This window comes from Protomyctophum bolini (assembly GCF_963924005.1).
Source record: "Protomyctophum bolini genome assembly, chromosome: 24".
Classification (NCBI taxonomy): Eukaryota; Metazoa; Chordata; class Actinopteri; order Myctophiformes; family Myctophidae; genus Protomyctophum; species Protomyctophum bolini.
The window spans coordinates 7,497,238-7,612,237 of record NC_137885.1 but is presented as its reverse complement, the minus strand read 5'-3'; the positions used below and the strand labels follow the sequence as shown (position 1 = coordinate 7,612,237).

General features: G+C 42.9%; 1 protein-coding gene across 9 annotated transcripts; it reads right to left on the bottom strand.

Moving 5' to 3' along the window:
* Positions 1-19,928: 19,928 nt before the first annotated feature.
* Positions 19,929-76,843, bottom strand: lrrfip1b (leucine rich repeat (in FLII) interacting protein 1b). Of its 9 annotated transcripts, XM_080758218.1 has the most exons (18): positions 76,028-76,843; positions 49,658-49,744; positions 42,031-42,075; positions 40,622-40,672; positions 38,708-38,791; positions 32,736-32,813; positions 31,115-31,150; positions 30,702-30,827; positions 29,077-29,247; positions 28,043-28,135; positions 27,554-27,646; positions 26,873-26,965; positions 24,718-24,856; positions 24,045-24,094; positions 22,944-23,052; positions 22,200-22,279; positions 21,544-21,648; positions 19,929-20,525 (listed from the first exon to the last, which is right to left on the bottom strand). In XM_080758218.1, the coding sequence occupies exons 1-18, from the start codon at positions 76,115-76,117 to the stop codon at positions 20,415-20,417; spliced, it is 1,641 nt and encodes a 546-aa protein (XP_080614344.1). In that variant the 5' UTR covers positions 76,118-76,843; the 3' UTR covers positions 19,929-20,414. The 9 variants fall into 9 exon arrangements, with proteins under 9 accessions (XP_080614344.1, XP_080614346.1, XP_080614347.1 ...); XM_080758220.1 differs by lacking the exon at positions 32,736-32,813 and having other exon boundaries at positions 76,028-76,841; XM_080758221.1 differs by lacking the exon at positions 38,708-38,791 and having other exon boundaries at positions 76,028-76,841.
* Positions 76,844-115,000: the final 38,157 nt, after the last annotated feature.

Below are 115,000 nucleotides of genomic sequence, written 5' to 3'. Positions count from 1 at the left end.
ACATTTGCGCGTTACATCCTTTATCAGGTGTTATCAATAACCCTAATGAAGGTTGCATTACATAGCCCATATAATATTATATATCAGACAGACAGACACACTGTCACAATACAGTAGGCTAAATAAATGCTATAGGCTACCTGTGTGCATGCGTCGTCCTCCTCTTCCACAACACACACAACTGACCACATCTGACATCTTCATGACTTAATCAACGCTACTACTTCATTCTTCTGTACCACTCGTTTATTATTATTATTTGAGCACAGGAGCCATGCTGTAGTGTAAATACCATAGACTACAAACATCCCGACAACAGGAGAGATTCATGTGGCCCGCGCATAAGGTAAAGGTAAACCCCGGAAACAGAAACAGGGACGGCAGACGCTGATTAGTGACGATGATAAATAAAAGCAAAAAAGTCACTCACACAAGTGTAGTTTAAGAATATTTATTTCTAAAATGAGTAAAATAGGCCTATTATCTTGTATTCCTCAAGTTGAGGAATAATAAATAAATAAAAACGTTTTGCAGAATTATAACTGCCACTTTCGTCAAACGTGTGCGAGGGGCCATCCCTCCTTTTATTGCTCCCTGGTCCATCCATGATGAGTGTAGTTTTAACTTCCCTACCTGCTGAATGCTGCTCTGCTGCTAGTGGTGAACTCTCCTCTCTTCTTCCTTCACGGGTTGGGTTACGTATATCGACCTACTTTTCTTTTGATTAGAGTTTTCATCGATATGTTAATGTTATGTTGTCTAATTTATTTTGCATAACATCGCGAACCGATCCGGGCTCTCTGTCTTTGCTGACTGCTAGAGGAAAGTTAGCAAATGTGACCAAATCTTGGGCAGTGAGTGGGCACTTTCTGCCACCTAGTGGCGATATGGGCAACAAGCAGCTGGCTTTCATGGAACTTCAACTGTAGGCTAGCTACATTATACTTTCCCCATTTTCAACTGTTATTACATTTTGACACTTGCTTTGGTAATGTAAACGTACGCTTTCTCATTCCAATAAAGCCAATTTGAATTTCATTGCAAATTGGAATTACTGGTAGACACAAACCATACATTCATTTTGACTCCTTCATTTTATGATTTTAAGACTCCTTATTTTATTATTTAAAACTCCTTCATTTCATGATTTAAGACTCCTTATTGTATTATTTAAGATTCCCTTCATTTCATGATTTAAAACTCATGCTCACACAAAATAATATAATATAGATTTTACAAGACATAACACGTTAGGCTACTCGTTCAGTATGAATAATAAATGTACAATGTACCAAATGCTTGCCGAATCATAATGGGTCGTATCCCAGGGCAAATTAAAAAATATTTTATGCAGAATGTATTTAGTTATGATTCTTAGTCCCCAAAATCATGTCAACTCTGCATTGAAACTGGCCAGATGTATATGGAAAACCGGGGTGACTGGACGCCACGATGGAGAGCTCATCTGAGGACGACCTAGACGAGAGTAGATTGATCTAGCAGCTGACATTGTCAGCTTATATTCATTATATTGTGACAATATAATATATAGTATGGCGATGGCAAACTTTAAAAACAGGACGCCACTTACGAGTGCAAAAACACCTTTATTAAGAAACCAGTCGTGTCAGTAGTCTCGCGTTACAATATTTAACAAAATGAAACATTACAAGAACTGAACCACCCTTTTCCTCAAACTATATAAATTGGAAGAGAAATGTTTCTCAAAAAGGAAATATTTAAACTTGCTATACATTTGATTTGAGTATCAGACAAAATATAATACCCATTCTGTTCCGTAAGCCAGCGTTTTACTTTTTGTAAAAAGAAAAATCTGTTCCTGGCCTCCATTCTCGAAACTAGGTCAAGCAATCCAAATCAGACATTTTCCACAATATGAAAGTTTTATTTATTTCACCACCAGTGCGGCAGAACAGACTTGTGACAATATTACTGTGGGATACCCATTTAAAACAGATAAAAGACGAAACATCATGTTGAGCTTGTTTGCCAAGATGCTGTATTACTTGAGCCTAAAAAATATATATATTTACAGTACATAGTTAGAGAATTTGTCAGGTGAGGTAGCAAATGATGGCAAATGTGGTTTTACATAACCGGATTAACCATTATCGAACCCTTGACCTTGGCGTGAGACATCTTTGCTAGATTAACTATTTTCAGGAGCAGCCCCTTGTGTTTTCTTTCAAGACATTCAGTTCTTGTAAAAGCCCTTCTTCTCACGCAAACCCTGTGTTTTTTGTGCAAAAAAATATCTTTTCAAAACCTCACAAAAATAAAAGTGATTCGCCCGACACTTGGGCAGGTAGCAAACATTCATCACAGAACCGTGGGCACAGCGCTTCCTCCCAGAGCTTCCTCCCAGAGTGGCCAGTGAGATTTCTTCCTCATCTCTGGAGGGGTGTGTCCTTCCTAGTCCTCAGGGAAATGACCACAGATTACCTGGAAAAACAGAATCCACCATTGAGAATAGTTGTCCAAAGAGAACTCAGAGATCAGAATCCACTGGTGAGAATAGTAATTATTACTGGTAATAATGATGACTTTTGGTGGCATTTTCTTAAAGCCTAGAGAGGATGTGCTCTGGTCAATGTGGTCCTTAACATTAACACCTTTTGTAATGGTCAGGAAACGGAAGTGGAGGTGGTCCAAACAGCTGACAGAATAACCATTATTTTGGTCAGCTGTTGCTTCGCAACAATTACATTATAGAAAAAGAACTCCCCACAGGCCCCTGGCAGATGACACCCATTTCATGGCAAATGCCGAGTGTCAGCGCCACAGACCAAGGTGTGTTGCTAAACACACTTCAGCAGCGTGTCACCGCCACAAAAGACAGAGGCCGGCGTGTTGCTAAAAACACCTCAGCAGCAAATTCTTTGGCAAAGCACACCTGGCATTTGTTCGTCTCTTGCACCATGTGGTGAGTTTGTTTTGTAGTAGTAGTTAGATGCGCATTCAAGAGAGAAATTCCATAAATAAGCCAGACAACTATTCCACAATCTCCGGATGATAGAGTCTGGACCTATAGCCCCCATGAGCTGAGTAACGAAAGCTGCCATTTCCGTTCACGCAAATATATTTCTTATTTCCTTTTCTGCTAAGCAACAAGCTATATATGCTTAGATGTTTTCTATTTATATTAGGATAAATGTGCGCAACTGTAAAGACGAAACGGAAGTGGCGAGGAGGCTCCAGTTCCGCTTTATCGCATACTCATGAGACCTCTTTGAATAATATTTATTAGGCAACATAAATGCAAACAGCACAATGTACAGTCAGGCATTTTTGTCCAAAAAAAGGATTTCACCGAAGAAAGACCTTGCCCGTTGGCCCAGACTGTATGATGGATCGTTTGGAAATCGCGGAGGCAACAGTCTGGTAACGCGAGACTAACAAGCTTGCAACGCAGCGTGATAAGCGAGGCGTTGTGTGTGTAGTAGATCTGCTTTTTTCACTACTTTGGTTCCCAGGGAGACATAACATCTTCTCTTTTGGGTAACGGGCTGAAAAGTTTGGCAACCACTGCTGCTAGAGAAACCTTTTCATGACATACAACCTGCAAGTGTACAACAGTACAAATGGCCCAAGTTCAAAAGGCCGGTGGCTTTGACAATTTTCCACTAAACACAAACGCACTTCCTCCGCTTCCTCACCTCCTTCACCTCCTCTCTCTCCTCTCTCCTCCTCATCAGTCGTCCTTCTTGTTCGCCAGCTCGTCAAAGAGCTTTTGGGTCTGCTCCGCCAGTAGCTTCTTCTCGTCCCGTTCTTTCTTCAGGGCCGCCTCTATCTTCCTGCCCTGGTAGATCTTCACGCCGGCGAACCCCAGACACAGAATCAGTGTCTTCAGGGCCAGGATGTAGAGGAGCAGCGGGACGTTGTCCAGAGCCTGAAGACACACACACACACACACACACACACACACACACTGCATTATATACATATATAGTACAATACACTTTAGGGTCATCCTAGGCTACAGCCGTTTCCTCAGCGATAGGAAGGACCTGTGGACCGACCGCCCATAACTACATACTGTAGTTAATGGAACAACATTACTCAGATTGATATAATAATTTACTCGGGTATACTACTCGAGATAATTGTCGACTAGAGGTGCGATCGGTCTGTCACCAATCGGTGATCGGCAATTGACCCGATCCGTTTGATTTTGCAGGATGTGCACTCACTGGATTGAGATCAATTCATTCCAACACAGTGGGCTTTACTTAACCTCGTTTTTATTTTAATCAGTTGTGTTATCGTTGCATCTTAATCTGTGAAGTCTGCCTGAAAATAGGTCTGCCTGAACAAATGATTGATAATAATGTAGTGTGTTACTGTAGATTATGTGCGTCAATGATTGTGTACTGACACACCTCTTGACTACTTGCTTAGGTCAGTCTTATGCAGCATTTGGAGCGGAGCATTAAGTCCGCTGCAGAGAACACCCCAGAAGCTCACATACCACTGGCACTAACAGGGAATGTTATGTCCCCATGATCTGTCCAGTAGAGTCTCCTTTTCTAGAAGAATCCATGACAGCTGCTGAGATGGTAGGGTGAAGTGTGTGTGTGTATGTGTGTGTGTGTGTGTGTGTGTGTGTGTGTGTAGGGGGGCGGGGGGGTCATTCAGTCACAGAGGCTTGTGTTCACGTCACTCACATTGTACTTTTATCTACCCACTAAAGACCCCAAAGTTAAATGCAACAACAATTATATCTCTGATGAGTTGCATTTTGTATTGTGTACGTTCCTCTCTTCCTCTCAAATTTCCATTAAGAAACCCAGACGTAACCTTTGAAGCATTCACTTTCACAGTCAACACCACAGGAATTGGTTTGATACAAATAGTCAAGACAGTTGAATAGACGGCATTGGTAGTCTTAAATATATAGATTAGGTAGTTATCGAGGTGGGGGACAGTCACAAAATTAGGAAGTTTAACTATTTCAGCAGAGAAAATGTAAACCCAATAAGAGAAGGTATAAGAACTATTCAGATTAAAGGTTTCTCTCTCTTATAGGCCGGGGTCCCTGGCAAATATTTTCAAATGAGGGTCGGCAGCCTTAAATATTTACTTAATTTCTGGGTCCTTGACACAGTCTTGACAGACATGAAAATGTTCTTTCGGAACACCACTGATGATGCTGTGCATTTAGCTCTGTTCCATAGCTCTAAATGCGGTTGGCCAAGCTATGGACCAGAGCTACTGTGTGCGTTATAAAACAGTCTGACAACAACAAAGGTGAGACAGAGATCTGTTCAACTTCAAATGTTACATTTAGCAGCAAACACGTAACATTGGTTTGATTACAAGTCAATTCTGTCTGCGTAGAATAGAATTCAGTGTGCCAACTTCACAAACCTCGAGAGCAGAGCCAGAGAAGTGTAGTATATGCTACAAGACCTAGAAGTAAAAGTAACTAATACTTAAATCAAATAAACATGCATGCTTTCAACAGTCAATCCATATAGAATCCAGCCATTATTTACCTTATAGTTCATCATGGTTGCGAATTTTGCGATGTAAGGACGTTCTTTCTATGGTTCTGTAGCAGAGCAGCAGCTGGTTCTGTAGCAGAGCAGCAGCTGATAGATACACTACACTTTACACTACACTGACCAAGGCCAGGAAAGTTTTTAAAGAAGGCGGGACCTAACAGAATGGACCAATAGCACGGCGCGTTCACAGGGGCTACAAACTACTTTCTCCATTTATTTATTTACTATAGTAGTATTAATTTGTCACTGAATTAGTTACATTAAAAACCTTCATTCACTGTCTAGTTTGATTGCTGTTGGGATGTTGCTTGTTTTACTAGGTCAAAATACACTAAGCTGTTCTCTACCAGAGGCAACCGCTGGTATAAATCTCTAAGGCTGACAAAAGCCCTGAGTTCACCATCAACTCACAGCCCATACGTGTGTATGACCTACATGAGTCATACAACTACCTAGGGCATAGATTTAATATCGCAGGGGAATGGAAAGAACAGGTTGAATACATAACATCTGAGTTTACAGCTAGGCTGAACCTGATTGACGCTTCACCACTACCACTGCTGATGAAGTTGGAGGCTATTAGGCAGGTTGCCCTGACTAGAGTACAACACCTCTTCTCCAACGTTCATCTAGCATGTAAAACACTCAGTGATCTAAATGATAACGTAGTTCACTTTGTGAGGAAGTGGTTCGGGCTTAACACCCACAACACCTGAGACATTATTTTCCTGTCCAAACAGGACGGTGGGTTTGGCGTGCCGAACGTGGAGTGGATATATAACGCCACAAGGCTGGCTCACTTATAAATAAACATGCTAAACAGTGATGTGACACGACTGTCAGGGAACTTTCTAGATCTTCTCTGTTTCTAGATATGAAACGGCGTAAAGTGCCACTGGCAGCAGAGGGCGAGTCAAGTTTCTTGGGGTTTAGAAGAAAGCCCAACCTTAACATGGACTCACACTCACATGCTACTGGGTTTGGGGTGTCGTCAGATTGGCCTGACTTCATGTGTTTCAACTGCCAGTGCCATGTTCATGCACAATAATGAAAATGATGCCTTTTCAGATGTCACAGCTAATACACCAGATATTGTTGTTGTTGATGAGGACAGTAGAGAAGTGACCATTTTGGAAGTGGCATGTACATTTGACCACAGTCTGGAAGAGGCATTCCTTACCAAGGTGCTTAAGTACCAGCGTCTTAAGGATGCTATTATACAGCTTGGCTACAAATGTAAACTACTTGTGTTCATATTTGGAAGCCTCGGTAATGTCCATAAATCAGTCGTGAGGGGCCTGCATATTGTAGGCATGCCCAAGCCGAGAACTAAGGCATTGGCAAGATTATGTTCAGTGTTAGACCTAGAATGCCTGTGATCATTTAATTATACTTCGTACATTTTCATGTATCTCAGGCATAGATCGCTTGCACCAGATCCTGGTAGATATGAAAATTTGCAGCATAAATGTGATAAATGCTCCGTTTGTACTCACCCATTAAATAATTCCAAAGACGTGGAGTGAAATATGGTCCTCTAGTTTTATATCCATGTGAAAGTTCTGGCACAAAGTCAATTATCTCCACTTTTTCAAAGAGATGCACACGGACATCTTTCTCTCCGGGCGAGGGGGGCCGGGAACAATCGATGAACTGATTTTACAAATACGTCCTGTTTACCGCAGACGTCATCACCAATTGCAGGTGGTGTGATTAATTACCCAGCACCTATCGCAAAGCACCTGCCAATTGTGTGACCGCAAACTTTTGCGTTTCCCTGGTCAATTGGTGATGACGTCTGCGGTAAACAGGACGTATTTGTAAAATCAGTTCATCGATTATTCCGGGCCCCCTCGCCCGGAGAGAAAGGCGTCCGTGTGCATCTCTTGAAAAAGTGGAGATAATTCACTAAATACGCGTTTTGTGCCAGAACTTTCACATGGATATAAAACTAGAGGACCATATTTCACACCACGTCTTTGAAATTATTTAATGGGTGAGTACAAACGGAGCATTCATCACATTTAGGCCGCGTATGTTAAAGTTCTACCACAAATAAAGGAGGGTGTACTATGGCTCTGTATGTGAAATACTGTACATACTGTATGTAACAACAAGAGCCGTGCTAGGGCTAGTTCAGTGTCTGCAATAATTGGCAGTCGCCATATATGGAGAAGGCGATGCTTTCTGTACCCGTGATCTGTATCCTGAAGCACTTGTTGTAGAGTTTCTTTCAAGCTTGCGCATCCACTATTGTTTGTGTTCAAGAAATTCCTTGTAAAATGTGAATGCAAATAAAATGTGTGTGTGTGTGTGTGTGTGGATGGGGGGGGTCATTCAGTCACAGAGGCTTGTGTTCATGTCACTCACATTGTACTTGTATCTACCCACTAAAGACCCCAAAGTTAAATGCAACAACAATGATATCTCTGATAAGTTGCATTTTGTACGTTAAGAAACCCAGACGTAACCTTTGAAGCATTCACTTTCACAGTCAACACCACAGGAATTGGTCTGATACAAATAGTCATGACAGTTGAATGAATGGCATTGGTAGTCTTAAATATATAGAGTAGTTTTCGAGGTGGGGGACAGTGACAAAAGCAGCGAAATGTAAACCCAATAAGAGAAGCTATTCAGATTATAGGTTTCTCACTCTCTCAAGCAAAAACGTAACATTGGTTTGATTATAAGTAAATTCTGTCTGCGTAGAGAGGCCTTCAACTTCAACTGTGTGCCAACTTCACGAACCTCGATAGAAGAGCCAGAGAAGTGTAGTATATGCTACAACCGAAGCATGCACTGCATTGAGACAAGACCTAGAAGTGAAAGTAACTAATACTTAAATAAAATAGACACGCATGCTTACAACAGTCAATCCATATAGAATCCAGCCATTATTTACCTTATAGTTGATCATGTTTGCGAATTTTGCGATGTAAGGACGTTCTTTCTATGGTTCTGTAGCAGAAAGAGCAGCAGCTGGTTCTGTAGCAGAGCAGCAGCTGATAGATACACTAGACTACACTGACCAAGGCTAGGAAAGAATCATGTGAACATGCTTTGAAACAAGGCGGGACTTAACAGAATGGACCAATAGCGGTGCGCGTTCACTGAGACTACGAACTACTTTCTCTATTTATTTATTTACTATAGAGTAGTCTTTATTAATTTTTCACTGAAGCATTTACATTAAAAACCTTCATTCACTGTCTGGTGGCTGGTTTGATTGCTGTTGGGATGTTGCTTGTTGCTTGGGTCAGTAAATTATTTTAAACTAATTTGGGGGAGGGGCTGATATGCTAATACGTGCATGCAATGCATGATGGGTGCAGGATTCTAATAAATAAAAAACGTATACTAGTCAAAAAATGTAGCATACTTCTTCCAAACGTCAACCAACTGTTATGTTACAACGATGTCGACTATTGAAATTAAAATCGTAGTAGCAGTTATGTTGTAGTAACCAACTAACCATCGGTTATACTGCTACGTCTGTGAATCACTTTCTCCAGACTGGCATGTACAACTCATACTTACCTGGCAGGGGAGACACCATGATCATGAAGGTGGTTCACCTAGGTTGAGGCTTGGCCATTGCACTCCGGTCGAGCTGATATACTTACGAATTCCCCAAATGTGGGAATCTCGACTGCATAATTTGTGGTAGTGGGGGACTGCGTTCGCGCTCTCCCCTGATAAACTGTCAAAAGGAAAACCCAAAACTGTATTCCCATATCTCGCCGTAAAACCCTCGTACAACATGTGGTCTGTCGGTGGCCAATCTAAATACAATATCATTCTGGTGGTCCTCGATATGAAAATATTTGATCAATCATAACTCTATGGTTATGAGCCTGTATTTTATTCTCGCAGTTTTTTAATAAGTAGGCCTAGAATAAAAATGTGTGTGTGTGTGTGTGTGTGTGGGTGTGTGTGTGTGTGTGTGTGTGTGTGTGTGTGTGTGTGTTACCAATATAACATAACATGACCAAAACACGATTTTAAAGTTGATGAAAAGCAACCACCTCAAACTAGTCTCTCGAGACAGACTGTTGACCCCTTAAAGCTGACAGACACTGAAAACAGATGAGAGTCGACCAACTCTACTTTAACTGTCACCAAGTCGGTTTTCCATTCACAACGTGTAGAAATGGAGCGGAGCATTACAGTATGTCCTTTGCAGAGAACAATCCAGAAGCTCACAGACCACTAACAGACGAATGTTATGTCCCCATGTCCTGTCCAGTCGAGTCTACTTTTCTAGAAGAATCCATGACAGCTGCTGAGATGGTAAAGTGAAGTGTGTGTGTGTTTACGGCAAGATATGGGAATACAGTTTTGGGTTTTCCTTTTGACAGTTTATCAGGGGAGAGCGCGAACGCAGTCCCCAACTACCACAAATTATGCAGTCGAGATTCCCACATTTGGGGAATTCGTAAGTATATCAGCTCGACCGGAGTGCAATGGCCAAGCCTCAACCTAGGTGAACCACCTTCATGATCATGGTGTGTCCCCTGCCAGGTAAGTATGAGTTGTACATGCCAGTCTGGAGAAAGTCATTCACAGACGTAGCAGTAAGATTGATGGTTAGTTGGTTACTACAACATAACTGCTACTACGATTTTAATTTCAATAGTCGACATCGTTGTAATATAACAGTTGGTTGACGTTTGGAAGAAGTATGCTAAATGTTTTGACTAGTATACGTTTTTTTTATTAGAATCCTGTACCCATCATGCATTGCATGCACGTATTAGCATATCAGCCCCTCCCCCAAATTAGTTTTAAATAATTTACTGAGGCCTAGTCTGTTTAGACATTTTAGAAACCGTCTAAAAAGACTAGGCCCCATTCCCAGGAGTGGTCTTTGGTGCCCTCCAGTGGGGAAACTACTGGAGGGCAGGCATCTGCAGCAGCAGCCTGGTTTGGTATGTCAATACAGAGTGCAACAATGCACTTTAAAAATAAATATAGAATATAATAGATACAATTAAAAGGAGCATATAAATCTGAACAAATTCTCCCACCTTTGATAAAACAAATAAACAGTTGTGGTATTTTAGATTTTAGCTATACTAGACTTGTGCACGTCTGTAGAGTAATGATTGAGGTTGGAGATCTTTCCCCATTCGGCTACGCAGTACCCGTTACATACATCTGTCCGTGTCACTTCTATACCCATATATGGAGATTTCCTTATCTGTCTCTCTGTGTCCCTTTATTCCTAATATGGAGTTCTGTGTCAGGCATGCCCAAATATGGAGTGTCATGATGTCAGAACAGGCCAGCTCCCTACATGGAGCCTGGGCGGGGGCCCTGTCCAGTTTCTGGAAAACTGCAAGAATAAAATACAGGCTCATTGCGAACGCAGTGATTGCGAAGGCAGTGAGCACTTACTATGAGACCTAGCAGATCATGTCTGTGTGTGTGTGTGTGTGTGTGTGTGTGTGTGTGTGTGTCTGTCTGTGTGTGTGTCTGTCTGTCCCGCTTTTGTGCCCATATATGGAGCTGAGTGATTACGTCACCATGACTCAGCCATAACCATATAAGGAGTCCCCAAAGCAGCTATACGTCCAAAACCCAAATATGTACGAGCTGCGTTCGCTTCCCGCATTTGCGCGTCTTACTGGTAACCATAGAGTTATGATTGATCAAATATTTTCATATCGAGGACCACCAGATTGATATTGTATTTAGATTGGCCACCGACAGACCACATGTTGTACGAGGGTTTTACAGCGAGATACGGGAATACAGTTCTGGGTTTTCCTTTTGACAGTTTATCAGGGGAGAGCGCGAACGCAGTCCCCCACTACCACAAATTATGCAATCGAGATTCCCACATTTGGGGAATTCGTAAGTATATCAGCTCGACCGGAGTGCAATGGCCAAGCCTCAACCTAGGTGAACCACCTTCATGATCATGGTGTCTCCCTTGCCAGGTAAGTATGAGTTGTACATGCCAGTCTGGAGAAGGTTATTAACAGACGTAGCAGTATAACTGATGGTTAGTTGGTTACTACAACATAACTGCTACTACGATTTTAATTTCAATAGTCGACATCGTTGTAACATAACAGTTGGTTGACGTTTGGAAGAAGTATGCTAAATGTTTTGACTAGTATACGTTTTTTTTTATTAGAATCCTGTACCCATCATGCATTGCATGCATGTATTAGCATATCAGCCCCTCCCCCAAATTAGTTTTAAATCATTTACTGAGGCCTAGTCTCTATGGGCCTAGTCTGTTTAGCTTTAGACGGTTTAGAGTCTAAACCGGCTAACTGAGGGTCCCGAAAGGGGCTAGTGTGCACCTGGATCCTATCCTGTACATGGCACACTAATAAAGGTTCTATAGCCCTAGAATGGCTCAGATATTACATACTAACACATGCCCTCGATCCTGTGTTGAAATGTATGCAATATGACAGCATTCTAGGGCTATAAAGGTCCTAGACAGACAGTACATTAACTAAATGTCCTATTACACTTCTCAGATAGCATCCATACTCACTCAGAAGCTTGTTGAAATGTCTCTCACAAGTTCACCAGCCACAGTCCATCTTGTTGTTATTAATGTCAGCTGGTTTTGGTAGAAATACTCAGTGAAAACCCAGCTTCAAACGCACTGATATTAATCGCTTCATTTGGTGACAAAATTTACCAGGTCCAGATAATTTAATTTATAAACAGAGCAGTTTCCAGTTCCACAGATCTCTCACTCTCTCAGACTGTTTTCCTTCCTGTTATCTTTTTTTAGTCCCACCCCCTGTCAAACCTGCAAAATGTTGACTAGAGTTGATTGACAGCTGTCCTGTGTGGCCATTGCCCAATGACATTGCTTTGTTTGGGAACCATCTGCATTCTGCACAATGCGTAATACATGTTGTTTTCCGTTGTGTCCAACAGGTGTCAGTGTTGCGTTGTGTTGTGTTTGTGAACTTTGGTCATCTCTGCTCCAGGTTGTTTTACACTCATTTTACTAAGCAGAGCTTAATGTAAACACAAAACAGTGTGACTCTATATAGCTCGCCCCGCTTCCTAAGGTGTGTTTAATTAACTGATTAATGAATTACCTTCTAGGGCAGGGTTTTTCAAAGTGGGTTCACACAGGGCCAGTCCGGGTGCCACAGAATACTTTGATATTTGGAATTCATCAACATCACTGCAGGTTAACCACTTCAATGTAGGCCTACTGTACTCTTCTCTAAGATAACCTGATGAAGGTCTACAGACCGAAATTCAGAAAAGGTAACTAGGGGCTATGTGCACACAGACAATGATTTAGAAACGAAAGTGGTAGCATATGGCGCATGGGTGCTGGTGATTTCACTCAGGCTATACCACTCATAAGGTGAAGAACTTTGTTGTCCCCAGCATCTTAAGAAATGTGTTGTCCCCAACCACACTCAAACCAAACAACCTGCTACCCAGATGCTCAAACAAGGGATTCAATTAATTTCGCATGAACTATGCCACTAAAATGTGGAACGCCCTACCAACAACCATTAGGACATGTGAATCCCTTGACTCCTTCAAAACCGCTCTCAAAGAGCAATTAAGAAACTGGCCCATTAAAAAACAAACCAAAAAGTCAGTCCCCCACCCACCCACCCCTTACTGTACATGTTTTTCCCTTTTTTAACTTTATTTATATGATTTCCTGTTTTTTCATAGAAGTGTTATATTTGTACATCTTTAAATGATGAATTGAAAATGTAGGACCCTGATGTAAACAAATCTTGGTGCATAATCATGGTTCGTCCACAAAGTAACAGTTTGTATTGACTTGTGCTTAGAGTTTTTGTTTGAAATGTACCCTTTCTACATGTGAAATTAATGTTTCAATCAATCACTTACTCAAAATCCACTTTGCATCCCCTACCTAATTCAAAGCCTTTCAATTTTATCATTTTTATGATGCTTCGTTTAACTGAACTTATGATATGATACACCCATGATGAACAGGGTTTATAACACAATTGAGATTTGGGTTGGAAAGGTTAGTTCTTTAAAGACTTTTAAGGACATTTTTAATACCTTACAAAGAAAATAAATTAAATTAAAACTTTGGACAAATTGTCAAATAATATAAGAAAGGCAAGAATTGTAAAAATAACTTATCTACAAGCTCACAACGGCTCACAACACAAGGCGTAGATCAGCAGCTATTTCTACAATACTTATCCGGGACATAATAATACATAATACAAGTATAATATAAGTATACCGGTATTAAGCATAGAACAATAAATCAATGATTTAACTATTTTTAAAGCTATTTGAACTATTATAAAGCTACCAGCAGACTAATGGCCATGGGTGCAGTTCCGAAAGCTGCCACTAGGGACAGTAAAGTCGTTGGCCTGCAGGCCACAGGCACCTTCCCCGCAGGCTGCAGCCGTTACCTTCTCACAGGACGTCCATACGACGTCCATACGACGTCCATACGACCTCTCTGTAAAACCCTTAGAGTATATATACTCTAAGGTAAAACCCCAAAGCGTCCCGCCCGTCCTAGTCGCCGTCCCAGCCAGACGTCCATACGACGTCCATACAACGTGGTCGATACGACCTGACAGTCAAACTCATACGACCATGATACGTTGCAAAAAGACGTCCATACGACGTCCATACGACGTCACACAGACCTCTCTGTAAACCACCAAACCTAAAGCGTCCCGCCGTCCCAGCCAGACGTCCATACGACGTCCATACAACGTGGTCGATACGACCTGACAGTCAAACTCAGGATACGACCAGGATACGTTGCAAAAAGACGTCCATATGACGTCCATACGACGTTGACAGGACCTGCTGCATTAGCCAAACGGAAAACGTAGACAAAAGTAGAAAAATGTAGAAATACTGAGTGAAAACCCAGCTTCGAACACACAAACATGCTGATACAATCATACACCCATACATACACCCACCCATACATCCCTAGCTCTTCATTTGGTGACATCAGATTATTTAATTTATAAACATCTCTGTTTTTCTCAGATCTCTCACTCTCAGACTGCTATTCCTGCTATTTTGTTTTTTTAGTCAAACCTGTAATATGTTGACTAGAGTTGATTGACGTGTCCTGTATGGCCATTGACATTGCTTTGTTTGGAACCATCTGCACTAGGGGTAATAAATGTTGTGTCCCGTTGTGTCCAGCAGGTGTCAGTGTTGTGCTGTGTTCAGTACCTGTTTGTGAATTTGGGTCAGCTCTGCTCCAAGGGCCTGTTTCACGAAACTTGGATTAACTAATCCAGGATTTAAACCAAAACCAGGTTTGTTAATGGCAGTTGGCACCCTTCCTTAATGCTTTGCATCACCGCTCCCTTCTGTATATCTCAGTATAGTTACTTAGAATCTATCCCACAGACTTACCGATAGTGCTTCTAAAATAAATATTTATGCTATAATAAAAGAGGGAATATTCTCAATAGTGGATAGACTGAACTAACTACCCCAAAAATATATACATTTAACCACTACTCTTAATTTAAACTTTATACTGAAATCGTCATAATAATAATATAACAGAATTCTTAATATCGTAAGCCCCCCCACCAATCAAGCGTCCTCTGGCAGTGGAAACTGGTACGAGCCGAGGAGCCTAACCAGTGTTATAATACGGTATACTCAAGACACATTTCCACTGGTTATTCATTTAATTGTTTTCTTCAAAAAAGACAACCACATGCCTGTTATAACACAGTGCATAAACACATGGTTAAAAGCAGCCCAGACATAGAAAACATTAACATTAATCTTCAGGAGACTTGAACCCTAAATCTTCCATTTATAAACCCATGGTTTATGCCCTGAGCCACACTGGCATAAGTGATACAAGTTGAGAATTTATTACTTAACCGACCATTGGGAATTCAGATGGACAGTGAACATCTTAATGATCTTTAAACCCTAAACGTTTAGTTTATAACCCCCTGCGGGCCCTGACATATCTCTAGAGCCACAGCGCTTTTATGGGATGCACAGCATTTCTACGTTGTGGTATTGATATTTTAACTTCACCTCTATTCTTAGAAAAATATGCCTGAGCTGCAACCGACAACAAAAGATATTGATCTATAAGCTAAAAACATTATCCTTCATTTGTTTTAGTGTTTTTCTTTTTTACTTCCATCAGTTTGATTTGATTGCTGTTGTAGTTTTTTTATTGAGTTGCTTTTGAGTTTTGAACCTAGAACCTTCAGTTAACTTTCTTTTTATTGAGTTGGTTTTGAACCTAGAACCTTCAGTTTATAAACCCCTGACATTTATTCTTGTGCCACAGAACATGCACTCAAGTGAGAACGAGCTACGTATAAGCTCGTAATATCAAGTATATTGGTGTCAGACAGGTCAAATTGCCTCCTAGAAGAGGCGATATCAACACACTTCTAGGAGATAAGCATTTGGGATCACGTACCACTATAGAGACCGTTTCCTTGAAATGTAGTGGTTGTCATAAGTCCAATATCCTGAGCCTGGTGGTCAGTATAGGATCATGTCATTATCATGATAGGCTCTAAGTCTTAAAGGGACACTTCACCGTTTTTGCAAAAAAATATATGTTAATGACGTTTATAAGCTTTAGAACACTTTCCTGGGGGTCTTTATGTGTGTAATATGTGGTTTTAGATATTTTAGATTGTAGCAGTGAGCCTGTTGTCTCTGATGTCATGGACACTGGTCTCACTACCTTCCTGGACTACAATTCCTATAATTCTTTGGTGCACTGCTCCTCCTTGTGGATAGGGGGGAGAGTCCAGGAAGGAAGTGAGCCCAGTGTCCATGACATCAGAGACAACAGGCTCACTGCTACAATCTAAAATATCTAAAACCACATATTACACACATAAAGACCCCCAGGAAAGTGTTCTAAAGCTTCTAAACGTCATTAACATATATTTTTTTGCAAAAGGGTGAAGTGTCCCTTTAAGAGAACGGTTGAGGACGCAGATGAGTAGAGAAGGCAGATACATGTTTGTAGCATGAGTTTAATATAGTAGCTTCAAAGTGATCTCCAGAACCGTACAGTATACACTGTTAAACCTCAGAGTTGATTTGTCAATCTGTCACCCAAGAAAGAGTGTACGAATGAAGGGTGCAATTTGGTTTCATTTGCACACTCTCGGAAATATTAAAAGACTGAGGATTTTACATTGCAAGACCCATTACACACTGAATCAACAAAAACCCACCGTCCTACTCTGGAATGAAGTCACCAGCTGAAACTGGAACACACACACACACACACACACACACACACACACACACAAATGTATGTGAAACAGACAATCCAAAATTTGTCACAAACAAAGTCTTACCACAGACAACGGACATATTATGACGGTGACCCCTCAGTGAGGGGTCATATGTGTGTGTGTGTGTGTGTGTGAGGGGCCCTCACACACGCGCGCGCACACACACAAGTATTGCACAGTGCTTACAATGAGCTTGTGTGTCCACTCCACACATACGATCATGTAACCGAAAAGAAAGAAAATATTAGAGCCTCGTCAACTCGCCAGAGTTCTCTGGCGACATTTGGAGTCGCTCTGTGCTTGACCAGAGGACAGAGGTAAAAAAAAATGTCAGGGTCGCACGCTCAAATCTCCCACAAGGGCCAAGAGGATGATGGCTGATAATGTTACAAGATTTCCTCTTTTGTCCGTGCTACTGTATGTGGCATTTCTTGCAGGGCTGCAACTGAGCAACTGATACATTAAAAAACAAATGTTATTGCAACACATCATTCAAAACAACTGATGATTTTGCTTTGCTTTCTTTTCTGTCATAAGAGATTCATTCATTAATGTTACATTATTCATTTTTAGACACACACACACACACACACACACACACACACACACTTAAATTCATTGGTCGATATAAAAAACTAAACAAAGATAATTCTATGCTCAAAACACAGTTATTTCAAAAGCAGAGGTCTCTCCGTGACTCACAGCATGGACCACTTAAATATAGGCCAATGGCTCTGTACTAGTATATTTTCTGTTTTCGGTTATTTTGAGGAAAGCGTTCACTGAAAATAGCCCATCGACAAGCAGTGGTCTAAAGTAACTTGCATTTACTCAAGTACTGTACTTTAAGTTTTTTTAATGGAGTATTTCCAGCAATTTTCAGTACTTTTACTACTCCACTACATCTCAGAGGCAAATATTGTACTTTTACTATACTAGTACACGTAATTGAAAACTCAAGTTAATAGTGCCTTTGTACATTTGGATTAGAATTACAAAACATACATTCTCCACTTCAGCCGATGCTTTTGTAGTAGCCTACTTTTACAAAGTATTTCTTCATTGCAGTATTGATACTTTACTCAAGTATAAAATCAGAGTACCTGTCCATGGGCTATTCTCAGTGAAAGCTTTCCGCACAGTAGACAGATACTGGGGTTTAAGGGGTTAATAGAAATGCATGATGCACTTGCCAGTAATCATGAAGTGACAGTAGGCAAGTCATTTGTGATCAATTTCAAACTGTGAAATTAAACTCTCATGTTTATTTAATCAATCACAATTATAAACCAGCCCCCCCCCCCTCAATAAGAATAGGACATAATGATCAGACAATCAATCGACAGGCTCGTGAAATAATTTCCCAAGTGCCCTAAGGGTAAGCAGCACTGTTCCCAATCAAAACAAACACAAAGATAAAAGAAATAAGCTTGAATTTCAGATTTTCAGTTACTGTTGACATGTTGCTCTTTTCCAAAACCTTCCTTCCTTCCTTTACATCCAATCCTTCCTATGTCGAGTAATAATAACGCAGTAATTTCGTTTGTGAAACATTCCTAAGTTGCACGGACCCGTATTCATAAATATACATTTTGTCAGGAGATCCCGTTTAAAGAATCAGGGTGTGTCTCTGCATTGACAGAAAAACAAAGCAAAGGAAATAATAATTATAGGAAAACGGAAAACAAGCACTGCTGCAGAGTTGGACCGTCCAGTCTGTCTGGAATGTGTATAACAATGACCACTGATAACAATGACTGATGTTCGAAAACAGGTACATGCAGTACCACATGTTTCACATGGGGGAAAAACAGACTACAGAGCGAGTGAGAAGGGTGCAAACGGGCCTTTTGGCCAAACCAAATATTGTTTTGACCGCCATGGTGTCCCCACAGGAGTGTGGCTTACCACAGTGGTTCCTTTTTCTAAACCCTCACTTTGGTATGCAGTAGGCCAAGGACCCCTCATGACTGAGAGGGTACAGACGGCTAACAGACCTGTAACGGTTCATTTGGTTCCTGGGAACCCCCTGGAACACACTCAAGGACCCCCGGGGTCCGTAGCCACCAGTTTACCATATTGGGACAATTCAGGTAGGGCCAGGCAAACTGTCAGTCATGGAAAAGCGTATAGAAATTCATTCTGAATCAAATGCCGTCCGACAGTTCTGCCACTTGCATTGTGTGCGCCGCCAAACCCTACCATCTGGCAAAAAAAAAAAAAGAGAATCTTTTCAGATACTATGAATCACTTACAGTAAGCCATATTTTTTACACTGTGCAAAAGGTGTTCAAACATGACAAAAACAGCGGTTCTGCGATCTCACGAAACCTTGTAGATGTGCCATTCTTCTCTCTTTTTTTTGTCACATATTATATGCCTATACGATTGTCAAAATGTTATGACAGTTCTTGACAAAATGATATGCCTATGATTGTCAAGAATTGAACAGACTGAAAGCGGTAAGAGGGGTTGGTTTAACGGCCCGTTTGCGTGCCTTCACTCAGGTGTCTTGTTCCTGGATTTTCCACATCTGCGGAATTTGAATAAATACATGTTTTAACTGTACCTTCATCAGTGGGTGGGTGGGTCACACCCATTTGGCCCTCAATGCAGTTTAAAACAGTCGCTACACATCTCCTGTGTGTGTATGTGTGTGTGTGTGTGTGTGTGTGTGTGTGTGTGCGCGCACGCGTCCTTCTGTTTCTGCACAGTCCAGAGACAGTCCACCTCCACCAATCACTTTGGTTGATTGTCAGTCACTGGGTCGTTCACAACAGAGCCATCTAATAGAAGAGTTGCGATATTGAGGGGGCAAAAAAAAACAGCCTGGTCACGTGGGTCAGGTACTCGCGCGAGGCGAGCCCATAGACTCCAATGCATTCCGTAAACTTCCGGTTGTCCCCCATGCTCAATAGAAGTGTATATGTAGAAGAGCCGCCATTGGACTGGCCCCATGAAGTGAACAGAGTTTGCATAACTCTGTCCTACTCTATGGCTCTGGTTCATAACATGGCTTGGCTAACTGTGGCTATGACTTGTGGCGTTATCGTGTTATATTGTTACTGGTTCTCAACATGGGGTCCCGGGACCACCAGTGGCCCAAATGTCCACCATTTTTTTTGTGTGTGTGTGTGTGTGTATATTTGCACACAGACACTGAGTTTTTACAGTGCGGGATTGGGGTTCCAGTATGGTTTTTACTTTGGTGATTTTTACATCAACCTTTTTCATTTCGAGGAACCAAAGTTTGATATGCATTTGACCAAAGGACCGCTCATTTGCTAACTTTGTTTTCTCCATCTCTTGGACCCCAATCTATAAATCATTGTAAAAGTGTTCATTTAACTCTGAGAGTGTATACACCACAGTTACAGACCTGGAGACTTCGGGTGGTCCCCGCCGGAGCCCAATGTTGAGAAACCCTTATAATAATAATTATATCGCAGAGATTATACATCGTAAGCCTTTGTATGTTTTCAGCTGTAGTGTGTTGAATCTTTTGGAACGTCTCTCTCTCTCTCTCTCTCTCTCTCTCTCGTACAAAGAGTTCAAAGTTCAGGGGATGGCTCAAGAGCCATTGCGGGGATCGTTAAGGGTCCTTCCCAGGAAGGAAGCATCACTGCTGGGCGAGCAGAGCATTGCGATTGGCTTTCATCTTCTCCAGTCTCTTGGAGAGGTGGTTGTTACTGGCCTCCAGCTCATCTATACGGTCCAAAGCCGACCTCAGCTGGAGAGAGAGAGAGAGAGAGAGAGAGAGAGAGAGAGAGAGAATGGCAAAGTCTTTGTATGGCCAACAAGTCCTAATATGCGATAGGGCATTAAGCAACTGGTCGACTAGTAAATCCACTAGTCGACCTTGTTGGTACTAGTTGACTAGTTGATAAGAAAAAATAAATAAAAAATTCTTCCCGATTTCGTAGGCCTCAAGATCAGGTAGATTATAGTTATAGTTATACCAATGTACACAGTTTTTAAATGTACAAATATTTATTTCCAAAATCACCTACGGTAAATACCTATTATTTTACATAATAGGTAGTTAAACAACTACTCGACTAGTACACTAGGCAACTAGTCAACTGGTACAAATGACTAGAAGTGAATGCCCTTATATGCGATGTGTGCGACAGTAGAAAAGGAGACCCCCCCCCACACGAGTGATTCTCAACCTTATCAAGCTGTGATTCCGCCATAACAATCATAATTGAATGACAAGCACTATTGGGACTTGCTGGAGCCGAGGCATTCAATTTCGTTTGACTCGTTTACACAGGTAAATATTTGTGAAAATAGCAGACATGTGCATACCCTCTATACTATAGAGGGTATGCACATGACATCATCATCATCATCGTATCTGCCGCTGGAAGTTATGCGGGAACGCCTACTGAGTGGCAAAAAAAACTACTTTCAGTTTCTGGCCTTGACAGCCCATACATCAAAACAGAAAAGTCCTATCTGATTGCATTGAACAACGTTAAACTCACTTTGACACTCATATTATGCATGCCCTCAATTATTTGTCAATTTGGCCTATGTTTGAATAATATACATTCAAACATAGGCCAAATTGTCAAATAATATACCGGTATCGAAGAACGACTGACATTTTCAGAATCTGATCTCAGGTCAGAATGAGGTTAATCAGACCAGTGTGTGTCCAGTGGAAACCTCGTGTGAATCTGATCTCAGGTCAGAATGGGTTAAGTAGCAGAGTGTTCACTATAGGACCGGCCCGGTCTTACCTCTCGTTGTAACTTCCTCTTCTCCACTTTGAGCTCGTCTTCGACTTTCTCCGCGTTCTCAGAGGCAGATTTATAGCGCGTCACCTGACCCTCCAACCGTATGATCTGCACACAGGGACATGAACCGTGAGGGACAGCTTCCCACTGCGCGGGTCACGGCGCGTCACGCGTCCACACACACACGGTACGCGTTTCATTTGCTCAAATTAAAGGGGGTGTCAGTGATTTCAGTCAAAAACCCTTAGGTTTCGTTTTTGCCTTGGGACACAAGCTTTCATCCAATCAGGATAGAGAACAAAAACGAAACCTAAGGTTTTTTGACCCCCAGGGGTTAACTGGGGACAGGGAGGAACTCCTTATATGGTCAGCACACTCTATAGTATAGAGAGGATTATCACAACAAAACAAAAAAAATAGTGATATTTGAATTAAGTGAAATCACTGACTCTACCTTTAAATCAAGAAGATATATCATTCATTTTGTGACAAAGTTAATCTGAATGATGATTTAACCCGACAGGCGATTATTTGATTTGAATTAAGTGAAAGTATATATTGATATGATTATTATCTGAAAGACATTATTTCATATTATTATTATCTGATCTGAATGATGTGAACATAATGTCAATGAACCACAGAGACACAGTACTTACATTTTGTTCTAAAGCAGTGACTTCCTGTTCCGATTTCACCAGTTTAAATTTAAGGTCAGAGATCTGTCTGTTGGCATCTCCTGTAAAATTAAAATAAATCATATCCATTATGATTAGAGACATTTGTAAACTTCAGTTTATAGCAACACAAGCAGTATGGGAGTTTGTGGCACCTTAGTTTTTAACAACTTTAATCATTATTTAGCTATTGGAAAATAGCAGATCTATATACAGTACAAGCTCATAGCGTGGTGCGCTCATAAAGTGGAATAAAATAAAACGGCGCACAAAGAAATGCTGAGCCGATCTTGGTGCCGAGCCAAACTGTTAAACTAACAGATATTATGAAGATAAAGCAAGGGCTCGCAACTCATAAAGTGCTGCACTATGAGCTTGTAGATCTGCTATTTTAGAATAATAAAAAAACGTGTGCAAATCTTTGAATATATATATTCTTTCACAGCAAACGTTTTCAACTCATTATGTTTGCTTCTGGAGAGTCCTTGGAACAAAATATTTTCAGATGGGGGTCGGCGGACAATTACATAATTTTTGGGGATCCTTGACATGAAATACTTGAGCACCACTGACATAGAAACAAACATTTTAGAAGACATTTGTAGAATCTGGTATCAGGGCTATAGAATGGGGCTACAGTATAGCAATGAAACATTGTACCACTGCCACTACATGCACAGTGAGGATATTTGCGTGTTTCGGTCTGGCGTCGTGTGAGAGACTCACGCTGCAGGTCCAGTACATGTGGATCCATGCCGTTCTCCAGTCTCTCTTCCTCTTGATTGGAACCGTCGGTCCCGTTACGCTGTTCCAGCTGAGACTTCATCCGACGTACCTACACACACACACACACACACACACACACACACACACACACACACACACACACACACACACACACACACACACACACACACACACACACACACACACACACACACACACACACACACACACACACACACACACACACACACACACACACACACACACACACACAGGTATAATGCGATATCAGGAAAACATGTAACATGTAATGCTAGAACACTGTCGAATATTTGATGACAATATAACTCGCGACTCCTTTAACTTTAACTCCTTTAACACATTTAGTACCGGAACTGCATCAAAATAAAGGCGCTGCTTGCGCCAGAGTAATCGCCAGAGTAGTGATCGCTTCTATTTTGAAAGCCATGAACCGGAAATACTTTCTTAAAAAAGTTGACTGACAAAGTGCCATCACAATCTCCGATCATCTTAATATATTTATATACGCTCCAAAAAGAGTTCATATTTTGCGGGAGAGACGGATGAAGAGCAGAAACGCAGCGCCAGCATATCGATCCATTCATCACCACGGAGAGCGCCCTGGATGAGGAGATACGAGTCATTCTTTCCGCCGCGCTAACATGGGAGTCAATGACAAGCTAATAGTTTCACAGAGCGTTAGCATACGGCAAGCGAAAAGCGAAATGCCAAAAAAAAAAGAAGTAATTATTCTGAATATTATTATCTCGCCCCGCGTCGTTTGGACGTCGCTAGGACGTCCACAGACGTCTAAGGCACCTCTCGGTTCCAATCCTTATGACGTTTCAGGACGTATTATGTACAAAATGTGTTAACATGGAACTATGTTTCTGTGCTGCTGCTGGCGTCGTGATCCTGGACACAAAAAATAGTTCCATGTGACAAGACTGAGGGGGTCAAAGTTGAACGAAAGTTGCGCTATTATGGTAGAAACACCACTATATTAATGGAGCGCATTTCCTACAGCTTTAAGTCCAAAAACATCGGATCTAACCCATTAAACAATGTCGTCTAACTCACCTGGTCCGTTAGACTCTCTCTCTCGTCGACCAGCTTCCTTAGTCGCAGCTCTGCAAGAAAACGGAGCGATCAGACCATTGCTGCACTATCAATTTTCGTAAGTACAAAAGGACTAGTGAACTTTTATCGCTGTATAATTGAAAGTGTCTTAACTGGCTGCATCACAGTGTGGTACGGTAACACGACAGGTTGCAGAGGACCGTTAAAACAGCAGCTAAAATCATCGGCAGCACAGAATTTACCCAGTCTCCATAACATCTAAACTACTCCCTTCCAAAAAACGCTACCAGAGCATGAAATCTCGTACCACCCATCTCAGTAACAGTTTCTACCCCCAGGCAGTCAGGCTGCTGAACAGCTGACCTTGAACTGTATTGCACTGTTTTGTCACTTCACTTGCACTTTCTTCTGTTTTTTGTCTTGCACTATAGATGTTTGTTTATGTCCTGTGTATGTAAGACAGAGTGCTCTGAGCAAAATAAATGTAATTGTATTTATACTCTGTAACTATACACATGACAAATGAACCTGAACCTGAACCTGAACCTGAGAATATGCACTGCATTTCAAAATGTTGGGGACATCTCCTTTTTGGAAATAAAACTCTTTTGATAAAGACATGCACTATACTGTATGTATACACACACACACACAACAGATATGGCTCTCTTACCCAGCATGCTCTCTGCTCCAACGTGAGGTGACTCATGAGCCAATCGGGAGGCGGAATCTGCAGTGATGTCATCGTCAGCGTCCCCCTGTCCCGTCAACCCATTGGTCGTCACCTCAGGTGACAGCACGATTCCGTGTTTCTGGGGCGGAGAGAGAGCACAGACAACTCGGTAAATTAATGAACCACTTTGCCCTCACTAATTGCTCATTATATGACGGCAAACCACTTCTGTCTACTCACTAAAGTCACTGTGTGTCTCAAAGGAGGGCTGTGGACAGACAGTACAGAGACTCATACCAAAGTATATGCCCAGTTCCTCCTGGCTAATAAGCCAGACCGAATCTGTGTGATATATTAGTCTGGCTTATTAGGCAGGCTAGTGGCACTCTGCGACCCTGCGACCTGTCCAGAGGGGTGTACTGTACTTACTGTACTTACACCATGGCTGGGAGAAGTGGTTGACCTGACTTTGCATGCTACAGTAGATTAACTCATTATGCTGAGGATACCCTGGAACCTTTCAAAAAAGTGTTTTTTCAAAAAGGTGTACAGAAAGTGTTAAAATGATGTTTTTATGTGGCCACACCCACCAGTTTATTAAGTATACCTGGTTTTCACCGTAGCACCCCGCACCTGAACTTAATTAAGGCTCGCCCACAGCTGTTGTATGATAATGGGGGACAGGTGGTGTATTTTGATTGGGCCTTTTGACTCAAAGGCTTTCAGCTTTCCGGGAAAACCAAAAATACACAGGGAAGGCATATTTGAATTACAGTATAACCACACCTGGGGGTCTATTTTTAGACAGTAATGTTAACTCCATAGACGCATACAAAACATCAAAAGTATACACAGTACAAAGTTCCCCAATTTAATCACAATACCTTTTCCTTTTCCTCTTTCACAGTCAATGACATTATTTTGAGAACTGAGACTCTCTATCATGGGTGGTTGTCTCCAATATGGGTTTAGAAAGAAGTTAAGTGACATACTGTCATTCATCGTGCATTGTACCTACTGTACAATTACTTTGTACAGTACACAGCACCGGCAGCAGTGTTCATTTCGCCGAAAAATGTTCGTCGACTACCTTTTGTAGTGCCAAAAAATAAAGAAAAATCACACACGTGTGAACTGAGTGGTGCAATTCCCCCCCCCCCCCCCCCCCCCTCTCTCTCTCTCTCATTACACAGCACTACCCCTCCCTCTGTTTCTGCCGCCCCCTACTGGTATAAATCAGTAACATACTCAGGCTCATGTGCACACACAGGTACACACACACACAGGTAGGTACATGGACATTGCTGATTGTAGGAGTGGTTGCACCAATCAAAAAGGACATAAAATTAAGCTGTGATGACTAAAACTAAGTCTAAATATATTGACAATTTTGTCAACAAATAAAAACTAGACTAAACTGTTAGGGAGGGACTAGTGCAGTAGACATCCAGTAGAACTAAGACAAGTCATTGTATGTCATTGATCCGAAAATAGACGATTTACAACACACTGTGACACGTTGTGAGCTTGTAGAGACCTCTAGATCTGCTATTTTCACCACACAGCCAAAAATACACGTTCGACTAAATCAACTGTAGATTTGGTTGACTAAAATCTTATTGCGAATGCAGTGAGCACTTACTATGAGACCTAGCAGATCATCGTGTGTGTGTAACAGTGTGTGTGTGTGTCTGTCTGTGTGTCTGTCTGTCCCGCTATCCAAATATGGAGTGTGTTGCATCAGCAATCACTCAGCTCCATATATGGGCACAAAAGGGGCCAGGTCCACTCAGCTCCATATATGGGCACAAAAGGGGCCAGTGATTTGTTTGTTTGTTGTGGACCTGGCCCCTTTTGTGCCCATATATGGAGCCGAGTGACACTAATTCGTAATTTATTCTAATTGTTATTGCAATTTACGATCTGCGTTCGCTTCCCGCGTTCGCGCGTCTTACTCGTGGTATTCAGTCAACAAAAACTGGACTCAAACTAAAACATTTCAGATGACAAAAAAAAAAAAGGAATTATATTAAAAAAAGATTATGACAAAAAAAAGAACTACATCAACATTTGCCGTCAAAATCAACACTGACACACAGCCAACGTGAGTCGGTGCCGACTGCAAGCTTTGACAACCCCCCCCCCCCCGGTGTACCTTGAGCGCCTCCCTGAGTCGGACCACCTCGTCCCTGAAGCGGTCGCGCTCTGTCCGTACAATGTCCGAGAAGTCCCTCTGCCTCTCTAAGGCCTGAGGTCGCCCCGAGCAAGAGGTCAAGACGGAGGTTAGTTAGTAGAGAGAGGGACAGGAAAGAAACGGGTGAGTTCACCACGGTTAAAGCTATAGAAGCAAAAGAGATGTTACAGTGGAAATATGTAGGAAAATGAATGAGAGGTCAGTGTTTTATTTAAGAAATAACACTTGTTTTAGTGCCACAGTTGGTTAGATAGAGACATTTAGTGGCCACTGTATAACTCGTCCAACTGTACAGCAATGTTTCTCAAACCTTTTCATGTTCATGTTAAGGACGGTCCCCCAAATACGCCAGACCCCCATTCTGTTGGTTTTGTGCCAGGTCCCCCCCACACTCACTTTCTTTTTCAAGATTCTTTTTAGCTGAAGATTGCAGATTATCTAATAGCCGATGCATAGTCTGCATATGGTTAAAGTTGTTACAAATAATATAGTTTGATTTAACCCATTAACAATTTGCTGGAGACACCCTTGAGCCCACTTTGAGAACCACTGCTGTGCAGCATATCGTAACTGAGTGTCAAACACGGACTCTTCGGTAGCTCTGTGCGATGGACTGTGGTTGAACGGTTGTTGCATTTGTACCCCGATTCTTTTCTCCTTCCACTCCAGGTTCTCCAGCAGGTCTGAGATATCCCTGGCAGTGCTGACCCCCTTCAGCCGCAACTCACCCACCTCCTGAACCCACCACCACCACAAGGGAGGAAGGGAGGGAGGGAGGGAGGAGGCAGAGAAGGAAGCAGGGAAGGAAGGAAGGATTCGGAAGCAGAAAAGGAAGGCAGGATGGTGGGAAGGAAGAAAAGGAAGCAGGGAAGTAAGAAATGAATGAAAAATCAGCAAGTAAGAGAAGTAAAAGCAGGAAAAGCCGTGATAGTTGTATATTAAGCAACGACTACACTGCAAAATACTGGTGTACAGTATAAGAGTTTACAGTGTAACCATGTGAGTGTGTTAGTCTAGAAACAGATGCAAAATGTAGGAAACCAAAACAAAGGGGTATTTACTCGCAGACCCATACAGACCCCACCGCTTGATAAACAGCGACATAGGTCATACGTAGGTCTCAACGCTCACCGTGAGCAGCTCTTCGCTCTGTTTCAGCGTCTCTCTCATCTCCTTGAACTGGAACTGCAGGACGCTGTGGGCGTGTCTCTCCCGCTCAAACTCCTACATGCACAGAACAGAGTACGTGTATGTGTCACATGTGGATCAAATAGCAAGTTATACCAAAATAATTATACATTTCATCTTGGCGTTCGGCTCCGCTACATTCTTCTCCTGCACAATTACACACCGACATTAAACATCAAGAACAGGGAGATAGATATACAATAACAACCCCCCCCCCCCCATGGGGAACAGAAATAGCAGAGCCCACCCGGTGGTGCTGGGAGAAAACATCACATAACAACCAGGAACCACATAATTATGCAGAAGGAAGGCAGGAAGAAGCATGCAGTCTAGGTGAGCTTAAAGGACCACTTTTCAACCTATCTTCATATAATAGGTCCTCACTAATAATCATGATAAAATGGCACGATTTCTTTCTACTCAGTCTGTGTCTCAAAGAAGGGCTGTGGGCAGTTTATAGATACCGTCTTCCAGTGACATCATCATTAGGCAGATTGTTTTTTTAAACAAGATTTTTTTTACAAAATTTAGATTTTCATTATCGTGAGAATTCCCCATCGATGATGTCACTGGAAGACGGATTCCGAACTGCCCACAGCCCTCCTATGAGACACAGACGGAGTAGGAAAAGATTGCGCCAAGATTATTAGCGAGGACCTATTATATGAAGATAGGTTGAAAAGTGGTGAAGTGGTCCTTTAAATACCCCACCAAATAGGTCAGCTGACACATCACTGAATGACATGTGGGTCTTGCAAACACTGAATACACCCACATAGTAACGCAGCATATTAACCCCTCGAGTATAATGCATGCGCACTTGAGCAGAGCACGAAGCCGCTCGAGTAAATCCGACTGAACCAACAACACCGCAAGTATCCGTATCAACAACCCTGACAAATGGAGTTAGCTGGTTTCCGGCAAGACAGCTACGACGATATAATAATAACTCCTGAAGGTGTGAGCGGCGCGCTGACCTTGGCCTTGTCGTCGTACTCCCGGCGCGCCTCATACAGCTGCTCCTCCAGCGTGCCCAGCGCCTCCTTCAGCGTGTCCACCTGGTACATGAGGTTGGACTTCTCGTTGTGCAGCTGAGCGTTGGACACCATGGCCTTGCGGTACTTCTCCTCCGACTCCAGCAGAGAGTCCTGGTGGACGGCACAGAGGGGACCATGACACGGGCCAGTTTTAGCCCATTCTGACCTGAGATCAGATTCTAAAAGTGTCTTCTACATCCTGACCGTTTTCTGAAAAAGCTATGTTTCTATGTCAGTCGTTCTTCGATTAAAATAAAATAGCAGACCTACAAGCTCGTAGCGCGCCACTCGGTGGCGCGCTACGAGCTTGTGGATCTGGTATTTTTCAATAGCTGAAAGCATGACATGATGCTAACACCAAAAGGGGTTCCCGCCCCAAAATGGGTTAGACACGGGCGAGGGTCATAATGAGAGAGAGTGTACTAGAACACAGTTCCCCCAAAACAGCGGTTCAGGACGCATTTTTATGGGTAAGCTTCAATTTTTGTTTCCTACATTTTGTTTTTAATTATTATTTCAAAGAATAAAATAAAATAAAAATAAAAACATTTCGAAAAAAGCAAGCATTTTTATCAATTAGAAACAAAATTAAATTAGATTTTTTTTTGCATGAACAAATCTAAGAAATCCCTTGAATTAGAAAACAAATCTTTAAGTACCGGTAGTAGTGAAAATAGACGATCTACAAGCTCACAACGCAGCACAAAGCGACGTGTTGTGAGCTGGTAGATCGGCTATTTTCACTAGTTACGGTGCCCGGGAAAACGTCTAATCATTTTTTTGGGGTCACAGGCTAAAAGGATTGGGAACCACTGTACTAGAACTTGCATAGGGGCAGGATATAGAAGACAACGTTTGGAATGGAATAAGGCCTTTATGCAAAATGGATACCACCATTAACAAAACAAATCTAATGCTGCAAAGGATTCAGGATAAACAGTATACCACTGGCCTTCCCCAAAGTACCACCAGAAGCAGATACTGTAAAGCTTATCTTTTTGCAAAGAAAAAATAAAATTGTATGTACGAAACAGACCTCCGTTAATCACATAAATGTCTTAAAAAAAAAAAGAAAAACAGTAAAAGGGAGGTGATATGAACTACAAAGTGACGCCATTCGGAACTTTTTTTTATTTTTTATCACCGATGTTGGAAGGTGATTGGCCTTTAAATGGGACAGGATATCGCCCCTGTGAGGTGGAAACCTCATCTGTCCAAAACTGATGCTTTTCAGGATTCAAATTCAAAACCACAGCAAAAGTAGCAGATCTACAAGGTCAAAAGTCAAAACGCGTCTCAAACCTGCAGATCTACGGTTTGGTGCCACTGACTTTGACACTTTCCCCGTTAGCATCCTTTACATCACACACACACACACACACACTGCGCAGTTAGCACACGTGATTTAGTCACGCTCTTGTGTAAGCTAGTGTGTTCAAGTAGGGCGTTCATTTATGAAAAAGACAACGTTATACAAGAACATAGAGGTTTCTGCCCGACAGCAGCGATAATATCGCATGTGTTCACAGGGACAGAGAAATATGGACGTTGTATTAATGCCGTGCCTTGATGTCCCTTATGGAGGCCTCCGTCTCCACTGAGAAGGACGTGTCACAGCTGCCCCGCCGAGACGACGGAGCCCCTAACGAGGCAAGGGTGGCAGCCGACAGGGTGGAGGCCGTCCTGGAGCCCTACACACACACACACACACACACACACACACACACACACACACGATGAGTGACGTCGGTCGGTAGGTCCGTCACCACACACACACACAAACACAGATTTATTACAACAACATTTTGCAAAAACATCGGTAAACAATGGTCGACCCACACACACACACACACACACACACAAACGCACGCATGCACAGAACTTGTAATAAAGTAGTTTGACAAATTGTTTTTGGCAGAAAGTCCGTATACACTTAGTGGAGACTATAACTTTACTTGACAATAAAAAAAACACTTACTTTGTCCACGAAATCCCTGTCGGGCCTCTCTTCTACCTGAAAATGAATGCGCGTGTTTGTATTAATTGACTGATTGACTCATAACGACACACATGCTGTACACACTTAAGGGAAGGTATGGTCACGGCCCAAAGGTAAAGAATGTTCACTGCATTCTTCTGACGACGTCAACAAGACGTAAACCAACAAAAGACATTACCAAAGACATTATGATACAAATACAAAACTACAAATTAATTACGCATGATGTTGCTTGCATGTGGTATATGGAATAAGACAGGAGAAAAATCTGGTGAAACATCATAAAGCATCCAAGGTTTATTCCTTCAATTATATATTATATTATCGTATTCAGGCCATGCTCATCTCTTCTACAGCACTATCTGGTTAGCACGTTCCACTGCAATTTACAGTTGAGCTGTTAGCATCACTCACACTCACACACACACACACAAACACACACACGTTCACTTCTAATGGGCTGGATGCACCAAAAGCTGCACGTGTACTGCAAGACATGGCCACCAGGTGGCATAAGAGACAGCTTTTTCTACAGCAGCCCACAATACAGGACCATGTTTTATAGTTTCCTTGTTCAATCAATGACAGAACTATATACTGAACGAATGAAAACTTACAACACAATAAACAGAAACATTCCACTAGTATTACGATTCTTTTTGCTTTTACAGAACTTTGAGAGTAAAGTGTAGAGGACAGGAAAATGAGCAAAGGGGCAGAGAGGGGAGAAAACCTAGCGACACGGCAGGTCTCTGCAGATGGGAGTCGAACCGAGGACCTTACTGTGCAAGCAGAGCGGTGTAAACTAACTTGTCTACAAGATGGCGTCTTTCAGAGCAGGGGTTCTCAACGTTTTTGGCTCGCGAGCGGCGAAACCCACCCCCCTCCCCAACCCCAATACAAATTGACCGCTACAATAACATTAATAATAGAGAAAATACATCATATACTGAAACCAGATATAATCACTAAGGAAAGTTTATGCATGCACTATGTGAACTGTAAACTCCCAATTTCCATTTCCCAGCGATTCATATTTTTTTTAATCATCTGGGGACGGCCCGAAATAATTTCGGAACACCCCCCCCCGAGGGGTCGCGACCCACATGTTGAGAACCCCCCTGTTTTAGAGCACACTCCGGGAGCGCGCAAAGGGTAACCAAATGGACCGGTCCCGGGTCCATTTGGTTACCTTTTGTGCACTCTCGGAGTTTTAGATTTAAAGGTAGAGTAAGTGATTTCACTTAATTCAAATATCACTTATTTTTTTGTTTTGTTGTGATAATCCTCTCTACTATAGAGTGTGCTGACCCATATAAGGAGTTCCTCCCTGTCCCCAGTTAACCCCTGGGGGTCAAAAAACCTTAGGTTTCGTTTTTGACTCTCTATCCTGATTGGACGAAGGCTTAGGTCCCACAGCCAAAAACGAAACCTAAGGTTTTTTGAGTGAAATCACTTACTCTACCTTTAACCGCCCATAGGATTTCAACTGCACGTGAAGCTATTCATTGTCCCGTCGGAAACAAAGAAATAAACCATGAACCATGATGGGGGGGGGGGCTGGAGGCATAAGAGGCAGTGACCGACGACGAGTGCTCACCACAGGGCTGGCACGGGCCGAACTGGCCCGGGAAGAAGCCCGTGAGCTGGAGCCCAGAAACCCACTGTAGTCTGAAGGCTGAAGGCAAGCGGAGAGAGAGAGAGAGAGAGAGGGAGAGGAAGAGAGTCAGTGTTGTTAGCACTTAGTCCAGAAAAGGGGGACAAAAAAGTGGGACAAAAGAAGTGGGAGGCAATGCACGGTTTCAGAGTTCAGACCCATCACACACCTGCTAAACACACACACACACACACACACACACACACACACACACACACACACACACACAAAATTACGGCTTTCCTAGAGATATCTAACTAAAAGTCCTAACTCCGTATCTAAAAGAACCTGTGAATGATAAATAAGTAAAAGAAAAATCCATATTTGGGCACTCTGCATTGGGTCATGGGCTGACATCATAGTGACGTCACTGTGATGCGAATGAAAAAAAAAGGAAATTATTAGGCCAGTTACTGAGGAACTATATCCACCAGATTACGAAGCAGCCTTTAACGGTTTAACACGTCATAACAAAACCAAAAGTATGTGCCAGTAGTCTACGCCGCCCTAACTGTGATCAGATATAGCTACTGTAATTCTTATACTTCTCACAGGAGATCCTTGCAGCTCCTTAGTTCCCAATTAACCAGTTTACACGTTCATTCTGCAGGAATGGAATCGGCCAGCATTCCCTTTTTTCCGAAGAGCAGTTCTCTGTGCTCTATCTGTCTTGATGTGTTCACCAATCCAGTCACCTGCATTCCATGCGGACACAACTACTGCAAAAACTTGTATCACACACTGCTGGGACAGTACCGGTGTGTGCAAGTGCCCACAATGTAACAGAACCATCCACAAGGGGGCAGGAATTCTCCGTCAACACTTTCATTTCCGACGTCGTTCGCCAGTATACGTGAGACACACAAGGACTGATGCCGAGCTGAGGAGGATCCGGCAACACGCAGTGGATGTAACTCTGGACCCCCGATACGGCACACTGCAAACACATCCTGTCTAGAGGACGGGAAACGAGCGGCTCTGGGGGACGGAAAGAAGCTACTACCAATACAACACGAAGAGATTCTCTGTATACGTGTCTCTATACGTCTTGGCAAAGCAAAGCTTCCGCTCCACAAGGTTTTACTACGAGGTTCAGGTTGAAGGGAAGACCGCCTGGAGTTCAGGCGTGGCCAGGGAGTCCATCGACAGGAAGGGAAGAATCACACTGAACCCCGAACAACGGTTACTGGAATATGGTGTTGAGGAATGCACACGAGTACTTTTGTGGATTATGAGAAGGGTCTGGTCTCCTTCTATGACGTTGGGGGCCAGCGTTCATCTCCACTCCTTCACGGGCTGCACCTTCACCGAGAAACTCTTTCCGTACTTCAGTCCCGGTGTCAATGATGGCGGTATAGGAACTCTGCTCCTCTGATCATCTCTCCCACCCAGTGCTGACTGACCCCAAGGGCTCGTTTTCGGTGCATCCATAGCCAATCAACATGTTGGCAACATTATTATTAATATATAGATGAATGAAAAAGCAGCATGCATTATATTAGCACGTGTCAAAATATAACAAAATATATAAGACATTATATATTAAAATTATATTATGTATTGCGTTAATTAATTTAGCTTAATCCTATATGTACAATTGTACATGCCATGGTTTAATAGATTAACCCATTCTGAACGGGAACCCATTTTGGTGTTAGCATCATGTTATGCTTTAGCTATTGAAAAATAGCAGATCTACAAGCTCATAGCGCGCCACCGAGTGGCGCGCTACGAGCTTGTAGGTCTGCTATTTTTGAAAAATCGAAGAACGACTGACATTTTTAGAATCTGATCTCAGGTCAGAATGGGTTAATCAGACCACTGTGTGTCCAGTAGAAACCTCGTATGAATCTGATCTCAGGTCAGAATGGGTTAATAGATTAATCGATTCACGAAAGATTCAAAAACAAATACAACATCTTGGAGGGAAGGCAGATCTGCTATTTTCACTACTTGTGTGAGACACTCTATACTCCTCAGTTACGGAAAAACCTACTGATATCGTCTCTGTTGGGGCGGAAACCTCATATGTCCAAAGCCGTTACTTTGAGCAAAAATAGAAGGTAGACAAGCTGATAGAACTGCTATTGTTGTCTGATGCTGTAGTAGTATGATCAAGTAAAAAAAAAGAAACCCACAAAAAGTTTAAATATGGAGATAAGGGGTATTATATACTTGATTTGATAGTGGTGGCGGGTATGGAGGAGGTGGAGGTAAGCACAGGAAGGCATTATGGTACAGGGGGTACACTGGGTTTATGAGGCCTGGAACTAAAGATCAGCACGACATACAAATAAAAATCACACACGTGTGAACTGAGTGGTGCAATCCCCCCCCCCCCCCTCTCTCTCTCTCTCTCTCTCTCTCTCTCATTAGAGACACAGCACTACCCCTCTCTGTTTCTGGCGCCCCCTACTGGTATAAATAAGTAACATACTCAGGCTCATAGACACAGGTACACAGGTACACAGGTACATGGACATTGCTGGTTGTAGGAGTGGTTGCACCACTCAAAAAAAAGAATGACAAAAACTATAATAACCTTGACACACACACACAGACAAGCACGTGTGCCGTGCGTGCACACACACATTGCTCTCTCTCTCTCTGCAGAATTACATGCATTTATGCATGAGCCCAAAGTATTGTATAGTGTAGAAGGCACTGTATATGCATGAACAGAGTATTAGCCTTTAGCATGTACATACATCACCGCAATTACGCCGTCCATAATTGCATGCATGAGCCATGAGCACATAATATTCTGTACATACGCATACTATTGCATGTATACCCCCACACCAGTTGTTCCTGAACATTTTCATGTCAAGGTCCACCAAATCGATGTATAGTATATTCCTTTGCAAACATGCACCTCGATATCCATGTTTAGCAGTTTAAACTATACTTGACTGACAATCTGTTTATACTGAATATCCAGCCAGCCAGCCAACAACCTATCCATCATGATCCATCCATCAACATCCATCCACCCATTCATGGACTCATCAAATCAATGCATAATATTGCCTATCCACATCCATCAATCCGTGCATTCATCCATCCACATAGGGCTGACACGATCATGGAATGTTACTCGACGATTAACCGCTATACAAATAATTGTGATTAACAATTTCCAGTATTGACATCGCAACATTAGAACATATATGAATCAAAATTGCATTTCCGTTTGGTCGTATTAAAAAAAAAAAAACGAAATCTACAAGCTCAGTTTTGAACTTTTAGATCTGACTTTTCTGCTATTTTGGAAAATGTATTAACCCATTCTGAACGGGAACCCATTTTGGTGTTGGCATCATGTTATGCTTTAGCTATTGAAAAATAGCAGATCTACAAGCTCGCGCCACCGAGTGGCGCGCTACGAGCTTGTATAGGTCTGCTATTTTTGAAAAATCGAAGAACGACTGACATTTTTAGAATCTGATCTCAGGTCAGAATGGGTTCATCAGACCTGTGTGTGTCCAGTGGAAACCTCGTATGAATCTGATCTCAGGTCAGAATGTATTAAGTACATTTCAACAGATGAATTCATACGGGCGAACGGAGACAATTCTGATGCCTATGCAAAAAAAATCTCAGTTAATTGTGATTGGGCGATTATGTCATAATTGTGTCAGACCTATATTCATCCATCCATTCCAATGAGCTACTTCTAACTAAATATCTACTCCAACTACTCATCAATCAGTTTATATTGATCGATCTATCTGCACTACTAGAAGACACAGCGGAGGTGAGGAGGAGTATAGAGATGGCCCCATAATGCATTTCATCTAATAATCAGATCAATCATTGTTGTACTATATCAGTATAACCAGTACATTTTCATTGATTTCTGTTAGTTTGTAATATTCATCGAAACAATGACGTTTTTCTCTTCTTTATATCAGCGGTTCTGAAAGAGTGGGGTCTGGGGGGACCGCCAGGGGTCCTTGAGAGTGGTCCCAGGGGGTCCCCAGCTAAATTAATGATTCATCGTTGGGAACCAAATGGACCCTTACGGGTCTGTTAACTCTGACAGGGTGTGTGTTATGGGGGTTCCGTGGCCTATTCTGCATGTCAAGCCTTTGTTTGACCACGTTTTAAATGTGAAAGTGTTCTTTTGTTCACGCTGTACATTTTGTAGGCATGTATCATGGTAAAGCACATATTACTCTCTTGATGGAAAACCCATATGTTTTCAACAAACATGGAAATATAGAAATACCACCCATATTTGAAACAAAGATTTGTGAAATATGTCATCTGATTTTTTTTTAAATAAACATTACAGCTGATTATAGTTTGACGTCATTTGAGCTTTTTTTTGTTGTTGTTCCTAATAATTGGTAATGATAATAAATGCCATTATGGGCCCAACCCTAAAGAAGAGACAGAGAGAGACCAACCCTGTGACTCTGAGAACGTAGAACATCGATAGAGAGCTTGGAAGGCTACGTACAGAAAGGAAGACATAAACAATTATAAGTAAAATGTGATATGTTTTACTGCGTTCGTGCATACACTATATCATCGTCGCTGTCAGCAGAAACCTTGTATCTCTACATTTCAATGTTTTTCTTAGATAGATAGATCTCTATTTGTCATTGCAACGTGTACAACGAAATTAAAAGTGCCAACCAATCAGTGCATTATATCACAAACAACCTATACAAGCTAAAACAAAACACACATGACTTCTTGTTATTGCACAACCCCAGCAGCATAATGCACAAACATGTAATTCCATCTATTATCGCACAACAACAAACCCTTATTGTACTTTCTTGTGAATTAATGCTCTATTTTAGTGTCCCACTAAAGTATCGAAAATAGCCGATCTGCAAGCTCACAACATAGTGGGATACAACGGCTTTTGAGCATGTAGATGGGCTATTTTCACAATAGATATAGAAGAAAATGCAAATGTCATGGAGATAAATAATGTTTCGGACATTGAAAAGACAAAAACAATGTTAACATCACACATTCTGATGGATGCCAGGATGAAGGATGCTGCTCGATCAAGGTTTGCAAGGAAAGGTGAGAGGAGAGGTGTGTGAAGGAACTACGAGTAAAGGTTGCCTGACTGACACCTTCATTTAAAGTGGTAAGATTAGTTTATTAAAGAAATGTCTTATGAATATAATATATGTAATGCAGTGTTCATTTTTACAGCAAATCTCGATTTTGTTATAGTCTTTTGAATAAAATTCCATTTAGTTTTAGTCTACAGTAGATTTAGTCGACAAAAATGCATTTTCCGTAGGCCATGATGGTGTAGTGTCTAATGCCTGGTTTATATATGCCGAAAATAGCCAATGGCGAGCTTGTAGATGGTGCTATTTTCGGAGCACTGCACCTGCGAGCAACCAAGCATAAAATAACTGGATCTCTTCTCCACTAGTCCCTCCCTAACATTTTGGTCTAGTTTGTATTTGTCGACCAAATTGTGAATATATTTAGTCATAGTTTTAGTCAGCAAAGCTTCGTTTTTGTTTTGTTTATAGTTTTCATCTGGGAATAGTTGTAGTCGACTAAATTAACACTGGTGTAATGCCCCCCAGTTAATTTTCCCAGCTCCATTACATAATTCCAAAAAATCGTTCAAAGTATTGTACACAACAAAGTAACAAACTCATAAACATGTGTAACACCAGTTGACCACATGGCGGCGCCAAAACGACCTAACAGACAATCTGCAGGGATTGACGCTTTATCTGAACCAGACAATCTTGTCTAAAAAAAAACCACACCTTTATTGCAGACAGAAAGCCTGAGGCGAACGCATTCACACGTTAGTCACACTGGCCACTGAACCTTTAATTGCCTCGCTCGGGGGAAGCTCTACAAGCGGAGGGAGGGTGGAGAGGAGAGGGGGCGAAGGAATGAGAGAAAGAGAAAGGACAGACCCGTCCGTTGTGAGTGGAGCTATGGTGTCTGAGAGATGATGGAAGGCTGCTGGTACTGCAGTGGAGGTCTGAAGAGTTGAGGCCCTGTGGAGCAACACCACACCCAGATAGAGGCATGAGAGGAGGGGGAGAGAGAGAGAGAGAGAGAGAAAAATTAAGGGCAAAGGGGGAAACAAAAGCAATAAAAGAGGAAGGGTGATAGAAACAGAGGACACAGGGACAGACATAAATACAGAAGACAGGCAGAGAGAGATATATTATGAGATGCAAAAGGAAGAAAATGACAGTATGTTATGTTAGCATGTGGGGGGGTAAAAAACAGATTTTGAGATGAAAACAGGTGCGTCTGCATTCCCATTATTCAGTGGCGGTAGAGACAGACCAAGAAAAACACCTGACGACTGGATTTTCCTGTTCTGTGTCCCCCGAAGCGTCAGCAAACGTTGCCAGCGCAACAATGTTGAAAGAACAGCCAACGATCCTTACGCGTCTCCTTTGATCTACTCTGGGATAATACAGCACAAACCACGATAATACTCTAGTATTATCGTGGTTTGTTTGTAGGAGACTGATTGTATAGGAGACTGAGATAAGTCAAACTAAAAACCATGACTGTATATATGGTACTTTAAAGGTTATGAGAATGCAATTAATAATAATTATATACTAATAATAATTAAAGTATAGACAAATATGGTGAGAAGAGGACCTCACTAATCCTAATCCAGAATCCAGCAGACAGTAGCCCGTTCACTGTAGACTGTTCAAACTGTGTTGGGTGGAATACCAGAAAAGCTAGGGTGGCATCACTTATCCAACAACCAATTTCACAATTGCTTTAAGCTCAAACAAGACCAGGCCAAGGTTACCAAGTAACAGCAGTATAGTTGTAGTGGTGGTGGTAGTATAGTAGGCTGTAGTCATATCACTTGAAATTGGCGCACTGTAGATAATAGTTAAGGTTACTTCACAGTTCACTCCTGAAATATTTTGACTATTTTTGTCTATTTGCAGGCAGGTCTCATGATGTGACGTCATGTCATGTCATCCAAATATTAAGTGGGCGTACCGTCCTTTTCGTTAACACTGGTCTATTTAGCGGTCATGCTACGCAGAAGAACGCATGGAATCTAATGTAATCTGACTCCATTTACAACACACTGTATAGCCCTGAATCAACTGAATAGATATAGACACTCATGTATTGTCCAAGTAAGTAAATAAGTAGGCCGGGCTGGCTTATTGTGGGTAGTAGGGTACAGTACCAGCGAGAACAAGTACATCCCCGTTTCAATGCGCTATAGACTCCTGAGATGGAGCGTCACACCTACTATCAGCTCCCAGTACTTACCGCACGACTTGCCGCATCAAAGTCGTGCTACTAACTGAGTTGACGGTGCCTGCAGGATCGAACCGAACCCAGAACCTTGTTGTCCAAAGTGCTCTATACCGACTGAGCTACCCAGAAACAAAATTTTATATCTAAATGCAAAGGTAGCCTGCTGTGACGAAACCCAAACAGTCTCGACAGTTTTGCAGAAATGAATGTCAATAGAAAAAGCTAACAATATTCCAATCGATTTAGCCTGCAGGAGTGTGTTCATTTCACTGGTGTGGCTCATCTTTTAGCTTTAGTCTTCCAGTGTGTGTGTGTGTGTGTGTGTAATGATACGAGAACACGACCCGGTGTATGAAACCTGATGACGTGTTTCTGCCTGGATATACAGTATGCATAGGCAGTTACGCACGCATGCACAGTGCGCATATACATGCATGCACACGTACGCATGGTCACACACAGCTTCATCAGTCAGTGTATCTCTCTCTCTCTGTTCTTAACCTCGAGGTCACATTTTAACAGGTCAAAGGGGCACATGACTGTGTGCGTGCGTGCGTGTGTAAAGTGATACTGACCCTGAGACTTCCTCGGCTTCCAACCGACATGCGCTCCTCATCGTCAGAGATCTGAGGGAACACACACACACACGCACACACACACACACACAGAGAGAGAGAGAGAGAGAGAAGACTTTAAATTCCTGGAGTGCCAAGATGACAGCCCATTGATAGCAAGCAGAGCAGGGGTCAAAACAACAGTGTGTGTTTAAAACTTCTCAACGGTTTTACAATGACACAGGACTTTTACCGAGCACTACACATTATTACATCATTACTAGGCAACTATTATGATCAATAATACCGCAATATTCATATACAGTACACATGCAAAAAATATATATGTTCTCTCTGGAGAGTTTACAAATGGAACCTATGTAATTTACTACTTTTACATTTAATTTCTCTGTCGTATAATGAACATTGATATGCCAGATTTTTGGTTCGCAACACAATGTTTTTGGTCTGAAATGAGCATGAATCTTGGTACTAAACTTTGGTGCTGCTGTAATCCAAAAGGAATAACACTCCTGCTGTTATCTACAGCAACATTGTATCACGGCTATGGGTACATAGTATGGTGGACACCACCAGCTGCGATATAATCCTGATATATCACTGTATTATTGCTTAATTATACCATTACCAGTTACCACCAGAATTGACATGAACTGAAGATGGGCATGTGAACTAAGTTAAAGTGTGTCATTAGTCCATGTGTGGGGGAAAAAATAAATATATATATATATATATATAAAAATCTTAGCTGCTCTAAAACGCCAAAATGGAACATTTCAAGCTCTCAACGACCATAATAAGACAGTGGTTCTCAAAGTGGGGTTCCTTCAGGGGGCTCCAATTAATGGACTACAGGTCTGCAACTCTCGAGAGTTTCATGCGGGTCCTTGAAATGATAAAGTTTGAGAACCACCGATATAAAACTATACACAGATCGTCAAAGAACAGAAGCTCAGCGCCTCCATCACGTAGCCCGAGTCAAACCACCACCGAGTGACATACTTTTGTTTTAGTTTAACAGTCTACTGATCAAGCAAACACAAGTCTCGAGAACAACTCCTATTTCAGATCGGTGCTCAAGGCTCTAAGATGAACGCCAGTTGAAAGGTAAAATAGGATGACATAAAATAAACATTATCTTTTTAATTAGACAGTCCATCTTCACGTCATCACAGGGTCGAGACTGTCAGTTAAGTGGCTCTGAGAGAGAGGATACATTTTAAACCCTGCTGATGTCCCTCGTAAAACGGCAGTGAATTTACGGCAAGGTGGACAAAATGAAGACAACCGAGGAAATAAAAGACAGATGGGTTAGCAGTAGTAGTAGAGAGAAAGTCAAAGATGACGAGGGACAGAAGAAAGAAAGAAATATAGAGGGGGGGAAAAAAGACAAGAGGACAAATACAGACCGAAGTGTGTCTCCTTGAGGGCCGAGAAAACTTCTCACTGTCCTCCTGCGAGGGCCCAAGGAGGAGGAGAAAAGGAGAGAAAAGATTGAAGAAAAGGATTAAATGGTTAAAAGTTGAAAAACGGGTGGGGTGGGGGTGAGGGTGCACACTGCACAGTAAAGCTTTTACCATAGAGCAGCGGTTCTCAACCAGTGGTCCTTGAGGGGGTTCCAGGGACCAGGTGGTCCCCGGCTAAATGATGGAGATTTTGTAACCAAATGGACCCTTATAGATCTTTAACTCTTGAGAGCAAAAAAAAAAAAACGAAACCATTTGGTTTCATTTTACGCTCTCAAGTTAAATTATTCTTAAACATCTGTATTACTTAATTTACAAGAAGTCTACACCAGAGAATGTAGAAGAATTGTTATTTTGATCGTGTCCATGTTATCTCTTATATAGGTACAACATCAATGCAGCGTGGAATTGTGGACAAAATCCTATCCGACGATAACAAACTATTCTTTCGTTTTTGGGTCTAAATCTCAGCAAATGGTGGTCCATATATGGTTCAAATGTCAAATACATAATGAACCTTGAGCCAGTAAAAAAAAAAGGTTGAAAACCACTGCCATAGAGAGACAAAAAGGTTTTCCATCGCACAAGTTCCATTGTTCGCACACTGGGCACTTCCTTGAAAGCTGTAGGCCTACATCAGTGTGGTTTAGACAGGCCAATGTAGGACAGAACCTGCTGCCTTCGGGTTAACATTGCAATTCAAATGTGTGCAGGTGTTTACAAGTACATCACTGGTGTTGCGTGTCAGTGTCACCCACAGAACTTAGACTAAAGACTGGACAGAACGGGTGTCAAAACACGGTCGGATTGTTTAAAGTCAGTCTCTTCTCCCGCGCGAGCCGACGTGCAACTTCTTGGGGAAAGGAATCTATTTTTTTTTAGCTGGAAAAGCAGATCTAGTTCTGTGAGCAAATGCTACATACTGTAACAGATCCTGAACCTACACAGCAGAACACTCAGTGATCATTTATACTTTGTTTTAAAAGGCAGAAAGTGTATACAAACAAATGTTAATACAATATAGCTAGCAATACATCTGCTAATGCTGGTTGGAGGTGATCTCTCCACTCTTCCATTGAGGCATTTAGATGCTGGTTGTCAGGTATGGCACATACTCACAAGTATAGCACTGCCTGAAGCTCAAAGTGCAATATCTGTCCTGGACAGAAATGTCATCTCCTGTGTATAGGAGACCTTGGTTCGAATCCAGGAAAGGACATGAATCTTACGGATTAACCTCACTGATGGTTTCACTTGTGCGATGAAAAATTATAAATAAAACAAGAAACACAGTTCAGGGACCACACACACCAGCATGCAGTGGTGGAAAGCAACTAAGTCATTCACTAAAGTACTGCACCTAAGCACAATTTCAAGGTCTGTTTACTTTTAAGAATAATATAAATACATATATTATTCTTCTACACAACAATACTTTGACAGCTTTAGTTAAGAGTTACTTTCCATATTTTTGATCATCTTTACAAAAGACACACAGTACATTAACCCCTTATGCCCCATTTTATACGGAAATTCGAACATAGCTCATCTACAGTATACAAGCTCACAACGAGTCGTGCTGTGACACATTTTGAGCTTGAATGACATTCTACTGTATTCTATTTTCGAAAACATCAAATAATTCCTAAAAACTTTTACTTTGGTACAGCAAGTACTGTATGTCTTGATGCCAAATTATACAATAAAACAGGGCAGGCCTTTCACTTTCATCTAGTGCTATCGCTACTTTTAAAATGACACAGCAGAAAACACAGACGCTTTCACGGTTTTAATGGGTTATGGTGACCAGTGACCACAAGCCATTAAAACCGGGAAAGCACCCCCCCGTGTCATTTCGCATTGGCTATGCAAAAATAGCAGATCTACAAGATCATCTTGCTATTTTAGAAAAATAAATATTAGTTTTGGCAATTCTTATATTTTTTTAAGGAATATAGACTATGTGACAACCAGGTATAGTCTGATGACCACCGGAGAGACGGGTGACAGCCGGAATGTAGACGGCACCCGGGTGAGCAGTATGGGTTAGCGCCCCTCGGTGAGGCCTTTGAGAGGGCCATGCAAGCAGAAAGCAGCACCATTGCCCACCACTCCTGAATGAAGTGTCTGGTGCTGGGACTCTGGTGCAACGCACAGGTCCACCGTCCTGGGCCTGATAAGAACAGGAGTGGACCTGGTGAGACGTCGCGTAGGAGGGGCCCGGACAGGAGTCAACCCACAGAGCCTAGTCCCTCCATGTGCCAGAAGTGTAGCCCTGGCAGAGTAGTTCTGGAGTAGTTCCAACGGATTGCCCTGGTTTTGCCCTAGTGGGACTGATTGAGGGTAGCTACTGGGACGTAAGTCGGGAGTTGATCAACCCCGGCTGGGTCGCCTGAGTGAGGGGTATGATGTTGGTAGACCCGAAACCCTGTTGACCTCAGGATACATCACTGAGGAATACGTCCCAGGTGCATCCATGCGATGTATTTTTTTAGTTAATCTTATATTTAAAGCATTTGAAACATTTGAAACTCAAATCTGGGGGTCCACAGCCAAATAACTAATTTTGGGGGTCCTTCACATGAAAACGTTTGAGCACTGATGTAGCAAGCAACGTACGTTTTCCAGAAAACTGATTTAGAAGACATTTGTAGAATCGGCCTCAGGTCTTATGGGCAAGTAAAAAAATCTGTGGTCTTCCACATTCATCACAGTGGGAAACCTATCCTTCATGGTGTATGTTCCATTCACATTCCACTCAACTTAGACACAACTTTCTCCCACTGGAACATGCACGCTTTGCTTTCCTAGATGGACTGGAAAATAACGGCTCTTTTTTTTTTCTACTACAGCAACTATAAGGGAACAGTGCCGAAAACCTATTTCACAGGTTCTGGGTTTGTTTCCATATACTGTATATACACACTACGGCTCGGTTTCACATAAGGTTCTCGGAAGCTAATTTGGGCCCCTGGCTGGAGGTGGTACTAACCCCCGAGTTCTGGAAAAAACCACTACTCCAGAACGTGTACTTTCAAAAATTGTCGAAAAATAGCATATCTACAAGCTCACACTGTGTCGTGTTGTGAGCTTGTAGAGTTCAGAGTTCCCTTTTCTTTACGATGTAACTCCAGCTTCAGAGATGGTTCGGGGTTCAAATGTAAACTTTAACAAAAAGCCATCACAGAACTTAGGGTTAAACCTTCGTAGTCAGAAAATACCTTTTAGACCAGTTTTTTCCAAAACAGTGGGTTGGGACTCTTTTGTTTTTTTTAAGTAATTTTTACTAAGAATTTGATACATATACAAAGTGAAATAGCCGAAATAGCAGTGAAAATGGCACATCTACAGTTGTATATGCTTGTAAATTGTCTATTTTCAACAGTTTGGGTAGCGAACATTTCTCTTTTGGGTCTTTTTAGACAAAAGGTTCTCCAATTGAACATACAGGCCTGGGTTTGGTTCCCTGGGACGGAGTGGAAAATAAACGTGTTCTGGCCCCAGGTTTCATACCCGTCAAACCTCACATACCATTATGGAGATTTAACCCATTCTGACCTGAGATCAGATTCATACGAGGTTTCCACTGGACACACACTGGTCTGATTAACCCATTCTGACCTGAGATCAGATTCTAAAAATGTCAGTCGTTCTTAGATTTTTCAAAAATAGCAGACCTACAAGCTCATAGTGCGCCACTCTGTGGCGCGCTATGAGCTTGTAGATCTGCTATTTTTCAATAGCTAAAGCATAACATAGTGATAACACCAAAATGGGTGCCCGCCCAGAATGGGTTAAACTACTGTCATACATGCACTTACAGGGATTAAGAGCAGACTGCTGAGGGTGGCATGTGTGTGTGTGTGTGTGTGTGTGTGTGTGTGTGTGTGTGTGTGTGTGTGTGTGTGTGTGTGTGTGTGTGTGTGTGTGTGTGTGTGTGTGTGTGTGTGTGTGTGTGTGTGTGTGTGTGTGTGTGTGTGTGTGTGTGTGTGTGTGCGTGCGTGTGGCTTGCATGTAATCCTTTCCGTGTGTCACAATGGGTGGAACCCCGCCAACACCCACACAGTCAAACACATGCACAGTCAAATACGCACGCACGTGATTTATGAAAATTCTCTCTAGCTAAATAATATATCTCCAGATCACGTCAGGAGAACACTCACATGCATGCCATGTAAGCATAACACATTACATTATTAATCACAATATGTCACGGTAATAACTCTATACAGTTACAGTTAAGTAGCAAAAAGAGCTTCATACTAGCGTGCACTAAATCCACACATTCACTACATATACACAATAAACTGTGTTTTGTATTTTATAAAAAAAAAAAACCCAAGATGTTCTAGATATAAATATGCATGCTACATAGATGCATATACAGTACACTAATACTGGGGATGCACTATAGTATATCGTTGCGGTCGGGCAGAAACCTCTTAGCTCCATGTTCTACGTTTCTGTAGAATGTGGACATACAGTATTGAGGTTATCCACCCGACAGAGACGAAATATCTGGGGTTATTCTACCAGACATGGATTAGCGGCAGATCTGCAGTCAGTCTGAGATGGGGGTCTAATCCATGTCTGTAACACCACCAGACCCCCACACGCAGGGGGGGGGGGGGGCACGACACATATTGTAAACAAGCCTCTAGTAGGGCACTATACAGTCAAATCCATGGCGCATCCATAACGCTGACTCAGAGAGTGTACAAATGGAACCAAATGGAACAATTTGCTGCCATTTCTACACAGTCTTGAGTTGTATTAATGCTGAGGATGTTACAGTGTAGGATACAATCATGCACAGGAGGGCAGGCATCCCTAATGTCATCCAATGAAAGCCTTGCAACTTTGAAAACAACTATTTATTTAGCTTGAATCCGGACCTTATTTGAGAGTGAAAGAATTGTATATTAAAAAAGTGATATTCTTGGTTAAAAGGTTAAAGCACTGTATCCTAATAGTGTTTGTTCAGTATAGGGTCTCTGTGTCTCTCCAGCTCTTTGGTCATTATTGACATTATTACCCAGAATTCCAGAAGATGATCTAAACTACTGAGATAGATGTCATCATGTCATCATCCAATCAGAAAATGTAACGCTGTGATGTTTTCCTGCATTCCACATTTGGAGTAAATTTAATCAAACAAAAAAGGACTGTAAATTCTCTAAATTGAACTTGGCCACCATAGAGTCATGTGAAAAACAGCCAGTTTCAAACTTATTTGAATGACATGCCCCAAAATATGGGACGGCGAGTTTAGAAATGAATGTATAAAGGAATAAGTACAAAGGAAAAGAACTGAGGAGCTATAGTTTTTGGATTAATTGCAAATAAGACAGCCATTTTTTTAAGCCACAAGGTTTTCATGATCGTCTCTCTAGCAACAGAGCGAGTCTGTCGTCCATGTTGTTTCCTCCTACCATCCACTGTTCAATATGCCCCCACTTGCTGTTGCCGTCCATACCATAATACCTCTGAAGGAGGAGGAGGAGGAGGAGGAGGGGGGGAGGGGGGACACCAGGAACAAAGGAAAAGATTAGTGAAGAAGAAGATGAGAAAGATATAGCATTTAAAATACTATACGTTCTAGCTACCAGAAGAACCTTAAAGGAACACCCCGCCAATTTTCAAAACATATCTTCATGTACGTTGCAGACAATCAGACTATCACTCCGTCTCATTGGTGGGGGCTGTGGACAGTTCATAATCCAGCCTACCGGTGATGACCTCATCCATTCCAAGCTAAATGGGAACTACAGACTTTCTCTTCATGGAAAGTTGGCATGCTGAAATAGAAGCCACTGTTCTAGGCTAGCATCAATTAAAACAATTGTTTTTTTTATTTTAATTACCACACTTTTTTTATTTGTTTGTTTACTGTCCACAGCCCGCCTCTGAGACGGCGTGAGTAGAAATGGTGCCAACTTAGTGTTCAAATAGGGTGAAATGGTCCTTTAACGACCAGGGTGAAGCAGCAGTAGTAGTAGCGTTTGATTTCTCCTTCCCGAACATGATCAAACAGGTTGTCAGTCACAAGGTAAACTACCGCTAAACTAATGTGCTAAATTAATCCGCTGTGCGATGATTACAATACAAAACAAATTACTCTCAAATAACATTGGCCCGATATGTTTGATATCAAAAAGGGGAGCCGTCGAGTGTTTTACATTTGAGACACGGAATAAAGTATGGAAAAAGTCACATAAACCTGCATAATTGAGGACATGAATTAGTAAATAAGTGAATGAGCGAGAGAGAACAGAGGAACAGAGGAGAGAAAGGAAGGACGGAAGGAAGGAAGGAAGCCTACCTTCTGACTCTGATAAATCTAAGCCATGAGGAAGAGCAGAGAAGATGAAATGACAGAAACGCAGGGTTAGCAGTGTTAGTTCATACAGTAGCATTCACATGTACCAATATTTATTTTTCCTTTGCGACACCAAGTCCGATACCAATAGCTTGCCAATAGGAGTGTGGTTCTCAAAGTGGAGTCCAGAGATTCTCAGGGTTCATTGAGGAAGTTCCAAATGGACCCCCATAACTAACTCAAGAGTTAGTTACGGGATAGTTAAAATGGGTTAAAAAGGTTTGAGAACCACTGATCTAGGAATAAATTATAATTTATAATCATTAAAGTGTAGCTAACCTAGTAAATAAAATAACAATGTAAATAGCACAGTAAGAGCATAAAACAGCATAATGCAACATCAGCTGAGGCGTTAAAAATTCAAGAAGAAGATCATCATATCATAAGTGGTGTGGTATTGGAACGGCATAGACTGGCATAATTTCCGATATATCAGGGTTTCAGGCTATATAGACAACCAATACTGGTAATGTATTCGGTATTGGAATAACTCTAATAGCCGTCATATCAATCACAACGAAAAGCAGAGAACTGTGAATATAAAAGAACGTAGGCGTCGTTAGGTGTAAAGTTACATCTACTGTTAATGAGAAGAATGTCACCCCCATGATGTCCTCTGTCGAGCAGTAAGTGTGTCAAAATGTGCGTGCCTGCATGCATGCATGTTTTGCATGGCCGTGTTGCGGATCCAGTTGTATCACAGAACGGTGTCAGGTTATACTCACATCAGCAAAAGCCATATCGAAAACCCTATAAGCCAGGGGAAAACGAGCGACTCAAGGCCTCAACTCTGAAGTGTCAGACGCCTGGTATTTCACCCCTAAAGCCACTCACTCAGCACTGTCAAGACGGCTCACAGCTCTCGCCGTCTCAACACAGACCCTCCTTGTATCTGATCAATACAGTGTACTTTGCCCCCCCCCCCCCCCCCCCCCATTACAATTGTTTTGTGTCAAAAACCTACTTCACAGATAACCAATAAATGTCATGATTAATCATGATGAGCAAGATTGAGTGCTTAATTGGTTCTAAATGGTTTCGATATATTTCTTTCCTGTGTCCGAAACGGTTCGAGAAGTGACAGAGTTACCGTGTTGCAGGGGGGACACACATAGCTGCGTAATGGAGCGGAGGCACCGCTCAAGAACACGCACGCATGCAAAAAGGGTTTGTGAACCTTCTCCTCCTCACCTCCTTCTGTTGTCTCTCCAGCTCCTTCATTCGAATCTCCCGCGCCTCCGCCCGGGCCGCCCGCTTAGCCGCCAGCCGCGCCTCCGCCTGGCGAGAGAGAGAGAGAGAGAGAGACATTGAGAGAGGGTAACAATGAGTTTCAGTGTGCTTCAACAAACAGACAGACAGACACAGACAGACAGACACTTCCAACTATCGATAAGCCTTGCCGAGCCATGTGGCAGCAGCCTGTTTCTGTAGCGACCTGAGCTTGATGTACAAATAAGTACGTCCCACCCCCCCCCCCCCCCAGCCATGACATGAAAGTACACCCTCTGGACATGACGCTAGTATGTCGCATGAACTTGCCCCCAACCCAACATGCTAAATGCAAGGCACGGTTACGACCCAGGCGGGAGATCGAACCACGACCTCTCAATCTCAGGGCAGACACTAAACCACAGGGCCACTGAGCTATGCTCCCAACTATATGGACAGGATAGGTACATCGACTGAAGTATTTTGGTCCATGGATCACACACACACACACACACACACACACACACACACACACACACACACACACACACGGTTTATCGATCAATGCAAACTTTCATCACTCTCATTCTCAGTGGCAAATGTAAAATAGAAACCACCAGATCATTTACTGTACGTCGTGCATACAGTTATGACCGTCGGGAGCGATTTGACCTATACTGTATAGCATAGCATGACAACGCCACATTGTCTGTGTTTTTGCACAGTAAAAACTCCTCAGTGCTGTGACTTCATCAATTTGCAACTCCGAGAGTGTATACAAATGTAACCAAATTATTACATTTGTACACTCTTTAAGAGTTGAATTTATACACGCGGGATTTTTTTTTTTGCTGTGTATATGCCGCAGGCTGACATGGACAGACGGAGATTGGTATATAGAATGACTTGGAAGATAATTTAAAAAAAAAAAGGACTTTGATGAAATAAATTAGATCAGGACATTGTTGGGGGGGAGGGGGGGAGGTGTGGGGGGAGGTGTGGGGGGTTGGGGATGCTCATCGTCTCTTAGGTCATCTGAGGTTACGGTTATCTGTGTCGCTTGTGATTTAATCACCATTGTCTGAAGACACTTGATTAAATAGGCTGTGAAAACAGATGCGGCATGCACGCAAATACACAATTCACACTATTTCATTTTAGGGGGTTAATTGAACGAATAGATTTAACACAAATTATTATACTAAAGTTTAATAAAAAAAAGAATTGATGGTCATTAAAAACAGTCACCAGAACCAAGGACAGGTGTTTTCAAATAACCACATTTTAAATGTTCAAATCATGATTCAAGTAGAGGGTATATGCACTAATATGCAGTATGATGACATCACCCGAAGTGAACGCCTACTGAGTGGCAAAAAACTACTTTCTGGCCTTGATAGCCCAAACATACAAACTGAAAAGTCCTATTAACCCATTCTGATCAGATTCTATAAATGTCTTCTCCATCCTGACAGCTTTCTGAAAAAGCTATGTTTCTATGTCAGTCGTTCTTCGATTTTTCAACAAAAAATAAGCAGACCTATACAAGCTCGTAGCGCGCCGCTCGGTGGCGCACTACGAGCTTGTGGGTCTGCTATTTTTCAACAGCTAAAGCATAACATAGTGCTATAACACCAAAAAGGGGTTCCCGCCCAGAATGGGTTAAAAGATCAATATCAAAATTTAAAAAAACTATATAAAAAATATCAAATCAAATGGCAACTGTGCAATAAAAGCCTGAGTAGATGTTAAAAATATACTTGTGCTCGAATGGTTGAAAGATAAATATTTTTTTTAACCTACTGTATATAATAATACATAATCAATTATCACTTAATGTTTTTTATTAATAATAATCACGTAACTAAGAGGCTGTCAAATATAATTGCAGTGGACAAAAAAAGTAGAACATTTGCCTGTGGGATCATTGTATAGGCTAGTGGAGCAAAAGCATGTTAACATACTCCAGCACTGCATGCAAAGTGCCATTTATGACGCCTCAACTAAATCCCTGACTCACATGGCAGCCACTGACACGGACTGCAGTGCAGTCAGTGGCCAGCAGGGGGAAGCGTTTCCACTGTTGCCATGTCCACTTATTAGTTGTTGGTTTTATTTTATTTTTTTTGGGGGGGGGCTTGTTTCTAAAGTGTAGTTGCTTATTTGGGCTTGCTTCACTTTATTTTTTTTTATTTTTAATTATTATTTAAACCAGTACTCATTTAAACCAGTCCAAAAATGTCATGTCATGGACACCCAAATTAATTATGAATATTGTCCCTAAACCCCAATCTGAAAATGGTTTGTGCGTAGGGAGATAGGGTGGAAATATTCCACATTGTATTACAAGATTTGCTCATGCACGAGCTGTGCGATCGGGGGGTTGTAGATCGGCTATTATGATTAATTAGTACAGTATATAGGTTTAAAGTGCTCATGGGGGCCTATAGTGTCTTCTTTTGGGCCTATTCTCTGGATGCTTATTTCTCTCAATAAAATCTGGCAACACTGGAAGTTTCCACTGTCTGTGACAGATAGTACTCCCAGATAGTATAAGCGTCACGAAGATGCAAGATGCAGCTTAACCCATTCTGAACGGGAACCCATTTTGGTGTTAGCATCATGTCGTGCTTTAACTATTTAAAAATAGTAGATTTAAAAAAAAAAATCTGATCTCAGGTCAGAATGGGTTAATCAGACCAGTGTGTGTGTCCAGTGGAAACCTCGTATGAATCTGATCTCAGGTCAGAATGGGTTGGTTTTTTTTGCCGACGCTGCAAGTTGAAGCGCCGCCCGAGCGGAATTTCCATTCACCAGCTGTTTAACCTATTTAGGCCCGACGTCGAAATTTAAAATAAAAATCTTCTAAATCCTGACAGTTTCCTGAAAAAAACCCTGTTTCTATGTCAGTGGCTCTCAAACATATTCATGTCAAGGACCCCAAATATATATCACATTGGCCGCCGACCCCCATCTGAAAAATATGTCGTTCCAGGGACCCTCCCAGTAGCAAAGATTTGAGTTAAAAACTCGCTCTGTATAGTATATTCAAAGATTTCAGGCACATTTTTCAAAATAGCAGACCTACAAGCTCGTAGCACGGCACTCGGTGCCACGCTATGACCTTGTAGATCTGCTATTTTTCAACAGCTAAAGTACAACATAATACTTAAAAACACCAAAAGGGATTCCCACGCAAAATGGGTTAAAAACCCGGAAGAGGCGCCTGCTGCATCTTGCTACGCTACTATCTGGGAGTACTGTGAGCCATGCTTTGACGCAGGAGAGGGGAATGAATGCGGGGCGAGCCGGCGTTCGGTGTGTCTCCTGTCCTGACTGGTGACACTCCCGTGCGGACAACGCCTAGACATAAACACCCTGCAGCCTCACAACAAGCCTGACAATCCAGTCCTGCTCAACTGTCACTTGTTGTGAGGAGGCCATTATGCACTCCGCCGCGGCTAGAGCAATCTGATCCGAGATCAGATCGCCTGCGTGCCAGAATGGAGACACACATGCAGATATATAGGGCCTTTTTGCTTTGAGGACAGCGCGCGCACCCACGCACACACACACACAGCCCCTAAGCGCTTATTTCCATTGTGGTCCTATATCATGTATCATATACCATCGATTCATCGAGTGAACTAAACCTAGTTGATTATACAAATAATCAATATTTTAATTAAATAATTAATTGATCTCTCTTTTGGCCGAGTCATTCTGTATAGGCGACGATTTTCAAAAACATTCAAAGAACTGGGGGTTCAAGTCTTGCTCGAGGGCACCTCGACCGAGCAATCAGCGGCTGGAATTTGAACCCGTGACCCCTAAATTGTCACATTCCTCCCTGTGGCTTTACTTTGAAACACTCAAGATGTTTCAAAAATAGCTTCTCTAAACGTGCAGTCGGTACTATATAGGTCACGGCGCATTACATGTGGGCCATTTTCTGAAAAGTGTTCAGACTAAAATGACATTCACCAAAATAGGGACACCAGGTGGGAAGTGTTTAACGTTATCACCTCACCCTCATCACTTTTCAGCACTCCGACAGTGAGACAGAGAGACAGAGAGAGACAGAGAGAGAGAGAGAGAGAGAGAGAGAGGGGGGGGGGGGGGGGAGGCAGTAGAGATAGGAAGGATGACATGCAACAACGAGCCTTGGTCGAATTTTGAACCCGAGCTGGCTGCGGGAAGAACTTTAGCCGTATTTTAGTTGGTATATAATATCAAAAAGTCCCCTTCACAAATCGACTGGAATGTCAAGTTGATAAACACAGAGCACTTCTTAGGTAATGACCACCACAAGCTAACCTAATATAGGCTACAGGAAGAAAAAAAAATGGCTGTCAGGCAGAGGCCTCCATATTTCATCCTTTCATAAATGAATACTGCACTATGTCAGCCGATCTACAAGCTCACAACGTTTCGAATTGCAACAGTGTGAACTAGGTAGGCTATGTTCATTATTTTTATATATTTGCGAACGCAGTGAGCACTTATACTATGAGACCTAGCAGATCATGTCTGTCTGTCTGTCTGTCTGTGTGTGTGTGTCCCCCCTTTGTGCCCATATATGGAGCTGAGTGATTTGTTTGTGATTGATGCAACACACTCCATATTTGGACGTATAGCTGCTTTGGGGACTCCTTATATGGTTATGGCTAAGTTAAAAACTTAACTTAAAAATAACTTAACTTAAAAAAATAATAACTTAAAAAAAAATCTTAAAAAAAAACCAAATATGTATGAGCTGCGTTCGCTTCCCGCGTTCCTGAAAAGTATAGCCGTTTTGGACATACACGGTTTCCACCCAAAAGCAACGACGACTTCCACTTATTTCCACTGCCGAGCAAAACGGCAATAATTTAACGAAACCCACTTACCGACTAATTACAACCACATGAGGCTAAAAATAACTCAGGAACAAGGAGCTAGGGAGAGTGAGACATCATTCTGAGAGCCGACTGTGGCTGCTATTAAAAAAAAAAAAGAAGAAAAGAAAAACACATGGCATAGCCATTAGCAATAAAGGTTGCATAATTCATTTTTAACAAGAGTGTGCAGTCCAATCCCCCTCCTCCCATGTCTACTTTATGGAGACAGCAGGAGAGCCGAGAGCAAAACGGGACAGGGACAGATGCTTCTCGTGGGAACTGACACCGGGACGGTATAGGGCCAAGCATTCCCCATCTCATCTCAAATAATCGCGATATCTTATTATACAATGAAGTTGAACGATCCCCGAGCAGGAAACAGGTATGCCCGCTGCTTCTGCAGGACAAACCCGGCACTACAGTTAGTGCACAGAGCCCTAATTTATTACGAAGCAATGCATAATAGTCACTTCCAAAGAGACATCTCCAGTAACGCTGTAACGGCAGCCTCGTTGTAGAGTTCAAAACCAGCGGCGTTGATTGCAGATTGGAGAGAGAGCTTACGGAGGTCAAAGCCAAGGCAGGCTTTAATCCAGATCAGCAGGGTTCAAGGATCAGATCCATGTACACAACACAACATGCAGACCTGTGCTCTGAAGTCTGAACGCGGCACAAAGGATTCACACACACACACACACACACACGCACACACACACGCTGGAACAGTGCAACAACACGAAGCCGAAGCTCTCGCTGCGTTCTCTATACAGTGGTTGTCAAACTTTTTCAATTCCTTTAAATCGAAAAGATGTGCGGCGGGGAGACCCCATAAAGAGAAGCTTTCTACAGGCTCTAGCAGCAGATTCTAAACCATTTCAATTTCAAGGAGCCCCAGTTTGATATGCATTATTATTAGGCCTTGTGGACACCCATTTAAAATGGCATTTCTATCTCTGGGAACCCCCAATTTATATTGTAAGATCAGTCGCTCTTAATTTAACTCTGAGAGTGTATACAAAATGGTACCAAATGGACCGACCGTCACTGCACCGATGATCCGTGGCTCTCTGGACAACCGGATCTCCATATATCCCTATATATGGGCTATAGAGCACCGAAGTCCTGACGTAACTCGCTCATCCCGACGATTCCCCTGGTTCGCGGAAGTAATTTCTCTATGGAGAATAACATGGGGTGATCTTAATATCGTCTACTATAAGCGTTGTGGTCCAAAAATAAACAAGCTGTCTCGGCGTTATTGTTAGGGAGGTGTCTCTGTATCGTTTGCAACAGTCAGTCACTCATATATGATACAGTCTGCTTCTAGCGAAAATCTAACTAATTCAGCAGCAGTAACATTAGCGTTTTCTCTCAGTCAGTTGATTCTCATATCCATATGAGTGAAGCGGCCGGGGTGACATGTTTATTTTTCAAACACAGTTGTTATATGAGGCGATCTAAAATCGCCTCAATGGGGATTTCAATGCAACTAAACAAATACATGAACCTGGGGACTGACGCCCTCTACTGAAAGTGACGTCAGACTTCGGTGCTCTATATGGGGTTTGTTTATGGTTATGTCTGAGTGAGAGAGAGCTGGCCAAATACATACATATACATTTGGGGGTCCTTGTCATGGAATACTTTGAGAACCACTGTACTGCAGTATTGTGACTGACCGGGTTATCATTGGTGCTGAACGGCGCCCCGACCTACTGTAGGCCTCTCTCTCCACCATCCCAGACACAGGCCAGAGGGCCCCATCCCACCACCCGCCCCACTCAATGAAAAATAAAAACAACCACATGGTGAGTTACAACTCCTCAGGTCCTAACACTTCCTGGAAGGAAGGCTCCGGACGTGGTCTAATGGGAGTGCAAGAACACACACACATACACACACAGTACACACCCTCCTGTTTACCACGCACACTGCGTTGGCCTGCGAGCCCCAGTTGATAGAAAGCCAGAGGCCCCCCAAAGAACAATTTACAATTTAGGCATTTAGCAGACGCTCTTAATCCAGAGCGACTTACATTAAGCAAGAACAAAAAGCATGGGGAATACATCACATAAAAGCATTTATCATGAAACATGCGTAAGCTAAGAAAGTAACAGTGGAATATCTATAATGAAACTATACATATAAGCTATACATCTATACTACTATGATATACATTATGTACTATGACGTGCTATGACTACATACAATGCACTTATGCTGTTTACATAACATGCTATAAGTCATATCAAATGCTATCTAAGTCTACAGAATTGCTATCTAAGGGGGTGGGGTAAGTGCTATGGGCCATGATGGAGTCTGAAAAGGTGGGTTTTCAAACTACGGCAACAAAAGTGAAGGGATAATTAAGGAATCTCCACATTTTTTCGTAAATGAATGCTCCTCCTACTTGATCAAACCACAGCGTCAAAAGTAGCAGATCTGCAAGCTCAACGGGTCCGAAGCTATACGCGTTTTGATCTGCTACTTTTTGCTATTTTTGAATTTGAAACCTGAACAGTATAACCGTTTGAGATAGCGAGGTTTCCAGCCGACAGACGATATGTTTAGTTAACCCATTCTGACCTGAGATCAGATTCATACGAGGTTTCCACTGGACACACACTGGTCTGATGAACCCATTCTGACCTGAGATCAGATTCTAAAAATGTCAGTCGTTCTTCGATTAAAAAAAAATAGCAGATCTACAAGCTCATAGCGCGCCACCGAGTGGCGCGCTACGAGCTTGTAGATCTGCTATTTTTCAATAGCTAAAGCATAACATGATGATAACACCAAAATGGGTTTCCGTTCAGAATGGGTTAAGTTTGGTTTGGGCAAAATGATAAAAAATACCAGAGCAGCAATAACACCGTCACTATTTTAAAATAAACTAAAACGGATGAGAAGTGAGTCATGATGCAACCACAAGTAAATAACCAATACAAACTAAACTATATGAAAAAGACCCCCAAACCAACTCAAAAGAAAAAGAAAACAAAACCACCAAAAGAATAAAATAAAACAATGAAAAAGATAAGCCGTTGTTAGGAGGATAAATAGGGAAGAAATGTGTTGTGAGTGGAAGCGGTCCATCAACCATAATCACAGTGTTCCTCTATAATACCGCAGTGTTTTTTGGTGATCCTATATCACTTTAGCACACACAATCCTGACTGTTGCTTTAACTCAGGGGTGCCCACACTTTTTTGACTTGAGAGCTACTTTCAAAATGACCAGCTCAACAAGATCTACCCATTATAATAGCATTGCTGAACATGTCTTTGGAATAGCAGCGCTGGCATTACATTTAAGACAAATTAATTTGTAATTCTACCAACAATCGGTTCGGTAGTGTCATATCCCTAATATGTATATGGCATGGTGTAATACAGTTGAGTTTTGGTTTTGCACCCCAGCCTACTGACAGGAAATATGCTGAGCTGTGTATCGGACGGTTATTCTCTTGAAACCACATGGTTTCATGGAAAACATCCACCCACATTTCTTATCTCTTTACACAACTAACAGTAATAAAACAGGGGAGTAAATTATGCCTCTCAGTCACACATCATGATGATATCAGATTATCTAATTGTGAAAGTACAACAGAGGTTAACGTTATGCGATAACCAGCATTGCTGTGTCTACCTGTTATTACTTCATAAAAGATAACAAACACTTTCAGTTTCATGATGTGGTGTCCTGACTCAGGAGCATCCATCCCATTTCGGTCACTGGAGGAAAGCATCAACGTCACATCCCTAAAGCAGTTAAAGTTGAACTGCTTTAGGGATGTGACATTGACGCTTTCCGGGGGGGACTCACTACTAGCCGAGTGGTTGGGGTGCACACACAACAAGGGCACACTTCCCTGATCACAAACCTCCATAAATATACTTTTATTCATCCCACTTCATCATACAAGTGTTCCACAAAAGTATAGTGAAATAGCCAATAAGAATGAACTTGTAGATAGTCTATATTTCTCTTTTTTTTTATTGTTATTATTATTAATTCAAATGAATGAAACGGCTTTGGACATACAATGATTCCATCGGACAGCAATGGTAGCCTATATTATATTCCTGGAGGGATATAAATTGCTGAAGTCTCCACCAACCAACCTCTCTTTCTCCAATGCCATTTCACCTTCAAAACTTGTTTGGGGTCATTTTTCCTCTACTCAGGCTTTTGTGAGCAGCACCCCAGAAGTTGCTCGGTTCAATATTTAGATTTGTTTTAATCAGACACACGCCCCTACCTACACAAACCCACTGTAACTTCAAACTCAATTAAAACTAGATTCATCCATTTTAACTATGTTAGATTCATCGAAAAGTAAACACCAGCACCTGGTACTGTGACTGATAGTGTCCTTCGAATGCGTGAGGGGAGTCAGGGGACCATGTTTTTCCATTACTTTTTTCATTAATAATCTTTTATAAATAAATATATAAAAAAAAAAATATATATATATAATTGTGAGAACACATTAGGAGAATATCAGTCACCAGAACCAAGGACGGGTATTTACTATTTTCAATGAATCTATCATGATTAAAATTGAGTTTTAAGTTACAATGGGTTTGTATACGAAGGGTTTGATCAAATATCTAAGTATCAAAAACACTGAATCAAGCTGAATCCACCCATTCTGGGCGGGAACCCCTTTTGGTGTTAGCATTATGTTATGCTTTTAGCTGTTGAAAAATAGCAGATCTACAAGCTCATAGCGCGCCACCGAGTGGCGCGCTACGAGCTTGTAGGGTCTGCTATTTTTGAAAAATCGTGAAAATGCGGCACAAATCTTTGAATATATATATTCTTTCAGAGCGAACGTTGTTTTTATTTCGACGGGGTTGAGTAGTCGTTAAAATGACCTCAAAACATGGTGAAACTTGAAAGTGAAATATCCCTTTCAAAATTACCCTAAAGGTAAGCTGATCTATACAAGCAGATCAAGAGGAAGATCTACAAGCTCGTACATTTCCGCTATCCCTCATACGATGAAGTAGATAGGGCTCTCTCCGAGTGTCAAATAAGGACTTCACTTTGCTGTAAAAAACAAACATGGGAAAGTTCTCCTCATTCTAATACTCTGCCAGACAGTGCCACCAAAACGTGGAATGCCCGGGACACCATCCATTAAAATCTACAAGACTTTAGTCGAGGCATGAGCTCCGGGGCACCTAATAATTTCCAAATTAAATTAAGCACTGCCGACAACTCTCCTCACATCTCACGCAGAGGCCAATGAAGGGTTGTCTTATGGTTTCTGTCAAATCAAGTGACAATGCATTGGAAACAAAGTGAAATCTATAGTATCTAACAAGTCTTTCTGGGTGACATGCAGTTCAATAGCCGGTTCTCCAGTAAATGAAGAGACTTGTCAACATATTTGCAGGGCAGGGCAGGTCACCATCAATCACATTAACAACAGGGTACGCTTGCTCCATCCTCCAGATGTTCCTCGACTCTACCAGAGGAAGGATCTCATCATGGGTGTCCCCACTGGATGAATTCTAGGGGCTGAACTTCAGTGGTTCTGAACTTCTGAAACCGTCTCATCATGTGACTGACCCCCGAATTAATACAAATACTTTGTGCTGGGGTACCCCCCCGTACAAGATTTGATCTGTTAAAATGTTTTGAAAATATCTCCACATTTTGTTCAAGATGGACAAAATATTAGATACAGCTCCATCTCAATGAATTAGAATATTTTGTAAAAGTTCAGTTTCTTCTGTAAAAAGTGAAACTTTCATAATATTCTCAATTCATTGTGCATAAAGTGAAGTATAAAGATGGGCTGTGTTGAAACCATTGTTAATCCGACTGTTATTTAACCCATTAAATCATAGCACCCAATCGATTTATAGCAACGGAGCACTTTTACCGACGGACCGGAAGTTATACCGGATGTCTAGCACAAGATCTTTTTTTAGAATTGGACGGGATGATTAAGACTGCGAGTTATTAACATTTTAAGATTTTCGTTGTCATCGGCTAATCGGAAACATTTTCAATGACGTCCCACTGACTGTTGTGCAACATCGAGGATTGCGCAACAGGCGCTCCTAGGCTGTAGAGCGACGTGATCGGTTTTCATGTCAATAAACTTCGTCTTTTGGATACAACTTGGTCTCGCACCTTCCTACCTACATGACTGCCTGCCTAAATATGCCCCCTAAGGTCTTCCACTGCTGGCCTGCTCGCTTTGCCAAAAAAAATGGCAACTAAAAAATACGGGGAAGCAGCTTTTTGCTTCTACAGGCCGTCGGCATGGAACAAGCTCCCACTGTACCTTCGTCAGGCAGCCTCTGTAGACATTTTTAAAGCTCAGCTCAAGACCCACTTCTACAACATTGCTTTTAATTGATCTTTTATTTTTTATTTTTGTTATTCATGTCCTCACTGTATTGCATTACTGCTTGTTCTTAATGTTGTTGCCTTGCTTTTCTTTTATTCTCCATTTTTCTGTAAAGCACTTTGAGCTGCATTTCATGTCATGAAAGGTGCTATACAAATAAAGTTTTATTGTTATTTATTATTACAACGTCGTCCTGGGTGCTGGCGCGGGTGTGCGGGTGCGCAGGTGTTACTAATAGAAAGGACGGTGAAATTCGTCCTATGGGATGTGAAGTTCTCATTGTCAGTGGATCAGCACCAGCAGATAACATGGCCCTAAATCATCACTGTGTTTTGTCATGTCCAGAGTATCAACACAACCTGCCTAGAGCCAAAACTACACAGTGATGATTCGGGCCATGTTATCCGCATGGTGTTGGTTTCAACACAGCAATGGTTTCAACACAGCAATGTTTTTAGAGTACATTGTATGTTGACAAGCTTCATGGAGATGTTATTTTCCTTTCCAGCTCGATTTGGCACCTGCCCACAGTGCCAAAACTACTAGTAACTGGTGCACTGACCATGGTATTACTGTGATTAACTGACCAGCCAACTGGCCTGACCTGAACCCCACAGAGAATCTAGGTTGTATTGTCAAGAGGAAGGTGTGAAACATAAGACTGAACAATTCAAATTAATTTACGGCTTCCATAACACCTCAACAGTACCACAGGCTGATCACCTCCATGCCACGCCCCATTGATGAAATAATTGGTTCAAAAGTAGCCCAGACCAAGTATTGACTGCATACATTAATATACTTTTCAGATGGTCGACATTTCTCGTTTAAAAAAATATTCTTTTTAGTGGTCTCGTAAAAAAAATTCTAATTCATTTTAATGAGCTGTACGCCATAATCATCAAGATTAAAACTTTTTTTTTTTTAAATACTTCACTCTATGCACAGTGAATTGAGAATATATGAAAGTTTCACTTTTTGAATTATTCTACAGAAGAAAATATTCTAATTCATTGAGATGGAGCTGTAGTCATTTTCTCTCCAGCTCTTTAAAAAAACCGAAAATGCATTTTCAGGTCATATCAGGACAGTGACAGGACCAATGTTATCCAACCAGTAGAGATCACTCAGAGGATACAGAATAAGTAACAGTAAGTGAAATTGGAAGTTGATGTCACAAAGAAATGAGCTGACAAAATTGGACGACAAAATTTAAGCTGATAAATGGGCACTCTCTCCTGATTGCATGAAATTGGCAACCAACCTGTGTTACTGAATAAACACTCTATGGCAGAATGGTTAACTTTTTAACAAACATATTTTTATTTGAACCAAATCATATCTAGCACATTTGAAATTGAGGTATACATAAATGTATGACAGCATTCCGCAGTGTCTTCATGTAACACATATCAAATGATATCAGATGTGCCAGCGCTATGATTGAATTGTCTCCTCCAGGCCGAAGGCATGGGGAGAGAGTATGTTTTGCACTCCGTCCGTCCGTGTGTCCGTCTGTGAACAGCTAATCTCCCCACCACTAACCCGGTCGATGCCAAATTTCGCGCACACACTCCCTGGATGCGAATGATGAACCACTGCCCCAAAATTTCCAGAACGGATATATTACTCCTCCAGATTCTGACCAAAAATCCCGCAAATTGTTACACACTATCTCTATAGTCATGTGTTCAAGATGAATCTGTCCGATATTTCATAGTCCATCCTAATTGGCTAACATTGGCTTTCAAAGTTTGCAGGATTGGCCCTTTTGAAACAAAAAGCCTCAAATCATGAACGCAGTGTGCAATTTACGTGAAATATTTCACAGACTTTCCTACTAGGCTGAGTAAATATATCCCACCCTTTTCACATTGGCCTGTTATAGCGCCACCAACAGGTGGATTTTTGCAAAACACATTTTTGGAACAAAATGCCTCAAATCATCCAATTGCCATCAATGGTGTAAGAACAAATGGCACCCTTTTCACATTGGCCTATTATAGCGCCACAAGGAGGCCACAACCTGACCTGGCCTGGTGGAGACCTGTGCCCACTGCCCAGAGGGGCACTTTTTCTAGATTTCTATATATCCTTCACGGCAATCTCTCCTCTCCCTGGGGTTAGAATCAAAGGCACAACCTCATCGATCTGCGCGCTACATATCCAATAAAGAACATTATATTATTTTTCCGTCTTAAAGACATGTTAGACAATGCAATAATAACAATAGTATTTATTTGGCGGGGGCGGGGGGGGACGCACAATAGACCGCTGTCTCAGTCTTTTTTAGAGCTGTGAGCAGTCTCTGCCACCACCAACCGGACGCACCCAACCCATTGGAGCCATCCTTGGTCGACTTGGCACAACACAGCCAAGCGTTGCTTTTGGAAATCCAAACAAAAACAGAGCCACAGTCCTCTCCACCCATAACCGCCATGCGCTCTTTACAACTCGAGTCCCTGGCTATCGCATTTCTGCCCTGCACAAAACCCTTTCCATCAGCACTATAGTGCAGTCCTTTATGTGCTACTGTAAACTGTATATGCTCTTGAAAATTGACAGCAATATTTAACCCATTCTGACCCGAGATCAGATTCAAAAAATGTCCTCTGCATCGTGACAGTTTTCTATGTCAGTGGTTCTTCGATAATAAAATAAATAGCAGACCTAGTCTATGAGCTTGTAGATCTGCTATTTTTCAATAGCTAAAGCATATAACATGATGCTTACACCAAAAGGAGTTCTCGCCCCAAAATGGGTTTTAAACCATTTAGATGCTATGCTTTGTTGATTCTGGTCCCCAAGGGGTCCATACTTGGTCCCCTCCCATTTGTGCTGCTGTGAACGTATTGTGACATGCCAAGAATATTAGGGACCTTATAGGGTTCAAGTGGTGGATGCAATGACCTAGTGACCCAAGTGTCACTGTTGCACAGCCTAACACACAGACACACTCAGGCCAGGGAGGATGGCTTGTACAGTACAGTACAGTACGGTACAGTACAGTACAGTACAACTCACTTCAGACTGATATGTCTGATATTTTACTGCCGCGGCCCGCGGCGTTTATTAACATCATGTTCTGATAACGCCATGCTGTAAATTAAAACACTGTAGAACTGACATACAAAACAAGACAAAAAAAAAAAAACATTAACTTGGACGCTCTTACAGTTACATTCACAATAATAATATATGACTTTCCCAATTGGATTAACAAACAAATGTATGCATGTAATGTCTTTTTTGGAAACCCTTTTTGTTTGTCTCTTGTTTTCTCTATTTCACTTTACTTTATTTCTTGCCCCATCCAGCTTGTGTGGAGCTGAGTGATTTGTTTGTGATTGATGCAACACACGCCATATTTGGACGTATAGCTGCTTTGGGGACTCCTTATATGGTTATGGCTGAGTAATGGAATACAAGTTGGACCACGCCATGACACTCATGTCACCATGACTCAGCCATTTGTGAGTGATTTGTTTGTGATTGATGCAACACACTCCATATTTGGAAGTAGCTCCATATATGGGCATAAAGGGGGGACACACGCACACACAGACACACAGACATGATCTGCTAGGTCTCATAGTAAGTGCTCACTGCGTTCGCAATCACTGCGTTTGCAATTATAGTTCACTTTACTTCTTCTGGTCTACTTTGCCTTCTTTCTTCCAACTCCTTCTGCACAGAGCTCTCTCTCTCAGGCCTGGGCTACACCTATATGAATCTTTGCAAAAGACAATTCCTGCCCATACGACAAAGATATCTGTGTCGACTCCACACACAAAAAAGCAGAAACGCATTCAACACAGGAGAAAATCACTGCAGTAGCAGGTTTCAATTGTAGGCTATTTGCTTTATACTTGTGAGGTGCCAAATACATAGGCCTATTATATTTTTTTAATGAAGGAAATAAGTACCGTATTTTAAAAGCCGCCTAAATTGTTGAGTGGAAGTGGAACATGCTTCTTGCATTGTGTCTGTCAGTCATGTCATGCTATGTGCGTAAATCTCCAAATCCTGACACTCGATCTTCTCTCTCCATATAATTTAAAACTCTGTTGTCCATCTTGGATCTGTCCTCCATTGCAACAGTGCCCCTGGTGGCCAGGGTTGCGCAGCCAGTTGCACTCATTTGGGGGAGACGAGGACAGATCCAAGATGGATGACAGATTCCGAGACAGAGTGGATTAAAACACATTTATCGAAACCTATACGGACCTCCGGGTTACCGAACCTTCCAGGAGAATAATCGGACAGGTGCGGGGCAACCAGGAAAGCACCTTAGATTTAGCATTTGTACATGTGCAGTGTTACTTTGACGCTGGTGGTTTCGCTCGACGCACCCAAGGCTATATAAGTCTGGTAGATTGAAAATGTCAGAATCGATAAATAAATCTACGAGAGTTCAAATTTTGGGCTAGCCTACATGTGAGCACACCTAAACACATTTCCAAAACAACCTTTAAGCTGCTATTATAGGCAATGGTTGAATATTTCTATGGCGTAGGCAGAAACTAGACACAGCTGCAGGACATGATACTAATTAATTAGAGCGACAGGAGAGAGAGAAGTGTGTGTGTGTGTGTGTGTGTGTGTGTGTGTGTGTGTGTGTGTGTGTGTGTGTGTGTGTGTGTGTGTGTGTACGTGTGTGCAAAGGTGCAGACGATCTGACTGCCACGTCTGGGTTTCCGAGGCTAGTGATTCTCAACCTGTGGGTCCACTCATGTGGGCCCCCAGGGAGGTCCCCACATGAGTTTTGGGGGGGTCCCCAGGCAGAACCAGACGACAATGAAGTGACCATTTAAGGATTTTGAAGAAATGTTTACTTGCCAACATTTTTTTTTAATTACCTGCATCAAAAGTATAGCCTAATCAAAAAAAACGATAGGCCTACTATAAAAACTGGTCAAACATTGGCCAAATTTTCAATACTATAAGTTTTATTCTTTTTAACTCATGCAGTGCCACAGGACGCCTCCCCTTTATAACAAATAACGTAGGGAGGATATGACAATTAACTTAAAATATACAAAGAAATTACATATTTAATCATATTTAATCATTTTCAGCTTGCAGATCTGCTACTTCCATATTTGAAAATTAATTTTAAATTTTAAAACAACATGGAAATGATACGACGATTGTGATTAAGAGGCAACATGGTTTAGCACGCTGCCCAGCATGTGCATGTGCCCCGGCAGAATTCAGACACACCAAAAGGGCTAATCCTTTCCACTAAGCATGACAAGGGCTGTAGTCCCCATTACGCATCACTTCCTCCATGGCTGGGTGACGCCCACACCCAGGGACTTAAGGAGAGGCTTTACAGGAACATTGTCACTGCAGTCAACTCTCCCAGGCACACAGCCTGCCAGACAACATAGCATAGACTGTATACCACCGTTAACCCAAACAGCGGCACATTTTTATATACATATACAAAGACTGAGATGGTCACCGTTATGCCGATGACACACAATTGCATCTCCCCTCCACAACCGCATCACTGCCATAACCCACTCCACCCTCACCTCCTGCCTGACTTGGCATCAAAACATGGATGCAAAATACCTTTCTAAAGCTCAACTGCAATAAAGACAAAATCCTCATAATTGGCCCCGACTCTCTCACCCACTTTTCTCGTGACTTCTCCCTCACTATTGATGGCTCCACAGCTGTCACCCCCTGAGTCCACCGAAGTTCGCAAACCTCTGTGTCATCCTTGACCCCACCCTCTCCTTCCAGACCCATGTCAACCAGATCACCAAATGCCTTTATCACATCTCGACTACTGCAATAGCCTCCTGTACTGCGTCACCACTCACCACCAAGGCTTGTTTCCAGTGTGGTCCTATGTAAGAAATACATCAATTATGTAAATATGTACATGCCTTAACTCTGAAATAAAAAAGGCTTTTTTTTCACCTCACTGGAACAGACTAGAGTGCCTTGGATCCTATTCTTTAATGTTACGATTAAACCTCGCCAACGAAAGGCGAAAGGGCCTTTCTGTGTGGAGTTTGCATGTTCTCCCCGTGTCCCCTAGGGTAGGTACCCTCACAAAAACATGCAGTAATCCTGGTCTCTAAACTGCCTCCCCCTGGCCAGCCGGGGCGCCTGATGGAGGGGAAAGGAACTGGTTGGAATAACGTGTTCCTTCCACGCGCTACGTCCAACCAGGGAAACTCCCCCCTGTCAGGTGTAAAGGAGCAACTTGGACACTTAAGCATGAAGGAAGCATGAGTTAAGTCCGTTGTTCTCCCCAGGTTGGCGGAGGGTGTGTAGAGCCCAGGATCACATTAGATGATTGACACAGGGGTGAAAAATGGGTTACAAAATCGTGGGATAAAAAATATATTTTAAAAATTAACCTCGCCAACGAGCACCTGTATTCAGTTCAACAAACAAAGGACCTCTATTCAATATTAATCTTAACTCTTGAATGAGTTTGTTTATGAAAAGGGTTTCCACACGGAGATACCAGAATCTGCAGCCGACTAGTCCCGTCTGTCGCAATTATTATTACATAATCAACCCATTAAAGCAAATATTTCAGATAGTCGCCATTATCTTTGGCATAGTCATTATAACCATTTCCACGTTGAAAAGTCTTCATGTTATTAACTAGATATTATTGTGGAAATACGTGTAGCAGACAGTATGTACGTTATTTGTCCTGCCCTATGTGCACCTTTTGTTTATGAAGCCCGCACAACAAGTCAAATAGAAATGCTTTTTTTTATTTATTCATGTTCCAGTGTAAAACAAATAATGAAAATAATCGAAAATCGTTAAATTGTGATTATTCGTGTGACAATGAATCGCCATGTAAAATGTCATTGACAGTGACAGCCTTACAGCAGAAGAGAATAACTAATGCTTCAGTATTCCAGTCCTAATCAGTGCATGCAGTGTTTTTGTTTGGCATAGTTTTGAGCGTGGATGTAGCCTTTGAAACCCATCACTATGGTGATGGAGTTTTTTTGGACTGCAGCACTAATAGCAGTGAAGCAAAACACAGACAGATCTACTTCGAGGCTGTTAAAGAAGAACTAAAGGTCTTTCTTTGCTTCATTCCACACGATCCTGCAAACTTCTCCAGAAGTAAAACTATTTCAGAAATGGAACGGGAGTAAGCAAAGCAAAGCAAAGTTACCATGTTGTTTACCCAGGGTAACTGGACTAAGCTCAAGAACTTGTTTACAGCCAGGCCCTGGCCTGCTCATAGAACATTTCATGGTAGGGGTTCAATGCCTTGCTCAAGGGCACTTCAACGGTGGTCATTTTAACGTCCCGGTCCGGGGATACGAACTAGCGACCTTCCGATATCAAGACCGCTCCGCAAACCGTTCGGCCACCGCTGCCCCCGAACTTTGCTTTGCTTTGGTGTGATTAACACAGCACCTGCACCTATCGCAATGCACCTGCTAAATGACGTTTGTGGTGATCAGAGGAAGTTTTGATAAATGAAAATGAAGTCCAGCTGCACATCACATCACTAAAGAACATGGTGCGCACACTTACAGTGGCCAGAATCACATATAATATAAGCTAGTAGGCTACACTATACACGGCTTGGGCTATCCGTGGATATACATTATACACGGCTTGGGCGAGATATCCGGACGGCTCGCCGTGTAGGCTATTATGGCAAGGCGCTGCTTATCAAACCATAAAAATATAAACACTGAACAGTGCAGCCATGCAGGCACACAAGCACGTGGCACACTGGTACAGTCAAAGACCAGACAGGAGCACACAACAGAGGCGGCATAATTGGCGCACACAGCGGCCCGCCGGCCCGGCCAGCCATATACAAAATATAACATTAACAGTCAGTAGGTAGGCTACAGTCAGGCACAGCTACAGTATGTCTATGGGCACAGCAGCCCGACCGTCAGAACACAACAACAGAAGACACTATAACTATAAGACAGTAGGTCTATAATATTAACATTTAGCACAGCCATCAGCAGGCTCATCATTCAGAACACAATAATAGTAGCCATTGCTATTACCTTCGACGTTCAGGACCTTCTTCTCGACAACAACTCGCCAAAGTCCTCAATAAAATCTTCATGGTCAACGCAACTTGCTTGTTCATAATCATTTCTGAGCCACGCAGTAAATAGCCTCGGAAACACAGACGTTTTTTTTTTCTCCAGTAAATAAACAACAACCACACTGACAGCTGACAGGAGAGATTCGCGCGCCCCGCGTGTAAAACTAAACCGGGAAAGGGGACAGCAACACCGCCGTCAACACGGGGGTATCTTTTTGGGGAATGGGGAGAAAGTTTACTTCTTTTCTCATTTTTGGCACAGTGCAGGATGTCAATGAATGGCTGAACTGTCTCCGATGCAGTTAGAAAGGGGAAAATAATCACTTCTTCAAGTAGGCTATAACCAATCCTATACAGTTTGGATTCTGTACACACGTCAGTGACGTCACACGCACACATATAGAGCAAAAATAACGATATGGGGGGGAAAAACGAACTTTTATTTCCCCAAATTCGAGGTACCAAAAGTTAACTTTGAACTTGATAGGTCTGCTTAAGACAGTGCTCCGAGTCTGCAATCATATTGTAAATCTAATCAATAGTTTACACTTTCGGTGAAAAACAGAAAGACAGGAAACTTCAAAGATGCTGGCTTATTATTGGCCAATGTAAACAAAGTATCAAAAACTGAAGTGTAGCAGCAGCACTACACACGTGACACATGCAAAGAAAGGCTACATGTGCATGTCTAGTTTACTGTATAATCAAACACATATGTCTGTAAACAATATAGCGAAATACAAACACCAATAAGTACAAGTGACACACACACAGCTGTTCAGTAGGTCAATCCTTCACTGAGGTCCATTTTTTCTTCTAAGCCTCCCACACCGACCCACACACACACACACACACACACACACACACAGTCAGAAAAACATGCAAGCATGCAACGCACGCTTGAAATGGAATAAGCATCACTCAAGCTAAGCATTTTCAGAGCTCGTTAATGGCCTAATATGGGCTGTGTTCTCTAAACTTCTCGTTTGTATATTTGTCTCTGATCCCTTATTGACAACCAAACTGTGAAGGAATTTTCCATTTTGTGTGTTGTCTTTCCCGTCATGTATATAGCCATGGATTCAGAAAGGTTATACTGGTCTCCTGTGACTCGGTAAGCAGTGAAATGATTTGAATTAATAATTCAGTTGGCTGCACAGTCACACCATTTGTATGAATGCTGTGTATCTATCCATTACAGGCTGAATGGTCTTTGCCGGGTGCGGTGTCTTCTGGTTGGTTACTGCTTTTAGTGAAGGAAAAAGTTAATTGATGAAGCCCTGTGTGGGCAAAATGTTGTTCACTTTTGGTTAAAATAAAAAAGACGGGATATCTACCAGTATCTATGTGTGTTGCATGTACGTTTGGTCGGGGTATGAAGTGCAATACCACTGGGTCGGTGACCTAAAGTGGTACTGTTGAGCAGCCTACAGGCCCATTCACACTGAACACTATAACTATATAACAATACAAGTATAACTAACAATAAAACTTTACCGTACAGTACAGTACACAGTACAGTACTAATCACAATAAAAGTATAGTTGCATGGCTCAGTTCACACAGGTGTGATTTCTTTCTTCACTTGTTATTTTCGGGTCCAGCACCGTGTTTAAAGAACTGTGGGGATGTTGTGTTATATACTATACCCTTTTCACATGGTTACTGCTTTTAACCACTTAAACCCCAGCATCCGTGCAGGGGAACTTTAGCAGAAAAGAGCTGTGTGTGACGGGGTGCATACTTAGTTTAGACTAGTCATTGGTTAGACATGGGTTAAGGTTAGGTTTAGGTGTGCTGCCCCCGTGGGAGGTTAGGTTTAGGGTGAGGGTTTGAGATAGGTTGTAGTTGTAGGACTAATGACTGGTCTAACCAATGACTAGTCTAAACCAAAAACTGTCTAAGCTAAGTACTGCACCCGTGTGTGACGATCGGCTATTTCCAGAAAAAGCTTCCCCCACAATAGCAGAAAACAAAAAAGACACACTAGCATATAGGCCCTGGGGGACTCCGCTCAACCATATAGGGTTTAAGTGGTTAAAAACAGGTTCTATCTCCACTCAAGACAGTGAATCCTGCTGTAACCTGATAATCTACAGCGCTACAAGGACGATGGACGCATCTGTCAACGGAGGGTCGAATTGTCTGTCCCTAAGAATGAGATGAATTTACTGGGCTGCTGCGTGGGCTCAGGGAGATTCATTTCACGAATGGGAACCATTCGAGGGTGAGGTCTGACAGCGCGTGTGCTGTACTGTAGCGGCAGGGTGGCTGCATGGGGATGACCGATGTGAAGACACTGGTCATTGTGGATGGGGGATTTATCGTTCATTATATCGATATATCGCTGATATTTACTTGCAAAATATGTGATAAAAACAGAATCATCCCGATATGTTTAGCCAATATTTTGTTTCATACTATTTACAAGACACACACACACACACATCGGAAATACCAAGCTCAACGCACTGTGCTGTGAGCTTGTAGATCAGCTATTTTCGGACTTGGTGTAGCGGGGGGAAAAAGGTGAAGTATAGAGTTTAAGTGGAGTGCAGAGAAACTCTGTTAGGGAGAAGTATAAAGAGTACAGACAGGTCATCATTGATGAAATAAGTGAAGAAATCGAACCACGGGACACTTTGATAGTGTGGTGGATGCACTATCCGGTCAGATCCGATAGTTTGTTGATTATAAACGGTTTTATTCCGACAGCAGTTTTAGGGTTAGTTCTGAAACAGAGTAACAGGCTCACTTATACTACACAAGGGCCTTGCTCAAGGGCAGTGGTTCCCACCATTGTGGTCACCAAATGGTTTTGAAGGGGTCCCTCCAAGAAAACAAATTAAATGCCTCAACTCCTACAATTTCATGTGCTTGTCAGGGTGGAAAGGGGGGTTCTAATATGATTAATGGGGGGGGGGGGACCCTTGCTCAAGGGCACATGGTTTGGCAATACAACCCCATTTAACCATCTGGTGGTGATGTCACTTGCATCTCTCCAGGAGCCTCCTAATTAGCGTGCCGGTGGGAATGCTTCGTGGACGTGCGTTTAATTGACAATTACACAGCAGCAGCTCAACGCTGCTCTGGCGTCTCCGAGAGTGACCAGAAACTGCTGACTTGCATTCTGTGCCAGTGAGTAAACAAACGAGTCGGGATTCGGGAAGCAGGGTTCATTTATTGTGTGCTGCTGACAGAGTGGAACACGTTGTCTCGACTATCCGTCGAGATGTGACAAAGTGGCCACAACAGGAGGCTCAGAATGGGAGTTTGCCTGAAATCATTTTATTTGCCTATCTTTCTGTACAAGAATGTAAACATCCTCCGTTTATGATTCATGTTTAATTCAACATGGTTTGAAACACAGACTGAGAAGTGGCTGGAAGACCATCTACTCTTTGTCCCCCATTGAGAAAAGTCCCAGGCCTCAAGAATGTTAAAAGAAGGCTCTGTTGTCAAGTAAATGAAAAATCTGCATGGACAAAAGTTATGCTTACAAGGGAAGTTGGGTGTGGAGACTTTTAACATGTCTGGGCCCACCTTAATCTCTGTGCAGTGTCTGCCTTTGACCGTGAGGGTCAATTGAAGAGTTAAATCATATACTAAGTTTCTTGTCATTTTCACATTGTTAAACCCTTGCATTTTTCCGCAACATGTTATGACAGCACAAAACCTAGCCTTGGAGACTGCAGGCGTTTTGTTTTACTGTTTCCAGTGTCCACATTGGTCTCTTCTATTACACAGTGATTAGGGCTGGGCAATTAACCTAAATTACATATATCGAAACCTATATAGATAACCAATCATGTAGGTTAATCGAATATCGAAGCATTTTATTTTTCTTCTGCATCAACAAATCAACATGATTTCTAGGATTTAATTGACTAAATTGAGAACCCTCATTAACCAATTCACCCTGTATTATACTTCACTGTTCAGTGTCCAATAGTGGCAAAAAGAATAGCCGATCTTCAAGCTCAAATCCTGTCACATTGTGATGTGTTGTGAGCTTGTAGATCGGCTATTTTCATTTGAAATAATTGCTCATTAAATCGCAATCGAGGCGAATGTTTGAACTGACCGTGATACCACTTTTGAAGTCACTTTTGAGGTGGAGGACCACGGCCAAATACATTTTTTTGGGGGGTCCTTGACATGAAAACTGTTTGAGAAATTGAGAAGCACTGCACTATAGAGGGACATTCAGGAGCCATGCAGTCAGTTCCTTCAGGCTGCAGAGGTGATTCCTTCCAGATGCAGAGGTCAGCAGACCTTGGTTTATAGGGGACCCGATGAGCACAACATGTGCCGAGGAGGAAGGAACCAATCCTGAGAAACTCATCTGGGCATTCATTGCTTTCAGCAATGTGGCTCGTAGTGAGTGCAACATGCAATGCACGTCTTAATATCATTGTTTTGTCTCAAAACATCCTAAAGCCCTATAACCACACCAAAGGGTCGCCATGCGACTCCTTGGGTCCAAACGGTTGCAAGGAGTTGCATGGTGACCCTTTGGTGTGGTCTGGGCCATTGAATTCCATACATAATCACTTGGGACAACTTGAGACGACGTGTGCGTCAACGTGCAACAGGACATATCACACGGGATATGGACAACGCTAAAACGGTCTTGACCCTTTGGTGTGGTTAGAAGGAATAGTATGTAACTTTGTCATGTGTTAACAATAAATACATTTTTACCCATCATTTCCAAATACATCAGCAACTGTGTGGTCAGGTCAGGTGATGTTTACCTGCAGAAACGCATTGCTCTCTTAAATCCCGGCTCCTGCTGTCTACATGTCGAAGTGTCCTTGGGCAAGACACTGAACCCCAAATTGCTCCCGATGTGCTGGTTGGTACCTTGCATGGCTTCCGCCGCAATCGGTGTATGAATGTGTGTGTACTGTGTGAATGGGTGAATGTAATGCACAATCTATGTAAAGCGCCTTGGATAAAGGCGCTATATAAATGCACCATTTACCATTTTATTTACCATTTTAAATGTAGTTTGGGGTTTCAACTTTTCACTGTTTGTTTTGGTAGCCCAGAAACCTCCCAGCGAGAGGGCAACACACTACACTACTACTCCAGTGACTGATAACTTCTGGTATAGAGGGAAATGACGGGTAAAAAAAATTGGGTTAACTACATAATACTATGCATTTAATATTAACTGGTTCATTCACTGACAGAGATCCAACGCAATTCAATGAGAAAGCCAGAGACTGGAATATTTGATTATTGATGAATTAAGCAAAAGCTGTAACAAAATGAATAGTTTCAAGTTCAACTTCTCCATACTGACTCACTTTCCCTGCTCAGAATCTTCCGGTAGAGGACCCAGCAACTGCACTTCTAAACTGTATCCAGATTCCAGAACAGAACAGAAACAGTCTGAAAGCATCAATTGGGGCCTATACTACGCACCCCCCACCCCCCTCTACACCAAATCTATTCAAAAACTGCCAAACTACAGTCTCACAACATGCTGCTTTGCTACTTGCTGTGAGCTTGTACATTTGCAATTGTTTGCAGAGTGATTGCCCCCAGAATAGTGATGCTAGGGGGGGTTCATTAAGTAACTGGCAGCTGAACAACGGAAATGCTACATGTCTGTATCAAAAAAATAAAATATTCATTCATATGCTTAGGGTATCAATGGACTTGTACTTGTGCAATTGTCTTTAACATTTCCTTTAATTAGTGGAATACAAAAGGAGGAGAGATAATGCGACTGCACCAATTAAAACAACTGGCTGTTAATGAATTCAGTGCCTGGAGAATGCCTAAACCCTAAAGAGACCATATGATCACAGACTAGTCGCACCCGCAACACATGCCGGCATGTGTGAGGTTCTCCCTCTGGAAATGATGTCAGCATGACTGCATTCCCAACCCTCTTCCTGTCTTGTAAATAATACAATAATAATGGTTTTGAAGTCTTATTTCCACTAAAGCTGGCACGGCACACGCCTCGGGAAAGCACCCGTCCACGACAGAAGGTGTCCTCTCTCTGATCTCCTTCACATTATTGTCTTCATCTTTTTATCAAACAGTCCACAGAAGATGCTCTGATCTCCACAGATAGTCCTTTTTTATTTTATGAAACAACTCCTTCCTTCCCCATTAACAATTCCCCCCATTCATTTGTTTCCGTGTCGGTTACATTATCCGTCCACATTCTTGACTATGTAGGCCAAACCAACAATGTCACCGCTCTCTGAGCACCAATAATGGAGCTTTTGTCTGACGGGGCTTTTTAGGATGAATGCATATGATGTGCGTGAATACATTAGCCTAATGACCGCTGTGTTTGCACTCTGTATAAACAGTAGGCGGGGAGTCGAGGAGGGGTATACACAATACTGTGGACATGTCACTGACGACTTTAATGTCACAACCTCTGCAGGAAATGTTGTGACATTTTCAAGGAAGCATAATAGACTTGTTGTAGACTTGTATGGTTTACAGTTAGTTCTCAATGTGGGGTCTGGGGACCCCGCAAAGGTCCTTGAGGTGTTACAGTGGGTCCCCAGCTAAGAGACCAAATTGAAATGGACCCTTGCGGGTTCTGTAACTCTTGAGAGCATACAGATGGAACCAAATGGACCCTCCTGGGGCCTATAACTCTGAGAGGGTACAGGTGGAACCAAGTGGACCATTCTGGACCCTATAGGGTTCTGAAACTCTGAGAGGGTACAGGTGGAACCAATGGAACCATAGGTGTATACACCTATACCCTCTCAGAGTTACATTAGAAAAACATTTTAGCAAATGGTGGTAATAATGCATATAAAAGGGAAATGAAAAAAGGTTGACAGTAGCCGCTGCCTACCCATAGCTCTAATACAAGGGCAGCTAGAGGCAGTAAGGCTATCTTTGGACAAGAGAGCTAACATGTAGCCTATACTGTACGCAGCCCGGTGGATTTTGCGCAGTGTGGGTTTATCCTCCAACACATATACAGCCGAGCTGGTTCCTTGGCTTCATAATTCACAATAATAATAATTCATAAAACGTACCTCCCGGGCGATCTGGTTGAGAGCATCATCTTCAGCGGTCAGCTTCTCTCGGTTCGGGATCCGTTTTCTCCCAGTGACCTGAGTTCCCATGTTAAATATTACGATAAAAATAAATAAAAAACGCTAAAATGTATTGTTTAAAGATGCCTGGGGTGTGTTGCTTGCATATGCCGATACGTGTCAAAACCACAGAGAATTGCGACGAAGCTCAGCGAGAAGTAGAAACTGTCCCCTCACTGGAAATACCATCATATTCACGTAATGGAAAAAAGCAATAAAACAAGGAAAAATGCTGTGCGTGTGAGACTGAGAGGAGACAGTGGAACAGCTCTCCACCGCTACAATGTGTCCAATCTACAACTCGGCAAATAATAAGGCGCCGCAATCCGCCGGTCCATAATTATTATTAATATCCCTCGTATTGTATATTTAACAACACCATTGCAGCCGTTATCGATGCCTGTTGCTGACAAAACATAGTTCGGTCGATGTGATGTGTCATCGGACGGTCCTCGATCCTGCCACGGCGCGAGGGTATCCCTGATTTCCCTTAGTTAGTATCCCTCCTTTTCGGCGTTTCTTTGGGGGTGTGGAAAAGCGATCCCGTCAGCTATTTTAATCCGCCATTGTCAGATTTGTCACCCATCATCATCACCACCCGCTAACAACAGCCTGTGTTCGGGACGCAGCAGCGACGAAGCGGAGGTTTGTTAGCATGTAGAAGCAGCAGCAGCAGCAGCAGTACTGGCGGCATCATCATCATCATCATCATCTGGGAGTTTCAGTTTGGTTTGATCAACGCCTCCCTAAACGGCATCGCCATAATCCACAATGTCACTCCTCACAACATACACACACACTGCACACGGCCACACGCACGCGTGCGTGGTACACACAGGAGGAGCATTGTTGCCAGGTTTTGCGAGAGAGTTAGAGAAACAAGCGAACCAGTTCCGGCGAGCCTTCCCCGCGTCAGAAACGGTCGAGAAATTACAGAGTTATGGGGGTCCCTGGGTGGTCCCCGCCTCCCCGCCGTCCCGGAACACCCAGAACATCCAGGAACGCACCCAGGTGGCCGGCCCAGTTCCGGCGAGCCTTCCCGCGTCGGCGTCCGAAACGCACAAGAGACAAACTTGCAGTTTTCCGTGCTCACAGAGACCGTCACCTTACAGACACGTACGACGGTTCACGGTACGTACGTGGACATAGGGAGTTTTAGGGACACACTCACACTGCATAAGTGTGGAGGCACCGCTCAAAAAAAGGGAAACAAGTGGAATAGTATTTCGACGGAGTTTGGGGATTCTTGACTTGAGTTGAAAATGTTTGAGAAACACTAGTTTAAACAACATTAGGAAGCAAGCCCAAATAAAGCAATTGCACATTTATTTAGAAGAAAAAAGAACGCAACCCGGCCACAACTACCAATAATATCTACAAGCAACTTTACAGAAAAAAACAAGCCCAAAAGTCGCTGATAATAATAAGCGGGCATGGCAACACTGAGAAGAGGGAGAGGGGTGGAAACTTTTATTACAATCCCGGATGACGCTCTCCGCTGATAGGCTCACGGTTTCGGTGTGTCACATCGACATATATGTTGCCCTAGCCCAAGATCTTGGGCTAATGTTGCCCTATTAAAAACTGCGACTCTAGGGGTCGCAAAATCACTGAACCACGCACACGCGCGCGTTATGTATTGTTTGATTCATTAATGTATTATTTAGTGGCAAAATAACTGAAATGAACTAAAACTACAGACGCAGTAGGCCTACTGTATAGGTCAGGAATTTTTTTTACAGTCTAGGGTAGAGCTTGTTTGTAGGAGCAGAACAGCCAGCTAGAGGGAGGGGCTGGGTCCATATTATTATGTATCTATGGATGGGGTCCGGGCCCAGGCCCAGCAATAGTTACACATGGACCCAGCCCATGGAGTCATGGACCCAGCCGCAACAACAAAAAACAACGACGCAGCATCATCCTCATTCTCATTCAGGTCTGTAGTAGCCCAAAGCCTCGGCAACTCACAGCTTGCTACCCTGAGCACAGGCCGTTCCGTTCTGCCAGGCTTAAAAGGCCTCTGGCTGTTTTGAAAAGGTGTGACCAGAAAGGTGACATACCTATTGCCTGCGTCTTGTTGTTGTGATCGTGATGGATTCCTGCGCAGGCACTAGGCAGCCACTATAATTAGAACAGTAGCAGGATATACGTACTATACCTACCTGTAACCTGAGGCTACCTCTTAGCCCCGCTCGGATCCTACGTACAGTTTGTTTACACTAAAGTCAAGTGTAGTGTAAACAAAATGTACGTAGGCTTCCGAGCGGACCTCTCTGCAGTTGTTAATTGTTTGTATGTACAGTAGGCTATATGGTATTGTAGGCTACCGGTATGTTGTTTTTATGTTGTGATGTTTTGTGTGGACCCCAGGAAGACTAGCGACCGCAGCAGTGAAGCTATGGGGATCCGAATAAAGAAAGAAAGAAAAAAGGTATTGGGAAGTCATGCGAAGAAAAATGAAGTTTCGGTGTGGGCTACTTTGAGGGATTTATTTCTGCCCAATGCATCTAGAAATAACGCAATTTTAACATTGACTTGAGCCACATGCTGCATGTCATAAATCGGGCCCTTTGCTGCTGAATTATGAATATGAATACACTTTATGAGATAGGCCTACATGACATGAGACCTTCAAATTGCCCTATGGCAAATGTACATTACCTGCCCTGCTCTCACAGCGGAATATGACTTGTAACTATTTATTCAATGTTATATTGCCATCTAGTGTCATCATAACGCAACAACAGGAACATGATCACAGACCCGTTTTCCAAGGGTGGCGTGATCATCCAGACTGGATCTCATCTGATTCTGACCCTGGCCTGGCCCTCAAATATTGGAATCCACCATTGCCTTTATTTCTTATTATAGGTTAGACATTTGCATATAAGTGATTAGAGCCCCAAAGTTAGAAAGCACAAGTGTCTTATTTCAAAAACAATGTTTTTTGAATGAGGAGTCATATTTTGCTGTCAACTGCTGCAACTGCTGTCAAATGCATTGTATTCATCTTTAGGGCCGCAAATCACACCTCAGAAAGCACAAGTGTCTATTTCAAGTGTTTTCTTCTACCTGGGAGTCATATTTTGACAGCAGCATGCCTGTCATAATTTCACCTCCATCCCTATCTAATTATTGGACAGTACTTTTTGATTGATTGAATAGTTTATTAGACAGAATGTATACACAGCAACAGAGTACAGTCAAACACTCCAAAAGGGATAGCACCAAGCATCCTTGCAGTCTTCTTTCCATTTAGGCCCTATATGCAATAAATTCATAGACAAATCTTTAGGGCTCCAAATCACACCTTAGAAAGCACGAGTGTCTATTTCAAACAGTGTTTTTTTGACGGGGGAGTCAAACTGCCCGTCATAATTTTGATAATAAAGATGTTGATATTTTTTTTGTATTCGTCTTCAGGGCCCCAAATCACAGAAAGCACAAGTTTGTCGAGGCTAGAGCAAGTGCTACGGGCTACGATGGCGTCTGAAGAGGTGAGTTTTCAAACTACAGTAGAAGATTGGGACTGGGAGTGAAGTTCTGAAGTGCAGTCCATAGTGTTGGACCCAGAAGGGAGAAGAGTTTGGGACGTGTGTGTGGAGCCTTGTGCCGGTGTTTTTATGTACCTGTGGGTTGATGTGAATCAAATGTATATGTCTTGTGACTAGGGCTGTCACGATTACACAATGGCCATTAATTGTCACGCAAATAATTGCGATTAACGATTACATTTTATGAATTTGGTGTTTTTGTTCTTGTGCGACGTGAGAGAGATCTCGGTGACAACTTGGGGATGCACCACTGCTCAAGAAATTTGTGTCCTTTGATTTAAACATCTCGGTCAGATTTGTGGAGATTGTTCTTATGGGCGGACCAATGAAAGGGCCTTCGACCAGCGAGCCAAAAGTCCTCTGCGACATTGTTAATTTTGTCGACTAAAACATGACAAATGTTTCGTCAACTACCTTTTTTCACTGACAAACTAAATAAGAACTAAGCTATGATGACTAATACTAAATGATATTGTCAATTTCATCAACAAATAAAGACTGGACTAAAATGTTAGGGAGGGACTAGTATAACTAAAAACAAGTACTATTGGTTGTGCTTGGGTGTTGGGTGTTAAGCTTGACTAGTATTTTCACATGTGTAAAATCAGTCATCAAAATACTTTTTTGTCAACAAAATTTAGTTGACTAAAATCTTATACTTTTTAGTTGACTAAAACTAGACTAAAAGCATAAAAATCCTGTAACACTGCTCTGAACCAAGATATCATTCAGGCTATGCGGGATTAGAGGCGTTCTGCCGTTCAGTCCCCCTGAGGTAGCTCAGCCATTCATGCTCAACTATGCACACCTCTAGGCTACCTTGTTGGTTACTGCTTAGTTTGTTTGACTCTCCTTCAGATCACTTTCTTAGTCATTGTACTGAGCAGTATCCCCTGCCTTTTTGGGGTCTGTCATATACCTACATTATGAGGTAAGGCTAGGCAATTAACTGAAAATATATCAAAACGTATACATCTGGCCAACTGAATGGTGCACAAAGCTTGTAGATCAGCTAGTTTAGGACTGCAAGGCTAGTTTATGATGACTGGTTTGTGTTGTGACTGACGTCAGAACTCTGTTAAATCCATGCTTTAAGACAAGCACTTTTTTTCTATTATAGAGTGAGCTAAGAAAGGCCGATAGACACAGGGATACGGTGAGTCAGATAGAGACAGGAACAGAGACACAGAAGAAGACACAGAGACCCGGCTACAGATATATTGTCCTCCACTCCGTCCCATGTGCTTTGACGAAGAGGTGGCACCCCAATCGTCCCAGACGCTCCTTGAAGGCGTGATGCCTCAATCTTCTCAGACTCCCCTTGAAGAAGTGACACCCCAATCATCCCAGTCTCTCTCCAAGGGAGTGACGCCCCAAACATCCCACCATACTGCCTTAAAGGTAGTAATGGCCCAGTCTTCCCAGACTCTCACTCTTTCGAGTGTCATCGAGAGAGTGACGCCCCAATCGTCGGAGACTGTCATCGAGAGAGTGACGCCCCAATCATCGAAGACTGTCATCGAGAGAGTGACGCCCCGATCTCCACAGACTCAAATCGTCCAGCACCGACAGACCTCCACGTGGTCCCCATCACAGTCTGTGTACCGCAGCAGCTTCGGCAGTAACGAACCGCTGCTCCTGGAAGGGGTCCGGTCTCAATCTTCCCAGACACACTCCTGTTCCAAGTGTACATATTCCTTCACGTCCCTCCTCTTCCTCCACAAACACATGAAGAGGAGCCACAACGACCTCTACTGCCAAATGCTGAAGAATGGACAGATCCTCCCAGCCGCCGGTCAGGAAAATCAACACTTGACTGAGACGTCTTTGACTCAGCCGGAAGACACAAGTTCATAGTTTTATATAAAGCCATTGCTGGGATGCTCTCTGACTATATCTGTTGAACAATAGCACGTATCAGACCCGCTCTAGTGATTTTTTAAGGCTCAAGGTTCCTCAGGCTCAGACAGAGTTGGGCAAGACAGCTTTTTCTGTCAATGGCCCAACCTCGTCTTCAAAACTCCTTAAAACTGAGCTCCCTGCCATCCTTCGGTCAGTTCAAAGGAATGCTCCAGAACATTTTTCACTGTGATTGCTCCTGCTTCAATTTATTTATTTTACTGGTTGTTCTGAATTTAAGTTCCTACTTTATAATGTTGTGTTGATGTATTGTTTTGACTGTTATTTGTGAATTGTAACCTCGGCTACATTGAAAATGAGGGCTTGCCCTCAACTGTATTTCTGAGTATAATGTATAAATAAAGGTGATGATGATGATTTATTTACCCAGCAGAGCTGCCACAATGCCCACCAGTCCGGTGCCAGCTCCAAGTTCAATGGCCGTCTTACCCTTGATCTGGATCTGCCCCAGCTCAAGGTACATACACATAACGACTGCCTGGGGTGAAGGCAAAACATGACACACGATGAAATCAATGCTTGAAATTAATCAAATTAACCCAAACAAGAGAAAGGAGCCTCTTTCAATGCAGCCTTCAATAGCGTTAGTAGTACTATAACTGCATAGTTAATAGTGCTTCATTCTTAAATGTACCGATGGAGGTGCAGGGGAACCTGAGATTGTTTTGTTTTGTTGTCTATATACCACTGTCTATGTAACACTGAGGAGTTTACAGTGCAGAATGCAGATTGGAGTTCCAGAGAAATGCTATTTAATACAGGTAAATGAGGTGTCAGTGCCCTCAAACATTTTCAAGTTCAAATAAGGTTATTTTTCCAGGGACCCCCAGAGTTGAATATTTGTGTTTGTGTTAAAAGAAGAAAATAGAAAGGGGGAAAAAATGATTGCGGATGTACATGCTATTTTTGAATAGCCAACATAGTTTTGCTGGGGATCCCCTGGAACCCTCCCCTCCCCGGACCCCACTTTAAGAAACAAATGCTATAATAATTCAGATCAAACTGAGGGTTCTCGAAATTAGAAAAGGTTGAGAGATGAGATGAGAACCTATGATTGAGAACCACAGAATAATCCTTCCATCCATTTGCTGTGTTGGGTGCTGTTGCGGTGACACCGACTCACCGCATCCCAGACCACTGCTGCCACCCCGTGCTTCTTCCAGTCCTGGGCGAGGCTGATGTTCTGGTTGACGAAATTAAACTGCGCGGATGAATTGTGCAGTTTGGACAGTGCAGGGACGGCGTGTTCAACGTATGGAACCAAAGCCATACTGTAAACAGTCAAGGATTGATTTGATACTATCTGCTGCCTGGCTGCAATCAATGTTGAAAATACAGCTACAGTAATAACACCGTCTACACACAGACAGACACGGGCTGCAACACGTGACACGGTCACGTGACATACCACCAAACAATGGCAAGACTCATCATTATCAGAGCAATAATTTGGACCATAGAACCACTTGTCCATTTCATAAATTAGATATTTTGCTTTGTTCCATATTGTATCATTGTCGGCATCAATCACACTCATGAATTCACAAAATGCATCTTTTGCCTCTTCTTTTATATATTGTTCATCATTGAATGAGGCAACAATCTATTTTCTAGACAGCTTAATCCGTTTAGCTTCTCTCTCCTTCTGCAAATGTAATAGAATTATATTTCTGCATGATAGTGAACTGCATACAGTGAATAGTATTTCTACAGTGAAGATAATTGACTAGTAATGTCTGTGAGATCGACCCCCACTTTAAGAAACAAATGCTATAATAATTCAGATCAAACTGAGGGTTCTCGAAATTAGAAAAGGTTGAGAGATGAGATGAGAACCTATGATTGAGAACCACAGAATAATCCTTCCATCCCTTTTGACTGATACCTGTCCATTTAAACTCTAGACGGGCCTGTTGACTGATACCTGTCCATTTAAACTCTAGACGGGCCTGTTGACTGATACCTGTCCATTTAAACTCTACACTGCTATACCCCCATAGGCACCTGGCTGGCTTTGCGTTGGTGCGTCTATCCAAATGGTAACTGTCTGCAGTAATAGGCCTACTGTACTATTGTCAGAGTTGCTTGCTACACTACTAACTGCATCGATCACAGGTGTGTGTGTGTGTGTGTGTGTGTGTGTGTGTGTGTGTGTGTGTGTGTGTGTGTGTGTGTGTGTGTGTGTGTGTGTGTGTGTGTGTGTGTGTGTGTGTGTGTGTGTGTGTGTGTGTGTGTGTGTGTGTGTGTGTGTGTCGATTATTTTAAATGTTAAATAATTTATAGTTTTCCGTTTTTTCTTTCATTCTTGGAGAGTATCTGGAGCAGGGGTGGGCAACTTTGACGATGGAGAGGGCCACTATATTTCCACACTCACTCCCTAGGACCATACTGTACCTGGGCCCTCATGAAACCCTGTACACTCAAGGCACTGCCCCCGCTGCCACCCTTAGATCTCCATAATGTAACAGTATTATATAATTACACAAAATATGATACAAATATTAAAGTGCTTCTACCTGACTTAATTCTCCATGGTTCATGTGTATAGGAATACATAGTGCATTAGAGGTCACAGCCCCTTTAAGTCTCCCCCTTTTGCCCCCTGTATAAATGTCCTGCCACACCTCCACCTCTTCCTTCTGTACGAGGTGGGTGTCTTTGTTGACTTCTCTGTATAACATAAGAAGAATTGTACTTGCAAATTGATTTATACAGTGTTTGTTTAACTCTGTTTAGAGAGGAGTCTATGCACTACTGAGAGCTAACGTGGAGACGTGTCTGTCGTCGTTCTTTGTCAGGTATGTAACGTTTTATTATTTGTTGTGTTACTGTCGCTCTGGCTTCTGTACTTCCGTCTTGGAACGAGAGAGGAGTCTATGCACTACTGAGAGCTAACGTGGAGACGTGTCTGTTGTTCTTTGTCAGAATAAAACGTGGTTTCCAAAGAGAGTTCTGGGTCCGTCTGTCCATTCAACACAACGCAGAGAGAGACAGATTACACCGGTTACACATATATGGAGCTGACCTGTTCTGACATTCCATATGTAGATCTGACCACATCAAACGCTGTACACTCAAGACACGCTCCATATATGGAGCCAGTACAGAATTCATTCATTCATTCAGAAAAACATGGAGCTCAGAGACACAGTGTCAGTGACTTTACCGATGGGCAACTGACAAACTGGCAAAGGGCTGGAGTGAAGAGCCAGGGTTTCTATCAGCTGGGCTTGATGAGGAGATCAGATGACCCCAAAGTGTGTGTAGTTCCACAGGAAGTAGATTATAGCACGTCGCAGCCCAGGAAGCCACCAGTCACACGCCCATGCCAGACCATATAGGGAAATGAAACACAGCCCATAACACTGCCATTGGATAGCACTGAACACAACCAACCCGGTCTCATTACTACATCAACCCAATTTGCATAAACATCACTGTTGTTGTCATTTTGTCACCAGATCCAGAACGGTTAGAAGAAGCAACAAGGAAGACGTCAACATGGGGAACCTCCCAGGCAGACGCAGACGGAAGGTAGGTTTATTTACAAAGCAGACTAACTGAAGACCAGGGGCCTATTTCACGAAACTTGGATTAGAGATTAAGCCGGGCTTTAACACATATCCTGGCTTAATATATCCTGGATCAGTGCTTAACCGGTTTCATGAAAGCTGGTTGATCTTGCCAGATTAATTTAACCAGTTAACCTGGATATGTTGAGGCTTGATTCGGTTTCATGAAAGTGATGCTACATTAGTTTAGTTACCATGGAAACTTATGCTTTGGACTTAGCCTGCTCCGGACCAGGCTAACAGCCAGGTTTAACCTAATCCTGATGTCTTTACTGTTCATTAAGCAGTCAAACTGATCACAAACCAATGATGTTTTCCAGATTTATTCAATTATTATGGGTTTATGTTGCCTTATTTGTATCGGTCTGCATTAAAGGACTAATTTAAGCACTATATAAAATCAAATAACCAAAATATATAGGCTGCACAACATCATGACAGCTTGTGAGCTTGTAGATCAGCTGCTTTTGGTGAATGTTCCCCATGAATAGGTTTGCTGTCGTGCAAGTGCACGGTTAAGAATAATTATTATATTATATTATTATTATTCTTTGTAAAAGTGAAAACCACTAAATATTACCATTACTCATTGTTTTACAACATATTGTAACGTTTCACCCACTACTAGTCCTACATACTTACACCTAGAAACGCCATTCAAACCTATTTAGGTTCATCCTACGGTGGACATGTGTGCCTGAAAAGGAATCTTTGAAATGTTTCATAGTTTTAGAAATATAGTGCTTTCAAATGTGAGACATTTATAGGCAGATAGTGGCACTTCAAAAAATCACTTTCACCTAGAAACTCCATTCACACTTTGTAAAATTCAGCTTACTGTGGAAACACATGCTGGAACTTTTTACTTTGAAATGTTTTGTAGTTTCTGAGTTATTTAACTTAAACGCCCAATGCATTCTCAATGGCAATAGCACAAACTTTGGCATGCTACATGAACCCATGACCCTCACCAGTCTGGCCCCTGTCTCGACAACAACCCCCTTCCCCAAAGGTAGCTCCCTCAGAGGAGGGAGTTATGGCCAAATATCACAATGCGACAATATCATTATGCTTACAATATTAAGAATTCTGTTTTAAGTTAATAGTAGTGGTAAAATGTAAACTATATTTTTGGGGTAGTTAATCATTCAGTCTATCCACTATTGAGAGTATGTTCTCTCTTTAATTACAGCAGCAGTATTTACTTTAGAAGCTTAAGTCCTTGTATCAGTAAGTCTTGAATAGATTAGTGAAGATAATGAGATATACAGAAGGGGGCTGTAATGCAACTATTAAGGATGCAAACTGCCTTAATACCCCATGAAGAAGAAGGATCAGTAAATCTTTGATCCACAGAATGCGTCTAGAGACAAAAATCCAGACTGTCTATTAAGCCAGGCTTGCTGATCCCGGCTCACCAAATCCGCCAATTCTGAGCCTCGCTTGGCTTTAGTGGAACGGAATAAACCAGGCTGTAAAGATCAGTATTTAAAAAGCCTGGCTTTGGCCTATATCCTGGATTAGTTAATCCAAGATTTGTGAAATAGGCCCCAGAGCTGAGTTGTTTAAATGTATTGCAAACATTCACTGTTAGTATAAGACTAGCTTCTTTCCAGACCCCCCTAGCGACTGAATTAGTGAAAAGCTTCTGGCGAGAAATCTAGCTACTTTTCCTGGTGAATTGGGGACAAATCGTGTTGACAGGCGCCAGAGATAAAACCCTCATTTTTTTAAATTTTCCTTCTCAGCCTCAAATCCGCTAAATTGGCAAAACTAAAAGTGGTCGGCGCGTCTGGCTCAGTGACTTCCTCGGCTCGGTTATGTGCACAGACTGCCACAGTGCTTCCTCCTTTCTTGCTCTGTCACCACAGTGCTTCCTTCCTCCTTTCTTGCTGGAAGCACTGGCAGCTCACTTTAGTCTGCTAGTAAAAAAAAAAGAACACACTCAAATGCATAAAGTATTAACCTTCTAATTCCTGTATGGATCGGGAAAAAATAGCATTCTAAACGTTAGTTGAATTGAGGTATGTTTTTAAGTGGTGCAACCACTTCTACAACCAGCTCGCAATGTGTTTGTGATGTACGTCAAATGAGCACGAGTGGTGTGCGCATGCGTGAAATTGGAACGACAGAAGTATGTGCGCACGCACCCGCGTGTGTGTAGTGCCGTGCATGTGCGCGTGCACCACTGGTGTGCGCACAGCGCACGCACCCGCACCCGTGTGTGGATGTTGTTGCTACATACATAGCGTCAATGCTAGCGAGCTAAAATATAGCCATCCTTGCTCTAGAAAGCACCAATGTTTCCATCTAGACCACCGGATTATCAGCAAAAACCTCAGAAAATTGCGCTAATGGACCAAACCATGGAGAGCTCCGTAGATTAGCAGTTATTCAGCTTTTAGAGAGGGGAGTTGCACCACTTGGTTCACACAGGTGTGATTTTTTGAGTGTGTGATTAGAATGGGCCGTTGAATTATGGTACAAACCAAAACTAAGAACATATCGTCTTATTAAAAATAATTATGGCCCTGATCCTTATGTTACACAAAATATATCCAAAAGTCAGAGATCTTTTTGTGCACAGCTGCATTCTGGGACCTTACCATTAGCTTTAGAAACGGGTAGATTCATTGGTACTCCTGAGGAGGACAGAGTCTGTCTAGTGTGTGATTTAAAAGAAATTGAAAATGAAATTCATTTTTTGTTTTACTGCCCATTATATGAAGAATTAAGACATATATTATTTTGTAAAATGACAACCATCTGTGCTGACTTTTTCTGGTTGGAACTTCCAAGGACTATGAAAAACTGGAATTTTGTTTTAGGAAAGGTATTTTTGCTTTGGCAGACTTTTTATGCAGGGCGTGGGAAAAAAGGCAGAATGTTTTGTTTGTGTAAAAAAGAAAAAAATTGAATATCAACAAAACAAATCTGTTTATTGTACACAATGCAATATTGAAGCAATGTTATGGTGTGTCCTGTAAGTCCATGTGGGCTGGGCGCCTTTGGTGCATGACACAAAAATAAAGAAATCTATCTATCTAGAATGCGTTTAAACGTTCAGACCACAGCACAGAGAGTGCCTCAGTGTCGAAAAATGTTTTTCTGGGCTGGCTACATATTTTCCAGCCACTGTTGGCTTCCTAACTTATGTGTGATTCATGATGACTATTTATTGTATGTATGATGTATTACCATGCCGTTGTTCTTTCTTACTGTAAATCGCTCTGGATTAAGAGCCTGATAAAGGCCTACATTGTAAATTGTAATGGCATTCAATGTTTGTGTTTACACAATGTTTGTGTTTACACAATGTTTGTGTTTACACAATGTTTGTGTTTACACAAACCCTCAAAGCTGGACACATAGGAGGGGACCCTCAAAGAAAAAGAAAGGCCTCCTCAGTTGTTTGTGTGTCTCATCTAATCTGTTCTCTTCTTTGTTCATCTCCAGCATAAAGCTCCAGGCAGAGCTAAAGGTGAGCTGATAATGTCTTATGAACTGATTATTGTCTCTATGAATAGATGTTTTATGAACTGATTATTGACTCTATGAATAGATGTTTTATAAACTGATTAATGTCTCTATGAATAGATGTCTTATGAACTGATTATTGTCTCTATGAATAGATGTTTTATGAACTGATTATTGACTCTATGAATAGATGTTTTATAAACTGATTATTATATGAATAGATGTCTTATAAACTGATTATTGTCTCTATGAATAGATGTCTTATAAACTGATTATTGACTCTATGAATAGATGTCTTATAAACGAATTATTGACTCTATGAATAGATGTATTTTAAACTGATTTAGGCGGATCTATATAAAGGGCCCCTGGGCCACCAACATGCAAAGCCCCCCCTCCCCTCCCTGAAGCAGAGATGTTTGTTTTTTTTGTTCTTTACACAGAGCACACCCATAATTATGACGTAGAACTGCGACATTCACCTGCATTTCAGCAGTATTGACAGCAAAAAAAAAAGAATACCAAAAAGACAAATACATTTGAAGAAAAAATAACAATAATTGGTATATAATGGTATATAGGTAAGGCCTAACACTAGTAATACATACTTAATCAGACCAGTGTGTGTCCAGTGGAAACCTCGTGTGAATCTGATCTCAGGTCAGAATGGGTTAAAGGACCATACAGTTCATGAGGGCCGGACAGGCCACAGGACGTACGACATTTTGGCCGATATCGACATCCGATATAATTCATTGCAGTTATGGCCGATATAACCGATATTACCGATGTCGATATGATCTCATTCTGTATTGAAAAATTATAATAATTTTGTCCATTCTGAAAAATACATGTAACAGGGTGTCTGCACTGCAGGCTTAGGGAAGTCAGATTTAACTTTAAAACCTCTTATATATTAATAGTGTGAGCTTGTAGATCTGTTCAAGCTCTTACTTTGAACTTTTGTCTCTTCTGACACAACAATAGTTGTGTCAGACCAGCATGAAGCTACAGCCGCTGACCCACCAATGTCAAGAGCAACGTCTACAGGAGCAGGAGCAGCTGAAGGTGAGCTGTGTGTGTGTGTGTGTGTGTGTGTGTGTGTGTGTGTGTGTGTGTGTTTTCGTAGCAAATTCGTAGCTTCAACGTTCGGATGAATACGATATCAATACGCATCACCTTTACACGCGTATTTCTCCTCTGTGAATGAGGACCAGTGAGTTCTGTCCATTGAGGTGGAGTTTACACAACATTTAGACTCAGTGGGCCAAATTCACAACGGCGTTTACGATGATAACATGACGTGAAGCTAGCGGAAAGGCATTTACGTGGATTTCCCACATTGATTTGGAATTCATGGAAATGGCCGTGAACTTGACGCTCATGTAGGTTGGTCGGAAACTCCGTCAAATCCTACGGGACGTCTTTAGGTGGCGGAGATATTTGCGGAAGCATACACATGCATATAGATTTATTCAGAAGGCTTTAGTCTTCATGCTGAATCAATACATTGTTCCCAAATCTCAGATAAAATATGTAGGCATGTGTCCCCAACATATTGGTCGATCAGCACAAAATAAATGATAGCCTATATAATAAAAGCTGAGTGCACTTGTATGCCTAAATGCATGCATTTCCCATACAGAAACTGCAAGCCCGACATCTTTTTATTTATTTATTAGGATATTACTATAGCATGTGCGATTGACAGCTTTCTACTCGCAGTGCAACGCGTTGTGAGCTTGTAGATCTTGTAGATCTTGTAGATATAGATTTGTTAAAAAACAAACTCACAATTATAATAAGAACATAGGCTTATGAACATAGAACATAATTATTATCACATTGGAAAATGAATAGGGCTATATAGCCCTATATAAAAAATAGAAGACCACATTAGCCTAATGAATGGCATCAGCGTGTTTGAAAGTCGGCCAGTCATATCATAGTTTTAAGCCAGCTCACCTCCACTCGCGCTTCACAAACTGACAAACATGACTTTATAATAATGTATATTGATATTGATCACATGCATGGATGCCACACACAGAATAGTTTAACTCACTGGATAAACTCACTGGATTATAATTTCTTCAGACAAGAGGATCCCACTCCCAGGCCTATACGAGGTAGGCCTATAATTATTCACTTATGAGTTATGAATGTATAGGCTACTGTTCTTTATCGCGCAAACAGTGTCGAGGGCCCATGCCCCCCTCCCTCTCTCTCTCTCTCTCTCTCTCTCTCTCTCTCTCTCTCTCTAGCTCTCTCTCAAAAGACGACTTTTGCATTGACATATAGGCTATCCGATATTTTAAATATCTGATATGTTTTACCTCTGCAAAGGTGTGAGTGAGCACCCGCCTTGGTCCCGAACTTAATTAAATAAATTATAATTATATTGCTTCAGCGGAGCACGCACCGTTGTAAGCTTGGAAATCTTTTTATTTCATTTGGTGTCCTTTGATGGATTGATGTCAGTTTGTACATATATAGTAGCCTACAGTGTTAATATACAATGGTGCAAAAACGACATAACATAAAAGCCCTAACTGTCCTGCTCCTACATGTGTAGAATTATTACATTAATAGAGTGCAGGCTATATTCATAGCAGTGACCGCGGCTTTGATTTCTTTCCAGCAATCATTTTTATTGTAATTTGTGAAGCCGCTGCCCGCTATATAGTCTGCGGCTGCAAAGCCTTTTTTCTTTTTTTGACAGACCAAACTGCTGTCTGCTGAGTCATGCTTGAAGCCTTTTATGGTGCGATATGGGGCGTGGATCTATGCAGATGAGGTTGTCGGGTGCTTTTCCGATCACTTTGCACCGGCTGCATTCAGTATGACATACACCTGCGATACGCCTGCGTACCTGTGGTACACACCGCTCTCTGAATAACACGTCATCTCAACGTAGCTTGATCGGACGGATAAATACGATATCTGTTTCCGCCACAGTGTAACGGTGGCGTATTTCTTTTTAATGAATCAGGCCCAGTGAGTTCTGTCCATTGAGGTGGAGTTTACACAACATTTAGACCCAGTGAGTTCTTTCCATTGAGGTGGAGTTTACACAACATTTAGACCCAGTGAGTTCTGTCCATTGAGGTGGAGTTTACACACATTTAGACCCAGTGAGTTCTGTCCATTGAGGTGGAGTTTACACACATTTAGACCCAGTGAGTTCTGTCCATTGAGGTGGAGTTTACACAACATTTAGACCCAGTGTGTTCTGTCCATTGATGTGGAGTTTACACAACATTTAGACCCAGTGAGTTCTGTCCCATTGAGGTGGAGTTTACACAACATTTAGACCCAGTGAGTTCTGTCCATTGAGGTGGAGTTTACACAACATTTAGACCCAGTGAGTTCTGTCCATTGAGGTGGAGTTTACACAACATTTAGACCCAGTGAGTTCTGTCCATTGATGTGGAGTTTACACAACATTTAGACCCAGTGAGTTCTGTCCATTGAGGTGGAGTTTACACAACATTTAGACCCAGTTGTCCTCAGTCACAAAGGAGAAAAACGCCACAGTGGAAATTATGCGTAAACAGATGCGTAATGAAACCGTGTTATTCAGGGAAGCTGGTGTAATCACTTCATTTGTGCGGATCGCAGAGTGTATCCTTTCTGCATTTTTCCCAAGCTATTGGCCTGGTGTCACCTGGTTAGATCAAACATCCACGTCCATTCTACACAATATAAGGCAACAGGAAATATCGAAATACGTCATCATAGCCTGCAGGATTCCCAAGCTTTAAATTATATACAACAGTGAACAAATGGATTTGTTCTGATCATGGACACATAGGCATATAGCTATTTAAAATGTCAACCATATACGGCGGGTAGCCTATATCCTCTTTGTCAGTGCAGGTTCATTTCATGATGTCGTCATATTAAAATGATTCACGGGACATTTGGCACCAAACAATGATCTCATGATGAGATCAATGTAGTAGCCTACAGCCTACAGCCTACACAGCTACAGTAGCCTACAGCCTACACAGCTACAGTTGCCTACAGCCTACACAGCTACAGTTGCCCATATTATAATGAAATAAGGTGAGCTGGCTTAAAACTATGATTGTCCGAATTGCACGCGCTGATGCCATAATGTGGACTGCTGTCTGTCTGTCAGACCGGCATGTCTGTGAACCATAGAATGCATTGATTAGAGCTAAAAGCCAGTCGGGCCGGGCCGTGTTCTGTCGGGGCCGGGCTCACTGCGCCGTTATATTAATAACTCAAAGGAGCTCCATAACGAAACAAATTAAATAGGCCTACTGCAGACATTACTACACTAAACAACGTTGGATTCGTACAGTGCAGAATGCAGATAAGTGTATATGTTCTTATTATAATTGTGAGTTTTTTTTAAACATGCAGCGTGAGTCCGCGAGAGCCGATCTACACGTTCACAACGCATTGCTGCCGAGAGTGAAGCGCAATCGTGCATGCTAGAAATATCCTAATAAATCAATAAAAAGGTGTCGGGCTCGGGGGCAGTTTCTGTATTGGACTCTAGGCAAACTTGCCTCTAGAATGCATGCATATAGGCATACACAAGTGATACTTGGCTTTTATATAGGCTATATAGGCTGTGGTGCTTCAGCACAGACTGGGATATTTTCAGTGCCCCGGAAGCGCTGACGCGTGGGTCTCTGGACTATTTTACAGACTCAGTGCTGGATTACATCAATTTTTGTGTGGATATTGTGACGATCTGGAAGCAGGTCCGTGTCTTTCCCAACCAAAAACCCTGGATGACACCACAACTCCAAGCATTAGTTAGAGCCAGGAATGCAGTACACAGATCTGGATCTGTGTGCATACAGCACGGCGAGGTCAGCCCTTAGTAATGGGATCAGATCCGCCAAGCTGGTATATAAGACCCGCATTGAAGCCCACTTCTACAGCTCCTCAAGCCCCCGACAGGTGTGGGAGGGTGTCAGTCAGGGCAATTTCGGACTATAAGGGTAGAACATCCCCCCCCGTCAATGGCAGCGCAACCCTAGCGGTGGAGTTAAACAACTTTTATGCACGCTTTGACAGAGACAATATAGACCCGGTGTCGCCCCCTCTCCCCTCTGACGGCTCCACCCTAGTTTTGAGCACTCATGTGGTCAGACTGGGACTGCGCAACATCAACCCCAGGAAAGCGGCGGGTCCAGACGGAATCCAGGGACGGGTGCTCAAGGACTGTGCTGATGAATTAGCACCAGTCTTTACCACCATCTTTAACTTGTCTCTGGGCTCATGCTGGGTCCCTGCACGTCTCAAGGCAGCGACAATAATCCCGGTTCCCAAGAAACCAAATGTCAAGGACCTGAATAACTACAGGCCTGTGGCACTGACACCTATTGTCGCTAAATGTTTTGAGAGGCTGGTCATGACACACATCAAAGCTGCCATACCGCCAACATTAGATCACTACCAGTTTGCCTACAGGAGGAACAGGTCAACAGAGGATGCCATAGCCCTTGTGTTACACACTCTGTTAGAACATCTAGAGCATAAAAATACATATGGGAGACTCCTTTTTATTGACTTTAGTTCAGCTTTCAACACTATCCTACCTAGCAAACTCCACAGCAAACTACACGAACTTGGACTGAACACAACACTTTGCAATTGGGTCTTGGACTTTCTAACTAACCGTACACAACATGTCAAAATTGGCAAGCACATCTCCCCCACCCTGCCCATTAGCACCGGGGGCCCCCAGGGTTGCGTGCTTAGCCCACTTCTCTATACACTCTTCACACACGACTGCTGCTCCTCCTCTCCATCTAACCTCATAGTTAAATTTGCAGATGACACAACAGTACTTGGCCTCATCACAGCAAACGATGAGACCTTCTACAGGAGGGAGGTCGAGGGTCTGGTGGCATGGTGCGGAAATAACAACTTGGCTTTAAACACATCAAAGACAAAGGAGGTTATCGTTGATTTCCGCAGGTCCGGTCATCTCAGCCACTCCCCACTCTTCATCGGAAATGAGGAGGTGGAGAGGGTTTCGAACTTCAAGTTCCTGGGCTTGACTGTGGCCGACGACCTGTCCTGGGGGACCAACATCACCTCTGCCGTGTGGAAGGCACAACAACGCCTCTTCTTTATAAGGAAACTAAAATGGGCAGGACTTCCACAGGCTCTGTTAATTAATTTCTACCACTGTGCAGTAGAGAGTGTGCTCACCTATGGGCTACTGGTGTGGTTTACCAGCTGCACCAGGGCAGACAAGGAGGCCATCCACAGGGTGGTCAAGGCTGCAGGGAGGATCATTGGGACGAGTCTCCCTGAGATCTCCACAGTCTTCACCTCCCGCTGCCTACGCCGCACAAATAACATACTACAGGACCAGTTCCACCCAGCACACCATCTCTTCCAACGTCTGCCCTCTGGTAGAAGATACCGATCCATCCGGTCCAGAACCAACCGACTGTCCAACAGCCTTTACCCACAGGCTGTCAGGCTGCTGAATGAACAACCTGCCCCCCGCCCCCCCATCGCCGAGCCCCCCCCCCCTCTGTAGTATTAAAGGGTACTGGAAATGGACTTGGACTTGCACTGAACTTTTGCACTATTACATTGCACCAGCACTATTGCACTTGGGTTACTGTACAGTATGGATATTATGTGATGCCAGTGGTGAAGGTGAAGGTGAAGCTCTAAACTGAATTTCGTTGTTTCATGTAAGCAATGACAAATAAAGATCTATCTATATCTATCTATCATTTTTTTATGTGCTGACCAATGTTGGGGACACATGCCTACATATTTTATCTGAGATTTGGGAACCTTTTATTGATTCAGCATGAAGACTAAAGCCTTCTACGCAAGCGTATGGCCTTTACACTATACCATGAGAGCTGGCGTAGCTATGTGCAGAGTTCCCGACCAACCAACGTCACCGTCAAGTTCACGGAGATGGCCATGAATTCCCACGCAATGTGGGAATCCACGTAAATGCCTGTCCGCTTACGCTTACGCTCCGCTCGCGTAACGTCACGTTATGAGCGTACACGCCGTTGTGAATGAGGACCAGTGAGTTCTGTCCAATGAGGTGGAGTTTACACTCCTTCCAATGAGAAAAGGTTACATTTCTCCTTTGTTCAACAGCTGTGCCTCATCCAGAGAAGACCATGGCTTCCTCTCACGGAGATCCTCTACAGGTTGGTTTACTGGCAAATAGCAGCTCAAAATAAGGTTCATTAATACAATGAATTTGCATATTGAAAATAATACCACCTGCTACTCATCCTATAGGGCTCTGTGGACATATTGGTGGCCAACAAGGTGGAACTGATCAAGTGGCTCAGATCAGATCTCCTCATTCTACAGCATGCTCAGTGTGAGGGAATTATTGATACAAGAATTTATAATCACCTGATGGATATAGAACAGCGAGAAAAGGCTTGTATTAAACTTATTGATACAGTGATTAGTAGAGGAGAGGGAACTTCATCTCAGTTCCTTACACTTCTCAAAGAGCCAGAGATTCTCGTCACGTATCCACAACTCAAGGAATGGAATCCTTCTGCTGCACTGCCAGGTAAGAAAGTAAAGAAAAGGCGCTTAATTGTATTTGTTGTGCCAGGTGGATGTAACGTCTACTTTGTTTGACTGCATAATTCATTGAAAGCATGAAAAGTTTATCTTAAAGGTATATTCAGTGATTTCACTCAAAAAACCTTAGGTTTCGTTTTTGCCTTGGGACCCAAGCTTTCATCCAATCAGGATAGAGAACCAAAAACGAAACCTAAGGTTTTTTGACCCCCAGGGGTTAACTGGGGACAGGGAGGAAAACAAAAAAAGAAGTGATATTTGAATTAAGTGAAATCACTGAATATACCTTTAATGTCTAATTTAACACACACACACACACAGAGACGGACCCAATATGATGATGTCTCCACTCTAACCAATCACTGTCTCACATCTCAGCTTTAAGGTGTTTTTATTTTTTTAGATATAGAGGGCAAGTATAGTGTTTTAAGGCATATTTGTCTGGCCAGGGATCCTTTTAATCAAAGAAAGATAAATCCCCTTTGGGATTAAATAAGTGAAAACGTTTACAATATGTCCAAAGTAATTCTTAAAAAAAAACATTTTGGAAAAAATAGTTCAATTTAATGTTTGCTGTTATGGCTGATAACCGATATTACCGATGTGTCAATATGATCTCATTCTGTATTGAAAAATGATAATACTTTTGTCCATTCTGAAAAATACATGTAACAACTTTAAAACCTTTTATATTTAATATTGTGAGCTTGTAGATCTGTTCAAGCTCTTACTTTGGACTTTTGTCTTTTCTGACATCAGACCAGCATGGAGCTACAGCCGCTGACCCACCAATGTCAAGTGCAACGTCTACAGGAGCAGCTGAAGGTGAGCTGACTGTGTGTGGAATACAGAAACAGGGGCAGACATATCTGAATGGTAGAGAGGTCTTCTGGGAATCAGAAGCTCTCCAGTTAATTCAGCCAGACTTAGAGTTTAACATTGATAAAAAACATGTTAAGCTTATAATGTTGAGAATTAACGGATTTTATCGCGAAATTGGTTTAGCAAATGACTTTACTAGCATGGAAGCTGTAGCATTGGTAGCAAATTACTTTTACCCATGCCCTAGCGGGGGGGGCCCACTCCAAGCGGGGGGGGCCTGCGTGTAGCGTGTTTACAGTCTAAGTGCGTCTGAGCCTGTCTGAATACAAAGCGACGGTCTGCGCATGCGCGACCAGACTCAATCGGGGGGGGGGCACTGTATCAGTTCCATATACATGGCCAGGCGGGCCTGGTTGAGACCGTTTTAAGAACCCTGACTGGCTGACTGGTTGTCTGTCTGGCTGGCTAGCTGGCTGGCTGACTGACTGGCTGTCTGGTTGTCTATCTGGCTGGCTAGCTGGCTGACTGGCTAACTGGTTGGCTGGTTGGCTGGCTGGCTGACTGGCTGGTTGGCTGACTGGTTGTCTGGCTGACTGACTGGCTGGCTGGCTGGCAGGCTGGCTGGCTGGCTGGCTGGTTGGCTGACTGGTTGGCTGGCTGGCTGACTGGCTGGCTGGCTGGCTGACTGACTGGCTGGCTGGCTGGCTGGCTGGCTGACTGACTGACTGATTGAAATGGTAAATGTTATATTGTTTTGTAGAGCTTGATCTGGCAGATCTCTTTCTCCTGAAGCTGTTTAAGAATTGCTTTGTTCATTACAGATCTGTTGGTGAAAATAACAGGCGGTTCCATTACTGGCTACAAGAACAAGATGAAAGACACATATCTATGTGTAAAATTGGACAATGAGTCCAAGATGAAGTTTGACGACGTCTGTGTCCCGATCTACAACATAAACACCAGCTTCACAAGCATGCATAGGTATCATGAGGTCAGACAGATGGAGATGAACAGGGCAGGACTGGACGAACCAATCCAACTCTGTGAATTGTATAATTCTGGAATAAATGAAAGTGTAGTGCTCACTGTTGGTGTCGCAGGAATTGGAAAATCCTTCCTCTTACACAAATTTATTCACGACTGGACCATGGACCGTTTCCCCCGAGACCCCCATCTCGTGTTCCCATTGATGTTCCGCCAGTTAAATCTTCACGAGGGAGAAAGCTTTTCTCTGGCGAAGCTACTTCACGAATGTGTCAAGGAAACCAGAGGGATTACGGAAGAAGCACTGAATGACATCTTCAGAATAGTGCAGGAGTCAAACAACTACAAAACATGTCCCTGCAAAGTCATGTTCATGATTGATGGGCTAGATGAAAACAGGCTTCAGTTGGATTTCGAGAAAGATTCCATCATCACGAATGTTGAGGAATCCCTGCCGGTCGAGGAGCTGATTGTAAACCTGATCAAGCGTGAACTGCTTCCCTCCGCTCGCATCTGGATCACCTCACGGCCTGCAGCAGTGGATCAGATCCCTGATCGACTGGACCTTGTTGACAGGATGACAGAAATAAGAGGGTTCATCACAGATGACCAGAAGAGGGAGTACTTCAAGAAGAGGTTCATGAAGATCTTCAATGATGAGAACAAGGCCAACTCGATGACCAGCTTAATCATCTCACACATCAAGAAATCAAAGATCCTCTCCACTATGTGTGAAATCCCAGTCTTCTGTTGGATCCTTGCTTTTATTGTGGAGCACAGAAACATGGAAGACCAGCTCCCTGAGACCCTGGTTCAGATGTACTGTGAATTCCTGACGACTATGATGAAGCAGATGGAGAAGAAGTATGGTGAATCAGATAAGATGACGGAAAAGACAAAAGAGGAGCTCATGAAGGCAGAAGGATCGTTCATTCTGAAGCTGGGCGAGTTGGCATTTAACCAACTGATCGAAGATCAGATCCTGTTCTACCAGAAAGACCTGGAAGCCTGTGGTCTTGATGTGAACAAGGCCGTGCTAAAGTCAGGCATGTGCACATCATTCTTCAGAGTAGACGGTGCTTCTTACCACAAAGCAGTCTACTGCTTTGTTCACCTGAGCATCCAAGAGTTCCTGGCTGCAGTCTACCTGTTCCACTGTTTCACACAGAAGAAGAAGAAGAAGAAGAAGGAGGTACTGAAGACATTCCTGGGAGGAAAAAAAGAAATGACCCTGGATGACTTCCTGCAGAGAGAAATGGAAAAATCCCTGAAGAGTGAGAGTGGCCACCTGGACCTCTTTGTCCGCTTCCTTCATGGTCTCTCACTGCAGTCCAACCAGATTCTGCTAGGAGGTCTGCTGGGTAAGACAAAGAACAGTCCAAAGGAGATCCAGAGAGCCATCAACAACCTGAAGGAGATGAATGTCCGTGGCTGCTCTCCTGACAGATGCATCAACATCTTCCAATGTCTAATGGAGATGAACGACCCGTCAGTCAGTCAGGGGATCCAACAGTACCTGGAGTCAGAGAGCAGCTCAGGGAAGAAACTCTCTGAGACCCAGTGTTCAGCTCTGGCCTCCATGCTGCAGATGTCAGAGGAGGTTCTGGAAGAGTTGGACCTGGACAAATACAACACATACCGGGCGGGGCGACAGAGACTCATCCCAGCTGTGAGGATCTTCAAAAAAGCAAGGTTAGTAACACACGCACACGCAGGCACACGGAGGCAGGAACGCACGCACACAGATAGCCTAGCCGCTATAGCTTAGCAGGCTCTGCTGAGCTGGTAGCTGGCATTCTAATTTGAGCACAGCCAGAGAGACTATTTCAACCAATCAGATTGTCTGGTCGGAACTATGCCTGTTGTATGATTTGTTTAAATAATGTCAGATTATGTATTTATTGTGTATTTACAGACTTGTTGGATGTGAGCTCAGTGAGGCACACTTTGGAGTTGTGGCTTCAGCTCTCAGCTCCAATCCTTCACATTTAAAACATCTGGACGTGAGTTACAACGACCTGAGCCAGGAATCTGGATCTGCTTCACTGGATCTGCTGTGTGCTGGACTGAAGAGCCCTCACTGTTGTCTGGAGATTCTCAGGTCAGATTCATTTACCAGAATGTAAATGTTATATTATGAATACTAGTGAGACCTTATTAGAAGAGTGTGAATATGATTGACAGCATGTTGAACTAGATAAAGTGCCCCTCGGGGCACAGGTCTCTACCAGGCCAGGTCAGGTTGTGGCCTCCTGGTGGCGCTATAATAGGCCAATGTGAAAAGGGTGACATTTCTTCTTATGCCTTTGATGGCAATTGGATGATTTGAGGCATTTTGTTAAAAAAATGTGTTTTGCTAAATTCCACCTGTTGGTGGCGCTATAACAGGCCAAGAGTGGGATATATTCCTCAGCCTAGTAGGAACGTATGTGAAAGATTTCACGTAAATTGCACGTTTCGTTGAAAACGGGCCAATCCTGCAAACTTTGAAAGTCAATGTTAGCCAATTAGGATGGAATATGAAATATCAGACATATTCGTCTTGAACACATGACTATAGAGATAGTGTGTAACGATTTCCGGGAATTTTGGGACAGCGGTTCATCGTTGGCATCCAGGGAGTGTGTGCAAAATGTGGCATCGACCGGGTTAACGGTGCCGGAGATTAGCTGTATACAGACGGACGCACGCACCCACGCAATATTTGCATAATTTATGTTTCATACTTTCACCTAGAAACTAGAAAACTTCAAATCTTTGTATTTTCCTTGTTTATTTAATGGTTTTTACTATGAAAGGGATAGGGTGCCCTGGCAGAACAGAAAACACTGCATTAATAGATGGCTATCTTCTCTACCCATAGGCATAATGTAATTATGATGCTTCTCTATCCAGGCATAATGTAATATCTGATGTTTGATTCTTTATCTAGACTGATGAACTGCTGGCTGTCGGAGAGATGCTGTGAAGTTCTGGCCTCAGCTCTACGTTCTCATCCATCCCTCCATCTCCAAGAACTGGACCTGCGTTTCAACCCCCTAAACGGTCCAGCACTGCAACAGTTCTCTGGACTGAAGGCTCTCCAGTGAGTAGAATAGTACTGTGTCCATGTTCACTGTTTCTATTGGAATGTTTCAATGGTTGGTAGGCAGGCTGGGGGTGAATATGAGTCAATGGTTGGTAGGCAGGCTGGGGGTGAATATGAGTCAATGGTTGGTAGGCAGGGTGAATATGAGTCAATGGTTGGTAGGCAGGGTGAATATGAGTCAATGGTTGGTAGGCAGGGTGAATATGAGTCAATGGTTGGTAGGCAGGCTGGGGTGAATATGAGTCAATGGTTGGTAGGCAGGCTGGGGGTGGATATGAGTCAATGGTTGGTAGGCAGGCTGGGGGTAAATATGAGTCAATGGTTGGTAGGCAGGCTGGGGCTGAATATGAGTCAATGGTTGGTAGGCAGGCTGGGGGTGAATATGAGTCAATGGTTGGTAGCCAGGGTGAATATGAGTCAATGGTTGGTAGGCAGGCTGGGGGTGAATATGAGTCAATGGTTGGTAGGCAGGCTGGGGGTGAATATGAGTCAATGGTTGGTAGCCAGGGTGAATATGAGTCAATGGTTGGTAGGCAGGCTGGGGGTGAATATGAGTCAATGGTTGGTAGGCAGGCTGGGGGTGAATATGAGTCAATGGTTGGTAGGCAGGGTGAATATGAGTCAATGGTTGGTAGGCAGGGTGAATATGAGTCAATGGTTGGTAGGCAGGGTGAATATGAGTCAATGGTTGGCAGGCAGGGTGAATATGAGTCAATGGTTGGTACGCAGGGTGAATATGAGTCAATGGTTGGCAGGCAGGGTGAATATGAGTCAATGGTTGGTAGGCAGGCTGGGGGTGAATATGAGTCAATGGTTGGTAGGCAGGCTGAATATGAGTCAATGGTTGGTAGGCAGGGTGAATATGAGTCAATGGTTGGTAGGCAGGGTGAATATGAGTCAATGGTTGGTAGGCAGGGTGAATATGAGTCAATGGTTGGTAGGCATGCAGGCTGGGGGTGAATATGAGTCCAATGAATGTGCAATACATCACCTATACATGCAAATGTATCATGTAAACAAAAACTGTCTTCTCTGTTTAGTTTTACAACATGAAAAGTAATCCAATATACATTATATATATATAATGTATATAATATAATATATAATATATATTATATATATACAACACAATATGCTGAGTTATCACCGGGCCAGAACGGAATACGCGGCCGCGGTGTTCCGATGAAAACTCAGCGGAATTTCCGAGGATTCTTAACACGTTGATGTTGTAGTTTACTTTACCCGGCCAGGCCAGCGTAATATTAACCAGTGGACCCATCCCACGACTCCTCCCCTCATTCTGTGAGCTGTTTTTATTCAGATGGGGGGGGGGGGGGGGGGGGTTGTTTCTTGTTTGCCAACACTCATGGATTACCTAACAGAAATGTCGAGCGTCTGAAGCAGCAGGAGTGCCCAGTAGCATTTACATTTAGGCTACCATTATAGCCTATTTGGTTTGGTTAACATGAACTAAAGACAATTAGGCAGCGTTTCCATCTCTCCGAGAGAGATAGAGAGAGAGAGAGAGAGAGAGAGAGAGAGAGAGAGAGAGAGAGAGAGAGGGAGAGAGAGAGGGGGACAAAGTGTGTGTTTGGAGAGACTGCATGCGATGTGCGTGCGAGAGAGCGAAAGTGTGTGTGTGTGTGTGTGTGTGTGTGTGTGAGGGAATGAAATATTTTTTTATTACTCAAAATGTTAACACATCTGTTTAATTTCTATTTATAATCAATATTTATTTCTACATACATTGTTTTAACTTGAGTGTCTCGGAGTCGTTACACTTTTGCTTTGGCAATGTTTTATCATGCCAGGCAATAAAGGTAATTTGAATTTAATTTAATTGAGAAAAAACCTTTAGCTGAGAGAGATGAAGCAGGAGCCAGGGACCCCATATAAAATGTAGTTGCAGATTAAACTTTTCATAGATTTCCCTGGTGCCCAGTCTGCCCTCCTTTCCCTAGTGCCCACTCTGTTTTGGTGCCTACCTTTCCCTGGTGCCCAGTCTGCCCTCCTTTCCCTAGTGCCCACTCTGTTTTGGTGCCTACCTTTCCCTGCATGGTGCCCAGTCTGCCCTCCTTTCCCTAGTGCCCACTCTGTTTTGGTGCCTACCTTTCCCTGCATGGTGCCCAGTCTGCCCGCCTTTCCCTAGTGCCCACTCTGTTTTGGTGTCCACGATAGTGTTGTGTTGGATTCATCTTCAGTATTTTTAGACGCCCACTTAGTCGCAGCATGAGGCATCGTTTGTGAACTTGTAGATCTGCTATTTTCGACTAATGTTACCCTCAGAATAGGGATGCTAGGGTTTTAACAAATTGTCTTAGTTTTGCAGTACGATCTATAGGACTGAAACCCTGGCTGCCTGCCTCTCCAAGGCACATGTACTGCTGAGAGGAAGACGTTTGTGTTGTATTTTATAAAGGCTCTGGTTGAGGCAGATATTCCTCTTGAGAAAGCCCCCAAGCTGGCCCCTGGCTATCTGACTGGCAGGCAGGCTGACTGGCTGGCTGGCTGACTGACTGACTGGCTATATAACTGACTGGCTAACTGACTGGCTGGCTATATAACTGACTGGCTATATAACTTTCTGGCTAACTGGCTGGCTGGCTGGCTGGCTGGCTAACTGGCTAACTGGCTATCTGTCTGGCAGGCAGGCAGGCTGACTGGCTGACTGACTGGCTATATAACTGACTGGCTAACTGACTGACTGGCTGGCTGGCTGGCTGGCTGACTTTATTACTGACTGGCTATATAACTGGCTGGCTGGCTGGCTGGCTAACTGTCGGAAAGCCACTGGCTGGCTGGCTGGCTAAGTATATGTATGTTCATGTTGGACCCATTGTACTAAAGAATGTTCATGAAGGAGTGAATTATTATTGAATAAAAATGGAATGGAAGTCGAAGATTTGACTAATAGATCTTGTTGTGGTACTTTAAGGTTTATTTAGCATATTTAGAGTTATTTCGGCTCTAAACACATTGATTATAGTCCTGGATAACTGTCTAAAACCTTAAAAGAGAGAGAAAAAACACTCCACAGAAACCCGCTGATTTTCCTCCGGAGTCACCGCAGAAAAACAGAAAAAAACCTGCGGATTCCGTTTGGCCTTAGTTATCACTACTGTTCATGTTAACTATTACAAGCAGTGTTGGGTAACGTTACAGGAGTACTACCATTTAGAAAGGTATTCTGTTAACCTTATATAAATATACCTTTGCGTTACTGAAGATTAAAACACATTTGTGAGGAATCACACAGCCTACGTAATCCCCTCATCAAGGTTTCTGCCTATCGGAGTGTTGTGGAGCAGTGCTGGGATTCACCAAACATATCTTCCTTCTCCAATAAATCCATATATGATGTGAATACTGAATATACTTCCACAACCTTACTAAAGGATGACCTCTGTCTTCTGTCGATCTCTGCCATGTTGCACAAGTGCAACAAAACCAAACCAGTGCCATCAAAAGCAGATTGCTGGATTTTGTTGGCATGCGGTCACCGATTTGTGTGTAACATCCGTACAGCTGCTGCTGTTGACGGAGACGAGCTCATTCATTTACCAGGAAACAGAGAAAATGTGTCGGATGGATTTATTTTCCTTTGTGGTAACGGAAGGAACAGGAAAATATAGGTCTGAATGTGATGTAACTAACAGCAGGAAAAGTAACTGAGTAACTGAGCACTCTAATGCAAAACTAACCATCAATCAATGCCATCAATCCAAAAAGTTATTTGATTACGGCGTTTCTTGTAACAAACCCATTTTGGGCGGGAACCCCTTTTGGTGTTAGCACTATATCATGCTTTAGCTATTGAAAAATAGCAGATCTACAAGCTCATAGCGCGGCGCGCTATGAGCTTGTAGGTCTGCTATTTTTGAAGAATCGTGAAAAGTGACATGAAAGTGTGACTGACATAGAAAAACAGCTTTTTCAGGAAAACAGTCTGTTTTGGTGCCTACCTTTCCCTGCATGGTGCCCAGTCTGCCCTCCTTTCCCTAGTGCCCACTCTGTTTTGGTGCCTACCTTTCCCTGCATGGTGCCCAGTCTGCCCGCCTTTCCCTAGTGCCCACTCTGTTTTGGTGCCTACCTTTCCCTGCATGGTGCCCAGTCTGCCCTCCTTTCCCTAGTGCCCACTCTGTTTTGGTGCCTACCTTTCCCTGCATGGTGCCCAGTCTGCCCGCCTTTCCCTAGTGCCCACTCTGTTTTGGTGTCCACGATAGTGTTGTGTTGGATTCATCTTCAGTATTTTTAGACGCCCACTTAGTCGCAGCATGAGGCATCGTTTGTGAACTTGTAGATCTGCTATTTTCGACTAATGTTACCCTCAGAATAGGGATGCTAGGGTTTTAACAAATTGCCTTAGTTTTGCAGTATGATCTATAGGACTGAAACCCTGGCTGCCTGCCTCTCCAAGGCACATGTACTGCTGAGAGGAAGACGTTTGTGTTGTATTTTATAAAGGCTCTGGTTGAGGCAGCTATTCCTCTTGAGAAAGCCCCCAAGCTGGCCCCTGGCTATCTGGCTGGCAGGCAGGCTGACTGGCTGGCTGACTGACTGGCTGGCTATCTGACTGGCTGGCTGACTGACTGGCTATATAACTGACTGGCTAACTGACTGGCTGGCTGGCTGGCTGGCTGGCTGACTGACTGACTGGCTATATAACTGACTGGCTAACTGACTGGCTGGCTATCTGACTGGCTGGCTGGCTGACTGACTGACTGGCTATATAACTTTCTGGCTAACTGGCTGGCTAACTGGCTATCTGGCAGGCAGGCTGACTGACTGACTGACTGGCTATATAACTGACTGGCTAACTGACTGGCTGGCTGGCTGACTGGCTAACTGACTGGCTGGCTGGCTGGCTGGCTAACTGGCTGGCTGACTGTCGGAAAGCCGCTGGCTGGCTGGCTAAGTGTATATGTTCATGTTGGACCCATTGTAATTTAATTTCACATTTGTGATTTGTACTAAAGAATTTTCATTAAGGAGTGAATTATTATTGAATAAAAATGGAATGGAAGTCGAAGATTTGACTAATAGATCTTGTTGTGGTACTTTAAGGTTTATTTAGCATATTTAGAGTTATTTTGGCTCTAAACACATTGATTATAGTCCTGGATAACTGTCTAAAACCTTAAAAGAGAAAAAAAAACACCTCTCTGTCTTCTGTCGATCTCTGCCATGTTGCACAAGTGCAACAAAACCAAACCAGTGCCATCAAAAGCAGATTGCTGGATTTTGTTGGCATGCGGTCACCGATTTGTGTGTAACATCCGTACAGCTGCTGCTGTTGACGGAGACGAGCTCATTCATTTACCAGGAAACAGAGAAAATGTGTCGGATGGATTTATTTTCCTTTGTGGTAACAGAAGGAACAGGAAAATATAGGTCTGAATGTGATGTAACTAACAGCAGGAAAAGTAACTGAGTAACTGAGCACTCTAATGCAAAACTAACCATCAATCAATGCCATCAATCCAAAAAGTTATTTGATTACGGCTTTTCTTGTAACACGTTATTCTTAACCCATTTTGGGCGGGAACCCCTTTTGGTGTTAGCACTATGTCATGCTTTAGCTATTGAAAAATAGCAGATCTACAAGCTCATAGCGCGCCACCGAGTGGCGCCCTACGAGCTTGTAGGTCTGCTATTTTTGAAGAATCGTGAAAAACAGCTTTTTCAAGAAAACAGTCAGGATTTAGAAGACATTTGCAGAATTGTTCCCAGGTCAAACTGGGTTAAACACTGATTATAAGTTCTATTAATATATTACTAAACAAAGTGATGTTCTCCTTCCTACAGAGTGATTCATGGAGGAGAACAATGGAATGATCCTCACCTCTGCACAAGATGTGAGTCTGTCTGTCTGTCTGTCTGTCTGTCTGTCTGTCTGTCTGTCTGTCTGTCTGTCTGCCAAAAACATTAGATCTTCAAGCTCACTACATGTTGCGTTGCAACATGTTGGAAGGTTGGAAGGTTCCACTGGTCCTTGGAGCGTTCCAGGGGGTCCATGGGGGGTTCCAGGGGTCCTTAGAGGGTTCCAGGGGGTCCTTAGAGGGTTCCAGGGTGTCCTTAGAGGGTTCCAGGGGGTCCTTAGAGGGTTCCAGGGGGTCCTTAGAGGGTTCCAGGGGGTCCTTAGAGGGTTCCAGGGTGTCCTTAGAGGGTTCCAGGGTGTCCTTAGGAAACAGAGAAAATGTGTCGGATGGATTTATTTTCCTTTGTGGTAACAGAAGGAACAGGAAAATATAGGTCTGAATGTGATGTAACTAACAGCAGGAAAAGTAACTGAGTAACTGAGCACTCTAATGCAAAACTAACCATCAATGCCATCAATCCAACAAGTTATTTGATTACGGCGTTTCTTGTAACACGTTATTCTTAACCCATTTTGGGAGGGAACCCCTTTTGGTGTTAGCACTATGTCATGCTTTAGCTTTTGAAAAATAGCAGATCTACAAGCTCATAGCGCGCCACCGAGTGGCGCCCTACGAGCTTGTAGGTCTCCTATTTTTGAAGAATCGTGAAAAACAGCTTTTTCAAGAAAACAGTCAGGATTTAGAAGACATTTGCAGGGTTCCACTGGTCCTTGGGGGGTTCCAGGGCGTCCTTAGAGGGTTCCAGGGCGTCCTTAGAGGGTTCCAGGGCATCCTTAGAGGGTTCCAGGGCGTCCTTAGAGGGTTCCAGGGCGTCCTTAGAGGGTTCCAGGGCGTCCTTAGAGGGTTCCAGGGGGTTCCAGGGCGTCCTTAGAGGGTTCCAGGGCGTCCTTAGAGGGTTCCAGGGCGTCCTTAGAGGGTTCCAGGGCGTCCTTAGAGGGTTCCAGGGGGTCCTTAGAGGGTTCCAGGGTGTCCTTAGAGGGTTCCAGGGGGTTCCAGGGCGTCCTTAGAGGGTTCCAGGGCGTCCTTAGAGGGTTCCAGGGCGTCCTTAGAGGGTTCCAGGGCGTCCTTAGAGGGTTCCAGGGGGTCCTTAGAGGGTTCCAGGGCATCCTTAGAGGGTTCCAGGGGGTCCTTAGAGGGTTCCAGGGGGTCCTTAGAGGGTTCCAGGGGGTTCCAGGGCGTCCTTAGAGGGTTCCAGGGCGTCCTTAGAGGGTTCCAGGGCGTCCTTAGAGGGTTCCAGGGTGTCCTTAGAGGGTTCCAGGGTGTCCTTAGAGGGTTCCAGGGGGTTCCAGGGCGTCCTTAGAGGGTTCAGGGGGTTCCAGGGCGTCCTTAGAGGGTTCCAGGGGGTCCTTAGAGGGTTCCAGGGGGTCCTTAGAGGGTTCCACTGGTCCTTAGAGGGTTCCAGGGGGTTCCAGGGCGTCCTTAGAGGGTTCCAGGGGGTCCTTAGAGGGTTCCACTGGTCCTTAGAGGGTTCCAGGAAGTCCTTAGAGGGTTCCAGGGCGTCCTTAGAGGGTTCCAGGGGGTCCATGGGGGGTTCCACTGGTCCTTAGAGGGTTCCACTGGTCCTTGGGGGGGTTCCAGGGTGTCCTTAGGGGGTTCCAGGGGGTTCCAGGGTGTCCTTAGGGGGTTCCAGGGGGTTCCAGGGGGTCCTTAGAGGGTTCCAGGGGGTCCTTAGAGGGTTCCAGGGGGTCCTTTAGAGGGTTCCAGGGGGTTCCAGGGCGTCCTTAGAGGGTTCCAGGGCGTCCTTAGAGGGTTCCAGGGGGTCCTTAGAGGGTTCCAGGGTGTCCTTAGAGGGTTCCAGGTTGTCCTTAGAGGGTTCCAGGGGGTTCCAGGGCGTCCTTAGAGGGTTCCAGGGTGTCCTTAGAGGGTTCCAGGGTGTCCTTAGAGGGTTCCAGGGTGTCCTTAGGGGGTTCCAGGGGGTCACCAGCAAAAGTGTTAATATAGCACTCATTTTAAACACTTTTTCCATATTTTATACGTTGGCTGTTTAAAAATAGTAGATCTACAAGCTCACAGCGCATCATTGCGTGGCGCGCTGCAAGCTTGTACATCTGCTTTTTTAAGTTTGTGTGTGTGTGTGTGTGTGTGTGTGTGTGTGTGTGTGTGTGTGTGTGTGTGTGTGTGTGTGTGTGCGTGTGCGTGTGTGTGACCGTGTGCGTGCATGCCGCTCAGTGAATGATTATTTATTAATAATAATAATAATTATTATTATTATAATGTGTACTGTGTTGTTTTCTCATCAGATTTCCAGCGTCTCACTCTGGACACAAACACAGCACACTGTGACCTCTCTCTGTCTAAGAACAACAGGAAGGTGACCCATGATGGTCAGGATCATTCATATCCTGACCATTTTGACAGGTTTGATTACTGGAACCAGGTCCTGAGTTCAGAGAGTCTAGATGAACGCTGCTACAGTGAGGTACAGTTCAGTGGAGTGGTTGTGATAGGAGTGACTGATGGAGACATCAGGAGGAAAGGAAGGGGAGGTGACAGTGAGCTTGGAGCGAATAAACGGTCCTGGTGTCTGATCTGTAGAGATAGTCAGCGTGGTGACCGTTACGTTGTCAGACACAATAGTAAGGTGACTCTCCTTCCTATCGGTCCCTCTGGCTCCAAGAGAGTAGCAGTTTATCTGGACCGTCCCGCTGGGACTCTGTCCTTCTACAGAGTGTTAGAGGACACTCTGACTCACCTGTACACCTTCCAGACCACCTTCACTCAACCGCTCTACGCTGGGTTTGGGTTGAACTCTGACTCCTCTGTGTCTCTGTGTGAGCAGAGATAGATAGTCTCCATGTGACTTCAGGTCGCCATGGTTACTCAACATGTTTGGGTGAGTCCATGTTGTCATGGTTACCACTGTTGCCTAATAGTGGACACTTTGACATCCTAGAACTCCATATTTGGACATGACTGACTCGTGGTGACATCATAGAACTCCATATTTGGACATATTGACGCAGACTGACAGCATTGTGACGTCATCATAAATAAGACAAGCAGAGACACACTGACATCAGAGAGGATTTGTTTTCAATAGCAGATCTACAAGCTACGAGCTTGTAGATCTGCCATTTTGTAGATCTGCTAATTTGGAATAGTGATGTATTTAGGTTAAAGTTATTTTAGGTTAGATTTATTTATTATTTTGCTCTTAGGACCCCCTGGAACCGTCTCGTGTGTGTGTGTGTGTGTGTGTGTGTGTGTGTGTGTGTCTGTCTGTCTGTCTGTCTGTCTGTCTGTCTGTCTGTCTGTCTGTCTGTCTGTCTGTCTGTCTGTCTGTCTGTCTGTCTGTCTGTCTGTCTGTCTGTCTGTCTGTCTGTCTGTCTGTCTGTCTGTCTGTCTGTCTGTCGTTGTTTTTGGCAGCATATTTTTGTTTTAGTCAGACTTTTGAATAGTTTTCATTTAGTTTTAGACCCATTTTAGTCAGCTGGAATGTTTTAGTGTTAGTCTAGTTTTAGTCGACTAAATCTACAGGTGATTTAGTCGACTAAAATGTATTTTGGCGGGCCTTGATGCCGTCATAATGACTGTTTTTACACTTGCTGAAAATAGCCGATCTACAAGCTCACAACGAGTCGCGCTGCGACGCATTGTGAGCTTGTAGATCTGCTATTTCCAACGTGATCTCAGCAACCAAGTGTAAAATGACTTGTACTGGATCTCTTGTCCACTTTAGTCTCTTCCTAACATTTTAGTCTAGTTTTCATTTGTTGACGATATTGTCAGTATATTTAGTCTTAGTTTTAGTCACCATAGCTTAGTTTTCATTTAGTTTCTGTTTAGTTTTCGTCAGTGCAAGAAGGTGTTAGTTTTAGTCTACGACATCAACACTGGTGTGTGTGTGTGTGTGTGTGTGTGTGTGTGTGTGTGTGTGTGTGTGTGTGTGGTTCTCACAGTGTGGTCCGGGGGACCCCCAGGGGTCCTTGAGGGGGTTCCAGAGGGTCTCACTCATTCACTGCTAGATTTATTTTGCCCCTTATTTTGTCCTTTCAGTCAGTCTTTTATTTTGAAGCCGTTGATCTTATTTTAATTCACACGAAACTTATGTTTTAGTAACAATCATTATGCATCACGTCATTAACAACTGCATGTATGTGATTGGTTAGCCTACGTATCACGTAAACTTTCCCTTCATTGTCGATGGCATTTAATGTTTGTGTTGCCACAAGTTTACGTCATATTTGTCCTAATAAGTTCTCCTTTCATTGTCAATGGCATTTAATGTTTGTGTTGCCACAATGTCAATGGCAAATATGAGACGTGTGAGACCAAAAGCTGTATATAGGAGGGGCTCGAAAAAAGAGAAAAAGTTGTCCTTGGCAGACAGCAGTGAATGAGTTAAATTAATATAGCAACAACTTCAGTTCAACCACTTTAACCTCGACATCAGATATTTGAAAATATCAGATCTACAAGCTCTGCATGTGAGTTTGTAAAACAGGCTATTGTCACAACATCTTGAAGATGAAAATGAGAAGGAAAAAAAAGAAAGACTTTGAAATCTGGACGAAGTCGAATGGTCAGTTATGATGTGTCAGTTGTAAATATGAGATGAATAGTCAGTTATGTCGTGTCAGTTGTACATATGAGATGAATAGTCAGTTATGTCGTGTCAGTTGTACATATGAGATGAATAGTCAGTTATGTCGTGTCAGTTGTACATATGAGATGAATAGTCAGTTATGTCGTGTCAGTTGTACATATGAGATGAATAGTCAGTTATGTCGTGTCAGTTGTACATATGAGATGGATATCTTTTTGGGGGGCAGTCCAGACCCCTTTGGGTTTCTGCCAACGTGACCTCCTAGCCCTGAGGTAGTGGTTTCTGTTTGACTATGACATTACTTTGATTGAAAGGTTTTTAATACAAGCCGTTCCAGTGGCGTCTAAATGTAAGGTTGTAAGATGCTCATCGGTGGATGGCGAGGATGAAGGATGAGGATGAAGGATTGAGGATTGAGGATGAGGATGAAGGATGAAGGGGTACTTGTAAATATTATATTAGGGGTACTATTTCTCCCCTCCAAGTGGTCCCTGCGCGGGCCAAAAACATGTTTTAGAACCTTTTTTATGGTATATAAACCTTTATACTGAACCACTGAAACCCTGTTGACTTTACTGACGGGGGTCCCACAGGGTTCTGTACTCGGCACCCCTCCTTTTGTTTTCCTTCTGTGAGCGTGTTGATTGGTCGACTAGACTGTCATGTAGTTTACTCCCATGGTGGACTTTGTAAATCACTCTGGATTCAAACATCTGCTAAATGTCTGCATTTGTTCTTTAATGACATTCTGACTTGAGTTCAGATTCTAAAAATGTCTTATACATCCTGACAGTTCTCTGAAAAAGCAGTCAGTCGTTCTTCGTTTTTCTAAAAATAGCAGACCTACAAGCTCGTAGCGCGCCGCATTACATAATTCTAACACCAAAAGGGGTTCCCGCCCCAAAATGGGTTAATGACATTCAGATCATCCATTGTTCATCTGTTGAATCACTGTCAGTCGTTCCATTGTTTAGTTTTCTTTTGTTTTCTTTTGATTTTAATATTAATTCCATATTATTGTCATTATTCAGACTAGAAGCTGGACGGCCTGCGGTCGGTCTCACTCTAGCGCCACCCGGAGGGGAAAAAACAGACACCAGGTCGACCCTCTTGTGAGTGGGATAATTCTGATGTTATTGTCTGATCATTCATATTCATTATTCTGATGATCACATTTTGTAAAAGTGCTTTTTTGTTCAATAAACTGATTCTTGAACGTCTGATATTGTTCTTTATTGATATTCATAGTGTTGTCATGACAATATATGTGACCAAACGTGACACACAGTAAGTCATTGGATCTTTTTAATTAACTTTAGTTTTTTTTCCCCAGCTTCAAATGGACATATTGGTTGTTCAGTTTGATCCACCAGTTGTGGAGATATGGCTTATAGAGTAATGTCTTGCAGAGAAACGGCGAGTTGAGAAAACAGGCTTGAAAGGTTCACTTCTGTGAACTCTTAACATTACACCTATAGCTACATGTTTAAGCATTTATTTCATATGTACATGTCTATTTCAGCTCTGCCATTTATTTCGTACATGCTCTAGGATCAAATTAAATGAGTTTCATTGACGGGTGGCTGGCATCTCCCTTAGAAATAGGGTGAGAAGTTTAGTCACACGAGAGAGACTCGGAGTAGAGTCACTGCTCCTTCGCCTGGAAAGGAGCCAGCTTACGGTAGGTGGTTCGAGGCAATCTGGTTAGGATGCCTTTCGGGCGTCTCCCTAGGAGGTCCTCGACGCACGTCCCACTGGGAGGAGACCCCGGGGCAGACCAAGGACCACGTCCCACTGGGAGCAGACCCCGGGGCAGACCAAGGATCACGTCCCACTGGGAGCAGACCCCGGGGCAGACCAAGGATCACGTCCCACTGGGAGGAGACCCCGGGGCAGACCAAGGATCACGTCCCACTGGGAGGAGACCCCGGGGCAGACCAAGGATCACGTCCCACTGAGAGGAGACCCCGGGGCAGACCAAGGACCACGTCCCACTGGGAGGAGACCCCTACACCTACAAGCTCGTAGCGCGCCACTTGTACCTTGACAGCCCATTCATCCGAACAGAAAGGTTGTATTTGATTGCAACGACGACGATAAATGACATTAAACTCATTTTGCCACTCGGGTATGCAAGTGCATACCCTCTATGCTCATTATGCAGAATGTCCCATAATATGTCTACGTTTTCTAAAATGGTAAATGGTGCATTTATATATAGCGCCTTTTATCCAAGGCGCTTTACATGGATTGTGCATTACGTTCACCCATTCACACACACATTCATACACAGATGGCGGCGCAACATCACCAACCATGCACATCAGCCCCCTTTCTGAAACCAGCTCCTCGCCACTCGCCCTATACACACTTGCCCTCGATATGCGCGTTCACGCGAGGCTGCGCCATATTAAGTGTCGTCCGAAACCAAGCAGCCTTGAGTGGATGTGGCTTATAACGCCCTCAAGAGCGAGTCTGTGCCGATCTAGGCCCAATCCCAATCCACTCCCTTGCTGACTCAATGAGCCCTCACTGACTTAGCTGCGCGTTCATGTGAAGTCTGCGAGGGCTTGAGGGATGTCCCGTTTGAAATCGGTAAGTCAGTGAGGGCTCAGCCCCGCCCCTTTATGTGCCCTTTGCCAAAGTCAGCGTCGATGCTGACTTTAGCAAAGAAATTACCCACAATTCATAGCGTTAGCAGGGGAATGAGGGGGATCCTCCGAACGTCAATCATTTAAATATGCAAATTAGTTATGTATCGCGATTAGAATGTCAACAAACACAATAGTGCTTTTTCACTGTTCTCAAAAGGAGACGGAATGGAAGGATATAGGCTATATATTTAATAACAATAATAATAATAAGGGAAACATGATGAGAAATGACTAATGAGCAAAGTAAAAGAATATGGAAATGAAATGTATAATGAATATTATTATATATGAATATTACATCCCATATCACACAGGAAAGTGTATTTATGAAACTAATAATAAAACGATCAGCTTAAATACTAAAATAGACATGATAGACATGTATAAATAGGCCAAGCATGTAGGTAGCCACTGGCTGTGAATAAGGACAGGTTTTATAAAGTGATGCAAAGTGTCATGGACTCATGCATGGTGGACTCATCTTCAAAGTGCTGTCCCATTTCTTTCACAACAATGTGGAGCCCTTGCAGCCTCTCACCCTCAAGCACTTACAGCTGACGTCATTAAAGTCAATGAGGGTCCAGGGCTCAGGGCTTGAGGGAGGCAATTGGGATTGGGCCTCAGTGGGCTGTATGTTGCGTGTCCTAAGTACCAGGTCTTATTCCATAACTTGAGTAAACTAAAGACCTGGAGGCGTGATCAATGCTCTTTGGCCACTCAGAATAGCCAAAGAGCATTGATCACGCCTCCAGGTCTTTTTCAATAGCTAAAGCATAACATAATGCTAAAACCAAAAGGGGTTCCCGCCCAGAATGGGTTAAAAGCATCCGACTCCTCTATTGAAA

What these genes read in the sequence shown, in the direction of transcription:
- lrrfip1b (XM_080758218.1), bottom strand. Translation starts at nt 76,117, where the DNA reads ATGGGAACTCAGGTCACTGGGAGAAAACGGATCCCGAACCGAGAGAAG. An exon ending in TCACTGCTTTAGAACAAAAT is followed by an intron (nt 21,649 to 22,199) that starts GTAAGTACTGTG and finishes CCCTGTGTGCAG; the next exon opens with ATCATACGGTTGGAGGGTCA. An exon ending in AGAGGAAGTTACAACGAGAG is followed by an intron (nt 20,526 to 21,543) that starts GTAAGACCGGGC and finishes CTCTCTCTCCAG; the next exon opens with CTGAGGTCGGCTTTGGACCG.